Source organism: Coffea eugenioides, chromosome 10, assembly GCF_003713205.1.
Source record: "Coffea eugenioides isolate CCC68of chromosome 10, Ceug_1.0, whole genome shotgun sequence".
Taxonomy (NCBI): Eukaryota; Viridiplantae; Streptophyta; class Magnoliopsida; order Gentianales; family Rubiaceae; genus Coffea; species Coffea eugenioides.
Window position 1 is genome coordinate 34,085,009 of NC_040044.1, and position 140,251 is coordinate 34,225,259.

General features: G+C 36.6%; 5 protein-coding genes across 9 annotated transcripts; 4 read left to right on the plus strand and 1 right to left on the minus strand.

Moving 5' to 3' along the window:
* Window positions 1–58,290: 58,290 nt before the first annotated feature.
* LOC113749681 (sister chromatid cohesion protein PDS5 homolog A) lies at window positions 58,291–78,613 on the plus strand. Its single transcript, XM_027293504.1, has 19 exons — window positions 58,291–58,418; window positions 58,961–59,158; window positions 59,298–59,479; window positions 60,937–61,099; window positions 62,323–62,544; window positions 62,752–62,968; window positions 63,095–63,240; window positions 63,349–63,497; window positions 63,590–63,739; window positions 63,812–63,860; window positions 65,852–66,031; window positions 69,371–69,553; window positions 71,132–71,274; window positions 71,868–71,994; window positions 73,975–74,400; window positions 74,520–74,587; window positions 77,400–77,524; window positions 77,962–78,035; window positions 78,246–78,613. Exons 1-19 carry the CDS (start codon window positions 58,305–58,307, stop codon window positions 78,276–78,278), a joined length of 2,949 nt encoding a protein of 982 aa, XP_027149305.1. The 5' UTR covers window positions 58,291–58,304; the 3' UTR covers window positions 78,279–78,613.
* A 5,500-nt stretch (window positions 78,614–84,113) lies between these two features.
* On the plus strand, window positions 84,114–87,885 carry LOC113748681 (receptor-like protein 7). Its single transcript, XM_027292204.1, has one exon. It carries the CDS (start codon window positions 84,389–84,391, stop codon window positions 87,803–87,805), a length of 3,417 nt encoding a protein of 1,138 aa, XP_027148005.1. The 5' UTR covers window positions 84,114–84,388; the 3' UTR covers window positions 87,806–87,885.
* Window positions 87,886–91,563: 3,678 nt separating this feature from the next.
* On the plus strand, window positions 91,564–94,692 carry LOC113750724. The gene has a single exon (XM_027294670.1). The coding sequence runs from the start codon at window positions 91,564–91,566 to the stop codon at window positions 94,690–94,692; it is 3,129 nt and encodes a 1,042-aa protein (XP_027150471.1).
* A 395-nt stretch (window positions 94,693–95,087) lies between these two features.
* On the minus strand, window positions 95,088–100,326 carry LOC113749801 (protein FAR-RED ELONGATED HYPOCOTYL 1-like). Of its 5 annotated transcripts, none has more exons than XM_027293658.1 (6): window positions 100,080–100,326; window positions 98,116–98,779; window positions 97,555–97,926; window positions 97,190–97,268; window positions 96,408–96,446; window positions 95,088–95,616 (listed from the first exon to the last, which is right to left on the minus strand). In XM_027293658.1, exons 2-3 carry the CDS (start codon window positions 98,738–98,740, stop codon window positions 97,853–97,855), a joined length of 699 nt encoding a protein of 232 aa, XP_027149459.1. In that variant the 5' UTR covers window positions 98,741–98,779; window positions 100,080–100,326; the 3' UTR covers window positions 95,088–95,616; window positions 96,408–96,446; window positions 97,190–97,268; window positions 97,555–97,852. The 5 variants fall into 5 exon arrangements, with proteins under 5 accessions (XP_027149459.1, XP_027149460.1, XP_027149461.1 ...); XM_027293659.1 differs by having other exon boundaries at window positions 95,088–95,494; window positions 95,569–95,616; window positions 97,190–97,926; XM_027293660.1 differs by lacking the exon at window positions 97,190–97,268.
* Window positions 100,327–107,336: 7,010 nt separating this feature from the next.
* LOC113750725 (protein FAR1-RELATED SEQUENCE 5-like) lies at window positions 107,337–110,701 on the plus strand. Its single transcript, XM_027294671.1, has 5 exons — window positions 107,337–109,540; window positions 109,714–109,906; window positions 110,275–110,328; window positions 110,441–110,509; window positions 110,633–110,701. The coding sequence occupies exons 1-5, from the start codon at window positions 107,337–107,339 to the stop codon at window positions 110,699–110,701; spliced, it is 2,589 nt and encodes an 862-aa protein (XP_027150472.1).
* Window positions 110,702–140,251: the final 29,550 nt, after the last annotated feature.

Consider the following 140,251-nt stretch of genomic DNA (forward strand, 5'->3'; position numbering starts at 1 on the left):
GAGAGATGAATATGGGAATGTGATCACGACATTCTACTCCAAACATGTGGGTTAGCCTAATGACACCACTCTAGTAGAGATGGCTTCCATGTCTGATCTCCTCGAACAAGCCCATGACTGTCTGCAGTCCCAAATGGGGTTGAGTGGTATACACCTTATTCTCGAAGGTGACTGTAGAGATGCTATATTAGCATATAAGAATTACAAAAAGCGATTTCAGACTCCTACTACTCCTGACTCTAAATGGAAAGGGAAGGAAAAAAAGTTCGAATAGACTTTAATTGGTTCGAATAGATTTTAATTGGTTTGTTGAACATAATGCTATAAAAAAGTTCAAATAGACTTTAATTGGTTTGTTGAATATGAAAACAAACTAGATAAAAATTTGGATAGTGAAAATTATTATATAGAAATCGGACAGTAGAATTGTACAAAAATCGAACATGTTAACCTTATACAACATAACATGGTTTTGGTATTGGAAAATATTCAAGTGATAAGTTTAAAATTTTTGGAACAAAAAAAGATTATAAGACATGTACCAAATTTTCAATATTAGAAAACTTCTAATATATTTCAACTAATAAATGGTAAATTAAGAACGATTATTGATAAGCTAGTTTAACTAAGGTTTTTTTACTAACCAAGGGAGTTTTTAAAGTAAGAATTTTGCTTAGTTAGATTTTTTTAAAAATTCCACAGATCCTAACAAACAATAAAGTTTCAAGGGATCTCAACGAACCAACAGTGAACAAGTTGCAAATGATTCAACAGATCCCAACGGATAAAATCCACAAAAGTTTCAATAGATGTCAACGAGCTAAAATAACAAACATAGTAATTTTGATTCACCTTGTTCACAAAACCTTTAACGAATTCCAACGGGTCAAATAACTCTTGTTCAAAATTCAACTGAAAAGAATTTTGGCAATCCAATAAAGACAATAACAAAGAAAACAAAATTTAAAAAAAAAAGACACAAAATTTTGCATGATTTGACCGAATTGATCTACATCTATGGATGAAGGGGTAGCATATTTTTTATAACCAAACGAAAGTATAAAAATGAGAGCAATAAATATAGAAAATAATTTCAGTGCCTAAAAGCACCTAAAACTGAAAACACAAATGGTCTAAATAACACAAAATGTTTAATGACCCAAAGCCCCACTAACTACTCTTTTGATTTGATGTATAGACAAAATCTCTCTTAAATTTGGTCATGAACCCCCAAAACTCATTAAATTTGATGTTTTTAACATATTTAAATTTACTTAAATCCACTGTATTTACACCCATGAGTATGAGAGATTTTTTGTGTAAAACTTCTGATGTATGATATAAAAACAATGTCAAAACCAATAACAATGTCAAAATTCTCAATATAAAAAATAATTACTTAAATATGACTTACTCATATGATTTTCTCAACTGTATCCTTAAGATTCAAAATAAGTGCACCATATTGTATGTGGTTAGCGTGAGGAGAGTTCAAAATAGGTTAACAAATTTGGAGGCAAAGCATAAAAACCGCGGCTGCCCCTCTTCAATCTCTTCTACCAGAATACGAGAGTTATATAGAAATTTGGGGTAAAATTTTGCCCAAGAAGTGGGCTTCACAACGCCAACTTTCTTCCTGTTTTGAAATTGGAAGATCCCCTCTGCCGGCTGCTTTCCACAGCCCAAGGACTAGTATTGAGATTTCATCGCCTAGTCAACCCAGCAGCAGCGGTACCAAGCCTAAATATAAAGATACCCATATCCGGCTGCCACTCTGGAATAGAAGCCTCTCTTTTATTGATGAGAGCAAACTATCTAGTAAGGACTATTGGGAGAAACCTCCTAAAGGGTATGGCTGTCAGTTTACCCCATTTTGTTTGTTCGTTTACTTTATTTTGCTGGTTTAGAATAGTTTGATGTTTGTTCGTTTACTTTATTTTATTTTGTTTGTTCAAAAATAGTATGATCTAAGAAGCAAAGTTGTGAAAGGAAATGAAATAGTCGGCATGCAGTAAAAAACTTGACTGCAAAAATTCACACAAAAAAATAAATAAATGTTTCTTATACCTCATTTGAATAAACAGAAGAGTATGATGATTGTTTGTTATCCCTAAAATTTGGGGAAATATATATATCCCAGTATGAGTATGTCCTGGATTCCGAAATTCAATCTTGTCCTGATCCACCCACGGAGAGGGCACTTAATGATCTTCACAAAGATCACAAGGTGCTGAAGCGACTGGACTTTACATAAATGTAGTCACTAGAGCCATTCTAAAAATGGAGAAATTAATTTCAAACCATCTTTTAGAATCAATTTCAGACCATCTGCTAGAAGTTGTAACAATTTAAAACGATCCCACTACATCAGGACCCTCATATATATATGTATACACACACATATCAATATGGAGAATTGTTATGTTCTGTCCAGATTCTTCGTTGGCTTTTTGGTGTATATATATATACACATATACACGCTATTATATATTTGGTGAATTCTTATTCTATCAATTCGTCCAGATTTTTCAAACTGAATACAGGCATATCCTTTAATCCAGCAGGAGACCAAGGTTATGGAGTGGAGGTGCTGAGAGATGAATATGGGAATGTGATCGCGACATTCTACTCCAAACATGTGAGTTAGCCTGATGACACCACTCTAGTAGAGATGGCTACCATGTCTGATCTTCTCGAACAAGCCCATGACTATCTGCAGTCCCAAATGGGGTTGAGTGATATACACCTTATTCTCGAATGTGACTGCAGAGATGCTATATTAGCATATGAGAATTACAAAAAGCAATTTCAGACTCCTACTACTACTGACACAAAAGGGAAATGGAAGGAAAAAAAGTTCGAATAGATTTTAATTGGTTTGTTGAACGAATGCTATATAAAAGTTCGAATAGACTTTAATTGGTTTGTTGAATATGAAAATAAATTAGATTAGAATTTGGATAGTGAAAATTATTATATAGAAATCGGATAGTAGAATTATACAAAAATCGAACATGTTAACCTTATACAACATAACATGGTTTGGTATTCGAAAATGTTCAAGTGATAAGTTAAAAATTTTTGGAACATCCAAAAAAGATTATAAGACATGTACCAAATTTTCACTATTAGAAAACTTCTAAAATATTTCAACTAATAAATGGTAAATTGAGAACGCTTATTGATAAGCTAGTTTAACTAAGGTTTTTTACTACCCAAGGGAGTTTTTAAAGTGAGAATTTTACTTAGTTAGATTTTTTTAAAAATTCCAACAGATCCTAACAAACCATAAAGTTTCAACGGATCTCAATGAACCAACAATGAACAAGATGCAAAAGATTCAACAGATCCCAACGGATTAAAATCCACAAAAGGTTCAATAGATGTCTACGAGCTAAAATAAAAACATAGTAATTTTGATTCACCTTGTTCACAAAACCTTTAACGAATTCCAACGGATCAAATAACTCTTGTTCAAAGTTCAACGGAACTCTAATGGAGAATTTACTTTCTTCTCCATCGCGCTAACTGGAATAGATATTAATAGTTTGTTATCGTCATTGTTGTCGCAGAAACCAGAGCCCTAAACTCTGAAACCAGTTTATTTGGTCTCATCAAAAAAATTGACCTATGGAAATAATAAGAATTTTAGCAATCCAATAAAGACAATAACAAAGAAAATAAAATTTAAAAAAAAGAGGCAAAATTTTGCAAGATATGACCGAATTGATCTACATCCATCGATGAAGGGGTAGCATATTTTTTATAACAAAATGAGAGCATAAAATATTGAAAATAATTTCAGTACCAAAAAGCACCTAAAACTGAAAACACAAAAGGTCTAAATAACACAAAATGTTTAATGACCCAAAGACCCACTAACTACTCTTTTGATTTGATGTATAGACAAAATCTCTCTTAAATTTGGGCATGAACCCCCAAAACTCACTTGATTTGATGTTTTTAACAGATTTAAATTCACTTAAATCCATTGTATTTATGCCCACGAATAGGAAAGATTTTTTTTGTAAAACTTCTAATGTAAGATATAAAGACAATGCCAACACCAATAACAATGTCAAAATTCTCAATATAAGAAATAATTACTTAAGTATGACTTACTCATATGATTTTCTCAACTGTATCCTTAAGATTGAAAATAAGTGTACCATATTGTATGTGGTTAGCGTGAGGAGAGTTCAAAATAGATTAACAAATTTGGAGGCAAAGCATAAAAACCGCGGCTGCTCCTCTTCAATCTCTACTACCAGAATACGAGAGTTACATAGAAATGTAGGATAAAATCTTGCCCAAGAAGGGGGCTTCCCAACGCCAACTTCCTTCCTGTTTTGGAATTGGAACATCCCCTCTGACGGCTGCTTCCACAGTCCAGGGACTAGTATTGGGATTTCATCACCTACTCAACCCAACAGTAGCGGTACCAAGCCTAAACATAAAGATACCCATATCTGGCTGGCACTCTGGATTAGAAGCCTCTCTTTTATTGATAAGAGCAAACTATCTAGTAAGGACTGTTGGGAGAAACCTCCTAAAGGGTATGGCTGTCAGTTTACCCCATTTTGTTTGTTCGGTTGATTTATTTTGCTGGTTTAGAATAGTTTGATGTTTGTTCATTTACTTTATTTTATTTTGTTTGTTCAAAATGGTATGATCTAGGAAGCAAAGTTGTGAAAGGAAATGAAACAGTCAGCATGCAGTAGAAAACTTGACAGCTAAAATTTACACAAAAATAAATAAATAAATGTTTCTTGCACCCCATTTGAGGAAATAGACTTGTATGATGATTGTTTGTTATCCCTGAAATTTGGGAAAAAATATATATCCCAGTATGAGTATGTCCTGGATTCCGGGATTCATTCTTGTCCTGATCCACCCTAGGAGAGGGCACGTAATGATCTTCACAATGATCACAAGGTGCTGAAGCGACTAGACTTAACATAAATGTAGTCACTAGAGCCATTCTAAAAACGGAGAAATTAATTTCAAACCATCTTTTAGAATCAATTTCAAACCATCTGCTAGAAGTTGCAACAATTCAAACGATCCCACTACATCAGGACCCTTATATATATATACATACACAGACATATCTATATGGAGAATTGTAATGTTCTGTCCAGATTCTTTGTTGGCTTTTTGGTGTATATACATATATACATATACACGCTATTATATATTTGGTGAATTCTTATTCTATCCATTCGTCCAGATTTTTCAAACTGAATACAGGCATATCCTTTAATCCAGCAGGAGACCAAGGTTATGGAGTGGAGGTGCTGAGAGATGAATATGAGAATGTGATCACGACATTCTACTCCAAACATGTGGGTTAGCCTAATGACACCACTCTAGTAGAGATGGCTACCATGTCTGATCTCCCCGAACAAGCCCATGACTATCTGCAGTCCCAAATGGGGTTGAGTGGCATACACCTTATTCTCGAAGGTGACTGCAGAGATGTTATATTAGCATATGAGAATTACAAAAAGCGATTTCAGACTCCTACTACTACTGACTCTTAATGGAAAGGGAAGGAAAAAAAGTTCGAATAGACTTTAATTGGTTCGAATAGATTTTAATTGGTTTGTTGAACATAATGCGATAAAAAAGTTCGAATAGACTTTAATTGATTTGTTGAATATGAAAACAAATTATATTAATATTTGGATAGTGAAAATTATTATACAGAAATCGGATAGTAGAATTATACAAAAATTGAATATGTTAACCTTATACAACATAACATGGTTTTGGTATTGGAAAATGTTCAAGTGATAAGTTTAAAATTTTTGGAACAAAAAAAGATTATAAGACATGTACCAAATTTTCAATATTAGAAAACTTCTAATATATTTCAACTAAAAAATGGTAAATTAAGAACGCTTATTGATAAGTTAGTTTAACTAAGGTTTTTACTACCCAAGGGAGTTTTTAAAGTAAGAATTTTACTTAGTTAGATTTTTTTAAAAATTCCACAGATCCTAACAAACAATAAAGTTTCAACGGATCTCAACGAACCAACTATGAACAAGATGCAAATGATTCAACAGATCCCAACGGATTAAAATCCACAAAAGCTTCAATAGATGTCAACGAGCTAAAATAACAAACATAGTAATTTTGATTCACCTTGTTCACAAAACCTTTAATGAATTCCAACGGGTCAAATAACTCTTATTCAAAATTCAACTGAACTCTAATGGAGGATTTTACTTCACTCACCATCGCGCTAACTGGAATAGATATTAATAGTTTGTTATCGTTATCGTTGTCACAGAAACCAGAGCCCTAAACTCTGATACCAGTTTATTTGGTCTCATCCAAAAAGTTGACCAATGGAAATAATAAGAATTTTGGCAATCCAATAAAAACAATAACAAAGAAAATAAAATTTTAAAAAAAAGACACTAAATTTTGCATGATTTGACCGAATTGATCTACATCTATGGATGAAGGGGTAGCATATTTTTTATAACAAAATGAGAGCAATAAATATAGAAAATAATTTCAGTGCCTAAAAGCACCTAAAACTGAAAACACAAATGGTCTAAATAACACAAAATGTTTAATGACCCAAAGGCCCACTAACTACTCTTTTGATTTGATGTATAGACAAAATCTCTCTTAAATTTGGGCATGAACCCCCAAAACTCATTAAATTTGATATTTTTAACATATTTAAATTTACTTAAATCCATTCTATTTATACCCATGAATATGAGAGATTTTTTTTTGTAAAACTTCTGATGTATGATATAAAAACAATGTCAAAACCAATAACAATGTCAAAATTCTCAATATAAAAAATAATTACTTAAATATGACTTACTCATATGATTTTCTCAACTGTATCCTTAAGATTGAAAATAAGTGTACCATATTGTATGTGGTTAGCGTGAGGAGAGTTCAAAATACGTTAACAAATTTGGAGGCAAAGCATAAAAACCGCGGCTGCTCCTCTTCAATCTCTTCTACCAGAATACGAGAGTTATATAGAAATGTGGGGTAAAATTTTGCCCAAGAAGTGGGCTTCCCAACGCCAACTTTCTTCCTGTTTTGGAATTGGAACATCCCCTCTGCCGGTTGCTTTCCACAGCCCAAGGACTAGTATTGGGATTTCATCACCTAGTCAACCCAGCAGCAGCGGTACCAAGCCTAAACATAAAGATACCCATATCCGGCTGCCACTCTGGATTAGAATCCTCTCTTTTATTGATGAGAGCAAGCTATCTAGTAAGGACTATTGGGAGAAACCTCCTAAAGGGTATGGCTGTCAGTTTATCCTATTTTGTTTGTTCGTTTGCTTTATTTTGCTGGTTTAGAATAGTTTGATGTTTGTTCGTTTACTTTATTTTATTTTGTTTGTTCAAAATAGTATGATCTAAGAAGCAAAGTTGTGAAAGGAAATGAAACAGTCAACATGCAATAAAAAACTTTACTGCAAAAATTTACACAAAAAAATAAATAAATGTTTCTTATACCCCATTTGAAGAAACAGACTAGTATGATGATTGTTTGTTATCCCTAAAATTTGGGAAAATATATATATCCCAGTATGAGTATGTCCTGGATTCCGGAATTCATTCTTGTCCTGATCCACCCAATGAGAGGGCACGTAATGATCTTCACAAAGATCACAAGGTGCTGAAGCGACTAGACTTTACATAAATGTAGTCACTAGAGCCATTCTAAAAACGGAGAAATTAATTTCAAACTATCTTTTAGAATCAATTTCAAACCATCTGCTAGAAGTTGTAACAATTCAAACGATCCCACTAGATAAGGACCCTTATATATATGTATATATATACGCACACACATATCTATATGGAGAATTGTTATATTCTGTCCAGATTCTTCGTTGGCTTTTTGGTGTATATATATATGTATATACACGCTATTATATATTTGGTGAATTCTTATTCTATCCCTTCGCCCAGATTTTTCAAACTGAATACAGGCATATCCTTTAATCCAGCAGGAGACCAAGTTTATGGAGTGGAGGTGCTGAGAGATGAATATGGGAATGTGATCACGACATTCTACTCCAAACATGTGGGTTAGCCTGATGACACCACTCTAGTAGAGATGGCTACCATGTCTGATCTTCTCGAACAAGCCCATGACCATTTGCAGTCCCAAATGGGGTTAAGTGATATACGCCTTATTCTCGAAGGTGACTGCAGAGGTGCTATATTAGCATATGAGAACTACAAAAAGTGATTTCTGATTCCTACTACTACTGACACTAAAGGGAAATGAAAGGAAAAAAAGTTCGAATAGACTTTAATTGGTTTGTTGAGTATGAAAACAAATTAGATTAGAATTTGGATAGTGAAAATTATTATATAGAAATCGGATGGTAGATTTATACAAAAATCGAACATGTTAACCTTATACAACATAACATGGTTTGGTATTTGAAAATGTTCAAGTGATAAGTTTAAAATTTTTGGAACATCCAAAAAAGATTATAAAACATGTACCAAATTTTTACTATTAGAAAACTTCTAAAATATTTCAACTAATAAATGGTAAATTAAGAACGCTTACTGATAAACTAGTTTAACTAAGGTTTTTTGCTACACAAGGGAGTTTTTAAAGTAAGAATTTTACTTAGTTAGATTTTTTTAAAAATTCCAACAGATCCTAACAAACGATAAAGTTTCAAAGGATCTCAACGAACCAACAATGAACAAGATGCAAAAGATTCAACAGATCCCAACGGATTAAAATCCACAAAAGGTTCAATAGATGTCAACGAGCTAAAATAACAAATATAGTAATTTTGATTCAACTTGTTCACGAAACCTTTAACGAATTCCAACGGATCAAATAACTCTTGTTCAAAATTCACTTGAACTCTAATGGAGGATTTTACTTCACTCTCCGTCGCGCTAACTGGATTAGATATTAATAGTTTGTTATCGTCATCGTTGTCGCAGAAATCAGAGCCCTAAACTCTGATACTAGTTTATTTGGTCTCATCCAAAAAATTGACCAATGGAAATAATAAGAATTTTGGCAATCCAATAAAGACAATAACAAAGAAAATAAAATTAAAAAAAAAAGACACAAAATTTTGCATGGTTTGATCGAATTGATCTACATCCATGGATGAAGGGATAGCATATTTTTTTATAACAAAACGAGAGTATAAAAAAGAGTGCATAAAATATAGAAAACAATTTCAGTGCCTAAAAGCACCTAAAACTGAAAATACAAAAGGTCTAAATAACAAAAAATATTTAATGACCCAAAGACCCACTAGCTACTCTTTTGATTTGATGTATAGACAAAATCTCTCTTAAATTTGGGCATGAACCCCCAAAACTCATTAAATTTGATGTTGTTAACATATTTAAATTCATTTAAATCCATTGTATTTATACCCACGAATAGGAGAGATTTTTTTTTATAAGACTTCTGATTAAGATATAAAGACAATGCCAACACCAATAACAATGTCAAAATTCTCAATATAATAAATAATTACTTAAATATGACTTACTCATATGATTTTCTCAACCGTATCCTTAAGATTGAAAATAAGTGTACCATATTGTATGTGGTTAGCGTGAGGAGAGTTGAAAATAGATTAACAAATTTGGAGGCAAAGCATAAAAATCGCGGCTACTCCTCTTCAATCTCTTCTACCAGAATACGAGGGTTACATTGAAATGTGGGGTAAAATTTTGCCGAAGAAGGGGGCTTCCCAACGCCAACTTGCTTCCTGTTTTGGAATTGGAACATCCCTTTCGCCGGCTGCTTTCCACAGCCTAGGGACTAGTATTGGGATTTCATCGCCTAGTCAACCCAGCAGCAGCGGTACCAAGCCTAAACATAAAGATACCCATATCTGGCTGCCACTCTGGATTAGAATCCTCTCTTTTATTGATAAGAGCAAACTATCAAGTAAGGACTATTGGGAGAAACCTCCTAAAGGGTATGGCTGTCAGTTTATCCCATTTTGTTTGTTCGTTTGCTTTATTTTGCTGGTTTAGAATAGTTTGATGTTTGTTCGTTTACTTTATTTTATTTTGTTTGTTCAAAGTAGTATGATCTAGGAAGCAAAGTTGTGAAAGGAAATGAAACAGTCAGCATGCAATAAAAAACTTGACAGCAAAAATTTGCACAAAAAAAATAAATAAATGTTTCTTGCACCCCATTTGAGGAAATAGACTAGTATGATAATTGTTTGATATCCCAAAAATTTTGGAAAATATATATATCCCAGTATGAGTATGTCCTAAATTCCGGGATTCATTCTTGTCCTGATCCACCCTAGAAGAGGGCACGTAATGATTTTCACAAAGATCACAAGGTGCTGAAGCGACTAGACTTAACATAAATGTAGTCACTAGAGCCATTCTAAAAACGGAGAAATTAATTTCAAACCATCTTTTAGAATCAATTTCAAACCATCTGCTCGAAGTTGTAACAATTCAAACGATTCCACTACATCAGGACCCTTATATATATATATATATATATATATATATATACATATACACGCTATTATATATTTGTTGAATTTTTATTCTATCCATTCGTCCAGATTTTTCAAACTGAATATAGGCATATCCTTTAATTTAGCAGGAGACCAAGGTTATGGAGTGGAGGTACTGAGAGATGAATATGGGAATGTGATCACGACATTCTACTCCAAACATGTGGGTTAGCCTGATAACACCACTCTAGTAGAGATGGCTACCATGTCTGATCTTCTCGAACAAGCCCTTGACTATCTGCAGTCCCAAATGGGGTTGAGTGATATACATCTTATTCTTGAAGGTGACTGCAGAGATACTGTATTAGCTTATGAGAACTACAAAAGCGATTTCAGACTCCTACTACTACTGACACTAAAGGGAAAAGGAAGGAAAACCCCCCCCCCCAAAAGCCTTTCATAAGTATTACGGGTAATGATGTCAAAAGTCTGCATAAATATTCTGCTTTTGTTACGTAAATATTTAAATGTGGCTTACTTACATCTGATTTTCTCAGGTGTACCCTGAAGATTGAAGGCAAGTGTACCACACGGTATGTGGTTAGAGTAAAGAGAGCTCAAAATAGTTTAGCAGATTTGGAAGTGATGTGACGCCCCACATCTCCCTAAGGCGGACCAAAGGGTATCCGCGGACGCCTGCCCAGCTCTCGCCAGGACTCAAGCAATTCCGTTCAAATTAAAACCGAACTAAACATTTCGAAGAGAGCAACATGAATACAAATAATGCGGAAGCGTTCAAGCTTAACAAGTCACTTAACATGTAACCATTACATCGATAATCATAATACGACTTAAATTCAAAATACACGTCAGGGCCCAAATTTTTTACATTTCAATTCCCAAAAGTTCAACCCAAACCAGGGCCTAGCCAAAATATAGTAGGAACCTTAAACAAAAGTACAACGAAGGGTTTCTCCATACTTCTCCGAGATTCGGTCCTGTTAAGGAAAACAAATCTACAGGGTGAGCAAAACGCTCATGAGGCCAAGAACACACATGCAAGCACATTGCTCAAATAACAATCTCAATTTACAAGTCAAGCAATCATATTTTAGTAATTAACAATTTACTGGAAATATAACCAGAAACAATTCAAGGATACTGGAGCTCTCAGGAGCTATATTCCACTTGTACATTCAATAACCTCCACGAATTGACACTCCGTCAATCGGGTAGGTTTAGTCCGTAGAACTCCACTTAACCTGTTCCCTTTCACCTTACATACCCCTGTATCGGCCCGCCTGTCATTTATTGGTGGCGATACTACTCGAGTATGCCAAGCAAGACCTCTCATTAGGTCAAGCTTATATATCTCATGGCTCGCCAAGGTTCCCGACCAAGCCCATGCCGGCTCGAGTCCAAGGTCGGTCAATGAGATTTGGGCGTCCCCCATGTACACTTTTGTGTCGAGAAGATTCATTCCAACGACGTATGCAGCTAGCATACCAATACATTTCATTCATTCAATGCATTTCAATTATTCATTCAATGTATTTCAATCATTAAAATCTCATTTCTAATGAGAACGAATGTGGTAAAGTACACACTCGACTCCACTTTCAAGATTTCCAATTATCAGTAACAATTAAACATGTATCAAGGTTACATACACCTGACACTCACCAAATTTTAGGTGTGAGTAAGGTCAAGGGAAGTTCAAGCGTCCACCGGGGAATCCTCTTGAAGGTCCTCGTGTGTGCCTGAGCAAATAATAGTGAATTTATCATTCACATCCCAAATATCGAGGAATAATTCGTTCACTAGCATTAATCGAGGGAATTCCGTGAAAATGAACCTCAATTACTCGTAAATCGAGGTTCGAGTGGGGTTTGATAACGTTCAAAAGTATTTAAGTCTTTATCTAGGAAATCGGGGATAAAACGTTTAGATAAAATCAAAAGAATAAAGAGTTCTTGAAAAACTCTTTTTCCTTGAAATTGGAAAATTTCAGTTTTATTATGAATCTTAGAAAAATCGTAACTCACTCGGCACAAGTCGAGAATTAGAAAACTTTATACCGTTGGAAACCTCGTAGAAAGTACTATAAGTTCCTAGAAGACATTTTTCCACGAATCGAAGTGGAAAGTGCTCAAAAATGAGCCTGAAGGTACAGACTTGGTTTTCAAGGCAAAATTAAGTTGGATTTCGGCCAACTTTAAAAATTCGGCACGATTCACACGTTTAAAGTGGGCTCTTGAAAAGTGGGCATTTGAAAAGTGGGCTCTTTGAAACCTTTAACGAATTCCAACTTGTTCACGAAACCTTTAACGAATTCCAACGGATCAAATAACTCTTGTTCAAAATTCACTTGAACTCTAATGGAGGATTTTACTTCACTCTCCATCGTGCTAACTGGAATAGATATTAATAGTTTGTTATCGTCATCGTTGTCGCAGAAACCAGAGCATAAACTCTGATACCAGTTTATTTGGTCTCATCCAAAAAATTGACCAATGGAAATAATAAGAATTTTGACAATCCAATAAAGACAATAACAAAGAAAATAAAATTAAAAAAAAAGACACAAAATTTTGCATGAAATGAACGAATTGATCTACATCCATGAATGAAGGGGTAGCATATTTTTTATAACAAAACGAGAGTATAAAAAGAGAGCATAAAATATAGAAAATAATTTCAATGCCTAAAAGCACATAAAAGTGAAAACACAAAAGGTCTAAATGACAGAAAATGTTTAATGACCCAAAGACCCACTAACTACTCTTTTGATTTGATGTCTAGACAAAATCTCTCTTAAATTTGGGCATGAACCCCACTTAATTTGATATTTTTAACATATTTAAATTCACTTAAATCCATTGTATTTATACCCACGAATAGGAGATATTTCTTTGTAAAACTTCTAATGTAAGATATAAAGACAAAGTCAACACCAATAACAATGTCAAAATTCTCAATATAAAAAATAATTACTCAAATATAACTTACTCATATGATTTTCTCAACCGTATCCTTAAGATTGAAAATAAGTGTACCATATTGTATGTGGTTAGCGTGAGGAGAGTTCAAAATAGGTTGACAAATTTGGAGACATAGCATAGAACTGGCAAGACTGACACACCCATTTTTCTGTCCAAAAACAAATATATGAGACAAACTCAAGTGAGGATGGGGTTATGAAATTAAAAGGAAAAATAAGATTGGAGGTGAGTGTTTTTCTGCTTTATTTCTTGACGTTAATGTTTCTGTTATACTAAAAAGGGATTCATTTTTATGTGGTTTTATCTTACATAATTTTTTGTGCAAGAAAATCTTTTTTTTTTTTAATAGGCTATAAATAGAGTAGGCATGTGATGAGATTAAGTATACCAAATCAAGAGAGTTTTAGTGGACTATTTGAGTTTTTTGGTTATTAAATATTTTTTATTAGTAAAATTTTTTTGGATTCTCTTGTATTTTAGTTTTAAATATTTTGGGGTTACGAACACTTTTCTAAGGTTTTTGTACTCTTTTCTTCATAGTGAAGTTCTACTCTTCCTCTGCCTATAGATGTAGTTCAATTTGATTGAACTACATAAATTCTGTGTTCTTGTTTCATTTATTTTTACTTTGTTATCATCTTTTTCGAATTGTAAAAAACCTTTCTGTTAATTTTCTGAAACCAGACCTAACATTCATCTATGAATATTATGTTCTTTTCGTAATCGTAACAATAGAATGTTTAGAGAAAGTAGTAGAGGCCAGAGGCCACATCGTGGATCAATAGTTCCATATTCTTGTGTTTTGTCATTTGTAAGTTCTCTTCCTATTTAAAATTGTATCGTTATTTATTATAGCATTCTGTGTATATCTGATTTAGTTGTCCCCCAATTGGTAGTCCGTATAAAGCTATCAAACATTTTTATGCTTGTTTATTAGTGTCAATAAACTTTCACTTTTTTCATCTATGTCTAAGTTCTGGTTTAAATGCATTATTTTTTGTCTTCTGATTATAGCATCACCGTATACTACTTTCTTTGGATTGTGTCATCAATGCTTGATTTGGATTACTAAAATAATGACTTATTGATTTTTTTGTTAATTTTTTTACTATTCATGCAGAAATTGCACATCTTCCCATTGCCACCAGGAGGTAAAGTCATTGAATCAATAGTAGAGGCTTCTCTTTCAGCATGCCCTTGGCTATTCATATTAGATCGTTTTAAATAATTTAGTTTTGAAAATAAATTTGTTCAAAGAGAAGAAAACTTATGTTTTGATTCGTAGCGTGTCATGTGATGATGGAATGTTTGGTGTACTACTTAAAGAGCATATGAAATAAACTACAAAAGAATTATCAAAAACCTATTTTAGAACATAGGTATTTATCAATGTTGGGAGAGCCACTCCTGAAAGGTCCAACAATACTTTACTCCAACTTAGTTAGGGTTTAATATAGTCATTGGACACCAGAGAGTTTATACTAAAAAATAAATAAAAGAAAAGACAAACATCATTGAGTAGAAGCAAGATGTCTTTTTGCTAATATCATCCAACACTAGTCCTCTCTATTGCTTTACATGTGTATGTCTTTTGTGTCATGCACACTATTTCTCAGAGATGATATTGCTAGACGAATAGCAATAGGGTCAAAGGTTGTGTTGTGGTGATTTAGGAGCAAAATGGAATTTTCACTGTTGATGAATTTCCATACATTAACTAACACCGAGTCATATTCTAACTCTAGTCTTGTTGTTACAAAACCTAAACTAACATCTCCTTGACTCTTGTCTAATGCCACTCCTCTCTAGTCTTGAGCACCATTCTACTGAAATACCAGACCTATAGTAATGTGAAGTAAATTTTCATGAAGAAGGGGGTTTCCCCCTATCCACTTGCTACTTGTTTTAGAATCGGAACCTCCTCTCCACCACCTATTACTGCTACTACCCAAACCCCAACCGTTGGCATTGGCATTGGAATTCTATTGCCAAACCATCTTAGCAATAGTAGTACTAAACCTAAAGATACTCAGATCTGTCTGTCTTTATGGATCAGAAGTTTCTCCTTTATCGATAAGAGTAACCTTACTACTACGAACTATTGGGAGAAACCTCTAAAAGGATACGTGACATATTTTCGTTGATTTTTTTGCTATGTTAGTTTAATTTATTTTGTTTATTCGCCATTATCATTTCAGATTATTATGATAATAGATGATTTTTCTTTGATGGGCTAAGTAAGTTTTTATACTTTATAAATAGCACCTACTTTATATATAAGAGTTTCAGATTAATATGATGATGAATTTTTTTGGGTTAAGTAGAATTTTTTTACGAGTTTTGTGGTTGTGAGAAATATTAGGGATAACATTGGTTGACAAATTTTAGTGATTGTGATGTTAAAAAAATTGACTTTTGTCTTCTAATTCTAAAAGGACTCTCATAAAAAAAAAGAGAAAAACTTGATATTAGGGATTTAAGTGTCATTTCATTTGCTTTTTAACATATACTCCATCCGTCCCATTGAAAGTGTCGTACTTTTCATTTTTAGATGTCCTAAAATAATTGTCATGTTAGAAAAGTTAAAACACCTTTTAGTCTCTCTTTCCAATGTAGCTATTCTTTCTAATCATATGCATGTTACCATTTTAAATTTGTGGGGGTAAAATTGAAAAAAGAAGCACAAATATCACAATCAAACTACTATTTTTAAAAAATTGGATTCCTCAAACATGACTAAATAAATGGGACAGAGGGAGTATTTATATAGAGTTGGCTATAAATAGAGTAGGCCTATGATGAAATTAAATACACCAAATTGAAAGAGTTTTAGTGGGCTATCTGAGTTTTCGTGTCATTAAATCTTTTTTGTTAGCAAAATTATTTTGGATTCTCTTGTATTTTAGTTTTACATATTTTGGGGTTAGGAACACTTTCTTAAGGTTATTGTATTCTTTTCTTTATAGTGAAGTTCTGCTCACTCGTAGACGTAGATCAATTTGATTGAATCATATAAATTCCTGTGTTCTTATTTCATTTATTTTTACTTTATTATTTATCTCTTTGAAATTGTCAAGAACTTTCTTGTCAACTTCCTAAAACCAGACCTAACATTCATCTCTGAATATTATGTTCTTTTTGTCATCGTAGCTATAGAATGTCTAGAGAAAATAGTAGAGGTTAGATGCCACATTGTGGATCAATAGTTCCGAGTTCCTGTGTTTGGCCATTTGCAAGTTCTCTTCTTGTTTAAAATTCTATCATTCTTTATTATAACATTCTATATGTATATCCGATTTGGTTGTCTCCTAATTGGCAGTCCATACAAAGCTATCAAACCCTTTTATAGTTGTTTATTAATGTCAATAAATTTTCACTTCTTTTCATCTATGTCTAAGTTCTAGCTTAAATGCATTGTTTTTTGTCTTTTGATTATAGCATCACCGTATATTACTTTCCTTGGATTGTGTCATGAATGCTTGATTTGGATTACTAAAATAATGATTTATTGGTTTTTTTGTTAATTTTTTTACTATTTATGTAGAAACTGCACATCTTTCCATTGCCAATAGGAGGTGAAGTAATTTAGTTTTGAAAAATGATTTTGTTCATAGTGAAAAAAACTTATATTTTGGTTAGTAGTGTGTCATGTGATGATGGAATGTTTAGTGTCCTTGTATTAGCTTCTAACCAGTGACATATTAAGCCAAACAATGACTATTTTTATAGTGCAACTGTTATCTTGCTAAAAAGATTTAAGTTCTAAAGACAGAAGATCATTGTTGGAAGCAGTTAGTAGGAATAGGATAGAAATCTTATTAATCGATGTTGATTAGCTATCTAAAGGTAGTTGCTCTCCAACTTCTTTAAACTGAATACTGTTGGATCATATTTCTTTATTCAGCTTGTCCAAAAGAAGTAACACTTTACAAGGATGCATGACATCTCATTAAGTGTAACCCCAATGAAGTCTCTGATATACAAATGTACAAGAACATAACCAATTGGTGGAGATCATTCTAAAGTACAATAAGTAGTTTAAATGGCAGAGAATCTTGGCAACGATGCAAAAAAAAAAATAATGCAAGATCAGGCACAGAATAGCTCATAATTCATCCAAATGTAGCATTTAAGCTGTAATAGAGAGTCCACTGGGACTTATAATTGTAAAAAATTTCCATTGAAACTCAAAATTAAATAGGGAAAACAAGATACTGATGACAATACGTGCAATAACTATAAGCATTTACTGATGGAATTGAAAGTTGAAAAGTTTGTCTTCGAAAAGCATCAGCCTCAATCTCTCTCTTAATTTGCAAGATTATTAAATGTATGCAAACATAAGAACATAAAGAAGGATATTGAATGTCCACAACAGTCTCTATAACTAAAATGATAAAAACGTGAAAAATAGTATGTTCAATCCCTTTAGGAAAAAACATGGTTAAAGTACATCAACTAAAGACAAGATAGAGAAAATTTATATTAATACCTAGTAGGAATTGCCAAACTTAAGGTAGATCTCCTCATGAAAGAACGAAAAACTTGAAAAGAAATTTCACTTTTTTTCAATATAAATAGGGGATCTCGAATTTGAGATCTCTCAATCACATTCACTTCCCCCGTACCATCTAACCTATCTATCCTCCAAGTATTGAAAATGACAAATCCATGCCCAATGCACAACTAACATAGAAAAATTCAAAGTATAGACAAAATGTCATATGAAGGGCATAGATGAAATGTCATACAAAGTCCATTCGAGTTGCGAATTAATGAAACAAGATAAGATGGTCAAGGGAAAATATGTCCAAAAATTAGGAAGAATTTAATGACCAACCTTATGAAAAATTCAAGCACTACACACTAATACCATAATGATAATTAAAAAAAAAAGACAAAGCAACATTAAAGACCAATTTTAATCATGCTAGTGTATGGCTCAAGTGTTGAGTTTATATGCCTTGTCGTTTGAACTTGTAGCAATGAAAAAAATAGATATTCAACCTAAATTGGCATAAGATTTAAAAGTGTCGATCATGTAGAAAAATCCAAAAAAAACTCAATTTTTTTTATTGAATTACTGATTACTAGCTAAAGAATACCCTTAGTCCAATGAATAGTAGAGAGCATGGGCTCTCCATATTTTTTCATTTAGAAGAAAGAAGGGAAATTTGGAAGAATGAGAATAGAATGAGTTGAATTTCATTGGTAGGGTTTAACTTTTGTAAGGTTCAAGTAAACTAAGAGGGAGAGTGAATTAGATTGATAAAAATTAAAGCAAGTAAAGGTCAAATTTTCATCCAATTATTCAATCAAAATAATTTAAATAAACAAGCACCCAAACAAACACAATAACAAAAGATATAAACAAATTAAATCACACAAACAAATAACTAAAAAGAATAATAAGGTACAAGGATTGCAAACCAATCAAATTCCCAATTTTCTTCCAAATTTGGAGTTGAACCCACTAATAGCTTCTTCAATTGTTGATGAAGCTAACCAACTTATACATATGAAGGCTCACTCTTTGTTCACCCTAAAATTCTTTAGTTGAGTCAAAAAGTTTTACAACCCACCTAAATTAACTTTTAATTAGTTACAATTAAAAGCTCACTCAACCAATTAAAAATTACTTACAAGTGAGGGTAACTTTTATAAAGGTTTTACTTCTCTTCTTTGAGAAACCTCATAAACTCAACTTTTTTCACACCTATATAATAATTAAAGTATACTTCTATCCAGATATTTTGTGTAGGCAAAAAGTCCCTCTTCTTCTCATAGTTGGGGATATTTATAGGTGGTGAAAATTTGGCCCAAAAACTACTCCAACAGTCAAAAAACTAACTGTCGAAAAATTAGCCATTGGAACTATTAGACATCCGACAGGAACTCTTTGCGTTCGAACCATGCATCCAACATTCTATCCAAATATTCTACATTCGATAGATGCATTCGAAAAGAGCTCAAATGTTCCAATTTTTGCTCTCAATTTATCGAACAGCCAACAAATGAGATGCATCCGATTCTTGCGTCCGATAGGCATCGATATTTTCTATTTCTTCTTTAACTTTCTTTCGTCCTTATTCTAATAGACTAAGAACCCGTTCTCACACATTTCTCAGATAAAATCATTAGTTCAAATCATCATTTTCAAGCTTTCAATCTTCTTGTTCTTCTGACTCAAAGTGATATTTTGTATCATCTTTTAAACGTTACATGGATCAATTTCTTCTTGGATATCTACACAAGAGAACTCACTTTTGGTACTCATTTATTTTTGAGTACATAGGTTTAGTTGTATCTTTCAATGACCAAATGACTTCATTTCCAAATTCACATTTCTTTTCACTTAACATTCTCTTTTCATATGACCATATAGGCAACAATAATCACATAAAATATGAGTATTTTTCACACGAAATGATCTAATAAAGCATAATTTATCTTTTCTATAGGTAGTAAAATTTTTGTTAACCAAAGTATTTCTAATCTTTTTTTTTCAAAACTCCTTGTTTTTTTAAAAAAACCACTAAGATCATTTTTTTCTCAACAATATTTGTTTTTCTTTAATCTTTTCATAAAATTTTGTTTTCCCATCCAATTTCTTTTTCAAATCACTTTGATTGCAAATAATATCAATTTTAAGATTTTTTAAATCATCATTTTTCTTCTCCAACCTTTTGTTTTCTTGAAAAAGATTTAAACTTTCTTTTAACAAAGTATTGATCTTGATTTTCAAATCCTTATTTTTTACATAAGACTCCTTCAAACTATCATGCAATTTAACCATAAATGCCTCAATATTATCATCATTTTATCATTAGAGAAATAGTTAGCTGATATCTCATCATTTCTAATGGTCATAAATGTCATTTGATTCCTTTTATATTAGTTTTCAACCTCACCATCCGAATTGCAATTATTGTATGTGATTTGGAAGTTGTCAAAGTTTTGTTTTCTTTCTCCTCTAGTTTTGGTGGAATTTGAGAATTAGTTATTATTTGGTCCATCTCTTCTAAATCTTCTCTTATTATTAAAGAGTTTCTTAATGGTTTTGGTCATAAGAGTTGTATCACTTTTATCTTATTATCAAATGAGAGTAAATCCTCTTCTTCTTGAGAAGTCTTAAGTGCAATACCTCTCTTGACTCTACGTTCTTCTTCATCTTGTAATTGAATTTTATCTTCAACTTATAAGAGGTTAGTGAGTTGACAAGAAAATCAATCGACATAGAATTCAAATTTTTTGCTTTCTCTGTGGGCGTAACCTTGGTTTCCCATTTCTTAGACAAAACATTTAAGATTTTTCTATTTTTCTCACCCAAAGAATATTCTTTACCAAACAATTCAAGATCTTTAATAATGCCACTAAGTCTACTCTACATCTTATCAACATTCTTATGAATTTTTATTTTAAAAGATTCATAGTTATCAACAAATAAAGATTTCTTTTGCACTCTAATATCTTGACTATTTTCATGTATTTCACACAATTTATTTCAAATTTTCTTAACCGATTTACAACTTTTAATCCTACAAGATTCATAAGCATCTAAAGCATTATGTAACACATTCATGGATTTAATATTCAAAAAAAGATATTTTTTATTCTTTTCGTCTAATTCTTGCTTAGTTTTTAATCTACTCAAATTTGTTGTAACATCAATTATTATAAGGACCATCGTTAACAATATACCAAAACTCAATGTGAATTGATTGTAAAAAAACTTTAATTCCTTATTTTCAACTATTAAAATGTAAGCCATTAAACATAAGTGGTGTAATAATGGATTGGCCCTCTAAAAATAAAACATTATTGGTTGCCATCTTTAATCCTAAACCGATTGGGATTAATTTCTAAGAAACCACTCGGATACAAATTGTAATGCTCAAACAACCTAAGAGGGAGATGAATTAGATTGACAAAAATTAAAGCAAATGAAGGTCAAATTTTCACCCAGTTATTCAACCAAAATAGTTTAAATAAACAAGCACTCAAACAAATACAATAACAAAAAATATAAGCAAATTAAGACACACGAACAAATAACAAAAAGAAAACAATAAAGTAAAGGGATGCAAATCAATCAAACTCCCAAATTTCTTTCAAATTTGAAGTTGAATTTACTACTACTTTCTTCAATTGTTGGTGAAGTTAACTAGATTGTATAACTAAAGGCTCTCTCTAAAACTCTTTAATTGAGTCAAAAGCTTTTTACAGCTCACCTAAATTAACTCTCAACTGGTTATAATTGAAAATTCACTCAACTAATTAAGAGCTACTTACAAGTGAGGGTCACCTTCACAAAGATTTTACTTCTCCTTTTTGAGAAATCTCACAAACCCAATTTTTTCACACTTATACAATAATCAAAGTATATTTCTACCCAACTATCATTCTTGAAAGCTTGTATTTTGTATAGATAAAACGTCCTTCTTCTTCTCATGTTTAGGAGTGTTTATAGGTGGTGAAATTTTGGTCCTAAAGTCTCTCCAACGGTCAAAAAACTAGTTATTGAAAAATTAGCCGTTAAAGCTATTGGATGTCTTACAAGAACTCTCTACGTCCGAACCATTCGTCAGACACTCGATCGGACGGCCAATCCAAATCTTCTATGTCCAACAGATGCGTGCGAAAGGAGGTCAAAATGTTTCAATCTTTACTCTCAATCTATCGGATGGGTGATAGATGAGATGTGTCCAATCCTTGTGTCTAACAAGCACCGATATCTTCTATTTCTTATTGGCTTTCTTTCTTTCTTATTCTAATGGACTAAGAACTTGTTCTCACACATTTTTCAGATTAAATTATTAGTCTAAATCATCATTTTATTTCATTATCATCAAAACCAAGAATTGATCAACCTAAATCTTCAACTTTTAGGTGATTTGATCTTTAAATTGGGTTACAACTTTTAGGTGATTTGATCTTTAAATTGGGTTATTATTCATCAATTAAAGTAGGTCATAAATTTATTTTTATGTGATTAAATCACACTCTTAAAAATGTGCACTTTATTTAACTAAAATTTTTAAACTTTTAATAAATAAAGTGTGTACCTTGGAGAATACATATAGATACACCTAAATCTGCACATTTGAATTGAAATATGCATACGTCTACTCATTTATGCATGTAAGATGTGCACATAGGAGTGTCAATATGTGTGTTACATCTACATATGCACACTTAAAATAAGACATGGCAATAAATGTCTACTCATTTTTGCACGAATGACATGTACGTGTATATGTGCACTAATGGTAATTTTATAATTTTACTTAAAAAATAATTATTTTGCTATTTATGAACAATAACCATACCCTCAATACCACATTAAGTAAAAGTTAAATTCTCCTTATAAATATCCATTCTTTTCATTCCTTTTTTAAAAATTTTCCAAGAAAGAAGTGAAAATCGGTTGCAAAATGTTTCCAGTACCCTAAAGAACCTAGCAATTACATGAGTTCTCAAATATAAGGGCAGAAAAATTCACATGGGGCCATGAGTCAGCAAAGGCAGTCAATTATAGTCACAAGAGACCTAAGTTATACTGAACCTGTTTGGATTGTGTATTTTTCTTAATGTTTGTCTAAAAGTTTACTGTAGTTTACGAAAGTTATTCTAGAAAAATGTTAGGTTCATTTAGCATCTCTAATTTTTTTTCTTTGTTTTTAATAGATAAATTTTCTTTACAACTTTATCAACAGTAACCTCTAAAAACACTCACAAAATCTTTGAAATACTCTAACATAAATGATAAATTAATAAATACCCACATCATTCTACCATCAGTACCACCTGTGAGAGCCTTAAAAAAAATAAAAAAAAATATATATATATACATATTGCATCTGCATTTTAGACCTTTAATAAATTTTATTATTATTTGTTCTTAAATAAGTATGTAAAAAAAATTTTTATGTTACAAATAATTTAATTGTGCGAAATATTAAATTATTTGATTTTTGCCAAGTTAAATTAATATTTCTTGATGTAGGTTATTTTATTGCGTTAATATTAATTTTTTTTTTAAATCCGATAGCTAATTTTAAGTGTTAATAATGTTAAGTGTCAACGGGAACCTAGAATTAAGACGAAACCGATTTTAGGTCAAAACCCTTTATAATTACACTTAGAACGTTAAAATCTCGATAATTGAATTTCTGCGAGACTAATGTACTAGTAGGCTATCGAATTTCATTTGGGGTAAAATTTTGGAATTAGTTTACGAGTGAGGATTAAGTGGAAGGTCGGACAAGATGTTAAAAGACCAAACTAGTCTTCCTCCATTTCAAATTAACCATGCAGTCATGGAATTTCATTGGGCAAGCTTCAAATTCAAGCACTTCCATCTTTGCCGGTTCCATTCTCCACACCAGCACTCAACCTTCCATACTGTCGGATCATTTTTCCCTACACACACTCCACTACATCAACTCCAATTCACCACAACACTTCCATTTCCTTCTTCTGCCGCGAACCGAGAGTGAAGTGAGAAAGAAAGAGACTTGCTGGTCTTCCTTCATTTCATCCGTGTGCTGGTGAAGAGGACCGAGAGTCAACACTTCCTCCATTCTAGTTGTAAGCTTGAGCAAGGGAGAGAGAGAGTCGGTGAGCTGCATTTCTGTACTGTCCGAGAGAGAGAGAGAGAGGTAGGTTGTGTGAGCTATCTATCATCATCTTCTCCATCACTGCCGAGCTGTCCATTTCCTTCTTCGTCTGCAACCAGTTGTGATCAACTCCAACAACCAACACCACAGCCTGTACTAACCGAGCTCAGACCAGCCATACTCGAGTTCCTTGGCAAGCCGAGAGGAGAGAAAAATTGTAGCTGCTTGTCGCGTGAGTTGAGCTTCAAGTTGAGGTAAATTTTGGACTTAGACCAGTTAATTATAGGTAGATGATGTTGTTTAAGAGCATGCATGTGATGGTTGTTCATTTGGAAGATGAATTAAGACACAGAAAAAATCTGGTTATGAAAGAAGTTGGAATTACCGAGAGATTGAGTTGGGAAATGCAGCTTTAATTTGTTAATTTGAGGTGATCTGAGCCTAGATATGTGTTTAGCTAACTAAAAACTAGATGATTATGCTTTGCATGAGGTTAATCAGCCTTGATTAAGCAAGAAAATCGAAGTGGTACAGAATCTGCTTGCATGCAAGCCAACCGAGAAGACTTGGATGAAATTCTGGTTGGTTGATGACTTTTGATGATGTCTGAACCTGGCTTTGGATTAAAACTGATAGTTAATTAGTTAATTAGTCATGCATGTTGCTGATTGAGCCGTGGATGAAAGGAAAAAAAATCTGAATTTCTAGAGTTGCTTGTGAGTTAAGCTGGCCGTGACTTTCCTTTATGTTTTGGGTTAAATTTCTGGTTGATTTGTTGTAAGGAGTGATTGTTTGATGCCAAGAGCTAATGATTGATGAAGCTCTTGTCCATTTGAGTAATCTTTACAAGAGTTAAATTTTTGGTGGAATTGTTTAAGTGATTTGGCCGAAATGCACTTGGAAAGTCCATGACCTGTGGTTTGGAATTGTTTTGATGTCTTGGACTTCCTTTGTTTAATTTTTTATTAGAATTGAACTTGTTGAGACCTAGGGCTAATGATTGATGAAACCCTAGTGAAATTGATATTTGAATTGTGATTTTGCAATATTGGCAAATTGGAATATAATGTGCAAGTGAATTGAAATCGTGAAGTCCATTTCGGTCCTTTGAACTCAAGTACTCTTAAACCAAGCTTTGTTGAAACATTTTGTCCTAGTATCAACCTATAGAAATTAAGTATAGTACGATAATGTCAAAATTCGAGTGTCGGGACTTTTAAAACCTTGCCCACTAGTTAATTCTTTCCTTTGCTTAAACTAGCCTTATTACTTTTAGAAAATATTTGCACTAACTTCTAAACTCTAGATTTTTCGTAAAATTGTCCCTGGCTAGTTGTTTTAGAGGAAAATTGTCAAAAACACGAGATTTTAGTAATTTTAAATAAAAGTCGTAGAAAACTTGTTCGGCAAGAAACCTTATTTGAAGTAAGTTGGTTCTGGTTTGCACCTCTAGAAAGAAAGTACCTTTAAAGAAACCATACGAAATATTTTATCACTTTTACTAGTTTTAACTCTAAGAGAATTGTTGTTTTATTTTGAGAAGATAAACTAGTTATATACCAGATAATTTTTCATACATAAACCAAGAACTTGTATAGTAAAACTTATAGTTTTAAAACTTGGTCTTTTAGGGTTTAGCGAGGACGTGGACTTCGATTCCCAACTTGACTTTTGAGCTTCACTTTTGGTGAGTGTCCTTGCTTGTTCTATGTTTATCTTGTTAAAGTGCTTTCTTGACTTGTTATGTGATAATCGGATAGTGGTTTTCCTGATCCATCGAAATGGGCAGTGTGTACTTTATCGCACTAGCCCTTTCGAGTGGTGATTTGCTTGAAATGTTTTCTCGAATATTTTGCTCGCTCTAGTTAAGTACTGAGTGGGGGAATGTACCACACCTGAGGGTGGGAGGGCCTCTTATCCTAACTCAAGTACCAAAACCTTGCAACTGTTGACTGGAGTGTGGACTCGTCAACTAAACCACCAGGCAGGGGAATGTACCACACCTTAGGGTGGGAGGGCCTCTTATCCTGACTTGGTAACCACTTGTTGTGACGTCGTTGGGTGAATCCCTCGACTAGGCCATAAAAAGGTATACTCGAGTAATACCAAACTCTCTCGTGAGAAGAATGGGCCCGGTGGGAATAAGTTGGTCGGAGCATGTTAAGGAAAAAAAAAATCTACTAGGACTTTAGATAGTGAGAGTTGACGGAGGGTTAACTGCGGTTAAATTTTGATCAAGTTCGTGGAAAATGGCTCCTGAGAGCCCTGTATCCTACCTTGTGCTGTTATACGCTTTCCTACTTGTTGAATTTTAGTTTGGAGCTATTATTTGCTACTTGTTTTATATGATAGCATGTTTGGGGCACCACTGAGTTTTAGCTCACCCCACGTTACTTGTTTTCCTGAACAGGTTCTGGCATTTGAGAGACCTGAAGTCTGCCTTTACCTTTTATGAATGTTGTTTTGAATCAGACAATGTATCTTTCGTCTTGGGTTGCCACTTGAAGTTGGAAAAGTGCAAACCCTGTGTTGTTATTTGACTTGTATGAATGTATTTGGGTTTATGATTTCATTTTGTGGTTTGTAATGTATAAGTGTAATTATGTTTTAATCTGATTGGAGATGTACGTAAGAGTGGATGTTCAGTTGTCCAATGGTAATGTTATTTCTGAAGTTAATGTGTTCTTAGTGTTTTGGTCGTTTAAGGATTGGCTTGTTCGGGTGAAGAATTTTGTAATGGTTTAAGTTGTACGTCGGAAGGGTTTAGCCAGTTTCCTTGCGTAAGCCCTGGCGAGAGTTAGGCAGGCGACCCACCAACCCTCTGGTTCGCCTTAGGGAGAAGTGGGGTCGTCACAGTTGGTATCAGAACCTAGGTTAGAAAAGTTATTTGAATGATATATTAGATGTGTTAGAAACCCTGAATTTTTTTAGAGTTAAGAAGTGAGATAATTAGACATATCTTGAGTAGTACTTGAGCAAGTTAGCTTTTTAAGCATTAACCTTTGGACTTGGGTTATTTTGCAGGTATGGAAACGGAAACGGACATGCTAATGGTAACGGATTGGCTAATGGACATGTAGAGTCCTCTTAGGTCCATTTCCTATAGGCCACGAGACGGAGGATCTCGTATACGTTATACACCAGCTGATAGGTACCCCCGATGTCAGTGTAGGGTCACATATGCCTACCCTAACGAGTTGGTGCTATCTTTAGACGACGAGCGTCGCCAGCTGAGGGATGCTAATCACACTTTGACCCAGGATGTCGAGGAGTTTAGCATCATGGTTGATACTCAGCTTGACCGCATAGCTGATCTAGAGCAGAGGTTAGCAGCCGAGAGGGTTAGGTCAGAGGCTGTTCGTGAAGAGTTAGAGAGACAGAAGTCTCGGTTGACTCGAGTAGCTGAGGAGGTACGAGATAGGAGTGCTGGTATCATGGCTGATGCCACTATGATGATAGACGAGGTCATGGGTATTATTCAGGATACTGCTCAGGCGGGTGTTGGGGAGGACCCGGAGAAAGATCCGGAGGAGGACCAGGAGGAGGATCCGAAGGAGGACCCTGTGGAGGACGTTGCCCCTGGCAGCCCTGCTGAGGGTTAGACTAGGTTTGATTTGCTTGTAACTAAGTATTCGGGGTTAGATAGGGTGACACTAGTTTAGGTCATAACATTTTGTCTAGCTTGATGGCCTACTTTTGAGGCGCTACATCCCTATTTTTGGTTTAAGGGATTGTTTGTATATATTTGTTAAACTTATGTGCCATACTTTTGGAGAGCACCCTAACTTGCTATTTGTATGAACATCGGTATGTGAATATGTGTTAAGTGTTCTATTTTCCTTTTCCTTAATATTCATGTTGATTTTATTTACAAAAGAAAAAAAGATTAAATTAATTAATTAAAATATCCTCGCTTAATTGCTTAATTTTTTATCAATAGGCATAACTAGATTATGGATCGACAAGTTAGAGGTAGAGAACGTGGGAGATCAACTAGACAACACCCCGAGGTTGGTGGTGATAGGGAACCTGAGGTCAATCAAGACCATGGTCAAGAGGGCGTGACCGGAGACCTAGTGGCCACCGCGATCAATAGAATAACTGATGTCTTAGAGCGCATGACTGAATACCAAGCCCTTGGACTGGTGCATCACCAAGGAGGCCCAATCAATACTGAGGATCGGGCATTAGAGAGATTCTTGAAGTTTGGACCTCCCAAGTTTTATGGAGGACCAGAACCTTAGGTAGCAGAAGGTTGGTGGGAGAGGATCTCTGACATTTTTGCAGCTCTAAATTATGCGGAGAAGAGACAAGTGACTTTCGCAGCATTCCAGTTTGAGGGAGCTGCTCGTTTCTGGTGGAACCTAGTTAGGGTTAATTGGGACAGGAACTATATTCCTAGGACCTGGGCGAACTTCACAAGGGAGTTCAACGCCAAATTTCTTCCTCCTCTCATCCAAGAGAAAAGAGAGGATGACTTCATCAAGTGTAGGCAGGGGGCGGTGAGTGTCGCCGAATATGAGATTCAATTCACGAAATTGTCCCGTTTTGCTCCTGAATTGGTAGCCACGGAGCAAAGGCGTATAAGGAGGTTTGTGCAGGGACTAAACTTGGAGATCCAGAAGGGATTAGCTGCTGTTCGGATAGACACCTTTGCTGATGCAGTAGAGAGAGCTCAAAGGGTTGAAGTTGCCAGAGCTCAAGTAAAATCTTTCCAAGCTAAGAAAAGATTTGCCCCTAACAGCAGTCGGGAGCTGACTTATGCAAATGCTCCACCGGCCAAAATGGGTCGAGGAACGGGTGGAGTAAATAGTCCTGGAGCACCACGAGGCGCTCTAGCGAGAGGAGTTGGGGCAAGAGATGCCGGGGGAAGAGATACCGGAGCTAGAGGAGGACCAAGTGGAAGGGGTCAACCTAGGAACGTCTCGCAAGGAGGTCGTGTGACAACCCCTCAGGTAACTTGTGGGTATTGCAGGAAAGCTGGCCATACCGAGGACGGATGCTGGAGGAAAGAAGGAAAGTGCTTGAGGTGCGGAAGTAGCGAGCACCGGATTGCCGGTTGTCCGAAAACACAAGAAGGTGGTACCCCGAGTGCTAGACAAGCCACTTCTGGAGGAAGTAAGCCGAAGGTTCCTGCCAGGGTGTACGCCATAAACGATCAACCCGTACCTGATTCCTCGAAAGTTGTGGAAGGTACTCTTCCAATCTTTCACCGATCAGCTAGAGTACTAATTGATCCTGGCGCAACTCATTCATTTGTGAATCCAACTTTTATGTCCGGAATTGATGTAAAACCTGTTAGATTACCCTTTGATCTTGAAGTTAGGACACCCATGGGTAATAAAAGCATAATCATTAGCCTGGCTTATAAGAACTGTGAATTCTGGATTGGAGAGCGTAGGATGCTAGTAGATCTAGTCAGTTTGGACATAAAAATTATGATGTTATTATAGGAATGGATTTTCTAACTCATTACCATGCTAAGCTTGATTGTAGAGCAAAAGTGTTAGAATTTTGGATTTCTGGGGAAGCAACCCTGAAATTGGATGTGAAAGGCAGGTTAGCATCGTCTACTATGATTTCGGGGATTCGGGCAAGGAAAATGTTGTATAAAGGAGCGCAAGGTTTCTTAGCCTTCCTGATTAATGCTCCCGGTGATCAAGTAAAATTGGAAAATGTGCCAGTGGTAAGGAAATATCCAGATGTTTTTCCCGAAGAATTAAAAACATTACCTCCAGAGAGAGAAGTGGAGTTCAAGATTGAACTAGTGCCGGGAACGGCTCCGATTACTAAGACTCCGTACGAATGGCTCCTGCAGAGCTAAAAGAATTGAAAATTCAATTACATGATTTATTGGAGAGAGGTTTTGTTAGAGAAAGTGATTCGCCATGGGGAGCACCTGTTCTATTTGTTAAGAAAAAGGATGGAAGTTTAAGGTTATGTATTGATTATCGAGAATTAAATGAAGGTACAATTAAAAATAAATACCCCCTACCACTGATTGACAGCTTATTCGACCAGCTGCAGGGATCGGTAGTTTTCTCCAAGTTGGATTTGAGGCAAGGGTATTATCAGTTGAAAATTAAGAAAGAAGACATATCTAAGACTGCTTTTAATACAAGATATGGACATTTTGAGTTTGCAGTCATGCCATTTGGATTAACCAATGCACCAGCTGCCTTCATGGACTTAATGCAGAGAGTCTTTAAAAAGTACTTGGATCAGTTTGTAGTAGTTTTTATTGATGATATCCTAGTATATTCTAAGACTCGAGAAGAACATGCTAAACACTTGGAGATAGTTCTGCAAATCTTAAGAAAGCATAAATTGTATGCTAAATTTAGTAAGTGCGAGTTTTGGCTGGAAGAAATTTCTTTTCTAGGGTACAAAGTTTCTAAAGATGGAATTGCCGTGGATCCAGCAAAAGTTGAGGCAGTCACAATGTGGAAGCAGCCAGAAACTCCAACAGAGGTTAAAAGTTTCTTGGGTTTAGCAGGTTATTACAGACGGTTCATCAAGGACTTTTCAAAGATTGCTGGACCTATGACAGAGCTGACAAAGAAAAATAATAAGTTCATTTGGACTCCAAAGTGCGAGTCAAGCTTTCAGGAGTTAAAGAAGCGCTTAACATCAGCTCCTGCGTTGGCATTGCCTGACGAAGTAGAAAGTTATGTCGTATACTCTGATGCCTCTAGGGAAGGTCTAGGATGCGTACTAATGCAAAAGGGTAAGGTAGTTGCCTATGCCTCTAGGAAATTGAAGCCTCACGAACAAAATTACCCAACGCATGACCTAGAATTGGCCGCAGTGGTCTTTGCCTTAAAGAAATGGAGACATTACTTGTATGGTGTGACATTTGAAGTTTACATGGACCACAAGAGGCTTAAGTACTTGTTCTCCCAAAAGGAATTGAATTTGAGACAGAGGCGATGGGTGGAATTTTTAGAAGAGTATGATTGTTCAATCAACTACCATCCAGGAAAAGCCAACGTGGTAGCAGACGCTCTAAGTAGAAAGGCCCAAGTAGCGGTGTTAATGGTAAAAGAATGGGACATGTTAGAAGAAATTAGTATTTGGAACTCTCGCTTGGAGAGATTGAAGAATTTATTTGGAAACTTGTCGTTGAAGTCACCATTATTGGAGCGTATTAAGGAGGCACAGAAAACGGACCCTATAATCCAGAAAAATTTGGAGAAAGTGCAAAAAGGAGAAACTCTAGACTTTAAATTAGGGTCTGAAGGAATGTTAAGGTTTCGAGATCGAATTGTGGTTCCAGTTGATGAAAGGTTAAGGAGAGAAATTCTAGAAGAATCACATCGATCGTGGTATACTATACACCCAGGAGTGAACAAAATGTATCACGATGTGAAAGAGTTATACTGGTGGGATGGTTTGAAAAAGGACGTGGCAGAATTTGTACAGAAATGTCTGATATGCCAACAAATAAAAGTTGAACATCAGAAACCCTCTGGTCTATTACAGCCACTAGAAATTCCCGAATGGAAATGGGAACACATAACCATGGATTTTATAACGGGATTGCCTTGAAGTCAAAAAGGATTTGATGCGGTTTGGGTGATAGTTGACAGGCTTACCAAGTCCGCACATTTTCTACCTGTGAGCATGAGCTTTTCTTTGGAGAAACTGGCCAAGTTGTACACAAAAGAGATCATGAGATTGCATGGTATCTCTATAAGTATTGTGTCTGATCGAGATCCAAGGTTTGTTTCACGTTTCTGGCAGAAATTTCAAGATACATTGGGAACCAAGTTAAAATTTAGTACTGCTTATCATCCCCAAACAGACGGGCAGTCAGAAAGGACAATTCAAACTTTGGAGGATATGCTGAGGTCGTGTATATTGGATTTTGGAGGTAAATGGAGCCAGTATATGACCTTAGTGGAATTTGCGTATAATAACAGCTATCACGCCTCGATTCAAATGGCACCTTATGAGGCATTGTATGGGAGAAAGTGCCGATCTCCGATTCATTGGGATGAAGTGGGAGAGAAGAAAATTTTAGATCCAACGGCTATACCTTGGATGGAAGAAGCTCATGAGAAAGTGAAACTAATTAGAGAAAGGCTTCAAACTGCCCAAAGTCGACAAAAGAGCTACGCCGATACAAGGAGAAAAGATTTGGAATTCGAAGTGGAAGACAAAGTTTTCCTAAGAGTTAAACCCTTGAAGGGCGGAGTAGTGTCCAAAAAGGGTAAGAAGCTAAAGTCGAGGTATATTGAACCTTTTGAAATTTTGAAACGAATCAGTAAAGTGGCGTATCAGTTGAGATTGTCTGCAAGCATGGCCAAGATCCACAATGTATTTCATGTTTCTATACTCAAGAAATATCACCTCGACCCAAGCCATGTGTTGCAATTGGAAGAGATTGAGATGGATGAGTCGTTAACTTATGAGGAAGGACCAGTTAAGACTTTGGAAAGAGAAAAGAAAGAATTGAGAAGTAAGAAAATTCCTTTAGTGAAGGTTTTGTGGAGAAATCATGGAATAGAGGAGGCAACTTGGAAACTGGAAGAGGATATGCAGAGAAAATATTCCGAATTGTTTCTTTAGAAGGTGAGAATTTTAAGAATAAAATTTTTTTAAGGGGGGAGGATGTGAGAGCCTTAAAAAAATAATAATAATAATAAATAATATATATATATACATATTGCATCTGCATTTTAGACCTTTAATAAAGTTTATTATTATTTGTTCTTAAATAAGTATGTAAAAATAATTTTTATGTTACAAATAATTTAATTGTGCGAAATATTAAATTATTTGATTTTTACCAAGTTAAATTAATATTTCTTGATGTAGGTTATTTTATTACGTTAATATTAATTTTTTTTGAAATCCGATAGCTAATTTTAAGTGTTAATAATGTTAAGCGTCAACGGAAATCTAGAATTAAGACGAAACCGATTTTAGGTCAAAACCCTTTATAATTACACTTAGGACGTTAAAATCTCGATAATTGAATTTCTGCGAGACTAGTGTACTAGTAGGCTATCGAATTTTATTTGGGATAAAATTTTGGAATTAGTTTACGAGTGAGGATTAAGTGGAAGGTCGGACAAAATGTTAAAAGACCAAATTAATCTTCCTCCATTTCAAATTAACCATGCAGTCATGGAATTTCATTGGGCAAGCTTCAAATTCAAGCACTTCCATCTTTGCCGGTTCCATTCTCCACACTAGCACTCAACCTTCCATACTGTCGGCTCATTTTTCCCTACACACACTCCACTACATCAACTCCAATTCACCACAACACTTCCATTTCCTTCTTCTGCCGCGAACCGAGACTGAAGTGAGAAAGAGAGACTTGCTGGTTTTCCTTCATTTTATCCATGTGCTGGTGAAGAGAACCGAGAGTCAACACTTCCTCCATTCTAGTTGTAAGCTTGAGCAAGGGAGAGAGAGAGTCGGTGAGCTGCATTTCTATACTGTCCGAGAGAGAGAGAGAGAGGTAGGTTGTGTGAGCTATCTGTCATCATCTTCTCCATCACTGTCGAGCTGTCCATTTCCTTCTTCGTCTGCAACCAGTTGTGATTAACTCCAACAACCAACACCACAGCCTGCACTAACCGAGCTCAGACCAGCCATACTCGAGTTCTTTGGCAAGCCGAGAGGAGAGAAAAATTGCAGCTGCTTGTCACGTGAGTTGGGTTAATAAAATTTTATTATAGTTAAATTTTAATAAATAATCAAGTACTAAAATATCAACACATCATCAAGTTATTATTCATTTTAATTTTACAATTGAAACTCATAAAAACAATCAAACAAAAGTTATTTGAATACAATCCAACATAATGAAATAAATACAACTAAAATAGTTAAGTTTTCACTTTTGGTACAAATACAATCACTAATTCATTATTGTGTTTGTGCTTTTTTTTTTGAGAAAAAAGTGTTATTCTAGTAAGTGTAATTAGAAATTTAGTATAAATGTATTAGTAAATTTAGTATAACTAATTAATAAATTCGATTAGTAGACATGTCTAATTATTCGTATAATTGATAATATCAATTATATTACATACACTAATATACATTATATAATACATCTAACTAATAATATCATTATCATAAGTTTATAACTAATTAAATTACATATTATATATAATTATATATATAATTTTTTTTTTGCGGGTGGCGAGGCGGGGGTATACTCCCCCGTCCCCCGCCCCGTTTCTAAATGGGGGGAAAAAATTCTCCCCGCCCCCGCCCCACCCCCTGCCCCAATCCCCGCCCCGAGAGCCCCCCGAGCACCGGCCCCCATTGCCATCCCTACTCAATATCTATTCCTTACTATAAATATGGGGAACTAAAATTATAATATCTATCAAGTTGACCATTAAACTTAAGCACCATAATAAATTGCATAAAGCTGATTTACCCATGAAATTCATTCAATCAATATGTTTTTAGAAATAACACAATTTTTTAAAAAAAATTTTAAAATTGATACAAAATATATTTTACTTGAAAATAAAGAATGACGGGAATAATTATTTCATTGATCCAAAAGAATATATACAACAGGTTTCAGCCTATATTAGGAAACTATACACAATTATATCCTTAATTCTAGGAATAAGATTTTACATCAAATTAGCTCCTCTACAGCTAATACATAGTTATAGTTATATAGAATTTCTCTCCACTAATCTCTCCTAATTTACACGGTTTTATTACTCAATATTCTACTTCCCAAAAATACAGATTTTCCCACACTCCCCCTCAAGCTGGTTTGAAGATATCTTTCATCACCAACTTGCTCACTAACAAATCAAACTGTTTTTTGGGAAGACTCTTGTAAGCAGATCTGCCACTTGGTCTCTAGTTGGCACATAGGATATGCAGACTACACCTCCTTCTATTTTTTCTTTGATGAAGTGCTTATCTACTTCAACATGTTTCGTTCGGTCATGAAGAACTGGATTGTGAGCAATAGAAATAGCCGCTTTATTGTCACAATACAATTTCCTAGGAAGTACTTCTGAAACCTTCAACTCCTGTAATATTCTTCTAATCCATATCACTTCACAAATACCTTGAGCTACAGCTCGGAACTCTGCTTCTGCACTGCTCCTTGCCACAACATTCTACTTCTTACTTCTCCAAGTCACCAAATTACCTCCCACATACGTACAATATCCAGAAGTTGATCTTCTATCTGTTATACATCCAGCCCGATCCGCATCGGTATAGGCTTCAACTTGAAGATGTCCTCGTGCCTTAAAGAAAATACCTTTGCTAGGTGTTCCCTTTAGGTACCTTAAGGTTCTATGAATTGCTTCAAAGTGCTCTGGGCCCGGTGAATGCATGAACTGACTAACAATACTTACTGGAAATGCTATGTCAAGCCGAGTGTGTGATAAATAAATAAGTCTTCAACTAGTCTTTGAAACCTTTCTCTATCTCTTACTTTCTCTGCACTAGCTGGTTGAAGTTTCAAATTTGGCTCCATGGGAGTTTCAGCTGGCCTACATCCCATCATACCAGTCTCTTTGAGCAAATCAAGCACATATTTCTTTTGACTTACAACAATTCCCTCCTTGGATCGTGCAAACTCCATCTTGAGAAAATACTTTAAGTTTCCCAAGTCCTTGATTTCGAATTTCTTGGCCAGAAACTTCTTCAAATTCTCTAATCCTCCACAATCATCCCCTGTTAAAATAATGTCATCGACGTATACAATTAAAATTGCAACTTTACCTTCTTTTGAATGCCTATAGAACAAAGTATGGTCAGCCTGACTTTGTAAGAAACCAAATTTTTTAACAGCTTTGCCGAAGCATTCAAACCAAGCTCTTGGTGATTGTTTAAGTCCATAAAGAGATTTTTCAGTTTGCAAACTTTTCCAACACCATATTTGTCTTCAAAACCTGGAGGAAGACTCATAAACACCTCCTCTTCTAGGTCTCCATTAAGAAAGGCATTTTTCACATCAAGTTGGTACAATGGCCAATTTGCATTAATAGCAAGAGATAAAAGGACCCGAACAGAATTTATCTTGGCAACAGGGGCAAATGTTTCTTGATAATCTATTCCATGGGTTTGTGTAAAACCCTTCGCAACTAATCTGGCCTTGTACCTTTCTACAGTACCATCTGCTTTGCTTTTAACTATAAACACCCATTTGCACCCAACAATCTTTTTCTCTCTAAGCAACTCCACCACATCCCACATATCATTCTTCCTCAATGCTTCCATCTCTTCAAACACTGTAGATTTCCAGTTCTGATCATCCAACGCTTCTTTAATGTTTCTAGGGATCACAAGTTTTGAAATTTCAGTGGTAAAGGCTCTATATTTAGGAGAAAGGTTATCATAGGACACATATTTGGAAATTAGATGTCTAGTACAAGTACGGGTTCCTTTCCTAATGGCGATGGGAAGATCAAGATCAGATTCTTGAGTAGGAAGAATAGGGTTTAAAACTGGGTCAAATTTTGGAACAGCAGAAGAAAAGAAAGGTAAAGTATTACCTGATGTATTTGGACAAACTTCACTCGAGGACTTCTCATGAACAGGAGCTGGACTCATCAATGGACCTTCACCCTTTTTAAAAGTATTTCTCCTAGTGTAGACCACAGGCTCAAGATTGGAACGATTTTTCTCTCATCGTAATATTTCCATATCTGATAAACCAATATCAGTTTCTACACTATCAAATTGAGGGATCTTCGTTTCCTTATCTATTTCAAAAATTATATTTGGTAAAGCTTCAATTTCCCAAAAATTTGATTCACTAGAATTCTTCCCCTGAATCAAAGGTTTGTTAAAGAAAGGAAGACCTCCAAAAAAGTTGCATCCATAGTGACAAAGACTTTTCGTGTGAGAGGATTAAAGAATTTGTACCCTTTTTTATTTGGAGCATAACCAACAAAGACACATTTTTCGGCTCTAGGATCCAACTTGGACCGAGATTTCTTTGGAATATGCACATAAGCAGTGCATCCAAATATTTTTAAAGGCAAATCTGAATTAACTCTTGATTCAGGGAAAATTTTTTTAAAGCACTCTAAAGGAGTACTATATTGTAAGACCTTAGAAGGCATCCTATTAATTAGGTATGATGCTGTTAAAACAGCATCCCCCCAAAAATATTTTGGTAAGTTCATATAAAACATCATAGCACGAACGACTTCCAACAGATGTTTGTTTTTATGCTCGGCAATTCCATTTTGTTCGGGGGTATCAGTGCAAGAAGACAGCTGTAAGATCCCTTTTTCTTCAAAAAATGTTCCAAGGATACTATTATAATACTCTGTTCCATTATCAGACGGCAAAATACTTGCTTTTGTTTGAAATTGATTTTCTATCATGTTATAGAAATTTTGAAAAATGGTTGCTACTTCTGACTTCTTATGCATTAAGTATACCCAACATAGACGAGTATGGTCGTCTATGAACGTTACAAACCACCTTTTTCCCGAAACAGTAGTAACTCTTGAGGGTTCCTAAACATCACTGTGAAACAAATAAAATGGTTTTGATGGTAAATAAGGTCTTGGGACATAAGATTTTCGTTGACTTTTAGCAAGCAAACAACTTTCACATTTTAGTTTCAGGGGGGTCACATTCTTAAAAAGCAAAGGAAACAAATATTTTAGATAAATAAAACTAGGATGGCCTAATCTGTAATGCCAAACCATTATTTGTTCATAAGCAGATACAGAAATATTACTACTAGACTCTTGAGCAATTTGAGCACTAGGTGAATTATCCTCAAGACAGTAAAGGCCATTGATCATTCTAGCCCTACCATTCGTCATCCTCGAATTCTTGTCCTGAAAAACAGAATGAGATTCATTGAAAATAACTAAACAATTAGAATCTTTTGTTAGTTTACTAACTGATAAAAGATTGCAGGCCAATTTTGGAACATGAAGAACAGATTTCAGGTTAATATTTTTTGAGATCTGTATTGAACGTTTTCCAGCAATAGGGGAGAAACCTCCATCTGCAACCTTGATCTTTTTATTTCCAGAACATGGTGTATATGATTGGAAGAGTTTAAATGAATTTGTCATATGGTCTGAGGCTCCAGAATCTATGATCCATGGAGCAAAAAAGGTTGAGGAATTAGACAAAAAAGAATTGAATAGAGCCTTAGATCCAATACCTGTATGAGCCATAGAAGCATTAGGAAAGTCAGATGAGGTAGAACTGGATTTCGAGAGCATAAGAAGATGCTCCATTTGTTCTTTTGTGAAAGGGCCAGCATCAACTTCATTAGCAGTAGGAACTCCTCGTCCAGACTTCTCTCCTCCTTTGTTTTTCCAATTTGGAGGTTTTCCGTGCAGTTTTCAACATGTTTCACGAGTGTGACGAGGCTTATTACAATAGTCACACCAGACCTATGGTTTTTCACTGAATTTTTCTCCTGTTCTACGCTGATAAGTTGATGTTTTAAAGGATAAGGCAACCTCTAATGCCGATCCTTCAACAGCAACTCCAGGACCCTTCTTTCCCAGCATTACATTTCTTCTGCTTTCCTCCCTTCTAACCTCTGAGAATACCTCACCAATTGAAGGAAGAGGCTTTCTCCCAATAATTCTCCCTCTAACTTCATCAAATTCAACGTTTAGCCCTGCCAGAAATTTAAAGATTCGGTTGTCTTCAACAGTTTTCTTCTGATGCTGAAAATCCTCTGTTGATTTCCACTCATAGCTGTTGAAGAGATCCAAATCCTGCCATATTCGCTTAAACGAATTGAAATATTTTATGACAGTGTCTTCCCCTTGACGTAGATCTCCAATTTTGAGAGTCAACTCGAAAATTCGGGACTAATTTCCCAAATCAGAGTACATCTGATTGATATTTTCCCTAACTCTTGTGCCGTTGAATAGCACATGTAGTTAGAATTGATATCTTCCTCCATTGAGTTTACAAACCATGTCATTACCATGGAGTTTTCCGCGTCCCATGTTGCATAAGCAGGATCCGTGCTTATTGGAGCCTTTATTTCACTAGTTAAATATCCCATCTTGACACGACCTCTGATATACATCCGGACAGCTTGTGACCATCGGAGAAAATTATCTCCATTCAGCCGAATGGTAATAATTTGAATTGAGTGAGAATCAACCCCAGTTTTCAAGGATTCGATTCTGTTTTTGGATGAAGAGGCAGTAGTTTGACGATTAATGGTAGAGTCTGATGACGTTTCAGACATGATGAAGGGACAGGGAACAATGTAAAAAAATAAGGAGGAAAAATGAAACAAGGAAAAAATCAGGCAAAGATGCTCTGATACCAACTTGAAAATAAAGAATGAGGAGAATAATTATTTCATTGATCCAAAAGAATATATACAACAGGTTTCAGCCTATATTAGGAAACTATATACAATTATATCCTTAATCCTAGGAATAAGATTTTACACCAAATTAGCTCCTCTACAGCTAATACACAGTTATAGTTATATAGAATTTCTCTCCACTAATCTCTCCTAATTTACACGATTTTATTACTCAATATTCTACTTCCCAAAAATACAGATTTTCCCACAATTTTTTTATACCTACCTCTAAGAATCTAGCTATTTCTATTAGAAATAGTCAATGTTTTTATTCACCATTAGAGCACTTCAACAGTGTCTTTGTTGTCTATTTAAATATTTGAGTAAGTGATTTGGCATATAAAAGAATATGGTGTTCATGAAAGCAATTGATAAAATTTTAACACAACATAAAAAGTATTTGAAGGCATTCAATAATGAAGTTATGATTCATGAAAGTTTTTAATTTAGGGACTCATGACTCTTCTCTAGTGTTTGATTTCATTGGCAATAGTCTTTTCTTTTTCAATTACTTTGAAACAAGTTTTGTGCAGCCCAACCATTAGTTTCTTGTTTCAATGGTAATTTTATAACTGACAAATTTGATTTGAGAAAGAAAATGGTGCCCAACTTAGACTTGAATCAATGGAATAACAATGCCCACAAGAGCATTGTATATTGATCAGTATTAGTATTAGAATTTCAATAGGAGATTACTATATCATATATTGATGATTATTGGTATTAGTGAGTATTAGCATTAGTACTTTATTAAGATATTAGTGAATCCACTTAATCGTACCAATAGTATTAGTATTAGTATCTGATATGACATTAGTCAATAAAAAATAATCTTGACATAATCTTCCTTTGATTAACAACTATATTATATTTTGTTATAGATGAGAGTAATTTAGGAATATCAAAAAAGTAAGAAACACCAAAATGTAAATCGTCCAATACATTTTCATATAGTATAGATATAACATTGGCTTTTGGTTAGAGTTCACTTGCTTTTATTACTGCAACTTTTGTTGTAAAGAAAGGAATGGAGAAGGAAATTTGTTATGCTAGAATATTTTGTTTATCATTTATTCTCATATTCATAAATTTAGTTCAAAATAGACATCAATTTTATTCCTTCACCTCTTCCAAATTCTCAAATACAAGATAAAGAGATGATGTGAGGACTCATATTTTAATTATTGCAAAATATTCTTAAATTGGTCATTTAAAAGTATTTTTGCATGTGAGTTACTCAAGTTTTCCCAAATTGCATGAATTTCTCGAAAATGAGTCTAAACAATTGGTTCTTTAAACAATTATTATTTTAATGACCAAATTGATTCGAGTTGAATTATTTATGGTGCTTTTGATTGTTATATATACTTGAATTATCATATTTTAAAGTTTTAGAGTCGAATAAGTTGAATTTTCAAAGTTCGAGTGAGAATTCCTTAAGTTCGACCCTTGTGCGCCCGCGTGCCGAAATGGCCCCGACAGGCGCATTAATTTGTTCAATTGGAGATTTAAGAATTTGATATTAGACTACTAAGAATGTACTATTAATGCACTAGAGGAATTACCTCGGAGGTTTAGTGCACAAAAGTAGCAAACGAGCGCGAAAAGTGGTCGTGCGAAACCCTATACGGACCTAGCGAGGTTTGACCTTGAAAACTTAGCCTTTAAGCTTCATTTTCTCCCCAAAAACACACTTAAAAAATTGTGAAACAATCTCTCTCCTCTTTCTCTCTCTAAATTCGGCCCTCACCAGAAAAAAATAAAGGAAGAAGAGCTCGCCAATTTTCTGCTCAAACCTTGCACCTAATCCATCAAAGTTCCTCATCAACTTGTGGGTTTTCATCCTAGCTAAGTGGAGGAGCTGATTTTGTGGCTTTGAGGGTGGATTGGGTGGTTGATGGTGGTGAAATTTGGGAAGGAAAATTCTGATTTTGCTAGGTTTCATAGCTCCAAGAGGTAACACACAAAATCCTTGCTTTCTTGGTTCATTTCTAGCTTTGAACCTTGTAGCTTCCTTATTGTTGCTATTAGTTGAATTTGGTTGGTTTCTGTGGGTTTTATGAACTCCCACCATTGTTGTTTGAGGGCTGTTAAGATGGTAATGTGTGTGTGAGTGTGATTTTGATGAGTTGTAATGGTAGAAACTAGAAGAGGAAGAGAAAAGAGGGAAACCGAGAGAAGGGAGGACTGCTGACCGAAATTCTTGACCTTCTTACTCTGTCTTTCTGCCCATATTTTGGTGCCTTTTTTTTTGATCCATTTGAGTGCTGATATGTTTAGCTTTAATTGTACAAAATTTCAGCCAAAAACCCTCTGATTTGGTACACCAAAATTGCACTCAAAGTTTAGTCACAACCCTGGAAAATTTCTGACTTGCTGCCCGACTTTCTTGTTTGCTGCTGCCCTGTAATTTCAAAAATTTTCTGGTGCTAATTGAGCTTCCAAATTGATGAAGAGATGTTTTGCTATGTGTATTGTGGTTTTCTACCAAAAATCAACCCAAATGGTTGGTTAAATTTTGAGTTACAAGTAAAGAAGCAAAACTGGAACAAGCTCCAGAATTTTCTGACCAGCAACATTGGTGTAGCTATAATGTTTGCTCGTTGATCGAAATCAAGTGCTGCTTGTGGCATTTGAAACTAGACTCTTATAGCTTTAAAATGGTACCAAGGTCATTTTCTAGTTCATCCCGAGTGATCCGTGGTGAGTCTTGAAAGTTTGCTGATTGACAGCCACTGTTCACCCGAGGACAGTCCAGAAATTGCAACTTGTTGCTGATTTTTGAACCACTTGTGTTTGGATATTGAAAACGATTTCTTCTGTATAAATGTAGTCTTGTGAATCTAGTTTACAATGCCATCAACCATTCCTGATTTGAGTAAATATAGAGCCAGATATGGCCTTTTTACTAAAGTGTGTCAGAATTGAAATTCTGGAAAACAAAGCTCACAAGTCCTTAAGCTTGTGCGAACTTCAAACTTTTATTTCTGAGCTAGGAACGGTGGAATCGAGTTCCGTTCATTTTTTTGTTGAAAACTGGAATGGAACGCATATCAAATTTCAAAGGCTGGTTTTGATTCTATTATTGGAAAAGTGGGGACTGTTTTGCCCTATCTTCTATGAACAAAAATTTCACTTGAAAAATTGACTTGCTTTTGATTTGACTTTTGGATAACGGTCTTCTACAAAGTTGTTATGCTTCGCATGAAGTTTCTGACGGTATAAAATTTTCTATTTTTGGACTTTCTGAACTTCCGGACCGATTTTTCAAAGTTTCACGCGTAAAAGTGAAATTTTCCGATTTGAACCTACTTGCTCTTTTAAGAGCTTAGGCCACTCTTTTGAGACTCTTGGGATATTCCAAACTTATTTTTATGGTGAAAACATGCTCACTTATAATTTGAAACTTTATGTTGAATGTTGGTTTCGATAAACCGAAACACTTGAAAATTTGGCCTTGAGCATTTTAACTAGAGAAATCCTTGAGGGATTTCACTAAATTTCCTATTTGAAAGTTAGAACTTTAACTTCCATATTTATTATGGAAAAAGTGATTGTTAGGAAACTTTGACTTCGTAAGTTTAGAAAACATGATTTTTCACTTATATTCTAGTACTTGGGCTTTTATTGAAAATTTTCTAGTACGAACACATTTTTCTCCTTTCTCGATTTCCGTGCCAAATTAAGCATTTTACTCTTCTTTTGAAATTGATAGTCCTTGCCACGATTTAACTTGGAAATGGGACTTTTAAACTCCTTTTGGTTATTATTCCAATGACTAAGTGAAAACTTCCTATTTTGATTTGTTTGAGTTTGAGGCTCTTGAGTGTGTGTATCTAAGAGATTTTCTTTTATTCGTCTTGATCGAGCATCTAGGTAATTCGTGATTGTGATTAATCTTAGGTGATCCAGAGGACACCGAAAAATTATTTTAATTTCCTGCTTTTGCTCTTGCTTGCTCCGGATTACGGTGAAGGATTCCAAACTGTTTTGCACAAAATTGCTTCTCGAACTTTTATAACCACTGTTTGTATAATTGCATATATATATATATATATATACGTGATGTGACTTGATAAGTGCTTCTTGTTGGATCCTTAATCCAACATTGGACTTATATGTGAATACTTATGTATTGCAAACTGTCAATTAAGGTTAAACCCAATTAAAGTGATCAAATATAGTTTGGATTTAATGTATATAATAGGATGTGGGCCTTTATTGTGTAGAGACTTAAGGGCTCCTATTTCTATGATGGGCTGAAATAGGGCTCCAAAAGGTAACAAAATGTTACCTATAAATAGGGTTATGGTCCCCAAGTCACAGGTATCGTTTTAGTTGTCGTATTTTCTAATACCACAAAATAACTCTTCCCTGATATCCCATCGTCAGGAAAGATACCAGAGAGAAACTACAGAGAGAAACTAAAGGTTTCTCTCAAAGGATCGGTGAATACCTGTTGACCTGAAAGGCCACCTCAAATCTCTAGGGATTCAAATATCAAGTTTATCAATATGGATTCAGGTACGCTTCCGCTATTTTACAGTTAATGTATTTATTAATAATCGCCATACAAATCTTGGATTTAAAGGTGATAGTTGTCACCAGTGGTTAAATTTAGATAACCACCCTAACAAGTGGTATCAGAGCCCATATGGTTGATTATTAGGAAATAATTTGGATTTAGTAATTTATATGTAAACATATAAATATATATATATTTCTGTCTCATGAATTCGATTTTTGGATATATATATATACATGCACATAGGCCATTAAACAAGAAAATTCTTGGTAATCGAGACTGTTTTGAATTGTGACCATGAATGCATGGATTCGTCGCATGATGAATAAGTCATGATATGGTTTTGTCTTTATGTACAGATTAATTGTTATGATGTTATTCATGCCTGATTCATAGATTTGGTTATATGGAATTTAGTGGGTCCTACCTTAGTCAAGCTTCAGTTGGCCGACTTATTGCCTTCTTATGCTATTATAATGGTCAATTGTTAGCCATATGAATTGAGGTTTCTGTCATTATCGTGCTTACCGGATAGTATAAAGCAAGATAGTCGATGGTTGTGGTTTTGATTCACAGAATTTTGGTCAAATCCTATTCTGGTCATGATTGATTGCTACGGTGTCAGACTATCAATTGCATTGATTCCTTTTTTGCAACGTATTGGTTCAATACATTGATTCAATGTATTGGCTTTTTAAAGAATGCATGTGGGTCCCACCATAGTGCAGCTTTAGTTGTACAATTCATTGTTTCTACTTGCAATATTAGTTGGCCGATTCTCTACTTTTAACATCTGAAGAATTTGGCTTAGCTTAATGAATATTTAGTCACATGTTTCGGTTATCATTTCTATGGCCGTACTTACTATAGCTACGTTGATTCATTGTCTTCGTTTCATAAAATTCAAGTGGGATCCGCATGTTTGGATGATGTAAGCTAATTTGTCTTCTGGCTTCGGGAGGTCTTTCGTCCTTTTCCTTGATTTTAAGAATTAAAATTGACAAGGAATATCTTGAGTTTCAACTTTTGTCCATAGTATTAATTTGGTTAATACTTGAGCTCTTTAACCTGTTTCTTTGTTTATGGATAAATATGTCTATATTTATATTAAGAAAATTAGGGTTTATTTACTTTAAGTGAACCCTAATAAAGTTAAATAGGACATTTAAGCCCTATAAAATCCATATGTATGGCCCATTAAATATGTAGTTTTTATAAAGTACTTATGGATTTCAAGAAAATTTTTGAGCTTGAATGTTAATTTTGGGTCAAATTATGGATATGGACCTTTGGTCCAATAGGTCATGATTTAATTTGATTGATTTGACCATGTTTGACCACGTTTTGACCAAAGTTGACTTTGATCAAAATTTTTATTTAATTTGGATAATTTTAAATTTGAATATTGGTATGATTATATATATTTTGGAATAAACTTATTGAAATAATATGCCACCAAAGTGACATCTATTATGGAAATTAATTTATTTTAAAATATAACTAGTTGGGTACTAGTAATTTTATGAATATTGATCGGCCCAAAGGAAGGTCAATATTTAATGAAGTTACATGTGCACTTGTAATAATAAATACGTGATAATTATTTAGATTTTACATGTGATTTATAAATTGGCCCAAAGAAAAATTTATTTTTGACGTGTTATTATTATCAGTATTTATTACTGCACCAAGATATCACTTAGAAGTTAATATTTTTGTCCAAAGATAAAATATTAATAGAATATCGGTATCTTGAGATGGGACTACCATTATTTGAATTTATTATTGTTTTGATTTATGTGAGCTTGTTTTAATTATATTATGTTTTCTGTTCAGTTGCGAATGATCTTACAAATATTACTTCCAACATCAATAATATTCCTATGCTGAATGGCACAAACTTCAAGTTTTGGAAAGAAAATTTCTTGATAGTACTTGGAGTAATGGATCTCGATCTTGCATTAAGGGATGATTCTCCCCCACCTCTTACAGATCAGAGTACCTCTGATGAAAAGAGAAATAATGAGAGGTGGAAGAGATCAAATCGCTTGTGTCTGATAATCATTAAAAAGGCCGTTCCAGAAGCATTCAGGGGAACAATGTCAGAAACGACTGTAACTGCTAAGGAGTTCCTTCAGGACATTGAAAAAAGGTTTGTCAATAACGAAAAGGCTGAAGTTAGTATGCTCTTGACACGCCTAATTTCAATGAAATATAGTGGTAAAGATAATATCAGAGAGTACATCATGGAGATGTCTCATCTTGTTTCAAAATTAAATGCACTTAAGTCGAAACTCTCTGAAGAGTTACTAGTGCATTTGATTCTAATATCTCTTCCTACACAGTTTAGCCAGTTTAAGGTGAGTTACAACTGTCAAAAGGAGACTTGGTCTCTAAATGAACTCATCTCACACTGTGTAGAGGAAGATGAAAGGTTGAAGCAAGAGCAGACAGAAAGTGCTCATCTGGTGTCAACCACTAATAATAAAAGCAAGGGACTTAAGAGAAAGAAAGAAAAAGGAGCTGCAGATACAGTGTCAGAAAAGAAACAACAAAAGAAGTCAAATGATCAAGGAAAGAATAGTTGTTTCTTCTGTGGAGCTGAAGGGCATCAAAAGAAGCATTGCACCAACTATCACGCTTGGCGTGCTAAGAAATGTATGCTTCTTAATTTGGTTTGTTTTGAGATTAATTTAACTTCGGTACCTAGACACACGTGATGGTTAGATTCTGGTGCAACAACTCACATCAGTGTGTCTATACAGGGTTGCCTGAATTGCCGAAAGCCTAATGATAATAAAAGATATATCTACGTAGGCGATGGCAAAACAGTTCAAGTTGAGGCAATTGGAGTTTTTAAATTATTGTTAAAGACCGGATTTTATTTGGATCTCTATGAAACATTTGTTGTACCGTCTTTTAGAAGAAATTTAATTTCTATTTCTACTTTGGACAAATTTGGTTATTTTTGTTCATTTGAAAATGAAAAATTTGAATTGTTTCATGATTCAAATTTGATTGGTTCTGGTTCTTTAATGCACTACGATAATTTATATTTAATTGACACAATTGCCTCATTTAATGAATCTCTGCATTTGAGTACTAGAGGAGTTAAAAAAAATTAGTCAATGAGAATTCAGCTGCATTATGGCACAAGAAATTAGGACATATCTCCAAACGGAGAATGGAAAGGTTTGTGTCAAATGAAATTTTTGACCCCCTAAATTTTACAGATTTTAATGATTGTATTAACTGTATAAAGGGGAAACAAACCAATAAAAGGAGATTTGAAGCCAATAGGTCCTTAGACGTCTTAGAACTTATACATACAGATATTTGTGGACCATTTCCTACATTTGCGTGGAATGGTCAACAATATTTTATAACGTTCATAGACGATTTTTCAAGATATGGCTACATATATCTCATTTCTGAAAAGTCACAGTCACTGGACGTGTTCAAAAATTTTAAGGTTGAAGTTGAGAATTAACTCAACAAAAGAATCAAAAGCGTCAGATCTGACCGTGGCGGTGAGTACTATAGTAGATATGACGGTTCAGGTGAACAACGTCCAGAACCATTTGCTAAAAACCTAGAGGAATGCGGTATCGTTCCACAGTACACTATGCCGGGTTCACCCACTATGAATGGTGTAGTTGAAAGACGAAATAGAACGCTTAAAAACATGGTAAGGAGTATGATATATCATTCTACCTTACTAGAGTCACTCTGGGGTGAAACACTTAAGACTGTAGCATACATTCTTAATAGAGTTCTAACTAAAGCAACTATCAAAACCCCTTATGAGTTTTGGACAGGAAAAAAAACCAGTTTAAACCATATGCATGTTTGGGGGTGTCCAGTTGAGGCAAGACCTTATAGGCCAAATGAAAAGAAACTGAACTCAAGAACGATTAGTTGTTATTTTAGTGGATACTCTGAAAGATACAGAGGTTACAAGTTTTATGATCTCATAGCCAAATCAATTTTTGAGACAGAAAATGCCCGATTCTTTGAGGATGTCGAATTTGGGGGAGAAAATACAGTAAGGGACATTGTCTTTAAAGGAAAATATATTAATATTTTCACAGGTGTCATTGATCTTGTTTTGGATCCTATTCTTGAACAAGATCATGACATAACAAATCAAGACAATGTAAAAGAACAAACAGTTATAGAAGAGTAAACTCTTCCTCTCCAAGAATCAGTGCCATTAAGAAGATCCACTAGAGAAAGGAGAAGTGCAGTGCCAGATGATTATATTATTTTTCTCCAAGAACATGAGGATGACATTAGATTGATGGAAGATGATCCAATCAACTTCCGTCAAGTCATGGAAAGTTTAAATTCTCAAAAGTGGATCGATGCCATGAATGAGGAAATTAAATCCATGAAGGACAATGATATTTGGGATCTTGTCCCATTGCCAGAATGTGCGAAACCCATTAGTTGTAAATGGATATTTAAAATCAAGAGGGATTCGAAAGGCAATGTGAAAAGATATAAAACTCGTCTTGTCGCTAAGGGATTTACACAAAAAGAAGGTATTGACTATAAAGAAACCTTCTCTCCGGTCTCTCCAAAAGACTCTTTTAGAATTATCATGGCACTAGTGGCACATTTCGATCTTGAGTTACATCAGATGGATGTAAAGATAGCGTTTATTAATGGTAACATTGATGAGACGATTTATATGGTGTAACCAGAAAACTTTGTATCAGGAGATCCAAAGAATATGGTTTACAAATTTAAAAAATTCATCTATGGATTCAAACAAACGTCTCAACAATGGTATTTCAAATTTCATCAAGTGATCATCTCATTTGATTTTGAAATGAATTTAGTAGATGATTGCATATACCATAAGTTCTGTGGGAGCAAGTATATTTTTCTAGTATTGTATGTTGATGACATTTTACTTGCCAGCAACGATATTGATTTATTACATGAAATCAAGAAATTTCTAACTAAGAATTTTGAGATGAAAGATCTTGGTGATGCATCTTTTGTGTTAGGCATACAGACACACCGTGATCGCTCTCGGGGTATTTTAGAACTATCACAAAATGGCTATATCGAAAAGGTCCTTAAAAGATATGACATGCAAAATTGTAAACTAGGTGACACCCCTGTGGCTAAAGGAAACTAATTTAGTCTTGAACAGTGTCCCAAGAATGCTTTTGAGAAAAAAGAGATGCAAAAGATTCCTTATGCATCAGCAGTAGAGAGTCTAATGTATGCTCAAGTATGTACGCGTTCGGATATTGCGTACATTACTGGGATGTTAGGTAGATATTTGAGTAATCTTAGATTAGATCATTGGAAAGCAACCAAACGGGTCTTACGGTATCTACAGAAAACAAAAGACTACATGCTCACGTATCGAAATTCAGATGAATTAGAGATCATTGGATATACTGATTCCGATTATACTGGATGCCAAGATACTATGAAATCAACGTCAGACTATGTGTACTTGTTGGCTGGAGGTGCTATATCTTGGAAGAGTGCTAAACAGTCCCTCATAGCATCTTCCACTATGGCTGCAGAGTTTATAATTTGTTATGAGGCATCCAATCAAGGAATTTTGCTGTAAAATTTTGTCACAAGATTACGTGTAGTGGATAGTATTGAAAGATCACTCAAATTATTTTGTGACAATAAATCAGCAGTCTTATATTCCAATAATAACAGGAGTTCGACGAAATCTAAACATATAGATATCAAGTTCCTGACTGCTAAAGAAAGAGTACAGAGTGGACAGTTATTGATAGAGCATATCGGGACAAACTTCATGGTTGCAGATCCGCTTACTAAGGGATTGCCACCCAAAATGTTTCATGAGCATACTGCTCATATGGGTGTCGTGTTATTAAATAATGTACAATTTTAGTGGAAGTTTGTCATTTTTAACGCTCTTATGATATTTTTCAGTTATTAAGGATTTAAGGATATTTTATGCATAAATAAAGTTTGAATTTATTTACACTCTGACTTTGGTTTGATCTCATGAAAATTTAAGGTGGACTAGTTGGAAATAGGCATGTTTTGATCACATTACATGAAATTTTCATGCTAAACATCCACATCATGATTCATGTCATTCAATTGCATTGATATATGTGACCATTAATGGGTCGAGTTACGAAATTGTAACAAAAGCAGCTTTGATCCTATATTGGTGTAATTGATGGACCGAATTGGTTACAGATACATTGTGATAATGACAGTAAAGTTGAACTCATACGGTTAATTACAAAACATAATTATAAGGTTACACATATAGTCCAAGTGGGGGATTATTGGATCCTTAATCCAACATTGGACTTATATGTGAATAATTATGTATTACAAACTGTCAATTAAGGTTAAACCCAATTAAAGTGATCAATTATAGTTTGAATTTAATGTATCTAATAGGATGTGGGCCTTTAATGTGTAGAAACTTAAGAGCTCCTATTTCTATGATGGGCTGAAATAGGGTTCCAAAAGGTAACAAAATGTTACCTATAAATAGGGTTATGGTCCTTAGGTCACAGGTATCGTTTTAGTTGTCGTATTTCCTAATACCACAAAATAACTCTTCCCTGATATCCCATCGTCAGGAAATATACCAGAGAGAAACTAAAAGCCTCTCTCAAAGGATCGGTGAATACCTGTTGACCTGTTGACCTGGAAGGCCACCCCAAATCTCGAGAGATTCAAGTATCAAGTTTATCAATATGGATTCAGGTACGCTTCCCCTATTTTACAGTTAATGTATTTCTTAATAATCGTCATACAGATCTTGGGTTTAAAGGTGATGGTTTTCACCAGTGGTTAAATTTAGATAACCAACCTAACACTTCTTACATGCCTAAGTGGTCAAATACTTGATGAATCTTGTTCACTTGAATGAAAAATACTTATTCCTAGGCGAGTGTGTACTTTACCGCACTCGACCTAACTGTTGTTGTATCACTTAACTGTTAAATATTTCATTATTTATATGTTATTTGCGTATGCTGTAGGCCATGTGTACTTTATCATATCGGCTGAACAAGGCCTTCCCCCCCTTCGTTATCACCTATTCGAGCCAAAAGCGGACTCGGTCGAATAGGTTGATAACCTTGGGCACTGTATTTTGGTATACTCGAGTATTATCGCTGGAGGGATAAGGTGATGGCCAGTCAACCGAAGGAGTTACCGATGGAAGTTATAAGGACGGGAAGTGGACCGAGTACTGTATCCTTTTGTGTTTGCTTTACTATTAGTACTGTTATTGTTCTCCTAATTGACATTCCTCGAGTAAGACTCCTCATGAGCATTAATCTCTGAGACAAAGCAATCCTTGTAATGTTCTTCTAGTCGGATGAGTCACTATTTGTTTGACTAAAAATTCATGAAAATATATTTATATGGTCATTCATTCCAAATGTACGTTAGTGATTTTAAATGATTTATGAGTTGTACTCATAGTAAAGTTACCAGCAAAAGTACTACTACTACTCGTGATTTCAAAGTAGCAATTACGCACTGGTTTATAAATATTTGATTTTCCCTTTTGAAATCTCATTGAACTTTAGCTCACCCCCAAAAAATTTTAGTTCTATGCAGGGATCGAGAAGGATAGTTACTCAAGCACAAAGATTTGGAGTACCGTGGATTATCCTTTATCTGGGTTGTGACTGATTTTCTTTGTGAAATGTAATGGTTATTTTGAAAGATTTGCGAACTTTATGGTATGATGTACTTGTGGTTAAAGTGAATGTAAATCTCATGATATTTTGGGGATTATACTATTGTAAGAATGATTTGAATTGCAAACATAAGAATTGTACTTAAGTTATTATTATGAAAATTTAGATGAAGTATTGGACTTGTACTTTGGTATGTTGGACTGGTGGATATAATATACTCCGTTTGAACTTTTAAGAACCATCGATTATATTCATGCTTGAGTTTTGTAGTGAGTCTCGGCGAGACTTGAGCAGGCGGTCCGCCGAACCCTTTGGTTCGCCTTAGAAGGAGATGGGGTTGTCACAGATATCCTTGTTTTACTCAAATTTGTTCATCTACAAACTATTCGTTAATAATATTTGTTAGAGATATAAGACTTGTTTATAGCCTTGCGTTGCTATATTTCAATATTGATGAATACCACTTTATAGACTTGCTTATAGACTTCATTTAAATGATGATTGGAAAATATTGGGGCATATATTACTCCCCAATTTCAAATGGGAGGTAGTTCCTTAGCATAGGGAACAAAATACATTCAAAATTTCTTTCAAAATAAATTTCAAATGATATTCTTCCAATTACCTTTTTTTGTGATGAGACCTTTATAATTGATTTATTTTTAGTTGTTGTTGGCACGAGAAGTATAAATAGTGGTTAAAAGCCATTTTTCCTAGTTTTTAATGACTGTTTAATTGTTATGATCTTCATTACCTTACTTGTCCTCCTTCGCACTTCTTTCATACTAAATTGGAAAGGAAGAAACAAAAAAGAAAAATGATACATATGCTCTTAGTGCAATGAGACCATGTCAAGTGTCATCCTTTTGATGCAAAATGCACATAGGTGTATAAAGATGTTTAGGGAATCCCAATAAACCAAATTATAGAATTATAGAATTATTTAACCATTTGTATTAATATATTTGAAGTATATCTAAACGTATTAGTAGGAATATTTTATTGTGATTAGGAACTATTAGCATCCAAAATTAATTGTTAAAAGTGCAAATTGTGGCTGTGTTTTAAAGTATTGAAGTCCAATTTGCTTCTCATAGCTTTTGCATTCATTGTTGAAATTGCTAGATCTAATGGGCTTTCTTTTTTTTTTTTCCTTTTGCGCAGTAATGTAAAATTTATTAATCAGAAAAGAATGATAATATACGGTTGCAGACATGACTTCATTACAAGATATACATTGCTCGGTGGGATCAATTCATGCGCTAAACTAATTAAGAATGAAAAATGTCTAAGTTGAAATTTCAACTCTAGAGCTAACTCTAAGTGATATACACTCAAATGTATCAGATTTGATATTTAACAGTTCAATAATCTAATGGATTCAAACTTTAGATTTCACTTTCAAACTTCAATTTTATCAAATGTACACTTAGTCTCAGCTCGAAGGAGAACACACGAGTCATTCACAGGCATACCCCAACTTCTAATTCAGTTTGCAGTCGTAGCCTTCTTTTGCATAAGAGCCAAAGTAAGTAAGAAGGCATGTCTAGGATTTGCTTTCTTTTGCCATACCATTTTAAACCAATCAACTTTTCCTTGGTCCATACTTAATTGTTTCACTACCGGCTTTAACTGTGCATACTCCAGATTTCTCATCCTCACATTGAATTGTATCACACATCCCAAGATAAGGCAAAAAGTCTAGAGTAGATTATTGTAGCCTAAGTGCTTCTGAATTTAGTCTTCTACCTCTTGTCAACAACCGTTCACTATTCTTAATAACCATACCAACCATAGCATCTCTTGCATTTTGCAGTCAATAATCTACGAGTGAAACTTCTGCAGAAAGGACCAATAGGATGCCAATGATTGTACCAAAATGAAGCTGCTTTCTCATCAGCAATCCTCATTCGTAGCAAGTTCCAGGTCACATCTCTAAGTTGGAGCATTTTCTTCCTGTTCCATGAGCAATTGGTAGGTATTGAGATTTGACCAAAAGCTCCCATCTTTGAGCATCACTATGTGTATCCAGATTATCCATAAGGATTCTTTCCTTGAACATATGTTCTAGATGTGGTTCATGATAAAAGTATGGTTGTATGTGTCAAACTATAATAATCAAAATCCCACCCTCATCTTTAGGAACACGAAGTTCCTTCCACTTAATCTTAGCCATATATTGACTCTTGTTTTCTCCAGACAATAGGAAGGATGTCAAAAACTTCTCAATTCTTCTGCTAATAGATTTGGGTAGATTGAACATGCTACTCCATTAAAGATAAAGCTATTAACTATATATTTGAGCTAAATAGTCTCCCTACATCATTCAAGTGCCTAGATGCCCAAGCTCTAGATTTTAGAATTCATCTTCTCCAAAATAAATATGCAATTAGTGCATGTAATTCGCGTAGAAATATATGCCCCTACTAGGAATACATTGCACTTCTGTAAGTTCAGATTCAACCCCGACAAATTCTCAAACTCATGAAGAGTTTTCTTAACTAGTTGCATAGCTTTCTCTGTAGCACCTAAAACAAATACATCATCAGCAAAAATTAAGTGAAACAGTTTCATCTTTTCACATTTGGGATGGTAATCCAGCCCATGAGCTGCATTGTTCCTTTCCAATAACTAAGAAAAGACCACCAAATTATTAGGAGTAAATAAGGAGATATTGGATCTCCTTTTCTCAACCCTCTTCCACTTTCAAAGTACCCTACTATGACTCTATTGATATTGAGTGAGAAATGTGTTGTAGTGACACACAATTTAGTCCAATCAATAAATCATACCAAAAAAATTCATAAGCCTCATAATAGTGAATAAAAATTTCCAATCAATAGTTTTGTAGGCCTTCATGAGTTGTATCTTGATTGCATACTTGGGTTTACCTCCATCTCTACGGTAGTTATACACTAGCTTTTGCATCAACATGATATTTTTTGAAATCAAGTGTCCTCTGAGAAATACATTCTGGTTTTGACCAATCAAACTAGGTAAGACCCTTTTCAAATGATTGGTGAGGACCTTCGAGGAGATCTTATAGATCACATTGCAACATGCAATGGGTCTATAGTCCTTCATTTAGAAGCTTACTAGGTGTTTGGTAACAAGGTAATAACAGTACTATTTAGCGGTTGATACATGTAACAATTAGCAACATAGAAACCTCATAGCACGACATACCTCTTCGCCTATGAGTGAACAATTCTATATGTAGAACTCTATGGTATAGCCATCTGTCCCTAATGCAGTATCACTTTTCATGCTAAATATGGCTGTTTTAATCTCATTATTTGTCACTTCCCTACTCAGCAATTCTACCTGACCTTTAGTAATATTTTTCTTTATAATTAGCTTCAAATTGTAAATAAGAGCATGCTGACTAGCAAACAACCTTTTGTAAAACTACACATCTTCATATTTCACTTCTTCAAAGTCAACCATGTACAATCTTCAGTTACCAAAGAAAGCAGTCTGCTCTTTGCCTGATGTTTCACTACTTTCTTGTGGAAAAATTCTTTCTTGTCACTATCATTCTTCCACCTCGCCCTCGACTTATCCTTGAAGAACTATTCTTCAGCAATCAAGAAGTCTCCATAGGATAGGAGATACTTCGTTTCAAGATTCTACAAATCACTATTATGAGGTTGTGGTTGCAAGTATGCAACAAGGACTGAGTAGCTACTGAAAGATCCATAGTTTGGTTTACTCTGCCACTTAGATTACTGTAAAACGTCTTGTTAAAAGCTTTAAGATCACCTTTCAATGTTTACACAAAGAGTTCTCATGGGATTATTATTTTCTTGAGTCGCCCATGCACAAGCTAAAATACTCTGAAAGCCTCTGTGCTGCATCCAAAACCCATGAAACTTGAACGGTTTTGAACCATAATCCACTCAATCTGCAAGTTTCACTAGTGATGGACAATGATCAGGATATGATAGTGGAAGAAATTCCTAGTCACATGTATAAAAATGCTAGAACTACTTTCATTCTCCAAAACCCTGTCTAGCTTACTATATTGCATTTCCTCTCCATCATGCTTATTGCGTCATGTAAGAAAATAGCTAGATACAGTTCAGTCTTCTACGTCAATCTCCTCTAGACATATATTTAATTCATCCATGGCACCATAAATCAAATGTCTCATTGCCCAGTTTTTCTAACATTTTCTAATTATATTGAAATCTCCAAGAATTATCCAAGGCATGTCAGCATAATTTGCAGCAGTCTCTCTCAAGTAACTCCATAATTCCCAACATCAACTCTTGGGAGGTAAAGATTCTGCTCCTACTGTTATAAAATGAACAAATGGTGATCAAAACTTACAAAAATGCAAGAAAAAAATAGAATCAATAACAACAAATTTATTGATAACTCAAATTTTCCTAGAAATTTAATTGTTTAGGTCATACTTGGAAATAAAAAAAAAAACCAAAAATTAAAAAATCCTCGGTAAATGGAAAACAATTAGTCTCTACAAAAAAGATGTTTTGTGAAAACTTTGGTAATTGATATTTTGTTACAGCTTGCTTCCTTTATATTCTGGTCCTTCCTTTAGTTCTATACACATTCTACTTGTCTTACATCCGATATTGGCAAGGTTTTTGTTGACGTGTTGTAGTTGTATATAGTTCTTAATTTTTTGTTTTCTTTGAATGGGCTAATTGTAGTTTTACCTTTTATATTTTGAGAGATGAGTGGACTAGTGCTAATTTCCTTCGTAATTGTGCAGTGCTCTTTTGTTCCTTTCTTTTTATTTTTTTTCAAGGCCATTGAACTAGATAGCAATAGTATATACTGACCCCTAGTTGTACAATGGGATTAATCTCAGAAATAAAAAAATTATTATGTATAATTATGAGAACTTAATATAGATTAGTTTTACGAAATGATTAAAATTCTAAAAATACTCCAACAAATAACTACAGTAATAATTTTTTCCTATGCACCATTACAGTAAAATTTATACAAAAAAAACTCCAAACACTTGATACATACGGAGCCGATTCGTCATTCATTGCTGCATTTTTCAAGCATAACATGTACTTCTTGCCTGGCTTCACCTTCAACTTGAATGTATCTGGAAAGCAAACACACTCAAAATGGATTTTAATTTCAAATAAGTCATATGTCTTTAAGAAAGTAAACGGATATGGAAGAAGACAAAATGCAAAAACTTCCTAGTGTAAAGTTGAAAGTATTAGTCGAACATCAAATAGTAAGACTTAAATTGTTCTTTAGACTCGTATGAAATTTTAAATGGTAGTCTTCCTCATTGATTTAGGTATGAGGAAGCTATCAAACTTGATTTGATTTAATTAAGATCTTTATCTTCCACTTTGTTTCAAACTAGTTTTCATTGTGCTTTTAGGGGTAAAATACCAGTACTAAATATAAGGGGTTAGAAATGAAGGATTAATTTTTCAATACACTGACAGTGTATACACTATCATTATTAGATGCACGATAACTAATTTCAAATTTAAATTTTGTATATATGTCATATATTCAACAGCGATACACCTTTAGTATATATATTAGGATTAATCTTTCTAACACTGATAGTGTATCTACCGTCAACATTTGATGAATGACAACTATGCAAATTTTGAATTTAAAATTCAACTTTTATACATGTGCCATAAATCCAATGGTGATAGCATATACACTGTCAGTGTATGTAAAATTTACTCTATGTATTATTACCTCTAGAAATGAGATGAATTTTAGAGTTGGAGTATAACTCAAAAAAAGTTCACTAACATCTGTGACTTTTGCCAAATTTATTTGAAAAACAGCTAACATTTGTGACTTCTCTCATAATAAATGCCAATTGGGCGCCTGTTAACCAAACTATTAATTAAAAACTAATTGCACAACAAATGACTTTTATTCATCCATCAAACACCGATTTTCCTAAGTCCATTAAACCTATGTCAAGCACTAATTTTTCTTTAACTCTGTTGAACCTATTTTGCCCCCCTACGCGCCCTCCCCCCAAAACTAGCATTTTGGGTCTATCCTTGGCTATCTAGTGTTAATCCCCTTGCCATCTCTTGACTCGTGGTTGGCGTGGATAGGGTAGTGAATTAATAGTTATTTCGGAGTAGTTAGTTGAAAGAATAAGCAATTGTATCCCCCTCTCTTTTCCCTTTTCTTAATTAATTTTTTTGGATTTTATTTATTTTTTTATTTTTTTAGAAGAATATATTGTAGCAATATGATGTATGTTTAGTTAAAAAAAAGTGATTAAAAAATGTGTCAAAAATATTCTAAAATTTTTCTACCAAAACTTGCACTCCAAATAGTTTTCTTTTTCCTTAGGAGATGTATGAGAACTACAATTGCTAGAATCTCGACTCAATATTGTGGTATTTCATGAAGTGCTTCATAAATCCCTTTGTCCATGCTTGGCCACAACTCACAAGTCACACTCTGCACTTACTTTTCTTTTCGACAAACCAAATGAGGCCTAGTAGAAATACTAACGTTTTGAGGGGTCAATTGGTTATTTTGTTAATCCACAACTGCCTTTGTCACGTTTTCCCCCATTGCGAAGGCGGGAATTTCTGTCAAATACAGACACTCCCTCTGCCTCTCCTCTCTCAATGCATAAATTTCTAGGGTTTAATAATTCATACTAAGATTAATCTTCGAAGATCAGAAAACTTGGGAACAGAGCAATGGCGGCAGCAGAGTCTGAGGCCGAGGCGCAACAGCTCATTTCCCGACTTGGCAAACAACTCAAAGCTTCCAAAACTTGCCCAAACAAAGACTCCCTTGTCAAATTGCTAAAAGTAATTACCTGTCCTCGAATACTCTTTATTCATTTTTAGCTGTTGGGCAGATTGATTTTATTTTATTTTTTGTGGTATATTTTACATTTTGAAGTTAATTATAGCTTTTACGGTTGTGGGTTTCTCTGGGTTTTGTTGAAATTTTTTTGAGGCGGTTTCATTTGGGTTAACGTTGTTGTGATTTAAGGGGTAATTAGTTGATTGTATTTAATTTTTTTGCTGTATATTTTACATTTCGAAGTCAATTATCGCTTTTACGGTTGTCGGTTTCTCTGGGTTTTGTTGAATTTTTTTTGGGGCGGTTTCATTGGGTGAACTTTATTGTGATTTAAGGGGTAATTAATTGATTTTAGGTTTCTTAGCTTCTATTTGTTTAGGGAATCGTGGGAGAAAGTGAGGGAGATCATGTATAATTCTGGACTCTAGAACACAGCGCTCAACTTAAATTGGTGAAACTCAATGTGCCTAAAACATGCTTAAGCGTATTTACTTGGGGGATGTGGGTTTTGATGTTTACCCTAATCGAATTGAATTCATTGCAGGAAGCTGTTATTGCTTTGGGAAAATTTAAACAGTTGAAATCCCTGAATTCAGTAATACAACCTCTGAGTGATTCTCTTGTTAAGCATGGCCTGCTTCAGCACAGGGATAAAGATATTCGAATTTTGGTGGCGACCTGCTTCTGTGAGATTATCCGGGTCTTGGCTCCAGATCCTGGTTTCAGTGATGATGTTTTCAGGGTAACAGTTACATTCCTGTGATTTGTTTACCATGTTCCCTTCACTTGTCTCCATTTTAATTTGTTAAGATCCCATGTATTTTCTTCCCATTTGATGGGAAATCTTTCATATGTTAATGGGCAACTGATTCTCGTTGCAGGATATATTTAAACTTCTTCAAAGCATATTTGCGGAGACTGGTGATTACCAAAGCCCATATTTTTCAAGAAGGGTGAAACTGCTGGAGACAGTTGCTAAGCTGAACTTTTGTGTGCTAATGCTGGATGTTGGATGCGAGGATTTAATTCTCAAAATGTTCAAAATCTTTTTCAGTGCTGCGAGGTTATATTTTCTTGTTTCATCTGTGTTTGCTCATGCCCTTCTTTTACCTGGAATCAGTGAGAACTATGTTGCTCTGCCTTTTGGGAAGGCTACGCATTTTATGCTTATAATTTTTGTTTAGACTTCAACAGTCAGTCACTAAAGAATTCATGGAGCACAACCAACTATATTGCATTCACAATAACACAAAGGAAAACAAATAAGTCAATAATTTCTACAAAAAATGACTAAAAAAAAAATTTAGGCTTGCAGGACGCTTGCACACAAAGGTTAGAAAATAAGTTTGGTAAGACATGCCAAGATTGGATTGTGCAGGAATCAGAGAAGCCCTTTCACAAATTAGAAAACTGAAACTAACATGAAACAATCAAATAACAAGTTTCAGTACCCTAAACCAAAGTTTTTTTTGCTTTTTTGGGTTCTGCTTTGGGATTTAAGAATTCCTTACTGAAAGAAGAGTAGGGCCATGAGGGTTGGCTGGATAGGATTTCTTAAGGAAAGAATGGCTGGATGGGCTATCTTAAGGAGAGAAAACTCAAATTGGTAGATGAGATTTAAACTTATTGATGGATACAAAGTGTGCGAGGCTCTTAATAAGCTTGGCAGATTGGGGAAAATGTTACAAAACTGCAGACTAAATAAGGTGAGACAGGATTGAGGTAAAGAGGGTTTCAAGTATCTGTGCAGAGTATAGCAAACTTGAAGTATGATTCTTGAAGTTGACTAGGAGACTTCAAAAAGATTGATATCAGCTAGTCTGCATGCGGGAAACGGTTAGAGTAACCGTAATGGTAAAAATTTGAGAAGAGGATACACAGTATGTCATAGGCTATACTGTTTAAATTGGTGGATTGTGCTTGTAATCAGGCGATGAAAAGACTTTTACTGGTGTATGATTGTTTACCTACCAAAAAGCTTCAAGGTGCAGTGGAAAAAATAAGATCTAAAGAGCTTTTCTGTTACTATTCTTTCTTATCCCATTAGTTTTGTGTCCCAATCAAGGGCCCTTTTTTGTGTTAACCAGAAAGAGAAAATCGAAAGTTATGGTGCTGTATTGAACTTGTTGATGCCATAGTTAAGTGCTAGAGATTCTTTATAGCTGAAATTATTTTGGAATGTGCACCATTCAGCAGTCTTGAAAAAGGAAACATGTATCTGCTGTCATGTTTAATATATGCTTGAGATAGAGTTAGTTAAGAGAAGCATATGCTTATGAGTTTACCAAAGTGCCTTCGCGAAAGCTTTGGTACCAGAAACCTATTTTGCAAGCTTTCTTATTGTAAAAATTTCCATTGGAAGAATATAATTCTCCAACCTATTATGACAGTTTATCTTTTGTTATCATCTGATCACAATTTTGAACACTTATGCATAATATAATTATCTTTTTTTTTTTTGTAAAGGCTATATGTAATTATTAAGCTATTCTTTGACAATAGTTCAACTATTCCCTGCAGAGAGCAGCATCCTCAGAGTGTGATTAATGCAATGTCATCTATAATGGCTCGCATTTTGGAAGACAAATTGGAAGAGAAAGATCTTGAGCCACTCATTTTTCAGGAAAAATTTTCTGAGCCACTCTTGGATGTGATTATACAAAATCTTTTGAAAGAATCAAAGGCAAGTGTTAGCTACATGCTTTGCTTGTGTAAAATAGCATGATCAATGTCTTGTTGCAGTTTTGCTTTCTATATTTATGGCAATTGATTATATTTAGCACCTATTTTCAGATGATTTTGTTATTTTGTTAGTTGTAGTTGCATGTGAAAATGGATGAAAAAATAGAGGTTTATACCAACATAATATTGGCAGTTATCATATGCTTAGCATGCTCAAAGACATAATGGATATTCTCTGCTTATCCTTGAAAACTGTTACCTATTCTGCTCATGGTTGTTTTACTTAAGCACGAGAGGACTTAAGATGATCATAGATATTATGAGGTCTGGGCACCTGCTGCAGCATATTGAGAACTTTATGAATTACGAATTGAGTCTAATATCTACTCATGGACGAAAAGAGTAGGTGTATACCTGTATGATACGTGCAAGGTTTTTTATTAAAACATTTTGGGGGGGGGGGGTTCTTGATGGTTAGACTGTTTAATCAGGTATGCTGGAGGTACCTTTTGGGGTTCTTTAGCGGATTATTTCCAAATCTCTGGCATAAAGTTGCTGGATTGTCTCCCTTTTGTACTCTTCTTTTAAGTTGTCTACTTTTATTCTTTTTAAGGATTTTCCTTTCTTAGAGTTTTAAAGTTCAGCATTTTAGCAGTCTTTGAACACTTTTTCCACTCTATCTTTGAGTATCAAATCAGGACCCTTAGTTCGACATCTCTCCTTTGGTCCAGCCAATGATGACCCTTTTGTGGACATATCAATAGTTATTAATTTGTTGAAACAGTTCTTTTTCAGAGCCATCATTAATTATTAATTGATGAAGAGCTGCTTTACCATGATTCTTCCCTTGCTTTGTTGTCATTTGTGATTGAACTTAAAAAATTTTGCTCTTGAAGCATTTGGTGACAAGTATTTAATTGCTAGTTCATTGGCTCATTTGGTGTTTGAATATTAAAGGCTTATTAGTAGATCAGTACTTCAGATACGTGGTTAAAAAGGGATTCCTTGCTTTAGTCTTGTTGCAGTTGCTTTTTAAATCAAACAGATAAATTGTCTGATAGCTTAACTAATTCTCATATTTAGCCGTACAAAAGTTACTCAGAAGGTTATTAGATGGTCTTTATAATAACGAGTCACTGTAGAATTTGTTTATTGCAATATTTCCTGTTTAGTAGTATGGATTAATACCTTTTCTCTTTGGTGATTTATTTATGTCTCTTGCAGGGTGGATCTGGTGGCTTTGCTCGGCTTGCTGTTTCTGTCATTCAGAACTGCAATGAAAAGCTTGAACGCTGTATTTGTACATTTTTAAGATCTTGTATTTTGAACAGAGAAAGTATTGGGAGTGAACTTAAAGAGTGGTACCATGACATTCTCTACGAAATCTTCCGGAGTGCTCCTCAAATGCTTGTTTCTGTAATCCCTAGCTTAAGCCATGAATTACTCGTGAGTCATTTTCCTTTCTGAGTAGCACCTTTCACTATGCAAAGGGGATAGATTTTGTTGGTAACTGGTATCCTACTAGAGATTACTCAGTCATCATATTGTGACTGCATTATCTTTCAGAATCATTTACCAATCTGTATATCATGATAATATTTTTGTCATTCCTCTTGATGCTTTAATTAATCGTTTGTGTAATATGATTTGCAGACAGATCAGGTTGATGTCCGTATAAAAGCTCTTAATTTACTTAGAAAATGTTTTTCTTTGCCTGGCCACAACATTGCTGAGGAGTATCACAACCTTTTCATGGATTTTCTGAATAGATTTACGGATAAGTCTGCTGAAGTAAGGTTATGTGCTCTTTCATGTGGTAAAGCTTTGTACACTAACAATCCATCTGGGACAGGATCATCACAAATTCTCAGTAAGCTTTGAAAATTTGATTGTTCTGCTGCATTTCATGAACATTGTTCTGCTATCTGAGATAATCTTAAGCCTTTTATTTTCTTTTTTTTTAATCTTTTTTTTGTACATTCTTTGAAATGAGCAGCAGAGCTGGAGAGTCGACTCTTAGATTTTGATGATAGAGTTCGAATGCAGGCTGTGAGTATTGTGTGTGATGTAGCAAGATTACAAATAGGCTCTGTTACTAATGAACTAATAAGTCAAGTGGCTGATAGGCTTCGTGATAAGAAGGTTACATCTATTCCCACCTTTGCAGTTTCTGTTTAGGGTGGCGATTCTGATTATCAAAGAAATAAGGAGAAGACAGCTGATGATTTTTTTTTTTGAAAAAAAAAACAGGTATCTGTCAGAAAGAAAGCTTTGCAAAAGTTGCTGGAACTATATCAGGATTATTGTACAAAGTGTGTTGGAGACATCAAGATGCATTTTGAGCAAATACCTTGCAAAATTTTAATGCTTTGTTATGACAAAGACTGCAAGGAGTTCAGGTAAGGTCTATTCCCTCATCAATCTTTGTTAGATAAAAACTCATTGCTGTTTCAATACACATTTTTTTTGACTGAATTTTTTTAACTTTCAGGCCACAAAGCCTGGAGTATGTACTAGCAGAAGATCTATTTCCTGTTTCACTTTCAGTTGAGGGAAGGACAAATCACTGGATTTTTTTGTCCTCTCTTTTTACACCATTGCATGTGAACGCATTGAATGCCATTCTATCTCAGAAAAGAAGGTATTGGTCCCAAGTTGTTGGCTTAACTTAATCAAAAAGTATTTTCTGTATTCATGTCTTTTATGCTTTCAGGTTACGGAATGCACTGCAAGCTTACTTACATCTCCGGGTCCACAAGGAGGTATGATAGAATATTTAACTTTAAGCTAGCTAATTAGCAAGCTGTTAGTTCCTGTGTCGTCCTGCAAAATTCCTTTAGTGGGCCCTCATGACTTGAAGATTGATTACTTTTGAAGCTGTTCTCCTTAATTTTCTTTTCATAGTTATACGTAAGTTTGTGTGGCGATGAGGTTTATTTACTTTGCCTGGATAATTCTTGTTAATTACTTGATGACAAGCTCTGGATAATTGTTATTAGTTACTAGACAACAAGCGATTAGGATTATTTTGCATGTAGAGATGAAGATCTTTCCAGTGAATAAGAGCCTCTTTGAATCTTGAGGTTGTATCTACGAATCTCACTCTACAAGGCCCCCTCCCCTCGTGCAGGGTTCTCCAACAGACACAATTTATGGCACTGATTGCACATGAGAATCTGACACTATAGTCAATGTGATAATGCTTTCAAGACTTTGAGATCTCTTGTGAAATTTGTGAAAACTTATGCCTCGTTTTGGACATGAGTAGTATTGAATGTATAATCCTTCAGTGTCATAGTTTACTCCAGATTCTAGATGGAACTATTGTAATTGTGGATTTAAATACTTCATTCCATGGCATATATTACATCTGTAAATCAGATTGACCAATTTTACAAAAATTATAGATTGCTCAAATTTCCAATGATTTATAATCAGAGTTAAAGTATATAAGCACGTGACAATGTAATAGTAATGTCAAAATAACAATGATTCTAAAAATTTGGAGATTTCAAATGAAGTTTGTATGTAGCTAGTGTTTTTGGATATGAATAATAGTGGATATATAACTCCCCTGTGCCATAGTTCACTCCAGATTCTAGATAGAGGCTACCTAGTTATGAATTTAAGCACTTCAGTCCAGTGTGTTTGTGCACATATAAAGCAGATCTTACAGATTAATATTACATTGCTGAAATTCCCCTGATTATACTCAGAATTAGAAGTTTTCATTGGAAAATGTTTAATGATAATTTCCTTAGACCAGAAATATGCTTCACCATGTTTAGATTGATATATCATGAGTGTATGCCTCTTGAAGGATGCAGTTTCAAATGAATTCACTAGTTTTTATTTGTTTGGATCAATGTTTCCATATGTTAAGTTCATTTTAGTTTAGTGAGTTGGACAATTGGTCATTAATTCAACTACTGAGTGTTGATGTGAGCCTACCAAGTGATGACTTGCTTTGGAGCATACTTATATGAAGCTTAATTTTCTTTAATTCTGCAATTGCAATGTGCTGTGCATGTGATTTTGGTTACAGCTGTTTAAGAAGGATGGCATAGGTATGATTGCAATACTGGACCATGCATTTTGAAGCCAACATTCAGTATTAGCTCTCTAGATGCTGATGCTAACTTTCAGAATATATTAAAATTCTATTTGAGATTGAATTGCTGATGTTTCTCTTAATTGTTGCTGAAATAGTTTCTACTTTCCTAAATTGGAATGTTATCTTTCAAAAAGCATTAGGAATAGTTGATCAGGGTCCATTAGTAATCTTTAAATAGTTTTCAAATCAATACACTAAGTTGTAGTCCCATTGCTCTTCTCCTGTAGCCGTCATGTTCCACACTTGTGTCTTTAGAGAATTTATTCTCCACCTCTTAGTTGGGCTGATTATGAAACAAAATTTGGAAGGTGACAAGAAAAAATTGCGAATAGGTTAACAGTAAAAACGTGCAAAAATCAACATAAGAAGAGGACATTATTAGTTGGTATAACTGGTCTGAGAATGTTTTACTTTCTTAAATTACAATTGGCACACCAGTTCCATTTTCTTAATTTGACTACTGCTAATAGCAGTTAGCACTTTTTTCCTTTTTTTGGCAAAATGGTACTTGTTTTTACTTCTTTTCTCTATGAATCACAAACATGAGAGCACGGGTTTTATTGTTTGCACTATATTTTTCATATATCAACCCAATATATTCATTTTCTAATAGTTGTCTAAAATCTTATGCTTTTACAGGAGATAGGCTCTGACGAAATGGAAAGGAATACCAAAGCTTTATTTAAAAAAATGTCAGCTTTGTTTCCTGATCCTGCAGAAGCAGAAGAGTGCTTTTATAAGCTGAATCAAGTCAATGATAATGATATTTTCAAAATGCTGGCAGACATGATAAACGTTGGAGATGCTCTTTCTACTAGAGTAAGTTTGTCATCCTTGCAATTGGTTTTCTACTTTGCTTCTACTTGACTCTGTTTAATAGAGATCATGTCCACTTATTCATCCATAGAGCATAAAGTCAGTGCTGTTGTGAGAATGGAGTTTTGTTTTTTAATAGGAGCTTTAGTATTCCAGAACTTGCATTGGCTTAAGAATACTCTGCTATTTTATTTTTCATCATTGATTATTTGACCATCTTGTAGAATAATTTTTCCATGATTGCTCCTAAATTTAAATCAGATGTTGTTGCTTTCGGAGTTCTAATTTTGAAATGATATTTTATTGTAATTGATGTTGGAAAATGACTTTAATTTGTGTTTTCGGGAATTGTATGAATGATGCAATAGGGTTAAACCATGATAAATCAGGAGATAAGAAAATAGAATTCATAGCTAATAAAATGGGATGGAAACATTGAAGACAAGTTTATTGCTGTACAGGATATCTTCTATTTCGAGCATAAATTTGATTCTTACAATACAAAGAGATGATAATCTGCTTAACTATTGCTGCTCAACATTTGCCTATCTTCTTAAGCACTAATCTTGAAACGGCTACTGTTAGCTTCTGAACATTTTTAGTCTTCCATATAAAAACTATTACTGGGAGGCAAATGATGAGAGTAGTTAAAATTTTCAACTGGTCCTTATTTTTTCATTTTGTATTAGCTTGTTTTATTTTTTTGACCTCTTTGTTTGTTTTTGTTCACCTTATGTTCTGGAGTCTTTTTTCCTCAACTTGTTCATTGGAGTAGATGTCAGGTATGGTACATAGCAGATCCGGTACAAATACCAACTGAAATGACATTCTCTTGCCATATGTTGGTTTGTTCCAGTGAAATGAATGGTTTCGGCAGAAAATGAGGATGTCTATACAGATTTCAGATGTTGCATGCTTTGTCTTACATTTACATGCTTTTCTTTTCTGTGACCAATCCTCATTTTGTTTTATTCACTGAAATTAAGAGAAGAGGACTTCCCTGTTGATTTATTACCAGACTTTAAAAGGCTTGAGCTATCCAAAATAGAAGCAACATGTTGCAATTAAGGAGCTTTTCAATAAGGTGGCCATTGTTTTGCCTGGACATAGCCTTTAATCTGCATTGCAATCATGAACATGGCTACTAATGTTTGTTGTTCTCAGAGCAGATCACTTATGTCTCTTAGCATTTAGAAACATGAATGTATTATTGAACAGTCTCCTGTAGTTAGTAGAGACAAAACTGCAGTCAAGATTTTTTTGGGGATTTATCAAATAGGGTAAAAGTTTATGGTTTTCTGACTTTGAGATAATTAAAGCATGAAACTTTGAAATACTGCTTATATGCAAGGTCAAAGTCTGCTAGTATGCTGCACCATGATATCCGAGGCTAAGGCCAATCAAGCTGCTGAGGTCTCTTTGGGCTTTGTTGCGAGGTTATGGTAATGCATAATTGTAGCAAGGCCATTACACTTGAATCTGAATGTTTTTCAGTAATGCTCTACAAATTTGTATAAAAAGAAAGAATTAATGTTATATACACTCTTGAGTGTAAAGATTTTTTATGCTAATAGGTATAGGTGTATGATACATTGACAAAAAGTGAATTTAAAATTTGAACAGTAATGATGTAGCGTTCATCTAAACCTGCTTGTGTAAAAAAATCTTTACACTGACAGTGTACAAAAATTAATCCCAAAAAGAAAACAAAGAGAAACAAAAAGGAAGAAAGAGAAAATTGTAGTGGAAAATGTTTTGGTAAAAGAAGCATGCAAAAATAGATTCAAGACTCCTTGAAAATTATTGGCATACTTTAAAGCAATCAAAGTTCCAAAGCAAACAGCAAACAAGAATATCTTATAGTTAGGATGGCATAGACCTGGCAAAACAAACCCAAAGCCAGCAATCTGCTAAACTCAGCTGAGAAATTTGGAAGGTTTTATGGGTTTAGTTTGGCTTTGAGTTTAGTTAGGTTGGGTTGCTTATATTGGTACAGGCAGGGGGATCTGTGGGTTATTGTTACTGTTGTAATTGGAGTGAAAGAAAAAGGAGAACTGGACACTGGGATGGATCTAATTAGTGGGATTCTGCCTGGAAAAAGAATTGGAAGAGCAGGAAGAAGAGGAGAGGTATTCAGAGAGAAAAATACAGCATTCAGGTGGCCTTTTTGGGGCAAGGGGACTGTACTGTTTTGGCATTTAGGAAGCTTTTTTCAGTTATCCAATTGAATCTGATTTTTGAATCTTCAACACCCTTGATTGACGATTTAAGCAAATTGTCAGTCAACTTAGATTCTTCAGTGTTTGCTGCAACTGCAAAATGGGGTGTAAGCAAATAACAGTCAGTAATGTAAGTGGGACTAACTAAAACAAGCACAATTGTCAAGAGGTGCATGTCTCGTATGTTCTTCTTAAGTGGTTAGACTTGTATTCACTAAAATGACACGGCATTTTTCTGTGGCCATAGCAATTTGGTTTGATTTATGCTGTCAGGAAAAGCTCTATTCATTAAGGCTTAGCTGTTTTGGAGGTTAAGAACTTCCTAATTTTATGGATTTATCCCCTGTGCTTCATCATATGCAGGTTTGTTCGTAAGAGATTGAGCTTTAATCCAAAAATTGTATTTTTATGAGGTTGACATGAGCTGTAGAAGGCTAATGGCTAAAATCTTTGATATCTAAGTCAATATATACTTTCCATGATCTAAAATTCTGAGTTTGCTGAGCTATTTGTCTCCGGTGTTGACATGATAAAGCCCTTATGTTATTGCCTTTCCACTCAGTTAGAGATCATCTTCCCTGTATGCTTGCGTTATGAATTTGATATAAATTTGACTCCAGAGATGACTTATTATCTGTTCATTAAGGATTCTGGCTATGGTTGCAATTCTTTTTTGCTTGTTGTCAAGTAGCTCTTGCCTAAGCAACCTTCCAAGATCCACTTACTTTTCCTCTTTGTGCCGAATTTTGACATGCCTTTCAAAATTTAACAGGATTGAATGGTATTACTATTACATTTAACAGTCATGTTTGAGATATCCTTCTATTGGTTTCCATTAAAATAGGGAAGGCGTGTTTACCTTCTAAGAAATTACTCTTGTTTATTCCTGTAAATCAGTAGGTATAAACAAGAACTGAAAAAAGATTGCTACTGCTTGTCGCTTTGTAAGATGTAGCCTAACAGAGATGGATTCTTTGATTTGCCTTTCAATATGGTGTTCTTTTTTTTTTTTTTTTTTAAACCCTCAACTTTCTTTCTGCATGTGCTCTGATTTGATATTATGTATCAAGTTCAGCTTTTTCATCTCTAGTATCGACCTCTTATCTTGTGTTTTTTCTTCCAGGATAACCTTCTGAGGAAGATTGGAGACCAGAGTCCACTTTTTGAATTCTTGAGATTGCTGTCATCCAAGTGCTTGTTAAACATATTTAGTTCTAGGCATGTCAGCTGTATCTTAGACCATCTTACTTTTGATAAGAGCATTCGCAATACAAAATTGGACTATTCTCCTCTGCTGCTTCTTTCAGTAAGTTGGATTGCTCATTATACAACTTAAGTTGATCTCTTTCTTCTTTATGTAGCTACATGGTGCTGCACTTATTGCCTTTTTTTATATCTAAAATTTTTGTGGTGTCTCACTGGACATGAACAAGATGCGGAGGTAAAAGATATTAGGTTTTCATCCTTTCCTTCAATCAATTCTCAATCAAGCGCAAATTTGTGATTCAAGCATAAACGATTAAATTCACAGAGTACCACAATGCCCTTGTCCAAAGAGGGGGAAAAAAGGTTCCAGTCAATTGATAGCCAAAAAGGAAAAAGATTGCAGTAGAATTACATTTAGTGTTGTTAAAGTACCTATATCTGCCTGTGTTACCACATTGCAAACTTTTAATATCTCCTTATGTGAAACTGGTTGCAGAGAACCTGTCTTGATTGGTTGAGTATAAGCATACTTTTGGAAAAAAATGACCAGGACCTTGAAACACTAGTGCATTTGTGAGAAGTAAGTTTGGTGTCTGTTTTAAAGCTTAGTGTTTTGACAATTAAATTCCCCTTTAATTCAGAACTTCATAACGATATGAAAGAATGGAATTCTAGTTTGGAAAATAATGCACCTGACAATCCACGCAATGCAGATATGCCCTACCAACTTGGTGTGTTATACAATGTTTGCAACCTTGTTGCAGTGACAAAGTCTATGTAGTATACTGTATGGGAATTTTTTTTCCCAATATGAATGCAGAAGGTTTGGCTGTAGCTTTATATGCTTCCAGTTAACTAAGAAACCTTCTACTGAGTTTCCACTCATGTAGAATGATAAAGTAGGAAATATTATCCTGTTCCAATTAAACTTTTTTTTTTAATAAAATTGATGGAGTATGGGGCAATGTAGAAGCACAAGCAAGACGCTTGAGTTATTGGAAGTAGTCACTCTAATTCTCATCTAGCAAGAAAAGTTTTTGCCTTTTAAGTGAAGTGACAGGCAGTAGATTATTTCTTAATTTTCCAACAATTGGACTAGTGGATACAGTTTCCAGGGTCTAGAAGAGTTATGATGGTGGCAAATATTTCCTTTACACACTGTTTCAAGATAATTCTCAATAGTTGTTGGAAGTACTCAAGCATAAGGAGTGTATCTGCAATTAAAAAGCCTTGCTATCAAAGAGTTTTTTAATAAGCAGAAATAAGCGTCTGACTTAAATTTATGTGTAATTTTAACCACAATAGCCTCCAGATCAGCTACAAGGGAACAAGGGCTCAGATAAATGGGGAATGGATCTAATTGGTGCAGTTGCATGACAATCTCATAGTTACTGCTGTCTCTCATTGGGTAAAATAGGGGAATCCTGGAACAGCAGTAGCTATATGGGATGCTTTTTTCATACTATCTTTTGCACATAGCCATGCATGCATAAGAAGTAGATGTATAAGCAAAAGATGTAATTTCTATAGATTTGCCACATATATGTATTTTGGTTTATCCTTTGGTTATTAAGGACGGAAAGAAGACCTGTTTTGGTCTGTTCTACTGGACTCATATAATGATATTCCAGCAATATGTCTCATGCACTAAAGTCAAATTTTCGTTTACCTTGTATAGGCTATTATCAGTGCTTTTCCCTCACTTCTTAGAAGTTCTGAAGAGAAGTTCCGGCAATTGTTAGCTGATGAAGATATCCCTTTCAACGAGCAGCTTATTCAGTTTCTAGCAAAAGAAGGATCAAATATTTCTATCAAGCTGAGGTAGGGTTTTCCCGTCTTAATGTCATTGTGGCATTTGGTAAGATGTACACTGCGGTATAATGGGTTTTATAGTTATTATCTTCTGTAGTTTACTTTTCATTTGAACTCAAAAAAATATTTTCCAGGAAGATAGCTTGTTGAGATGCATATTCTAATAAAATTTGTTAAAAAAAAAAACAACGTACTAACTGTTTATTATCGGAGTGCTTCTATTTGTTAAGAGTATTTTTTATTTTTAAACAGGAAGTGTATCCCCATCCAGAATGGACATGTGATTACTGGCAAATTTTCTAATGCAAAATTGTGTGTGTGTGAGAGAGAGAGAGAGAGGGGGAGAGAGAGAGAGAGAGAGGCAGACAGAAACAGAGAGTCTACATGCATGAGTGTGGGTAAGCTATGCTTATTTGAAAAGCAGTCCTGAATTCCAGTTGAGAATTTTTGTTAATTGGCAGAAAGAAGAGGTCCACAAACACAAGGCTTATTACTCTATCTGTCTGTCTATCTTTTGGATGTTTATGTTACTTTAGACTATTAGTTCTGTATTGTCCTTTTTGTTACTATTTTGATTGGTTATATGGAATTTATCCATGTAGTGATTGTTACAATTTTTTGGAGAGGGTGCGCTTGGAAGGGACTCAAGCAGAGGCTAAACTTGCTGTGTCTGCAATTGCAGCTTTAAGTGATTCTTCTGAGGAAGTCATTGTCCCAAATTTGTGTAAGGTATTGTCTATCTCATTTTCTGTATGTTGATGCAGTTTTAAGTCATGTAATCAGCATAGGAACTAAACTAAGGTGAGTGACCTGTTTGGCCTAGAATATTCATTGCATAATAAGATATGTACTTTTGGGGCTTTGTTTCATCAACTAAGCCTAGTTCTCTGCTGTAGTATGATTAGAAGCATGAATTTTGGTAAACATCCAGATCTGATGAAATCTCATGCATTCATGCATTTACTTAATACACGAATGGATGAATTAATGGATAAACTTCATGCACTTGTTTTATCATGCTTTTGCATTTTTTGTCTTTGATGCATAAATTTTCTCTTTATGACATTGTTAAAGTAGGTTTTTTATTTTATTTTTTTCCTTTTTCCTTTTTATGAGGCAATCTGGTTCTTGTATGCCATGAACAGGCATCATATGTCAAACATCATCAAGTTCTGTCGGTTCAAAGTGTTGCAGATAGTATATGCAGTTTATCTTGTTGATGCAGTTGTCCTTGTATTTTATGTTTTATGCAACCAAGTTGTTGACCTACAACATGATTGCAACCTCTTTGTTCTTAAAGAGATGATGCTATACTTGATAGTAGTGTTGAAAGGAAAAAAAAATAATGAAAGTTATGGAGGAATTAACGGGCAGTAAAATGATTTTCAAAATACTAGTATAGTAGATGGGCTTTCTTAATCTACTTCATTTGGCGAGATTATGAGAACTTGTGTTTTTGCTCTCACCTATGGCAGCATCGCGAAAGACAAAACTTTGACCCACTTGGCCATATTAGGTCTGCTATGTATGTGATGATTTTTTAAGTTTTTGTTATGGTAGTGCCTTTCTGGGTCATTCCAGTTGGTATTTGATCAGGCTCCATGTGGTTCTATGATAACATTAACTGGGCCTCTCAGGGCTTCAATAAGGCAAGTTATTATGCGAGTAGGGGTCATTGCATTTCGTATTAAGTTAGCATCTGTGTGGTCTTTGTGGGGATTAGCAAGAACTTTCTGGGTGTCAACAAGGAAAGTTGTTAAGCTAGTGCAGAGGGTTGTCCCCCTTTAGTTTAAGCTCCTGACATGACCATTGTGTTAAAAGAAACAGTGTTTGAACTGTTTTATACACTGTTGAGGAGGGTTAAGGTATGTATTATGAACACTGTCAGATATATATTAAAATAAAAAATGGAACTTTTAGTACTACCTTAAATTTTGAAAATACACCAGTGAACTTTTAAAGTTTGTTGTCATTATACATCGAGATAAACTCAGGAAAATTACAGTTTTGGAGTATTAGAACAAACTTTTAAGTTTATTGTTCTCAACATATATTAAGATAAACTGAGCTGAGAAATCTAAATCTGGCATCTTACTGATTTTTTCATGTGAATGCTTTTTGGAATTTCATGTTAATGGTGGATTAAGGTTTACTAGTGAAGGAGTTTCAGTCAGGCCTTCAGAATATTTAATCTTCTGTTTAGTAATTTTAACTTGACGCACAAACAGAAGTGATCTTAATTTTCAAGAACTTTGGGTTCTTTCAGCTGTGGGCTCCACTGAAACTAGATTCAAACTGATTCAGACCCAGATTACTGGCATGGAACAAAATGAGATACCATTTCTAATTTCTTTCTCCACAGAACTTGTCATTGCACTACTGCAATCTTTTATTCTCTCTCTCTCTCTCTCTCTCTCTCTCCCCCCTATATCTGAAGCATTTTGTGTCTGCCATGTATCCCTATCTGCCTTCCATATTTGGGCCAAATAATCCTTTTGTCTTAATACTGGGCAATAGTGGGACCCAAACCCATGATGCTTGTGCCATATCTGAATCATCAGGGAAATCTTTGGGGCAAGTATTATTGGGAAGTTGACTCGTAATTTTGGAACTCAGACTTCTCAAGTAAATTAATCATGTTCTTCTCATTATTCATCTGCTATTATGCTCACAATAATTATGCATATTTGTCTTGTTCTTATTTGTCAGACTTCTTGTACTATCAAGAAACATAGTGAACAATGTTTAAAGAGTTCTTTGACTAGTGATGCCAACAAATCTGCCAATTCAAACTTGACACTATCTAAGAGTGCTGATGCATCAAGAATTTGGATAGAGGGTTTACAGAAAACTTCGCATCAGGAGGTTCATTCTGGAGGGACTGTTGAAGTGCACAATGAGTCCTCTGTCGATAATCAGCATGAAATACATGCAAGTGTAATATCTGAATCCATCATGAGTAAAGAACGAGTTGGATCTTCTTGTGACTCTGTAGCAACAAAACCCACATTGGGCTTGAAGGAAGACTTTCCAAGCTGTTTACAAGAGAGGGACATGAATATGACATATAACAGCAATACTGATAAAGTTGCCAAATTGTCAACAGCCAACCACAAGAAAGTTAATTTAGCCAAGGTTTGTGTATTATTTAACTCTAAAATGACTAGAAAAAATTTTTTGGGCTAAGTGCCTGGAAAATTATGTTCTGTCTACAATTGTTGATTGTCCTACTGTGATTTGTCGGACTACTATAGGAAAACAAAGACAAGGGTGAAGCATCAGATGTTGAGCACCGACAAATGCGAGCTTCAACTCATTATAGGTGAGAACCGGCAGGTGAAGTTGCTCAGTTGTGAAACACTGTCCTGTCTTTATGTAACAGACTTCTCTTGTTCTTTTACTTCTTAATTAAAACGCAGCTAGTCTGGTGAATTTGATACCACCAAATTTAGTAGGCAATCAGGATGAATTGCCAGTTGCTTGGTTTAATACACAAATCAATTCTAACATCCGTTGATTTAAACCAATTAAACATATGATAGCAATAATAATCTATTCATTGGGACTGAGATCTTAAAACCAAATATCTCCTTTGATTCCAAATTTTAGTTCAAGAGTTTGAATTTAACTATTTTGGTTGACCTAAAATGACTTGTTTGACTGAAGCATTGACTTGTTCAGCATTTGCTGAAAATACAAAATATGCCAAGCACTAAACTCAACAAGACACAAAGGAAACATTGAAGCCTAAATTTAACATTGAACACTAAAAAGAACTATATATGACCTTGGGCCAGGCCAAAGCTTCTTTTGAATAACGTATATTCGGTCTTAGCCTAAAAACTTTAGTAGTGCACTAGAGGACCATTATTGGTCCTGGTTTGGATTTGGATTGGTCCAGTTCCATTGATGTAAAAAACAATATAAATTTAGCGCTAGACCTGTTCATAAGATCCAACCCATATTTGATTAATAGGTTTCACAAGTAGATTGGTTAGATCTGCTTGTTGCCCTGTGACAAGGAGCATACCTGATTATGTATGTGTGTATTAGTTATCTTATGTTTATTACCCCTTAAAAGTATTTATAACTATTAGCCATTGGATTGCACCTCTAGTACTCTCTATCATTTAAATCTGTGAAACTCTACCCCCATTTATGGCATTTTGCAGCTTCTTCACCTATGCACCACATCCCAGTGCAATCTCTCTCTCTCATGTGCAGACAGACATTCAAAAAGGACAATACACGATGTGTGTTTCTGTGTGAGTATATAAAAAATTTGCTTATTCTGGGCTCAAGCCAACTTGATTTAGGTGAGTTGGCCACCAAGTGAAGCATAAGGTGCAGGCCTGGCTGCAGGTCTGGGGTTCAAACCTCTGCGCCCTGCAGGAAAATCCGAAGGATGTACAGTAGTGCACCCTTTTGGTCCAGAGGTGGAAACTGCTCCTTGTAGCCCTCCTTTGCCTAGTTGGGCCCTCCCTTAGATAGGTTAGAGTAGGAGTAGGAGCAGTAGACTTGACGATTGACCAAAAGGAATAAAAAGCTTATTCTGGGCTCATATGTGCATATCTACCGTGGTTCTAGTAGTGCCTCTCTCACAGGAATAGATTCGTAACTTTGGAAATTTTGAACTTTCTTTCCTTATTGACACTTTAACTCAAGCGTGACTTTATGGAAAATCAGTTCTTGGTTTCTTTATGATCAATAATTCAGTATTTCACTTTTATTTTTTTCCTAATTTTGTTATTATTTATTTTCCAGCTTCAGTTTTGGTGTGAATGGTCTGTTTGCAGTGAGATCACTTTCCTTCACTATAATGGTGTAGCAAAAATGTTAAAATAATTAAAGTGGATAATAGCCATAGTGACTCTTGATGAATATTAACTATCAAACTTGAGAATTGAGCCAAGAGTCCGCCTAATGATGGTGCTACATCTAAATATATTGAATCCTTTGAAATGGTTTTGGAGTGAACTATGGATGAATGTGCTCCATCTATCTGTGATTTATGTCACTGAAACTTTGTGTCATTGTGGTACTAGACTTTTCACATTGGTGGTTGGCCAACTTCACTGAACATCTAATACCTCAGTACCATATTTTGGGTATTACATTTCACCCAATGTGGGTCCAGCAAGGCATCTGCATGTTTTAGGACTGTAGGAATATGGACCGGATGATGCACATGTCAATCTATCTGATCTGGATCCTAAAAGATGTCTCGTGGATCGGCCTGCTTATATCTCTATCCGCTTATACGAGCCCTTATTCTGTAAAACTGTAAAGTTAGATCCATTTTCCTTCTGATGGTGAATTAATGAACCAGAAGAATGTTCAATCTACATACCTCCATTGTTTTCCTCATTGGACTTTATTCATAAAGGGTAGCAAAACTCCACAACTTTTTTTTCTCTCTTTTCCTTTTTAAAAGACATGTATTGCTAGGATTATACCTGAGACTGAAGATTAAGACATTCCTTTAATATTGTGGACCCAAGCTTTTTATGCTATTCAGCTGCCTCTGCCCTCAAACCTATTTAGCCTTTCAGGTCATCTTCCTTTTATTTTCAGTTCTTTAATCACGTGTATAGGAATACCTGATTTGCAAAATCTTTACATTGTGGTTATCAATCTGAAATTTCCCTTGTATATGTATATGCTTCCACCTTACTGGAAAGTACCTTTGATATATTTGGCTTTGATTCACAATTGCTTACTAGTATTTTTGGCATTACAACTGTCATGGCTATAGGATGTATAGCTTGAATGGGTCCTATGAGAGATTATGTTTTTCCATATTATCCTTCATGATAGATGGTTGCTTTTACCCATATATTTGTGTTCCACTGTCGAAAATATATTATTTTTAACAAGATTTGACATGGATGATTAAAGTTTCGCGGAATTGCTGTTTTGTTTTTGGTGGCCGTCTAGTCTAAGGCTTCTTTAAATAAAGGCGTAAGGAGAAGGTTCTCCAGAAGTAGAGCGAGAGAAAATCAATATGATATTTGCGTTGGTTTTTCCAACGAAACCTTACACTTTTTTCTTTCTCATTCGTAACTCTGGCTTTTATCCATCATCTTTAAAGTAGTCTGACATTTTTTTGGCTCTCTTCTTTTGGCATGGTCGAGATGGAATGATGGGGAGAACTCTTCTGTCCACAGCAAAAGGGAAACCTCTGGTGCATGTGACTCTGATTGCGAAGGAAACTCACTCAAGAAGACAAAATTTTTTGCTGAAGAGATTCCTCTGCCTGGTAATCTCTAGATATGTCTTAATTAAAATCACAATAATTCAATTTATCTTGAAAATTTATATAACATGAAAGCATCTTGTATAAAATTCAACACCTGTATCTCTTTTTTGTCAAGCCAATAACTTAACTGTTGTTGGCTCTGTTGGCCATTATTTTGTGGTGCACCTCTACTGCTGCACTGCCTTCTGAACATTACTTATGTTTTAGTGTGCTTTAATACTATTTTCTTCTCTGTGATATATATCGGTCAATGTTCTTGGTCAACGCATGATACTTTGTGGAGCTACAGTTTCCATTAGAGAGCAGCTAACAGGTTCTATTAAAAACTAAACATTACAGGGGAAGTTACGTTAAGGATTTTGAATAACTTTTGAAGGGTGCACATAACATATTATGTTGGTGATATGGATATGTAGTGTGACATCTCTGACTTCTAGCTGCAGAGAATACTAAGAAGATACGAAGATCAAAAGTTGCGGCATCTAAAGCCATCAATGTGAACAAGGACATGGTAAGGTTCTTCTGGCGTTTTTCTGTTTGTGCTTGATATGCTTCTAATATCCACAAGCTTCTTAAGATAAAGTTTTATTCCCATAAGTTAGCAATTTCTAATGACCACAGCTTCCATCTAAATAAACAATCTATATTGTTCGTCTTTGCGCAACAAACAACTAATCTCTACATCATATTTTGTGATGACTCTTGTGTTGTATCATTTCAGATTGCACGGAGGACTCGAAGACAGAAAGTTTAACTTGGTTAACTGTTCTATTAACGTTCTTGTCAGTAAATTGTTTGTCTCTATGCCATATGACATGTTTTAGTGAATTCATACTTTCACTATTAGTGCATATGTGCGACTTTTTCATCTTGTTTATGGAGCTCTGTCACAAATATAGTATCCCTAGGTTGGGATGCTCCTTTGTTATGTATTTCGTGTACAGATGATGCAGATTGTTGGAATTACTGTTGGATTTTAGATTGACGCCCAGTCTGAGGACTGAAAAGTTTTTAGCTGATTGAACAATTAACATTCCTTGTAATTGTTCAGTTAAAATTTTGTTTATCAAGTCCGGCCTTGGAACTCTACTTTGAGGTTAAATGATATGTGTACCCTCTGATTCTTTTCAATTTCATGAGGGGTATCTCTTCTTTTTGGTTTATGGAATGGAAAAGACTAAGCGGTAAGTGAAAAGCGGGCTGGCTAAGATTAAGATTATGTAGGAATATAGAGTAAATATCCATTTCTAATGGTGTTAACACAAGGGGGGAAAAAGGCTTCGCATTATTGGGGTATTTTCTAAAAATTTTAAAAATCTCCCATCACCACCCCCTTCTTCCTCTCTCCTACTTCCTCTTCCTCCCTCTTCCTTCCCTCCCATTTCCCCTACTTGCAAAACCCTCCACCTCCCTTCCAGAAGCCAGTCACAATCAGAGCTTCTCATTGTGGGATGGGGAGGGTTTTTGGGGAAAGGGGAGGGGAGGAAGAGGGAGGAGGAGAAAGGAAAAAGGTATTTTTTAGTATTATTGAAGCCGATACGGTAAACATCAAACTGTCCGAGACCGGTATTGTTGTTATAACCACCCCAAGCCAGACCACCAATGTGCTTCTAAAAACCAAGCCAGCCTCTCCAACTGCCACCTTCATCATGGCTGCCGCCTGCCACAGCCTACTTTACAGGGCTAGGTACCTTTGACAATTCTACTATTGCCAGGATCCCTGAATGCCAAAACCATGCTTCCCACGCAAACAAAACGGTCATAAACCCAACCCTGCCTGCAGTGATTGGCACTGGCTTTCTTGCAAACTTCACCAGGAAATTCCGTAGCTTAGTCACAGCTGAATTTCCAGCAAACGTTCCACAGACCATGCAAAAGCGGTTTTTCTTCACCATAGGACTTGGATCGAGTCCTTGCCCTGCTAACAAAACTCGCCAATGATCAAATGGCACAAAATTTGCAGCTTCGGTTAACAATATTTCTTCCGCTCTCCCATCAACAGCTCTTCTGCAATCCTACTTCTTTGGGAAATCAGGTAAATCAAATGGTGTTTTCACCACTGATTTCCCAACCCCAACCCACAAATCCATTCAACTAAACTGGAGCACCGCCGAATAAAACACCAGTTAGCAATGCAACCCGGACTGTCGGGTTACAATTTAGTACGTGTCGCAGTAGTGTTGCAAGACACTAGCATTCTGGGGGCAGAGAGCCATCCTTTTCACCTGCATGGTTTCAACTTCTTCATCGCTGGGGAGGGTTTTGGAAACTATGATCCAAACAATGACCCTTCCAAATTCAGACTAGTGGATCCAGCGGAAAGGAATACAGTGGGGGTTCCATCAGGTGGCTGGAATGCCATTCGCTTCTTTACAGACAATCCAGGTACCTAGCAAGAAAAACAAGATGCACCTCTTACCAGAAAGAAATATATTCAACTTTAGACCAGATCAATGGATTTTCAAGTACTGAAAAAAACACATTGATATGTGGTCATACTGCTGTTTCTCTGTTGAGCTAACATACTTGTACTGATTGTTTACCATGACAAACAGGAGTATGGTTTATGCACTGCCACTTTGATGTGCACAAGAGTTGGGGTTTGCGAATGGCATCATGGATTTGTACCTGCTGTTAATTAATTTAAGTTTCTGAAACAAGTATTGCTGAAGCCTTAAACATGTCTCTTATCAACTATACAGGGTGGACTGGGAACATCTCTATGTCATCTCATCTCTTCATCTCTAGGTCCTATTTCATTGGAGATGAACTATCTTCTCATGCAAAAAACAAAATTTGAAACTCTTATTAGTATTGCAGTTGAAGCTGTTCCAGAAATTCGAACATTTTCTCACTCTGGTTTACGGAGTTTTGCATTAGAGTGACAATACTAACACTGATTAAATACTCTTGTCTCTGCAGGAAGAGAATTGCAAGGAAAAAAGTATTGAAATACTATTATCTGCTCAAAGAACATCAACAACGTTTATTAGCATAGGGACCCGTGAAAAATAAAGCATACAATTCAGCCAGAGAACAACTAGGACTCTATAGGAGGGTCCCCGTGCATATGAAATTTTAGTCTTGCCCAATTATTGTCCTCTAATGATAAATTTTCTATGAAAAAATACATTATTGCAATTGTAAAAGATTTCAAACTATAAAAAGTTGCATTTACAATTTGTGACACTAGAAACTTTGACCTTTGTTCATAGTCAAGGAATTCAGAATAAATAGGTGAAGTAATAAAATCAGTCTTGCAGAATCTTGTTATAACATGAATATGAACTTCCTTGGTTTCGATGAATACATATTTTAACTCGACCAAAAGCAAAAACTTTCTTCTCCTAAAGAAAATTTTACACCGCTAACCCTTCCTAGTCATATATTACAGCAGTAATTGTGTTATAGGATGATGTCCCCGAATAGGTAGATGATTACTTTTTCAATTCATGGAAACGGGAAAAAATAAATTGTCATCATCACTAACAAGGAGGATAAAGCAATACAAATAAAATAAATTTGGATGGCAATTTCAATAGTGGAGAAATATTTAGAATTTTTTTTTTAATTTTCCCGCCCCTCCCACAACTTTCCCAGCACTAATTGTCAGGCACAGAATTTGAACTCTAAATCTGAAAAAGACTATAGAATCCTCTTCAGGCCATCATAGTAGTTGAATTGTTGAGAACTTAACAAGTGGTATAAAAGTTATTCATTTTGATTTTTTTTTTTTTTGGGGTGTTCTAAGGGGAGGGACTATTTGATAGGAAAAGAGGGGGAGTAATTTGCGCCAGAAGCATCACTTTCAATTATACTTTCAAGCCTCATCTAATCTAACTCATAGCCAGCTGAGGAGGACCGCTTGACTCTTTAGTCAGAATGGTGGTGCTACATACTATCTTTTTTTTTTTTTTGGGTGCAGGTACGACCTCGTCTATTCTTGTATTTAAAAAAAATATTGCTGATACAACCTTGTCATTATAGTAAAAATACCACACAAACTAGAACTAATTCAAAGTACTAGTTGAAACATTTGTCAGTTGTGTCCAGTTTGGGGCCACTTTTAATTAAGGTGGTAGATATAAGAATCATCATATTTGTAACTCTCACCTACACAATGATTACTAGTTTAGTAATTACTAATACTTCTTATGCTTGAAAGACAAATCAAACTAATTGATATTTGAGTCGAGTTCAGTTCGATATGAGTTCAACCAAACTTGAATAGTAATTTATATTTGATAAATGGTCAAGTTTTGTTCGAGTTTGGTTCGTTTAGTATACTAAATGAAATGTATATGTAAAAATATTCAAGTTACTCGAGTTTGACTTGAATTTGTTTTGACATAAGCTCGTTAAAACTTAGTTCGAAAAGCTAACAAGTCAAGTTTTAATAAATTTCAAAAGTTGTCAAACTAATTAAACAAGTTTGAAAACTAGAATGTTTGGTTTATTTAAACTCATTTACATCCTTATCGCTACTAATAGTTTTATTAGGCCACGGTGACCCACATCACGTCTAATGACTGTTTGTTTCATTGTTGAGAGAACTATTTCTGCCATTTTGATTTGAAAAATGTTAATTAACCATCACTGAGAGGAGTTCATTAGTGTTCATGAATTATGTGAAGAAGATTGCGATCGACTAAAACGTCATGCATGCTAATGGATCTCTCACTCTCCCCTCCCTAATAACCCCAAATTTCTGAGCATACAGAACGGCACTTACTATAAACTTTTTACCATACTGGATCAAATTTTCCTATTCCATTTATAGGCAGTTTTCATAGAACTTTTAAGCAATTAATATTACCATTTTGTATAGGAGTAGTTGGCCATCAAGAGAGTTTTGAGGCTCTATTTGGGTGTAGATCAAGGGATCAAATCCCTCCTGCATTCTTAAAAATTCAGAATTTTCTTAAAAAATTTTGCCAGCAAGGCGTAGGCACCCGTCTAGACTAATGGTGGTTTGGTTCCCTCCGAATTCCCCATTGACTTGTTTAAGTCGCTCCCTCCCCCTAGTATAAAGTAGAAGTAGGTGTGGAATAGAATTTATCGTGTACAAAAAAAAAATGTTACCATTTTGTTCTTTATCATTTATCTTTAACAGTATAAACATTTACTGAAGCAGAAAGGAGGAACTTGTAATTTCATTCTAACTGTGACTCTGGTATACGTCAAACTTGTGCTGTTCTTGCCTGGAGAGACAAAAAACCGATGCCATTTTATTTAGCTTTCGAATTTGGAAAAGGATTTTGATTATTGTGTCAAGTGAAACCACATGATTTGGGATTTTCTAGTCGATGAGCAGTGAAAAGTGCAAACCCTTGGCCTTGGTATTAATGTGTTATAGGTCCTTTTTGGTTAAGGCTTTCGGATTGGAGGTAAGAGCAATTAATAGTTCAAGGAATTAATGTTGAAAATGAAAATTGTTGACAAATTAAAAGCTTATAAGATTTAGAATCTCCTCTTGAATTTTTTTTTTAAAAAAAAGAACTTAAGTTAACTTTTTTTTTCACTTTTTTTATAAACTCTCCTAACATCCTCCCCATCTCAATTGCTAGGATTTGAACCCTGAATCGAGTAGTGGGAATTTGACTCCTAGATTTAAGTCAACTTCTTGTGTACATAGAAAAATAAAATAGAACTTTTTGAATTAGTCTATTTCATGTTGATTTACTTATATGACTTTTAATATGTGTACAAGTAATTATCAATAATGTGCACTAATATGTTGGGTTTACGATCTAAGTTTTGATAGTCTTTTGGTATTAAAAGCTATTTCAGCCTTTCAATCCGATTTTAATTTGAGTATCTACTGAAGTAAATTCCCAAAAAAGGGGATATTTTAAAATCATTTCCCAAAAGTCGGTGTTTTTTAAACTTCTTTTCAAAGGGTGAATGAGTTATTTTCTCAAAAGTTACATAGGATGCGTTTTTTTTTTATTTGTCTGCGCATTTTTTTTTTCTTAAAAAATGCATTCACTCAGTGCGTTGTTTAAAAGACGCATTCAGAATTCTCACTATTTGGAAACTTCTTTTGAAAATTACCACCATTTGAGAATTACTCCTATCGACTAACTACAAATGGCTTTGGTATTACCAAACGAAAAAAATGTCTTTAGCATCGTCACTGGACAGACATTCAGACAAGTCGAAGCAGGAGGAGTTGGGTAGCGGTCGATGATCTGCCGCTGCGTAACGGACAATTCAACGCAGAGGAGCCAACCCCACATATAAAATTCTACCATTACTTGCCTCAATAATAAATTCAGTTAAATTGAAAGTCGTTGTTTAGGTGGTCTTACATATTGGAGTTAGCTCCAAAGTCATCAAACAAAATAGAAAGGAGGCCCACCCTTTTTTTGTTTTTTTTACCCGACATGAAACGCGTGGAACGACCTTAATATGTGTAAATTCATAGACTCGTTAATATCAATTGGTTCAATTGTTAAGAACGGATCATTTATTTGATAGAAGATTGACGTGAAATTAAACTGATGAGTGACTTATAAAATTTTTTATAAATAATTATATTTTAAACTGTGGTGATAGAAATCGAATCTATCATAAAAAGTGTCCTAGACTTAGAATCAAAACAAAACAGGCATCCCACAGTTTACTTTGACGACTCTCTCACGGAAGAAACCCAACAGTTAATCCTCGGTTACTAACTTCTTATGAATCACTTGTCTCCACTTTCTTTTTCCCTTTCCTACCACTCAGCCGCAGTCCAGCCAAACCAAGAAAAAATGCAGTTTCTGGTATGGAACCAGGAGGCTGATATGTCAGGTTGATGGGTTATAATCTCTTTCCCTGTCCCCTTCTCAAGCTTATGGGTTTCTCAAACAACTGCATCCAATGAGGATTCATCTCTTTCCTTGGCTTTTCTTCACAGCCTTACTCCAAATTTTATCAGTCAGACATGTTATCTTGGCCTCTGGTCAATGTCTTGAAGATCAGAGGTCCCTGTTGTTGGAATTCAAGAACAGCCCCACGTTCAACTCCACAAGTTCAACCAAACTGGTGCGCTGGAACAACAGCAACGACTGCTGCCTTTGGGATGGGGTAGGTTGTGATAGCTTGGGCCATGTGATCAGGCTGGAGCTTGAGAACCAAACAATTTCTGGTCAACTAGAGAGTTGGAGTAGTCTGTTCAATCTTCAGTATCTTGAGAGATTGAATTTGGCTGTCAACAGGTTCAGCTCTGCTATTCCCACTGGATTATCTAAACTTACAAAACTGACGTACCTGAACTTGTCTGATGCTGGTTTTGTTGGGCAAATTCCGGGGGATTTGGCTAGTATGAGCACGTTGGTTACTCTTGATCTCTCAACCCGTTTTCCTGGATTTCAGCCACTGGAAATGGAGAATCCTAATCTACAAAAGCTTATTCAGAACCTCACGGAGCTCCAAGAACTTTACCTGGATGGTGTCAAAATTTCAGCTCAGGGGGGTGAGTGGGGCAATGCTTTATCATCTTTACTAAATTTAAGAGAAATCAGCTTGTCCAACTGTCATCTTTCTGGTCCTATCAGCTCATCCCTTTCAGAGCTCCATTCACTCTCAGTCATCAACCTTAACGACAACAACCTCTCCACTGCAGTTCCAGAATTCTTTGCAAATTTCGCAAATTTGACATCACTGAGTCTCAGCTCTTGTAATCTACTGGGAGAATTTCCTGAGAAGATACTCCAGTTGCCAATGTTGCAGAATATAGATTTGTCAAACAATAACTTCATTAGAGGCACTTTGCCACCATTTCCCGAGAATGGATCTTTCAAGACAATAGCCATTAGTTATACAAATTTTTTGGGTTCATTGCCAGATTCCATTGGTTTCCTTGGAGCTTTGTCAAGGATAGATCTGTCACATTGCAATTTCACGGGACCTATTCCATCAACAATGGCAAATCTCACAGGACTGGTTTATGTGGATTTCTCAGTCAACAAGTTCAACGGTTCAATCCCGTCATTTGGGATGTCTAAGAACCTCATTTACCTGGACCTCTCTCATAATAATCTAACAGGCAACATTCCTTCCACTCGCTTTGAAGGCTTTGTACATCTTTCCTCGATTAACTTGGGATGTAATTCCTTAAGGGGAAAAATTCCACTATCTCTGTTTGCTCTTCCATCCTTGCAGAAACTCCAACTTCCCAATAATAGTTTCATAGGTCAAGTGGATGAATTTCCCAATGCATCTGCCTCTTTCTTAGATACACTTGATTTGAGTTGCAACCAACTCAATGGTTCAATTCCAAGGTCGATTTTTGAACTGAAAAGGCTCAATGTACTCTCACTTTCTTCCAACAGCTTTAGTGGCAGTCTGCAACTTCAAATCATAAACGGGCTCCAAAACCTCACAAGACTTGAGCTTTCTTACAACAAGTTATCAATTGATGCAAGCAGCGGCACTTCAACCACATCTGCCTTCCCTCAGCTTAGTGTATTGAAACTAGCTTCTTGCAAGTTGCAAAAGTTTCCAGAGCTAAGAAACCAGTCCAACATGATCCATCTAGACCTTTCAGACAACCAAATTGCTGGAGAAATACCTAGATGGATATGGGAAGTTGGTGACGGAACTCTTCAATATCTGAACCTTTCCTGCAATCGCCTAGTGGATCTCCCCATGAATGCCACTATGTGCAATCTGTCTGTGCTCGACTTACATTCTAACCAACTTCAAGGTGAGTTTCCAAAACCACCAAAAACAGCTATATATGTGGACTACTCAAGCAATAAGTTCAGGAATTCCATCCCACAAGATATTGGGAACTCTCTTCCTTTTGCTGTTTTCTTTTCTGTTTCAAATAATAGCCTTTCCGGAGTTATCCCTCAATCCATATGCCATGCAAGTTACCTCCAAGTTCTTGATTTGTCTAACAATGCTTTCAGAGGCAGCATACCAGACTGTCTGTTCTACAACATGGAGAATCTCTGGGTTCTGCATCTAGGGAGAAACAACCTCGGTGGCACCATTCCAGATAAATTTCCAATTAGTTGTGTCCTCAAAAGTTTAGACCTTAGTAAAAATCGTCTAACAAGACGGATTCCAAGATCCCTGGTCAACTGTACATCGTTGGAAGTTCTCAATATTGGCGGCAATGAAGTTGAAGATACTTTCCCCTGCATGTTAAAGAACTTATCTAGTTTGCGGGTACTAGTTCTGCGATCCAACAGGTTCTACGGATACCTTAGCTGTTCACTGGCCAATGACAGCTGGCAAAACCTTCAAATCATTGACATAGCTTTCAACAACTTCACTGGTGCTCTGTCCCCAAAATGCTTCTCTAATTGGAAAGGAATGATTAGCCATGGAGAAAATGGGCAATCAGATCAAGACCATCTGCATTTTCCTGTCTTGAGTCTTAGTAACCTATACTATCAGGATACTTTGATGGTAACATCCAAAGGGCTCGAGCTGGAGTTCGTGAAAATTCTAAAGGTCTTCACATCCATTGATTTCTCGAGGAATAGTTTTGAAGGAAGCATCCCAGAAACAATAGGAGAACTCAATGCACTTTATCTTCTCAACTTATCGCATAATGCTCTCACTGGTACAATCCCAAAATCAATTGGGAACTTGACACAGCTTGAATCACTAGACCTCTCAAAGAACCGGCTAAGTGGAATGATACCACCACAGCTTGCAAATTTGACATTCCTGTCATTCTTGAACCTATCCATTAATCAACTCCTTGGAAGTATCCCCCGGGGCAACCAGCTTGAAACGTTTACAGAAACTTCTTATGAGGGAAACAAAGGGCTGTGCGGCGCCCCTTTGAACATCAGCTGCAAAGGCAACAACGATGATGCTCAGGTGCCTTCCTCAGTAGATGCAAATTCAGTGGCCGAGACCGGAGTTGATTGGCAGTTCATATTCACCGGTCTGGGGTTTGGGGTAGGAGCAGCAGTTATCGTTGCAACCCTATTTGTCTGCAAGGAAGGGAGGGACTGGTCCAATAAGCATTTAGAAAGAATTGTGCTGCTGATTTTTCCAGGATACAGGTTCTCTTACACCAGGTATGATCAAGGAATGGTTGAGGCAGTGGAGAATTCGGAGGACGAGTTCCTGGACGACACAGAAGATTCTGAATTCGAGGTAGAACACGAGGCGTTTGGACGCAAGTATTGTGTATTCTGCAGCAAACTTGACGTTCACAGAACAAGAGCTGTGCACAATCCAAAATGCACCTGTCATACTTCAGCGCCTGTATATTTTACTTCTCCAACATCTTCTTCCTCTTTGTTAATTCTGTATCATCAACATTTTTGACATTTTTATTCTCTTTTCAATGTTATTGTACATAAGCCACAGAAAATTAAAAAATTCTGAACACTAATTAAATCCGGCAATTTGTCGTGCACTACTTTGTCTTTGTGTGTGTGTGTGCGTGTGTGTTTTTTTTTGAGTAATTTTGTCAAACATTTTGGACTCATCGATATGTTTCTTCTCGTCATCGTGCTCAGAAAAGTAGGAAACGTCAAGTAGTAATACTTCTAATTCAACATTTTTTATTATTCCAAGAAAACGTGAATTTTTTTTATGTCAATCGTCAACTCTTACGTTACTTTTACTCGGTGGCCAGTTCACCTAAAGCGAGTTAATTTTTTCATTTCACACTCAAACTTCAAAAACTAGGCATTTGCATACGTTCGACACAAGTAAAAAGAACCAAAAAAGAGTAGGGAAAAGTAGGAGAGGCCAATGAAGACCTTAATGCCACTTTCTAAAAACAATAGGAGTATTATTGCTCCCTCCGTTGAGACTTGACCCTATTGATCGACTGGTCTAAGAAAACAAGTCAAATAATATTGCAGAGTACAAATTAATTTATTGGTTAAACAAAAGTTTGGAATCAGATATTGCATTTAGCAACTTATTGACAAGAGTTGCTGGTGCTAAATTTTGTGTTTGAAATCACTCGAGCATGTAAAATAAACTCACCCTAAATTTTGTTTTTGAAATCACTCGAGCATAGTTATATTCTCGTAATTCTTCAATTATTTCAAGGGTAGTGTTCAGTGGTGGAGCCAGGACCCTAAATTAGAGGGTGCAATGTGGAACTATCACGTTTGATGGATATATCTGTTACACATATCATTGAATCTAATTTTGTGACTTTAATTTAGCAATAAGATCATTCCACTTATTTGAGTTAGGAATATAAAAAAAATTTAGAAAAAAATTTTAAAAAAGTATTTATTATTTGTCTTAAACACACATTTTCCAACATTTTTTTCATCTCATTTATTTCACAAAAAAACATTGCTATAGAAAAGAAAAATTTTCAAATTACTTTCAATCCAAATGGATCAATCATTATATAATTTGAAGTAGATCCAAGAGTCTAACAAAAGATAATCATTATGATATCTTAATAGTTATGGAGGCAAGGCAACAATAAAAGATAAATGCACAAAATTTAGGGAAGAGCAAATATAATGTAATTTAAAAACTTCTCAAATTTTCAAAAACTATTTTATGATTTTACCAAAGCTGTGGGGGGCACAGTTGCCAACATCAACCAATGTTTAAAAACCAACCTGGACCAGTCGATTGACGATTCAGACAGGTTGAACTGTCGATCCGCTTACTTTCCGGTTTAGATTAGTTTCAAAAACTAGTTAGTATCATTATACTTTAAACCAGTTGAATTGCCTATTTCAACCACTAAACCGTTGAACCAGAACGATTTTGTGAGAATCGCTCAATTTAATATCCAACCTTAATTAAACTAACAATTTTAAATTTGGTCAACTATTCTCATTAATGACATTCCAAATTTAATTTTTTACCAATTATCCATTCATAATTATCTCCAATTAATTAGACAATAATAATTATTGTTTTATTCTACTCATTAATCACATATTAACTCTTATTTAATATTTATAACATATAATTAACTATATTAGTTTTGTTTCAAATCGTGAATGCATTTCATTTATTTGTTAATGCCTTTTAAGTCCTTTAATTTTTATTATATAAACTAGTACCCATATAATTTAGGAAACTTAAAAACATTTGAAATAATAAACGTTTAACTAATACAAGCTATTTTTGAGTCTAAAACAAATAATACTACTTAGAAGAATAGAATGAGAATTGAAGTGATTATATTTAACAATATGACTTAAGTTTCTACAAATATTTGTTTGTTTTTTAGATTTTAACATTTATTAATAATATTTATGACATCATGAGTTAATAATGGCCAACTCAACCGTTGAACTGACTCTTGACCCATTTATTTTTCTGGGTCAATCGTTCTAAGTTTCAAAACCTTGCCATCAACAATACGTAGCTCCGCCACTGGACTAGTCTTATTGTCAAAGCACATTATATAGTGCTAGAGTGTCTTTGCTCACTAAGACCAAAAAAAAAAAAAAAAAAAAAACCTCCGAGCATGTGGAATGTGTAAATTTGATGAAGCGACGGATATCAGAAAAGGGATTGGTGCGTGTAATTACAATTGACACATATATAACGCTCTTACTGATAGTTACCGTAAGAAGGAAATGTTTGATGCTGCCTTTGACTTGTTGGAATGATGGCATAAAAATTGTAGCCTAATCCCGCTATATACAATGAACCGGTTTCTCAGGCCTGAAGGATGCACAACTTAATGGCATCACTTGATTTTTTTTTTTTTTTGGTTGCCTGCCACGGTATCCAGGGCTTTGCCCTGACTAATCCGTTGGTCGACCCGGGTCGCACACCTGGCTGTGGTGGGTGAGTCTCCCAACAAGGATAGCTGCATACGCCAGGTTTCGAACCCGAGACCTGCTTAAGCGGAACCAAACTGCTTACCATTTGGCCCAACCCCAGTTGGTATGGCATCACTTGATAACATGCTTGAATGAAAGTTGTCTCTAACTTTCATGGGAATTGATAGTGCTTTTTGGTTGCTTAGGTTGATGATTTGCTAACATATTTTGCCCCTCACCTTCCTCATATTCAAGAAAAATGCTGCAGGGCCGATATAACTGCCATTATAATCTAATTAATTTTGTTCCATTTTGCTGATACACTATCAGGTAATCAGCTCTATTTGACCAAATGCTGAACTACATAAATTAATGATTTGAGGGTGGAACATGTTCATACGTTAGTGGCAAAATTTCCTTGCCTTCCCGGTAAGGGTCATTCTCAATAAATGTGACATGTCTCATTCTCAATAAATGTGATATGTGACGGGACTTGTAAAGTATCAACGTTAACTAAATTCCACAAATTTTTTGAAATTGCTAGGTTTAAAAAGAATAAATCTAATATACACTATCATGGTTGAATGAATGATATATAAGCAAAATTTGAATTTAATAGCATATACACTGTCACCGTTAAACACATGACACATGTGTTTAAATTCAAATTTTACATATGTCATTTATCCACCCGTGATAGTGTATACGCTATTAAATTCAAAATTCAAATTTTACACATGTGTCATGTGTCTAATGGTGATAGTGTATACAAGATTAATCCTTAAAAGTATTCAAACATCCTAAAAAAATAGAGAACATTGTAAGCAAAGACTCCCAAAAAAGGTACTAAAGCGCATTCAACTTCACTAACCTTCTTCCATTTTTACACCCTCAGCCTTATGAAACTACCATACAACCAAAATCATCACTTTATACAATCAATTTACACGGGTTTTACAGTAGGACCAGAGGCATAGAGAAACTCAGCAGAACAAAGCATCAAGTTGGATTACGTTGCAGTGTTAAGCTCAACCTAACAGCACTGCCAACAACTACCCAAAGAACTAAAAGTTCATAAAAGACGCACGATACAAAATGTCAGCAATATTTGAGATTTTGGGGGTGAGTTCTTTAATGTGAAAACTCAGAGACACAAAAGCCACTGTTACAGATAAAAGCCAGTCAAACAATAGGCATTGATAAAGAGAGAAATGGAGTAGCTGCAAGAAAGGGAACTCGTTTGAAAAGATTAAATGGTGCAAGAAACAGATTGAAGACATTAAGGCATCGACATCCGATGATAAAAGACAGCAAGTACAGGAAATGAAAAAACAGCTAAAAGTGGCTTATAATGAGGAAGAAGCTTTTTGGAACCAGAAATCTAGAATAAGCTGGTTGAAGGAAGGGGATAAAAATACTCAGTTTTTCCATGCAACTGTGAAGGGGAGAAGGAAAAGGAATAGATTGCACAAGTTAAGAAAGGCGTGTGGTGATTGGACAGCAAATGAGGATGAGCTGGGTAGAGAAGTTGCTAACTACTATGGTGAATTGTTTAAGTCCACGGCAGCTGGGGAGCTTGATGAGATCTTAGAAGGGATTCCTATCACTATAACTGAACAAATGAACAAGGAACTGACTAAAAAAGTGGATGAAAATGAGATAAAGAATGCATTCTTCTCTATGGATCCTAATAAGGCTCCTGGTAGTGATGGCATGTCCCCCCTCTTTTTCCAAAAATTCTGGAGTCTTATCAAAGAGGATCTAGTAAATGCAATCCAAGGTTTCTTCCATAATGGTGTCATTCTTAAGGCCATAAACCATACTGTTATCTCTCTGATTCCAAAAGTTGAATGCCCCACAGAGATTAACCAGTATAGGCCTATTAGTCTTTGCCAAGTGGTCTACAAAGCTCTAGCAAAAATCCTTGTTAACAGACTCAAGCCTTATCTCAGTAGATGCATTAGTAAAAGTCAGTCTGCATTTGTACCAGGTAGGCAAATTTTAGACAATGTCATTCTGTCCCATGAATTGATGCATTTTCTCAAAAATAAAAGGCATGGTAGAATGGGATATATGGCTGTGAAACTAGATATGTCTAAGGCCTATGACAGGGTAGAATGGAGATTTTTGAAGGCAATAATGGTGAAAATGGGGTTCTGCTCTACTTGGATAAATTGGATCATATCATGTATCAGCTCAGTTACCTATTCCTTCAACATTAATGGAGAACACAAGGAGCTTATTACACCTTCAAGAGGTATCAGGCAAGGAGATCCTCTATCTCCTTACTTGTTTTTGTTATGCTCAGAAGGACTATCAAGCTTACTACAGAAAGCAAAGTTGGGGAAGGAGTTAACAGGAGTTAAAATCAGCAGGGGGGCGCCAGTCATCACTCATCTTTTCTTTGCTGATGACTCCTTGGTGTTCTGCAAAGCTAGCAAACAAGAAGCTGAGAAACTGATCATGATACTTAAAGATTATGAAGAGGCAACTGGACAGCTTATTAACTTGGAAAAGTCATCAGTGTTTTTTAGTAAAAATACAATGCCAGCTGTGAGGGATGAGGTCTGTCAGGCGTTGGGGTCAATTAAACAGGTAGAGCAAGGCAAATACCTTGGACTGCCCATGATTATTACAAAATCAAAGAGCCAGGTTTTTGGATTCATAAGGAACTCTATAGATAAGAAACTGCAAGGATGGAAAAACAAGCTTCTGAGCCAGGCAGGGAAAGAGATTATGCTCAAAGCTGTGGCAATGGCCATGCCTACCTACACAATGTCCTGTTTCAGACTAAATTCAAAGCTGTGCAGAGAAATAAGCTCGAAAATGGCAGACTATTGGTGGGGTGATACTGATGGTAAGAAAAAGCTTCACTGGATAAGCTGGAAGAAGATGACAGAGAAAAAAAGCAAGGGAGGGATGGGGTTCAAAGATCTGCAGCTGTTTAACAAAGCTCTTCTGGCTAAACAAGTTTGGAAGCTGATCACGCAACCAAATTTGTTAGTTAGTAAAGTGTTAAAAGGAAAGTACTATCCCAAGCAATCTATTTTCAAATGCAAAGTGCCTCAGAATGCATCTTGGATCTGGCAGAGCTTAGCAGATATCAGAAAGGATATGCAAGCAGGAATTAGGAGGAAAATTGGCAACGGGAAAGGAACCAGAATTTGGTGGGACAACTGGATTCCAGATAGACCTGAAGGAAGACCAACATCAGTTCAACCACAGGGGTGCCAACTGGAGTATGTCTCTGAACTGATCAGGAATAACAGATGGAATAGAGTGCTGGTATTTAAAATTTTCAATCCACAAGATGCTGAGAGAATACTAAGCATACCAATAAGTATGACTGGAATAGAGGACAGCTATTGGTGGAAGCATTCTCAAAATGGCCAGTACTCGGTTCAATCTGGATATAAGACTTGGATGAAGGAAGTAGAAGTAGAGAGATCAAGAATGCGGGAAGGAGCTGGAACAAGCTATGTAGGAACCAATCCTAGGATTTGGAATACGTTGTGGCAGCAGAATGTAAGTCAGAAAATGAAAGTTTTTGTTTGGAAATGCCTGCACAATGGTATCCCAGTCAGAGAGACAATCTATACTAGAACAAGGCAAGGAAATCCCATATGTACAGGATGTGGGGAAAAGGAAGAAACCACTGAACACATGTTGCTCCAATGTAACAAGGTTATGGTAATCTGGAAATTGGCACCAGTACAATGGGATGGAATAGCACATCTATCAGGCTGTTTCACCAAATGGTGGATAGCAATCCAGGAAGCTCAAGACAGCAGAGGTGTTGAGGACCAAGTCAATCTCACCATAAACATACTCTGGCAGATATGGAAAGCTAGGAACGACAGAGAGTTTAACCATAAGGAAAAGGAGCCTTCCAAGGTAATTGAGAAGGCGATGAAGGAATGGATAGAATTTGAGGAAGCTAACAAAGGAAAGGATTCAAGGAAGAGCACTCAAGAAACAGAGCTACAGCAATGGAATGACCAAGATCAAAATGAGAGCCATGCTGGATTGATATTAAAGATCCACACCAGTCCGGACAAAAGGCAAGCAGCAGTAGGGATCGGAATATCAGCAACAGACAACATGGGAAGATTGCAAGCATTTTGGGCACTAAGAGAATGGTCATCAGGTGATACCTTACAAGACCAAACTGTTGCAGTTAGGCTAGCTCTACTGAAAGCTGGAAGTCAAGGCTGGAGGAGCATCAGAATGGAACTGGACAACCGCAAGCTGGTAGATGCCATAAAGGGAGCAAGGTTCAACAACCAGCAGATGGCTACATTAATTGAGGACATTAGATCAATCTGTACTTTGTTTCATCAGTGCTCCATATCTTTTGCCAACTCTAGGAAATTAGAATGTATTAAGCTAAGCATTTATGCTCTAAACATCTGGATAGATGAAGAATGGGTGAATCCCAATCTTAGATGCTAGGCATCATTGATCTTGTGGGACAGCTTGTCCGTTTGATTGGACCTTTGTCCAAATACTGTAAAGTTTATGGATATTTATATAAAGCTAACGTTTCGACAAAAAAAAAAAAAAGATAAAGAGAGAAACTAGAAGAACGCAAATAGTAAGCAAGTGCAAAGTGAAAGTCAATCAAATATACTCATCTTAAAAATTGGTCTTCAATTTTGTTTTAGGAGTTGCTCCTATTTAATATTCACAGGAATTACATGGATATTTGAGTTTTTGCAACTACTTGTTTAATCAAACTTTTGACATCTATTCCACACCCATACGTGTGACTATTGAAAATCCTTGTTATGAAACACAAAACTTAGGGAAGGCAAAAAATAAAGATGTTCCTATGATTTACTCTCCAATTTTTCTTTTTTTTTTAAATCCCAAAATTGGTCCAACATTGGTGGTCATAAAGTTTTCCTAATCTCAACATTACCAAGAACACCAGGCTTCAAAGCAGATTCATCAAGTTCACTATTCCCTGATTTTCATAGTCAACATTAGTTTGTTAATCAACATCAAGTTTGTTAATCAACATTACTTTACACAGAACACGTGGTTTGAAATTTAACTACTAAAACTATTAACAACCAAGTCTTTAAGCCCAACATTGAATAAGTTATGCACGTAGCATGCTTAGCAAAGCAAACATGACATTCCAGGCTTTAATCAAACAATATCGATCCAAATCTACAAAAAGAAAAAGGCCCCAAGATGGAATTTCACTCACTTGAGCTATAAAAAGTTGTCCAGAAAGTGTAATAGCTGTCTGCAAAAAGACAAAAAATGATGAAGTCATTACCAACTAACTAAAACAGTTACAGCCAACCCACAGCCTCTTACTTTGAATTTCCAATCATTCACACTTGGTATCAATCCCTATCTCTCAACCTGTAGCAAACATACGAAACTTATTAGAGAATAAAAGAAAGTTTTATCAAGAGAAAAATGTATACATAGAATAAGAATGGAGAAGCCAGTGATTTTCAGAGAGAAAGAAAGAAATATAAAGACAGAAGGGAATTTTGAGACAGAAGCTTCGAGTAGGAGGGGGCTGAGCTATGGAAAATTTTTTGGATGGGAATTGATCAGTCTTCTCAGAATTGAGCCCTACCCTGCTGTTGCAGATAAAGGAATTTGAGGGAAGACCTCTGGTTTTGCAACTCCCAGAATTTTACCCACCAGCAAAGAGGGGAAATTTGTTTTTGCACAGAAAGGGGGAGAAATTTTTTTTTTTTTTTTTTTTTTGACGGAAAGGATTGGGAAGAGATGGCTCTGAGGTCTTTCTGTCAATTTTTGTAAGGAACACTCTGACATGAGATATTCCAGCAACACCTCTCCCCATTCATCAGATTTGGCATCAACCAATCTAACAATTTACCATTCATCCAGTATCTTGCTCAAAATAATTATTTACTTTTTAACCACGAAGACGCACACATAAAAAAGCCTTGTTCCATTTTTTCCACTTGACCAGATGTTCAAAAAAAATTGAAGCACAAGACAAAAGAGACAAAAGAAAGAAACTTTTGAGGGCTAGGAAACAGAGATTACACAAACAAACATGAAAAATGCTTTATTTCTCTATTTCTTAAAACCCCAAGGAACCATACGGAATGTCCTTTGTGAGGAGTTCAACAAACATTTGCACAGAAGAAAAGAGATGAATTAAAAAGAAAAACCTGCCATTAGTTTCTGTTCATTCTTCTTCTATCACATAGCTGCCATTTAAACAAGAAGCGAGTTTTAGAATACCAAAAAAGAGGACAAAGACCTAAAAGGAAACTGTAAAATAAATAAAATTAAAAAAAAACTACTAAAAAATAATCACTTAGTCAGTAAAATACTGTCAAAACCTCCATTAAAATCACAATCACTTCCACTCAATTTTCATCATCTTCTTCCACCTAAAAAATGAAAACCAAAAAAAAAAAAGCCATCTCTCCAAGTCCAAATTAATCTAACAAAAAAATATCCTTAAAAGAGAAAGAAAAAAGAAGCATTACTAGTTTTCTAGTACTCAGGAACGAGTATATCAAAGTGAAAAAAATAAACCAAAGTTTTCTTGCTAATCTGGGAGTATAATAGAGAAAAAATCTAAGAGCATAACATACAAAGGACACAAGAAAGGGGAGAAAGTGATTTGTTGCTTTTAGCCAAGGAAAGATCAGCAAAAAAATGGCAGAGAAATAGAAGGAATTATTAACCATGATTACTTGAGGGAGGAGAGAGGGAAGAGGGAGATGAAGAAGAAGGGAAGAAAACAAAGAAGGGGAGAACCACCCATTCCACCTCACAATTCCCCAATCAGCTCAGGCCACATAGGTGGACAACCAACATAAGGTGGCCTGGGGGTGGGGTGGTCTTCACTCTCATACTATATTGGATAATATGTGTGATTGGCTTATCATGACAAAGGATGTAAACAAACAAACAAACAAAAAACAGAAGGTATAGGAAGTACCTGGTTCAGAAGAATATTCAGTCTCTGAGAAAGCTAAATTCATAGTTGGAAAAAAAAACACAATGTTTTTAAGCAATATCTGCAATTCACAGCCAATGCACCAGTAAGTAACTAAAAACTTGCAATTGAATCAAAAGTTGTCGACCCCAATTTTGTCTCATCTGCATTAGTTTCAATTCAACTAGAAAAAAGGCCATATGGATCTGAGAAAATCAATAAAGCATCAAATGAAGCACCACAACATAAACAATCAAGTACAAGACTGGTTCAAAGAGCATGATGAATGACAAGAATTTGAAATTTATTCACAAGATTTAAGGAGAACAGAGAAACAAAAAGAAAAAAGCCCAAAATGTTAAGCATACCCAAAAGCCCAGCAGTCAGGAAACTTTTCTGAAGACTTGGAGTGGCGTATCTTAGCTGAAAGCCTGAAAACTTTGTATGACAAGATTTTCATTTCTTGCCTTATGTTGGCATAACAAAACTACAAATACACGAAATAAAGGTTAACATGATCAATCAATCTAAGAAAAAGCTGAAATGACAAAAAAATTGACAAAAGAAAGGATTAAAATGAGAAGCTTCATTCGTCTAGTTAGTAAATGCATACAACATCAATTATTAAATAATGTACATAAAATGCTCGTGTTCAAAAGAACTGGGTCACAGCATAAGCATGGAAAAGTACTGCTCGAACTCTTTATCAATGGTTAACTTCTTGGTGCTTTGCTGAGTATCTGCATTCAGATAATGCAAAAAATTTCACATTAAGTGCATGTTCTGGAATAAGGAAATGATTTAGGCAGAAAGGAATGAATTAAGACAGTGAAGAACTTCAAGTTACATGATAAAAAAAAACCTTGCATTCAAATAATGTTGACAAAACAGAACATGAGAAGAACGGTCTTTCAGCTTAACATGGTTACCTTGGTTGAGAGTCCATCTTCCAGAAGAAAGAACATAATTATTGGGATTCACCCCATTAGAATAAAGCATTTCTTCAAGTTCCTTGTCTGTGTATTCTTCAAAGCCAGCTCTGCATTCTGGACAACTGCAATCGCCATGACTTCCAAATTCCAGGAGGTGCTCCTCATAATTCAGGGATGACTTCAGGCCGATATCATGATGGGGAAAATCATGCTTGTTGCCAATAGATGGTGATTCCAGAATATGGGAACTTGATTCCGTTATGAAACTGCTCTCAGAAGAATTTAAGGCATGCTTGGAACAATCGCCTCCCCAGTCAACAGAAGAATTGACAGGCATGTCAGATGAATATTCTTTGAAATATCCATGACCAGCTCCTACTTCAGCTTCGCTAGACACAGAAATGCTCGAGTCAGCATCAGCAGAAACACTGTTGCTATCTTTGGCAGACTCTTGTTCTGACTCCTCAGCTGTTGATATTCCACTTAACTCCCCTTTATCTATTACATCTGACTCAGCATTAGCGGGAAAAATATACTCTAGAGCAAAGCCTTGACTTGGCCATTTAAGCTTTGGTGGAGGCGTGCCTAATTCTTCTGCTTGCAATTTCCGTTTCCTATCCATGAAAGAATGCTGGTTTGAGACACCTCCTCAATCAGAGCACTGGGAGAAAGAAAATTGTGAGGAAAGCTGGATATAGAAGCTTGTAACAAGGGAGAACTTATATGGAGTCAATCTCTTCCCATTTAGATTCTGTAATGCTATTTGGTCAGTACATGCGAGCATGAGAAGATCAGAGTTTGGTCAGCACATGCAAGCATGAGAAGAGAAAAGCAATGTGATTTGAACAGCTCTGTTATCAAATTGTAGCTAGGTGAACTAGAATGATCAAGGAAGATCAAAATTCAAGAGTAACATCACAAGCATGGCAAGTCTACTTTACAGTAACACAGCATTAGTTTGAATTATATGCTTGAGAACTAAGATAAATAGAGCATTGCAATGATAGCACCTCCTAGAGACCTAAATGAACTAGCTATACCACCTTTAAAGATGGGGGGAAGAAAAGCAAAAAAGAGGTTACCCCCACGCATTATCAAAATACAGACCTCAAGACCACTCAAATATGTAAGGCCACCCGTCAATGCTACATAACAATCTTAAGCAACCACTCTGTGATTGAACCTTCTTCATCTGCTTGATTTACATATTAAAAAAAATTGTTGGTTTTCAAGGAACAGCACGAATTAAAATGATTGCACAAGCCATTTTAAGGTCTAGTATATTGGTCCCTTCTTCCACTCAAGATTATCCAGCTAAATTCTAAAATTTACCAGTCAATGCCTAATGCAAATTCAAATCCAACATTGTCCATTATTCTTCTTGACGAATCTAGAAAATTTTCAACCCATTTCCATTTAAGATAATGCAACAAGACGAGTAAAATTCTGATTTTATCATTAAACAAGTGCGGAAACTTAGTAAATATATTATAAAGGGAAACAAATTCGTTTTCGACAAACAATAAACTTCCCCAACTATTGAGGCAAGACTCAAAATCTCATGCCAGAGACGAGGAGGTTGCGGCCATGTTCAAAGCACAATGTTGAGGTGAATGAGCAATTTCAATAGGAAAGCTGATACCGAAAATGCCACTGATACGAAACACACAATGAATGCACAAGGACTATGCAGATATCCTCGGTAAGACGCACGGTTCAAAGACTCAGCTGAGTCATCACGGAACTTCTGCTTCAGCTCCGCGACCGTCCCCCATTTCCCGGGGACGGTAGACCCGGTGCAAACTCGTTTAGACTCGGAAGATTCGGCCTGAGTCAAGTCCGGGACTCAAAAGAGCTGCCGAGTCTACCGAGTCAACCAGTAATATCCATGAACGGAGGTTTTCACCATGATTTTCAGAGACTTTTAGTGTATAAACAAGTAATTAGATAAACAAAGTTACCGTTCCAACTTATGGGAAATTGCACAGTTAGGCAGAAATAACAAATCAATCTTTAACTCAAAATTCTCTCTTTGAAGGCTCTTCGCTAAACAGAAAATAGGTGGCAGAGATTCAAGAGAAGGAAAAGGAAGAATAAAAAGGCGAAGAAGACGAGGAGGCTTTCATATCATATGCACCGGTGGTGGTGGTGAAATTTGGAGAGGAGAGGAGAGCGAGGAAAGAAGAATGAAAGGCAGACTCGCGAGGGAGCAGATGGCTATGGTGGGGGGACACTCCAGGTTGGAAGGGATAATTTCAGAAACCTCCACAATAGGGTAATTTTGCCTATGTTGTCCCTAAACTTTTTCGCTGAAACCGATTTAGTCCTTTATTGTTTTTTTTCACCAATTTAGTCCTCAATCAAAAATTTTTTTTTTTTAATGTTCCAATGCTGGGCTCACACGACGGCACTATCAGATTTTGCCTGTCAGTGATACCAAGGAAAGTAGTGATGCTGTTGAGTCGAGTCAAGCTCGAGTATGGTAGGTCGAAGGTTATAAGTACTGCTCGATCTCAAGCTCGAGATCGAACAAACCTCAAACTTCAGACTCGAGTTCGACTCGAAATAGTTAAAAACAATTCGAGCTCGAACTCATATAAGATTCGAGTTTGAGAACTCGAACTGAACTCGTAAAATGAGCTCGAAAACCTTTGTTTTCTAGACCAGAATTCAGCAAAAATTGAGTGCAAAAAACTGTGCTTTCCTTCAATAAAATAGCAATTCATATTAAAACATGCATTTTGCTTCATTTCAACGCAAATGTCAACCATGTGATTTAAGCACTCTAAAATCAACAGTATCAAACTAGTTAATATGACAGTTTCTCAATAGCCAAAATAACCATGTAAGCAAAAGACCATCAAAACTTTACCATCAAATCAACAGCAATAGAAGAAGTTGAATTTATTTTATATTCATACCTTTTCACCCTTGACAGCTTCCCAGGAGCCCAAGCTAAGGTGATGCTGAAAACTTCCAACTTCAAGGGAGACAGATGGGGTAAGTGGGTAATGAGCCAGCAACGGTCTTTGAAATTTACCCTTCACCAGATTCGCTACTAAGCTACGAGCCGGCGATGGTCTTTGCCAGTGAAATTTTGCACCGAATCTACAACAAGCCAACGAGGAGGAGACGTGACTTGGGAGTTGAAAAGAGGAAGAAAGGCTCGAAAGGAACTGGCTGATTCATAATAGGTATGGTGGAAAACCTCTATCAGCTAAAGTGGACTTGGCCCACTTGGGATTCCTTTTGATTACGTAAATTAGGATGTCCTAGCACCCAAAAGAAGAATGCAACTTGTGGACCATTCTTTTTAATTTAATTATCCCGGTTCATTGCACCAGACAAAAATTTATTACCTAAATTGAGAGGCACCCCTCAGAATTATGAGCCAGTGCCTGTGGGGAGGTCTCTCTCTACTAAAAGAACTTAAGAACTTTTCCTTTTTAATGTTTTCAAACTAAGTTCTCTAAAAACAAGAAATAAGAATTATGATTTATAAAATTCCTACTTTGTCCACACAAATAAATAAAAGTGGTAGAATGGTTCATTGTAAATTTCATAAGTTGTTTATCTATATTAGTAATTTTATATATAATTTTTTTTATTTTTTATGCAATACTCGATAGAGCTCGTCGAGCTCTCGCGTATCAAATGTCTAAGATGCAGCTTGACTCGCTAGCTCTAACGAGCAGCTCGAGCTCAAGATCGAGCTCGATCAAGCAATCTCGAGCTCGAGCTTCTGACCGAGTAGTTCATAAGTTCAAGTCGAGCTACTCGGTTCAGCTCCACCCTTAGAAAGGGGTATATAGGAAGCTCACATTTGGTTCTCTAATTTTAGAGATTAGAATGAATCTCCTGACACTTGTCTCTCAAAATCTCATAAATTGCGAAAGGCTACTGCTAGGGTTTAGAACTGGCGACTGGGTTTGATTAAATAAGAGATAAAATTTGATGATCATAGGTAGATCTCTGAGGATGGAGGAAGCAGGAGGTGACAAGAATGGCAAAGAGCAAATGAACGTAGCAACGATGTGGTTTAAGCTTTCATTAGACCCTATTTAGTTGAAAGGGTTAATTACATCTATCTCCTTGAGGTTTGGCCAAACTACAAATTACTCCTCATGATTTGAACAAATAACAAAATGAACATTAAACTCATAATTCTATAACAAACACCCCCTTCCCATCAGTTAGCAGACGTTTGAGTGCTCATTTTGATTATCCCAGCAAAACATATTAAGTGAATGGGATACCTTTATGGTGGGAACCTGCCTATGGTAGGAATGATGGCAGGGAGCGACACGTGTTGGGGGCAAAACGGTCCAAACGGAGACGTTAAAGTGATGGTGAGCGCGTGGAGAGGAAATGAAGCAGACAGCGTGCGGAATGAAGCAAACAAAGCACACAGAGTTCCGTACTATCGTCCTGGGTTGGGACAGGATGTCTTATTGCAGGTTAGAAGGAGAGGCATTTATTGTATTTGCAAATGTACCCATTACCGCAGCAAAAATGCTGCAAATGCCTTGGACAAAAAACGTGCGTAAAGAAGGTTCAGAAATTTGAAGAAAGAAAGAATGATTAGCGCACAGCAGTTATGAAAAAAAACTTATGCGAAGCAGTTTTTTTTTGTTATTTGAAATAACAGAAAAGTGTTGTATTGATGATTAAAATTGAGTACGTTACTTAGTGTGGAGTTTTAATATACTTGGATAAATACTCGATCGTATGTGAATAAATTAGTTTTTTTACACAAAAAATTGATGCATATATAAATTTTTTGTGTAAAAGTTTGATAGGAAAGTAACCGAAGAATTTTGTCCGCGCCGCAAAAAAAATAGACAAGTAAAAAAACTTGGTCTGAAAGGGAAAGATACAGGTTAATAGCATTATTGTTTAAAGTTCTGAACAAAGAGATATATTTATGCTGGTTAAATGGCGGTAGTTTGACATTTAGTAAAGGAAAATCATAGAAAGCAGTCCATTTACAGAAAAAAGGTGTCGGTAATAAAAATACCAGCTCTCAACGGCTTTGTTATCAGACCTCCAAAGAATTAGCAAAGTCCCAATAGTTGAGATACTAATTGTTTGCAATTTATGCGGAATTAAATTGTTTGTAGCAATGTAAACATATTAATGAAAATTAGTGATTGGAAAGCACTTAAGTCAAAAGGATTTGTGTAAAAGGGAAAGGAAATGCCGAAATGTACAGGGCTTGTATTTCACGATCGAAGGAGTAGAGTGCTGTTTTTGAAAAGTACCCAGAAAAGTATGTAAGCCAAGCGGAACCGAATGTTTGTTAATTAAAATACCAAACCTTTGATTGTGTTTGAAATGTTATCTATTGGCATGGTAAAGTACCAAGTTTGCATGAAACACCTCATCTCTAAATACCAAGTCTGTGAATGTGTTTCAACTGTTATTTCATTGATATCGTAAAGTATCATTTTGTCATCAAATTTCATCTCTTTAAAACCCATTATTCCGAATACAAGTTCTTTAACCCGATTAAATTTTAATGTACTTGTTTTGGAATACAACCCCACCTCTTTATGGCTTTATCTATTACAACAACATACTATCCATTTTCCCACAAACAAATTTATTAATTGGATAAAATAGAAATAAAACCGTTTTCCAATAATACACGGGGTATTTCAAAGAAATACCCATTTATTGGAAAATGGGTATACTTTTATTTTATGTCATCAATAAATTTGTTTATGGAAAAAATGGGTGTTAAGGTGCTGGTATTTCGTGGGATAACGATGGTTTAGCATATCAATGGATATCAGTTAAAACACATTCACATATTGGGTATTTTAAATAATCAAAATTGGTTCCATTTTAATTACATATTTTTTACGGTGTTTTTCACAAACATCACTGCAGTATTTTGAACGTCAAATACAGGTACATTACATATCTGATATTCTTTCCCCTAACACACCAATCAAATTGACTTTTGTGCTTTGTCTTACAAAATGGGTTTTTTTTATTTCATCCATGAAATAACTTTTTTTATGTAAAAAAAAAGTACTCTGTTCTTGTAATACATAAAAGCCATAAAAAGCTGCTGTTTTATGGGAAAATGGGTACTCTGTTTTTGTAATACATAAAAGCCATAAAGAGCTGGTGTTTTATTGGATGACGGATTCTTTTATTCCGATACATTATTTTGTTTGTGGCAAAAGAGCTGTTCAACAACTGCTATTTCACCAAAAATATTATTTTACGAAACCATTGGATAACAGTTCAAATACTTTCCCAAATTTGGTATTTTAAATAATGAATACTGTGATTTGAAATACCAAGTCTGTGAATGTGTTTCAACTGTTATTCATTGATATCGTAAAGTATCATTTTGTCATCAAATTTCATCTCTTTAAAACCCATTATTCCGAACACAATGTCCGTGTCACAAACATACCATATTGTTTTTGGGATTAAAATATAATAAATCTATTTTGTCGTAAAACACTAGCTTTTTATGGCTTATCCAGCATTATAAGAATAGAGTAGCCTTTTAATTTTTTTTGCATAACACTATTTATTTATCGGATAAAAAAAAATTTAACACCGGTGTTCAGTCGAACACTAGCTTTTTACGACTTTGCTGCATTAGAAGAACAGAGAACCCCGTTCTCCATTTGAAACTGTATGTGGCGGAGAAAGTAAAATAAACCGATTTCGAATTAAACAGTAACTGTTTATAGCTTATAAGAACTGAGTACCCGTTGTAGGGGTGGAAAATTTTGTTCACGGGAACAAAATTTTAATCAGGTTTGCAATAAAACACCCTGTATTTACGCCATTCGTGCAATAAATTTTTTGAATTGTAGTAAGTATATTTAAATTTCTAAATTTGAATTATGTATTTTAATATGTATATTTGAATTATATTTTAAAATATTTCAATTTGTACATTCCAATGATGTATTTGAATAGGTATATTTCAATTATGTATATTATATATATTATATCAATGTGAATCTATTAGTTCAATTATGTATAATATTATATATATTCTATGAATTGAAATAAATAATATATATTTATATAAATACATTTATTTATATATAAATTAATAAATATATTTACTAAATTTTGTTTCATAATATATATTAATATGTATATTATGCATAAATTAAATTCAATATTAATGTGTATTATATATTTTATACATTTGTAATATTATATATTTATACATACAGATTACAAATTTTTTAATTTATTTGTAGTATATTTGTATATATTTATAATATATTTGCATAAATATTACATAATATAATATATAATATATTACACATTTATATAAATGTACATTTATACATAATATATAAATATTTATTTATATTTATAATAGACATTTATATTATGTATAATATCTAATATAATACATTTATACATTTACATTAATATACAAAATATTAATTTTACCTTTATACATAATATTAATGCATGTATACATTTATATTAATTATATTTGTACATTTGTACATAATATTAATATATATTTCAAATATATTAATTTATACATTTTTATAATATTGATTTACAATTTATATGTTTTTAATGTATTTACACTTATACATGTAAATGTACATTTATATTACGTATTATATACATTTATACTTTTATATTATTATACATAATATTAATTATACATTTGTACATAATATTAACAGGTATATACATTTATACTAATTATACAGATACATTGCTACATAATATTAATATATATATTAATTTATACATTTATACTAATATACACTTATAATACGTATGGAAAACAAAATCATATACAGCGGAAATATGTATGCAAAAAAGAATCATGTGAAACAAAATGTCGTTCCAGGTTCATATAATAGACAAACGCCATAAACAGCTGCGACTTTATAATATGTATGCAGAACAAGCCTAAATATACAGTTATTATACATTTAAATTTGTATGCAAAACAAAATGATGAAATATGTATACAGCGGAAAAAAGATAATTTGAATAACTTTTTGTCTGCGCATAGGGCATGCCAATTTTTACATTTACTGAATAACAAGTAGTGAAGAACGGTGAGGCGGGAAAAAGAAGGGCCGAAACTGATTTGGGAAAGTAAACCCTAAATAAAGGTAATGGATTGTCGGGACTGTTGCTTTTTTTAATTTCCGTGTAGCCCCAAAACAGGACTGAAGCGGGCAAAAATGTGTACATAGATTCACCGGCTTTTGTTGTGAATGTCCGACATAGTCAGCGGAGGTACAGCGACGGTGGCTATTTCATGAACATCAATTGTCTTGTACAAGACTGCGAGTAAGGTGCGTTGGTTGTTTTCCGTATATTCCGGAGATTTGCGTTGTAATTCATGAATACCTGCAAAGGGGAACCCAAACGGCTGTGCAGATAAGGAGGTGCGGTATTGCAAGTGTGTGTTATTGTCCCTCGCGGCGCCACTTCCCGTGGATGGAAGGCAGCAGTGCCGAGTATCAAACGACGACGCATGTTTGTATGTGTTTGTGTTTATGTTCCGTTTCCGTTTAGGTTGGACTGAAATATTGTGCCATATTGCATCATGAAATTGCAAGAACAAGGCTGTAGCGATTAAGCTGTATGTTGTGTAACCCACAGTGATTGTCTCAGGGGAAATCTTTAGCCCAGTTTCAGTGGATTGTCATGTAGTCATTTTTGCCTGCAAGAACATACTGTACATCAGACAATTGTTCGTGACCTATGATGCCATTCATTGATTAGCTTCATCCCTTATTTTAGGTTTTTGAGGTGATCTGCTGTCATTCACTCCCACGGTACAATGTCGTCTTCGTCGCGGGTTGTTTGGAGGTAAGGTAGCAGTGCACAGTGTCAATTAAGCAAGCGTAAGCGTAAGTTTTTATTTTGTCATCATGCAGATGGAAGACCGAGAGCGTAAGTGTGAACCAGTGTTTTCTGTAACCTACATTGATTGTGAGAGGGGGAATTGTTTGGGGGTTTTTTGGGGGATTATCATGTCATAACATTTTGAAGTCAACAACATTGTGTCCATCAGATAATGTTCGTAACCTATGAAGGCACTGAATGATTACCTGTATTGCTTATTACAGGTTCGTAAACTCATTTTCGGTCTTCCATTGGTGGTGTTGAATTGCAAAGTTTGTTGGAGACAGTTTTGAACGCAACAAAGTTGAATAAGCCCGCATAGCAGAATTAGCAATAAAAGTGGTAACATGAAGCAAACGGGATTGCGAATGCGAATGGTGGAAGGGCATCCATGGAGCACACGGGATGTTGCTGCGAGTGCCGAAGGTGAAGAAAGTGGCAACAGATTAAAAATTGTCCATTCAACAACCAACTGCAGAACAGAACGGATTTTAGGGGACGGTGCTATAGGGGACATTGTTGGTGAAGACGGGCCAAATGTAAACGCTGCATTCCACTGTATTGATGATATAGATGTAGGTAGCATGGAGTTTGACAGCATTGAAGAGGCAGAAGCATTGTATATGATGTATGCAAGAGCAACCGGTTTTGGGGTACGAAAAGGGTGCAAGAGAAAAGATAAGAAAGGCATTGTCCGAGTGAGGTCATGGCTTTGCAATAAGGAAGGCGAAAGACATGAAAAGCACCTGAACAGAGGCGATCGAATAAGGGAACCGAAGGCAGTAACAAGAGTGAAGTGTGAAGCACATTTGAAGGTTCGATTACACGAGTCGAAAGAAAAGTACGTTGTTGCAGAATTTGTTAGTGGACATTGCCATCGTTTGTGCAGTCCTGAAAGTGTTAGTTTCATGAGGTCGCATAGAAAGGTTGGGAAGTCGGACCTGCAACAGGCAGTACTTATGCAACAAGCAGGAATAAGAACAAGTCACATTATGAGACTACTAGCTGTACAGGCTGGCGAATACCGCAACCTGGGTTTCCATGAAACAGATATGTACAATGCGCTGAATCGGCAGAGGCAGGTAGCAGTTGGTGATGGGGACAGCGATTCGGCACTTGCATTCTTGTTAGGCAAGCAACGAGGTGATCCGAATTTATTTTTCAAATATTCTGTAGATGGCCATGGCCGACTGAATCGCTTGCTTTGGGCTGATTCCGTGTGTAGAGACGACTATAGATGCTTTGGGGATGTGCTAGTGTTCGACAGCACGTATAATACAAACCAGTACAGATTTCCATTGGTTGTGTTGTGTGGGGTTAACAATCACTACTCGACATGTATCTTTGCGTGTGCTTTTATCGTTCGCGAAGGAGATGAGGGATATGATTGGGTTATAAGTACTTTCTTAGAAGCAATGAATGGGAGGAAACCGATAGCAGTGGTGACTGATGGGGACAAGTCCATGCGAAAGTGCATTAAAAAATTGATGCCCACAGCTAAGCACAGACTTTGCAGCTTCCATTTGGAAATGAATGCTGCTACAAATGTAAGGGACAAAGAGTTCTTGCAGGCATTCAAGACCTGCATGTTTATGAATTCTACAATTCCCAATTTTGAAACGAGGTGGGCAGGGGTTGTCAGACGTTTTCGGCTTGAAAATAACGAATGGGTTAAGAAGATGTACCGCAAGAGGGAGCTCTGGGCTATGGCTTTCCTGAGAGGCAACTTTTTCGGAGGAGTGCGGAGTACCCAAAGGTGCGAGAAAATGCATCAGGTCTTAAAATTACATCTGACCCCCAAGTTGAAGTTTTTTGAGTGCCTTCAAACATATGACTTGGCGGTGGGCCGCTTGCGACATGAAGAGAGGCGTCAACGGGCTGTGACAGAGCACACTACCCTTCTCGGTGCGACACAGCTGCAGGCGCTGGAAAAACATGCTGCTGAAGTGTTTACTAGGTCCACTTTCGTTGTGGTACGGGAGGAAATGAAGAAGCAGGGGCTATTTTGTAGGATGAATGGCACGGATGATGGAATAAATGCTGTGCACTTCATGAAGCATCCGTACAATTACTCCTACTACACTGTGGTGTATAACAGGTCCACGCGACATATGAAGTGCTCGTGCCTGAAAATGGAAACACACGGCCTGCCTTGTTGTCACATGTTTCGTGCAATGCTATTTGAGGAACTGAAAAAGATCCCTCCAAACTGCATCATGAAGAGGTGGACTCGACAGGCAAAGGAATGCGTAATAAGTGAGGAGGGGCCTGAAACAAGCAGCTCACACCTCACAGAGATGTCCAGATACTCTACGCTGCTTTCGGCGGCAAATGATGTATGTAGGAATGCGTGCAAGACGTCGGATCGATTCAGAAATGCATTGGAACTGTTCCAGAATGAGTCAGTTGGAACTGAGCAGGTGCAAGGCAAGAGGCAAAGAGGGCAGGGCTGTGGAGCTGTGCAACTGACCAAACAAACAGGGGGTCAAAGGGATTGGGTTAAGGACCCAGAATTCATTGAATCACGAGTCCTGTGTCGAGGGAAACCGAGGTAGGCAACAATATGTATGGCGTCTGACAGGAACATCCCATGTACAATGCACTTTGCCACACAATGCAACTCTGTATTGATAAATAGGCTTACCTAACTTACCTGACTTGCTATGGAACACAAAGATTGACTGTGCGGTTTAGTTGAATTTTTTTGTTTTGTTACCAATGCAGGGGAAGAGGAAGTGTGCCAAACGCGTCATCAAAGCGCAGAGCCACAGACGCTGATGATCATCATGGAAATTGTAGTTGCACTGCTGATGCACAACAACGCAACACGGGGACGACACCCGCTGGCCGAATCGGTGTTGAGTTATCAATTGAAATGGAGCAGCAGCGACCAAGGGACCCTGTTCTACGGATTCAGGTTGGAATGGATTTTATGTGCAACATATGCACAACTGTGTCTACACATCCCTGGCTACCTTTGCTGCTAAGTTGTGCGTTGAATTAATTTCATGTTCATGCCATTCTAAGTAATGCGTACATCTTGTGGTCCAATGGTCACATAGTGCATAAGCTGTTGCCATATTTTACGACCGAAGTAATATGCTGAAATCAACATAATATCAGTAAAATTAGTGTCACGCATAATTTGTTTAGTTCAGTGACACGAAGTGATAGGGGTAAGGTGTTTGAAGGACAACGCATTGTTGCCATTAACTGTCAGCCTGAAACCCTGTGTGGCTGTATGCGAGTGCGTGTGGTAATATGTGATGTGTAACTTGGTTGCAGGACATGGATGAGGGAGGACCAGATGGCGTACGGCAAGGGAAGTCATTGGAATCGGTAATTATTGTAGTTGTATGCAATGACGTGTTACATTAGTGCATACTGAGTCCTTCGTCTTGCATGTGAAGCCTTTTGTAAACTGAGCACCGTATTGGTTGAAAAATATTAGGGTCTACCGGGCAGTGTGGATGGGTTTTTGGGATACATCCTGCATTCATCACGGACTTCGTCGTATCAGGTATTCGTCCACATTACAAAATTTTGTTTGTATTTGTTGGCCAAGCAGGGGACTGATGTGCGAGCAATGTCTTAATGACTTCGCTGGGGGGTATTTTATTTATGTTGTGTCCTTGTTGGCCAGGTTGATGAACCACGAAATGTACCCGCTGATGGCCTTGTACCGGCATCAACCGACATTGCTGATTGGTGAAGCATGTTGTTTGCCTATCACTGCATTGGCAGTTGCTTGTGTATTTCAACGTGCACCGTAAAGTAGTTGGTCCCGGTGGACAACTGTAGCTCGTTTGATGTCCACTAACGTGCGCACCTAAATGTAGTTGTGAACCTAGTCTCTGGGTCCGGTGATCTGTAAAGTTCAAAGTTCAATAGTATGCATGTTATTTTTTTGCAATTGCTTTGGGATTTTAAGTGGTCTGTATTTGGCCTTCAGCAATGTAATGTGTGAGGGGAGAAACGTTTGGGTTTCATATTTACGTGGGACCTAAACATTTTGCAGCTCCTCTTGTTGACAACTCAGTCACTATGCATCCGGCATCTGCATTGACACCGCCATTGCTTGCATATAAGCGGAGCAAAGCAGGTACAGGTTCGTTTGTAGGGCGGCTGATTTGTTTTGTTGAAGTGAAAAACAAGATTTATGATTTTCGAGGGAGGGGCGGTGAAACCGCATCCTCAACTGTCAACTGCAGGGGGGTAAACATAGCCACGGCTAAACACGGTTGCATTCAAAATTTTGCCTGCACTTCTTCCCAAGCTCCCAACAAGTATGAACAATACTTTCAACGAGGTGTCCACATACGGACTCAGTCACTATGGCATTGGGTTTAATGTGCTTGTATGCATGCGAAGATATTTCATGGCAGCACTAAACAACTGTGTGACTTCATATTTAAAATTACGCAGAGTTCACAAATACAGCAGTCCTGCTGATGAAACGCAGCTTACAAAACGACGACTATAACCGTAAAAAGTGGAACTTGACCTCAAAAAAGTTCCGAGGCATTTTTAGCTTTGTTTGAGTGTCTTCAGGAATGGAATCTTCGCAAAGCAGGCGTAAAGGTCCGAATAAAATAACCGTGCTTGGTAAATTTGCAGACGTTTGACGAAGTAAACGTTCTATCGTTGCGGATGTCTGTGTGCTGGCATTAGACAACCCAAGTTCGCAGCGTTTGGGAAAAACTGTGATCTCCTATTGTAGTAAAACGCAAAAACACCAATACACACCACACTGACCACGAAGAAGCACAAGTTGTAACACCGTATTTTGCAGCAGAGGAACTGCTGCTGTTGTTTGCATTCTTGCGCAATCATTCGCAAAGCTTCATTGTCCCTTTCCAGTTCCGCCACCCTACGCGTCAAACACTGATTGGAGTTCATGGCATGGACGTTCGTCGCCTGCAGAGCCGAACGCGCTTCCTTCAGTGTACATATCTTCTCAGCTGCTAGCGTCGCCAGTGCTCTTCCCCTGTTGCAGCAGCTATCAACTTCGAGCCACCTGAAAAAAGAGCATCTGTGTGGCTGAGTTTGGAGGGGGTTTGTGGCCCCTCCAATATAAATGGAGGGGCAGATGAGGATGTTATAAACTGTATGTTACAACAGCGAACAAACCGGGTAATTGCTGCATGCTGCAAACCGACGCCCTGGGTTGCCTCGCGTGAAAGAAGTTTGTATATTGGCAACCAATCCGCAGCGACAGAGCAGCTCCGAGGTCGCGGTGCTGTCTTCACTTCGACCTGCAAATGTCGTCATGTCAAATGTAGCTGTGGTTGACAATGAAGGTTGCGGAGCACGGCAATTGGTAATTCCGTTGTACAGCTGCGGAGATGTTGGGCAAAGGTAAGCGTTGCGCTATGATGTTAACCAATCACAGAACGGGAGGATGATTACATCAGGTAGAGCGGAACGAAGGACACGAATGAAGAGGGACACAGATAGAGAGGCAAAGAGACAAGGGACGCGGCTGCGGCAGTGTCGGTGTATGGTGCCGACGGTGTGGTTCACACAGACAAGAGGAACTGCAGAAGGAGATGGAGAACAGAGGACACGTAGGAAGGAAGAAATAAAAGACAGAAAGAAATCAGCGACAGAGAGATGAGGAGGCGGGAGCTGGTGCGACAGAAAACGAAGGGGACGATGTGGATGGGGACAGTGCAGACGAATGAAATCGAAGCAAGGGGGGTATAAGAAGAGAGGGAGAGACACAGACAGAGAAGGACAGGCGGTGGCGGTCGCGGTGTGTGGCCAATGCGGTGCTTCTTGGACGGGGAAAAAATTGGGGGTGAAAACAAGCAACAGAAAGACGAAGATGATCGGGAGAGAGAGAGAGAGAGACAGAGACAGAGAGATGCAGACGGATAGTGCTATACAGAATTGGGGTGGGAGTGGAAGTGGGTGTGGGTGAAGGACAAGGACACAGAGAGAGCGCAAGAGATACAGGGAGAGAGAGAGAGAATTGGGGTGGGAGTGGAAGTGGCTGTGGGTGAAGGGGGGTGGCAGAGTGGCAGTGGGCGGTGGTGGACGTAGAAATTGACTCTATACAAAAGAATAAAGAATTAATAACTTTTGAGTTATTTAAAAAGGGATAATTTGACAAACCTCCCCTGAAGGTTCTAACAGTTGCAGTGACAGCAGTATAGAATTTAATTCCGTCAATTTTCAAATTTGGTAACCATTTGAACCGGTGATATTTGAAAAGCAACGGAGGTAGGTGAAATTTGTAAAACCTGGACTGGTCTCAGTGCAATTGTCAGAAACTTCAGGGTAGGTTTCTGACCATTATCCCTAAAATATTACAACCATGATACAGATGATATTTATATTCCATGAATACAATCTTCCTCCCTATATTAGTACAGCATTGCTCGTTCATAAAAAGTTTGATATGATTATGGGTATTTTATTCGGGATCATTTCGTTTATGGTAAACAATTATATTTAACATAATATAATTGAAAAGGCGTTACACAAATTCTGTTACGATACCAAAACTGCCATGTTTGTATGAAATATAAAAGAAGTATTTCAAAGTAAAAGAACAAAATTTTGCATAACATACCAGCAATTTACGAGTTTCTTGCATTATATGAATAAAGTACTAGCTATGTTTCATTATTTCAGTTTCAATTATTTAATTTATATGGAATACATAAATGCTTACCAAACCAATTAAAAAAGTGTTCCACTAACATTATTATCAATGCTATTGTACTACGTTTTGTATGTAACATAAAGTTAAAAAGTAAAAAAAAAAAATGTGTTGGGGACTTTTTAGCAAGTCTTTATGGGTTTGTTGTACTATAACAATAAAATAGTAGCTATTTATAGCCATTATACTTTGAATCATATAATTATGTTAAATACATAAATGTTTGTAACTAAAATTTGAAAAATGATGCGATAATATTTTTGGTACACGAAAAGTTGTAGGTTTTGTGTTTTGCACAAATTTAATACGTAAAAGTTTGGAAAAATTAATTGGACTTAACATATAAGTTGTTCTTGCGTTTCCTGTATTACACGAACAAAGTAATAGCTATTTACGAGGCAAACAAAATATCCCGTAGTTATTACCAACTTATGGGGAGGTTTGTAAAAAAATCCCTTAAAAAATTGTAATGGTTTTTCTTTAAATGTATGGCACCACGGCTTTTTTGGCATAAATTATAATGAACCAAGTTGACCAATAAAGTGCCAGGTGTTGATGCGTCTCCCACATTAAAAGAACAAAGTACCCAATGGTGGCAAAACATAAATTCATTCATTGTAAATTTTACAATCAATTAATCCCGTTCACCCAAAAAAGGACGGGCTCTTTACGCCTTTCCTCCACTACAGCAACACACAGGCCATTGTGCTTTGCGGCCGAAAATTAGTTTATAGCATAAACTTATCCTACACCCGTTTTGGATTACGGCACGGGCTGTCTTTGCATTTCCTCCACTGTAAGAACGAATGTGTACCCATTTTTTCTTTCCGGGCCTTACGAAATGGGTCACCACTAATATTTTTGTACGTCAAGCCCAATTTTCTTTGTACGACGACGTACGAAGAAAAAGTGTAACCATTTTCCTTTGTGCCCGAAAATTCATGTTGTGGGATAAATTTAATTTCCCACCGTTAGCCAATAAAGGATCAGCTCTTTACGTGTTCCGTGTATTACAACAACACTGCATAATTTCCGGAGAGCAAAACTAAATTTTGGCCTACTCTTCAATTTCTGCCGGTGTGCCATAAAACACCAGCTCTTTATGGCTTTCCTCCATTACAAGAATAGATTAACAATTTTGCGTCGAATAAACACGAATTTGTAGCGGGCATTTAAATTGAGCCCGGCCTGCAATACAATACCAAATTAGTCTGCGTGGCGTCCTTTATAACTAGGGGTGTGCATTCGGTGCAAATTCGGTAATTCGGTGCACTGAATTCTGTGAATTCGGTTATTCTACCTATAAAATTTTAAACCGCTTTCAATTCCGAATTGGCCATAACCGACTTCATTCCGCAACCGATTTGAAATTCGAGAACGGTAATGAATTCTGTTAAACCGAATTCATCTATTTTAAAAAAACATAAAAATACCCTGTTATCAGCTTAAGTTTGCAACGCTGCTTCGGTACAACTTACAGGCTATGAGGCTAATTGCAAACTAATCCTAATTGCAAACTTCCAGTTGTTTTCTCACTTTTCAATTTTCAGCAGCTGAAGATGAAATCCGACTTTTCCCAAATGAAGTGATTTTGTAATTTTTAATTTACAAATTGGGGCTCCTAAATTATAATACATTCCTGATGCTACATTAATGATTTAAAAATTATTACTGATTCGATCCCCAAATTTATTCATAATTGAACACATTACTTATGTTCAAATCATTTTGTGGTTTAATTGGCATTTATTTGATCACTTATACCTAAAATCCTTCGTATATGATTTAAGAAACACATAAAAAGTTATTAATTTAAACTAATTTAGTTAGTAGTTACAATGAATTTATAATGTACAATGATTAATAATAAGTAATATTAGTTACAAACTTACAAATTACAATGAATCAATGATTAGTGATAAGTTATATTAGTTACAAATTTATAATTTATTTCAAATCAAAATAAAACTTATTTACTTGATTTGCAACTCACATGTATTTACTGACACTGCTTAGTTATTTTGTCTACACTTAAAGCCTTAAAATTAGTAAATACATAATATGAACTTTTAACTTATTTGATCACTTATACCTACAATCCTTAGTCTATGATTTAAGGAACACATAAAAAGTGATTAATTTAAACTACAATAAACCTTAGACTGTACAATGGTTAGTAATAATTTATGAATTTATAATTTACAATGATTAATAATAAGTAATATTAGTTACAAACTTAAAAATTACAATGATTAGTGATAAGTTATGTTAGTTACAAACTTATAATTTATTTCAAATCAAAATTAAACTTATTTATTTACATACGCTATTGTGAAAGTCAATGCACTAATACATTGATTTGCAATTCATATACATTCACTTACACTGCTTAGTTGTCTTAGCTATACTTAAAGCCTTAAGATTACTGAATATGTAATGTAAATTTAGAGTACACTAATACTTGCAAGTTATAGATTACGCATTCAAACATTCAATAATTCAAACGTGAATGATGTATCAAATTACCAATATCTAAATTCTAATTACTAATTATGTTTATTGTTTAATATTTAGTATTATACATATATGTATTAATTATTATCTAATTATAGTCATGTTACTCATGTGTAAAATAATAAGTATTATAGTTATCTTATATTGTAAAGTATTATTATGCATTATTGTAGTCATATAACAATTAATAAATACTAAAATAATATAAATATATTGTACATTACTATATATTATTAGTATTATAAGTACATGATATGATGATAATACCATATACTAATTATTATTACTAACATTTACCTATATAATATAATCATTTATTTGTAGTATATACTAATAGTAAATAGCATTTATGTATATATTATATAATTGTATATACCAATTTGGTAATTCGAATGCGGTAATGCGGTACCCGATTTCAATTACCGAATTTGAATACGAAATCGGTTATTACCTAATTCATAATCTCATTACCTATTTCATACCATATTAGAATTCGGTGATTTTGTTACGTACCGAATTTGTACAACATTACCAAATACCCGATTTCAAATTACCGAATTGAATTTGAAATCGGTGAGCAAATTCGGTAAGAACCCAATTTGCTCACCCCTATTTATAACTACACAATACGCAGGGGCACATGAATAAGGAGTTTATGGCGGGAGCGAGAGAATTTGAACCATTATCCGTGTACGTGGGAACATGAAAAGCTAGCTGTGTATGCCTATCTTGCATTAATTGAACACACTGGCCACTACCCCCAGGCCCCAAGTGCTTAACTTGTATGGCCAATGAGCGCAACAGTTTTTGCAATACAAGGTGTGCTCTTTAAGGGTGCGCAAAGTAGAAAATAGAAACGTCAAAGGCTTGAGCCTTGAAGAAGTTTCTCCTGTGAAAGCTTGAAGAAACTTTCTCGTGTGAAGACCTTCCCCCGCCGGCTAAGGATTGTACATTTGTACCATTGCATTTTGCATGGTCTAGCCATCTAGGTAATTTTTCTTTTAGCATTTGCTGAACCTGTCTCTTTTTTTTTTTCAGGAAGTAAAGGGGTTGTTTCATAAAATTGTATCATCAGAGCAGGTTAATACCATTTCAGACTATTGTTGTTTAAATTGCAATGCCAGATAAACTAACACTGATCATCAATACCATTTCAGACTATTGTAGCTATTACCGAATTGAATTTGTTAGTTTGACATTGCATTTATTTAGTGAAATGTGGGTGTAAAAACCCCGCCCGGTAGTTGTTTGATGAATTGCTCGAGAGCGACTTATATTATTTTTCGTACTTGTAGCATTGAGTTTTATTGGGCAAATAACTTGTCGCAATAAAATTTAGTTTTCTGCTTGTCATTTTACTGATTTTATTTTGTCATTGCTTTATTTATCATGGATTTCTAGACATTCGTACTTCAGTTGTTAGCTCTATATGATGACAATTGCAATACGCGAAGGTTATGAAACATTATGAATGTTGCAGTGTCCAGGCAATTCACAGGTTCATTCGCATCCGAAGCTGACGTTTGCGCTATTATGGACAGCTGTTTCAATCTTCCTGTGTCTCCAGGCATGCCGGTTGAGGTAGAAGCACTGGCCTCGGAATGTATTGATATTACCGAATATCTGCGTTCCCAGAATTTGATTAATTTGCTGTCCGTTAAAGATAAGTGTTACGATGGGTTGGTTCGAGAATTCTACGCGAATTCTCGTGCAAATAAGGACAAGTCAGTAGTGCGATCTGTCGTTAGGAATATGCATGTTGAGGTGTCTACCGAGGTTCTATTTGCAGAGTTTGGTCTGGTTGACACTGGTTATAGTGTCGATTACAAACTGATTAGTGCCAAGAATATGGATAAACTTGCTGTGCCCGGGTATGATGAGACAGAGTTTGTACGACAAGTTGTGCAACATGATGACAGCATTAGGCGGCCAATGGGGAAAAAACCAAAGTTTTATGCGCCTGACATGAAGGTTCTGCCAAGGCTGTTGCATCTTATAATGTGCCATAACATTGTTCCCAAAGGTGGCAGTATTAGTTCGGTCAGTCCACTAGAAACAATGCTGTTGTGGCACTTGTTGAACAAAAAACCACTGAACATTGGCAAACTGATGATTGCCACAATCTTCAACAAACTTAGGAAGATTAGGAGCAGGGACAATAAAAAAACCCATCTCCCATTCGGTATCTTTCTCACCAGCATATTCAGGCGCTTTAACGTTCCCATTTATGCTGACCACATCGACAAAGGCTTTCACAGTCACAACATTGGAGTTTCATACTTAAAGAAAATGGCAGTGAAGTCTCAAAGCCAGGGTTGGATGTGGAAGAAGTTTAAACCTGCAGATGCAGTGGTCGGAGACACTGTGGAGCAGGATAAGCTAACTGAAGCAGCCAAGCAATTGGTTGACATGGGGGAGCGTGTTGCGGTGGATAAGCCGCCGTTTTTGGGACAAACCGACGACGTTGAAGATGTTGTTATTGTTTCGCAACAAACCAGAGCTGGAGCAACTGTATGTTAATGTAAACTCTGATTTCATGTTGTTGTACATTTCTGCCAACTAGCCTAACTGCGTAACCTCACTTTTGTTTTGGTAGCTACAACATAAGGTGAAAGAAATATTTGAAAAGGTTGGTGCCGTGCATGTGCAACGGAGCAGCTTCGACACATTGCCATTTCTACATGATGTAAGAGGTTTTTGCTACGTGTTTCGTAACCATTTGTTTTCTGTATGTATACTGACATCCACAAACTCGGCAGTGGCATCCAGAAGAATGTGGTGTACTTGACGCAGACTTGAAGGCAGCTGTTGCCTTCCATCATACTCATATCAGTCCCACAATGTACGGCTAAGTGTAGTACATTACATCAGTTCAGGTATGGCACGTCCATCGTATTCTTATGATGTTTAACTTCACTGTCCGCAGCATTGTGAGTGCACTGGATAAGCAACAGCTATTTGGTATTAAAAAGGAGGAATTGCAGGAAGTGCTGCATGAGGAGCATTGTCTGAATGACAAAGTAAAGTTTTTGGGACTTTGGGGAATGTAATAGGTCCTTCCCTGTTTCGTGTTTTGCCGTTTTCATTCTAACTGTGCGTTTCTTCCTTTGTTTGAAGGTTGTGACACAGTACCTGCATTTACTCCAGCGACAGTACCAGCAATTTTGTTTCTTCAATCCTTTGTTTTGGGTACGTTGTAATACCCCTGTTTTTAAACTTCCCTTAAATGTTGTTTGCAAAATTTATATGTAACTCTTCCCTCTGCTGCTCTTCATTGCAGGTGAGATGCGTGTTAGATTATCCACGCATTTCTGCCACAACCAAAAAGCTCTTCGTTGATGAAACCAATGTCCAAAGTATGAAAAATCCTGAAAAGGTATACTCCAGTTTTTCATTGTCATTACTTTCTCCCAGTAAGCAATGAGGGGTCACGGTATTAGCTGCACAGCTGATCGGCCTAATATTGGTACAAATTTAACAAATTTGACGCTGTTGACTGTGGTTTCCGTGCAGATATTTCTCCCCATCATTTATTCGCAACATTGGTTTGTCATGATTGCACATGTCAGCGAAAAACAAGTGTACATTGTTGATTCTGCGCACAACCTGAACACATTCTACCAGGGTTTGATACAGTCAGTGGTGCGTTGCGTGCAAACTTCTTGCTCTTCATAATAACAAACAACATCACATTTACAATGCCAGTGTTTTGTTTGTTTGGCAGGAATGGATTCTGGGCCAATTTTTTAAGGATGGACCCTGGACATTTCACGTTGTACAGCACAGAATTAAACAGAAGGATGCTGCAAGTTGTGGCGTTTTCACTTTGAAGTTCATTCAATGTTGGGCAATGTCCTGTCGCCCGAAACCTGTAAGTGCATGGATGCATGATTTCTATCTACCAGACTAACTGTCTTGCATCTAAATACGGACATCTGTATGTACAGCTTGACGTTGTGATTGCTAGAAATTTTATTGCCTGGGAGATCGCATTGGGGAAACTGGCAAACCCCATCAATTACGCTGCGTTTCTCGAACAAAATAAACAGCCGACGCAGTTGCATGGCAGTGCAGATTTGTAGGAAGGTCGTGCCAAACATGATGAGCAGGTGGAGGCAGGACAAGGTACCGTACATATCCTAGTATTGTAATGTAGCGGTGAATGCTAACGCTGTACGTCATTTAAAGTTCTTGCTCCAAACGACGTTAGTGGTAGCCAAACTGGTTCTTTAAAGCCGTTTGAAAAACCAAAAAAAAAACCCCACGTCTTCCCCATATTTGCCTGTTCCAACACCTCTGTGGCTGACAAAGCACAGCGGGAACTGCTTTTGTAGTCTTGTATACCAACACAGTGCAATGGCAGCGGGTTGGCAAATTGTTGGTGTCCCCAGTCCAATCCTTTTTCCCTTAAAATCTGAAGATTTTGTTGCTTCCTTGCACATCTGTGGGACACATTAGATTGGACAGGGAAATACATCCAAGACATGTAATTGTTTTGTGCCAATTTTTTTTGCAACGGAAACTACAGGACCGTGTTCAAGCATAGCTCAAGGTCCTTCTACTAAGGGTTCGAAGAAGAAGCTTCTTATTCTGGATTTGAATGGAGTTGTTATTGGCAATGCATTAGGTAGGAGGACCAGAAATCGGGATTTCAACTTCAGACCCCATTGCTGTGCTTTCTTGCAATTCTGTTTCTCCTATTTTGATGTGACAGTTTGGTCATCCAAACAAAGGTATACGACAGTGTATATTGTACATGAATTGCTCAACTCTGTACGGGTTGTGTGTTTCCGATAACTGCTATGTTCTGAATGTCGTTTTTTTTGCAGGCATAATATTGAACCAGTGTTGGAAACTTTATCAACACTGTTGAAGGAAAATATTAAAGATAAACTGGTTTTTGTGTGGGTGAGACTTCTTTAGTGTTATATACGATTTGCGTAGTGAATCGAGCAGCCGCAATTGTGGTAATGTGCAATTGGGACGCTTTTGTATTTTGCAGGATCAGTCCCGTTGCATTGTGGCAGAAACCAGACTTAAGCAAAATGCGGAGAAAAAGGTCATGTTCAAGGAACTGAAAAGTGTTTGGGCAGATTATAGGTCATACAACAGCTCTAACACAATATTAGTTGACGATTCTCCGTACAAATCATTCATCAATTCTGTAAGCATACCATGTAAAACTTGCTTTTGGCACTATAATGCTTCTATTCCAGTTCAGATGAAGGTGTAACGTTCTTTCACTCATCATTTATGTAGCCTTACAATGCAATCTTCCCCAGCAGTTACACATCACCCAATGCGGCAGAAAATTATCTAGGTCAGCTGGATTTTCGTGTTAATAATGTGTACGGTTACACTTAGAGCAAATTGTTCAGGGTTCCTGAAAGCTTGTGTTTTGCAGATCCAGAAAGAGGCTTTGTAGAGTACCTGAAGAAATTGGCCGCTGCACAGAATGTACAACAATTCATCAAAGACAACGCTTTTGGCCAGTCACCCATAGCTGAAGGCAGCGCCGATTGCAAGTTTTACACTGAAGTTGTTTACAAGCTTGGCTTGGAAAAGCCAAGCTTGGACCAATTGAAACGAAAGCGGGAACCCCCAAAGCGATATACTCCAGAGGTAGGCATGGGGTACATGTTCTCAACATGTTTTGCAGAGCAGGAGTGTACTGTGTATATTTCTTAATTGCATGTCTGTTGCGCACAGACCTAACCCACAAGGAAAATGTGAATGCATGACAAAGAACATGATGAGGACCTATCATGAACAGGATGCTTGAGCAAGCGTGTGTTCAAAGAAGACAAGGTGTGTATGCAAAGATGACATAAGCAACACTGCTGCCTCCCAGCCGGACGGTTCGAGCAGGTACTCATGTTTTGATTTTCGCTCATATTTTATTCCCTTAGGTCTGCCTTGTTTAAAAACTTCCGTGGGCTGAGCGTCTTTATGCATGGTATTCAAATGGTCACGCTCAATATGATTTACGGATGGGAGTTTAGGAATGCACATGCAAAATAAAGTTGTGGATGAGAGCATAAGACATTATGGAATGTCGTTCGTACACCGCAACTTAGTCGTCGTCCATGTAATTACCTGTTTGTGGTTGTTGAGACAAGAAACTCCCAACGCAGGGGAAGAGGAATGTTTTACGCCTAAGAGGATTTTGTACTGTTGTTTCAAGAGTCTGTCGTATTGAACCCAGCATTTCTTCTAATGTTGTGCCTCTTCAGTGTCTTGACACATATGTTGAAACATTATGAATTGTCCGCTTTGTCCCTGTAGGATTGTGCCTGTTAATGCTTGTGTATGTGGGCCGAAGCTGTTTTTTTCCACCCTTATAAGTTCAAATGTTGTCAGCTTTGCTGCGGTGCTTATTGTCGTATTGTTTGATAGCTTCTTTTCGTCTCTAAGTCAATCGTTAATGCCAGTGAATCCATCTTCCCAACTCCAGCATCGTCCAGACAGATGCAATACTTACAATGTACATCCTTTTGGTGAAAGGGAAGCCTGTACGATGGCTATTGCTTTTGCAAATGCACTGCGTAAACATGTCGTTGGCAGGGGGGAATTGGGTGGTGGCAGACGCAGCCAAGCTGTTGCTGTCGGACACGGGAATGTGGGTCGTGCTGACATCGTTGCACAACCTGCAGTACAAAACAGACACCGGTTGATGGATTTGTGCAAGAGAATTTGGCAGATGTTATCGCCAGGATCCATGCAGGTGCCTCACATACGGCTCCTGCAGCAAATGGTTTTACTTTGCAGGGTTCGGTTGCTTGTATCTGCTAGTGGTAGGTTGTTTGTGGTTCTGACTTTAGGCTCAACGGTTGTCTTACTAGATCAAAGCATTGTGTATTATTACTGACATAAAGCAACTGGAATGTCAAAGCAAGCTGTAATTTGGGTTCGGAAAACACTTGATTAAAGAAGTAAAGCCCAAATGTGTGTGTTTGGCTACAAAGGACCAGCACATTCACATGTTTCTTAGCAGTGCAACAGAAGTGTCCCCATTTTATTGTTTGTAAAGTAAGTGTGGTATTGCACTAAATTTTCACAACAATTGCTGCTGTTTATGGATTTGCAACAGAAGTGTCCCCATTTTATTGTTTGTAAAGTAAGTGTGGTATTGCACTAAATTTTCACAACAATTGCTGCTGTTTATGGATTTCGTCGATCACAACAAATGCGTCAAATTGTTTTTGGGTTCAGCTTTGTGGGGAAAAAAGCTGTCTTTTCCAACAAAGCACCACCAAATAAATGGCTTTCCCCAGTTACAACAGCAGTGTGACGATGTTGGTATAACAAAAATAGTTGTTAGTTTTTCGCCTGCACAAACCTATTTTGGAATTACATTATAAGAACTCGGTGTTTTCCAACACAGCGGTCATCATTGTATGTATGCCTTACCCCCAATTACCTCAGAGCTGTACCCTTTTTTTTGGAAGACATCAACAAAATATTTCCGCCTACATTAATGTTTACCGTTTTCCCCCAAAAACCACCAGCTTTTTATGGCTTTCCTGCATTTGTGAAAGTTACAAAATGGCTTTCCTCCATTTTATGGCTTTGCAAAAACCCCAAAAACCCTGAATTAAAAACGTTAATGGGAAAATAAGTAATGTCTTCAGATAAGGGAGAAAAGGCATAAATAGCTGGTGTTCTAAAGAAGTTCGGAAATATTTTTTTTTCCAGTCATTTAAAAACTGTATGGGAATGTGCCAACTCCGTTGTTGTAATGGCGGTAAGCCATAAACAGCTGGTCTTTTACTGGAAAAAAAGACTTTTGTGAAAGTCCCAACCACATGGTTTACGAAATTATCCGAAAAACAATTTAGCTTTATCCCTCTGTTTTATAACAATTGGAATTATAACGGGTAAAGTACTTAAATAACTACGTTTTTCGGGAAAACGGTTTTTCAGTTGTTGTAATGGAGAAAAGGCATAAAAAACTGCTGTTTTATTGGCAAATATGACTGTTCCGAAAGTCACCGAGAATCGGTTTATGCAATGATCCCAAACACAATTTGGCTTTATGCCTTTGTTTATACCAATAGTTATATCACGGGTAAATGGCTTAAATTAAAAACGTTTTTGGGAAAACGGCAACTATGTTGTTGAAATGGAGGCAAAACCATAATTAGCTGCTGTTTTATGCGAAAATATGAGTTTTGCGGAAGTGATCGCGATTTGGTTTATGAAATTTTCCGAAAAACAAATTGGCTTTATCCCTTTGTTTTATAACAATTGTTGTATGACGGGTAAATGCATATTCATTACAAATCGTAATGGGAAAACGCCAACTCTGATCTTGTCATGGACGAAACCCATAAATAGCTGGTGTTTGAAGGGAAAATATGACCTTTGTAACAGTCACCGCGATTTGGTTAATGAAAAACTCCAACAAATAACTTCTTGTTATCCCTTTGTTTCACTGATGTGGTTATATGACGGGTACATCTGAAATTTAATTTAATTTTATTCCGAAACTTTTTATATAACCAACCATCAGCAACTGCAATGGCGTCATTTCGGAGGTGTGAACCAAGCTAGCTTTTGGAATGAAATGTTTGATTCGAAAACCAGAGTGTGTGATTCCATTTCGAATTCCGTTTACAAACAATGAAACTATGACCCCGTAAATAATATTTTGTATCAACAAACATGTATCACTATTCGAGTTACGGATAGTACGAATTGCATTACCTACGTTAACATACATTACACAGGTAAGTGTAAGTAATAAGAATATTAAAAATGCTGTGTATGTGGGTAAATTTGATATTGCAGTGCAATGTTATTATACAAAAGTTATAAAACAAATGGATAAAAAAAAAATAGTGTAGTTGTACAATGAAAGGGCGCGACTAGTGTAGCGAACCGTTTGACCAAACGGTTCGTGACAGTAGTCAATGGCTATACAAACCGAGGCGACGCAGTTGTTGAGGAGTCAGGGAGCCAAATCGCATACTATTCAATGCGCATGCAATACGACGGCAGGCAGTAATTGAGCAGTGAGGGAGGCGAATCGCAACCAACCCTTAAGTGTCTGCGTCACCTTCATCGGATAGTTTTTCGCCTCCGAAAGTCACGCTACTGCATCTGCAAATCGTTTGCCGATCGCCACCGGGTACCCGCTCATCCTCCTAAGTTATTCATTTGTAGCATGGTTTGCTTGTTTGTCGACGTTTTACATATAACTCGTCTTCACAACTGTGGCCTGTTTGCCTATCGCTCAATGGGTTCGTTTCTTTAATATTTGCCCATGGCACACTTACATGCATGTGTTGTTCGAAAGGGTTTCAGATGAATGGTTTACCATTTACGTTTTGTATTTGGTGTTGACCACAAATCACCATTTTCGCATTCGCGCAGGTTCAGTTTCCTCCGACGACTGGGTACCCACAACTGCGGTGCAACAGTGTGTACGGTGGGGGAAAAACAATACGGTTTTTGTCAAAATTTGCCCTGCAGTTCAACTATTGCAGTTGTGCTTTCCCCACTCCCCCGCATCATGCAATGCGTTTGACTGTTATATTTTTTCTGTCTTCATTTTGGTTAACTTATCCTCAAAAAAGACAAACATAACTGTTTCATATGGTATTCCAAAGTATTGAGGTTCTTCCGGTTTGGAAACCATTGTACTAAATTGTGAAGGCTAGAAAAAGAGTACGACGCTGTATAACTTGCACAATATTTCCTAGGTTTACGTCATGCAAGCCAAGAAACTAGCCTGGTATACACATGCATGCGCAAATTTTGATATTACACCTCACCGGTCATCATTTGGTTTGATAGGAAAGCAGCGGGTGGTAAGTGTTCGCATTATCTCTTGACATTCCGGGGATTGTCTGCAGGCAGCAAAGGGGGGCAACCACATATGGCCAACGCCCTAAATTTGCAGAGGACAACCTCCTTCTCCTCCCTTCCCAGAGAGCTGGTATCGGAGGTTCTTGCACGCGTCACAGCTTCTTCATCAACTGATCTTTTCCGGGCAAAGCTATGGTACATTCAGCTATTCATCATACAAAGTTGCGGCATTTAGTAATTTGTACATGTCATTCTGTTTTGCGTTTGTTGTTTCCTGATTTTTATCTTTTAGTTGCAAGAGGTTTGCGGATGTTGCGGAAGACAACCCTGTTTACCAACGTGTGTCGCTCGCAAAGTTTGACATCGTTCCATGGCGTCAAAATCCAAAAGTTTCAATGTTCGTGAAGAAGTGTAGACGATGCAAAAATCCTGAAGCATTGTTTCGAAAAGGGGTGGTAAGCATCTGGTTTCCTGCACATTTTGAACGCCCTGCTTTTTCTATTGACGCTACGAATGAACAATTTAGTGTGGGACTTTAGAATTGGAGGTCACCATTAGGACAACTTCTGTGTGTTTGCAGCGTAATAACTAGAAACAAAATAGTTGGTTGAGTGATTGTCAGCAGAGAAATGAAATAGTGTATGCAAACACCCTGAAGGCGGAAACGGAGGCGACGCTGTACATTCGGTAAATTGGGTTATTGAATTCGGTAAATTCAGTTATTAGACTTATATAAATTTAAATGCATTTCAAAATCCAATTGGAGATATCCGAAATCATTGAATTCTTAATTTGAATTCGAAAATGATTATGTATTGGGGTTAACCGAATTCATTTAATTTCAAAAAATTGATGAATCCTTAAATTGCAGTTTCCAGCGTAATTAAAATAATAAGTAGTATAGTTATACTGAATATAGTTATGTATTATACCTATAATTATTAATTATTCAGTATTTGTACTCATGTGTTTTATAATATGTATTATAAAATGTTATGTATTTTTATAAATTGGTCTATTATTATACTCATGTAACAATTAACAAATATGAAAATAATATATTGTACATTATTATATATTATTATTATCATAAGTACATCATAATACCCATATACTAACTATTATTAATACCATTTATGTATATAATATAAGAATATATTAGTAATATATAGTAATAGTAAACCAATTGTTTTAAAACGAGTTTGTGATCGGTTATTAACAAATTCTTAATTTCATTACATATTTCATACCATATAAAAATTCGCTAAATGCGGTAAATACCGTTTTGGTACGAAATGACCACGTAAACGTTCTAAATTACCAAATTTACAATTTTTGCTGGTTTGAATTCGGTATGAACCGAATTTTGGTCACCCGTAAACGTCGTACCGAAGGAAAATACAAACAACCAACCGTGCACGAACACGACCACTGCCCTTTTGTTGGTAAAAACCCTTAGTCGTATGCCATAATTGGTAACTGTGGAAATTCAGGTTCGGTTGTGCTGAACAGTTTTGTTAACCTTATGTGCTGTATATTGTTCCCCATGCAGTTATTAATTGTCATTGTGTGCTACATATTTTAATCAGTTTGACGTAACAGTGTACTTTCAACCTTTAACTCCGTAGGTTAATTATTTTAGAGGTAAGAATGTGGAATCAGCATTGCAACACGTCGAAGAAGCTGCAAAAGCAGGCCATGACGAAGCTGCCTATGCGTTGGCAGTTATTTTCGTCTTTGGTGGGGAGGAATTAAAGCGGAAGGGTATGGCTATGCTTAGCGGCATGAAGAAATCAGCAGCTCAGACACGGAGAGTTAAGGAATGGCGCGACAATTTGCGAAGGATTCTGAAGATGATTTGGGTTCAAAATTCTTTGGTTCTAGGCAAAAGGCCCATTTGTTGTGGCAGCCAACATAAGAGGAAAAGAGGATGGGGTCCGGATGAACTTGACGCAGTGGAGAGTACATGTGAAGGCTGCGCTTGCGATGAAGAAATTGGACCAATTTGTGATGCCTTACCTCAAATTGCTGTGTAAGTGTGAATGTGTAGACATGCAATGTAGACACATTTTTTTAGCGAACAACATTTTAGTATCTTTGCAATAATTAATTAACCGTTTCGTTTTAGTGTTCGTATATAAATGCCGACAATGTAATTAGGTACTTTAGCCCGTATGTAACGTGTTGGAATATAAATGCTGACTTATGGGTAAACGACGAGCTTTTCATTGCCTTCGCCCATCATAACCTTTTGTGCCTCTGAACCTTGTACACTTTCGTCTAAAATATCTCCATTTCTTCGTCAACGATTTTCTTGGAAATGTTTTGCATGTTTTGCTAAAGCTTTTAAACTTCTTCAATCTTCTGAATCCTTTCTTTCTTCTGGATGGAGTACAAGCATGACATTTACCTTTCATTATGAATTCTGGCTTTTTGCAAGCTTGGTCTAGACAAACATCTCCTTTACATATTTTCGAATAACCTTTCGTTTATGACAAAGGTCATCAAGACATAGGAATACTGCTTGTTTGATTTTACGTATAGTGACACTGAATACTCATCCATATTTATTATGGATATACATTTGTGCACCATCTGCAAGTGGCTTTGCAAGAGACCCTTCTGCGTAAATGCAAATTTACTTTTGCGATTTACAAATAATTTAGCCGTCGTTCATTTATAGGTCAAAAGTTGTGTATGGTTCGGCTCCATTACAGCCACATACCTCCCTATGTGGCTGCGAAACACATGTATTGATCGGATAAAATGAAAATAAAGCCGGTGGCCATAAAAAGCCAGCTATTTATGCCTTTTGTCCATTAAGCTGACACAGTACATTTGCGTCGAATGTAAAGCTAATTAGCGGATGAATTGTAGTTGAATCCGTTGCTGAATAAAGGAGCCGCAGGTTAGGGCTTGTCATTATACAGTCACGAGTAGCCGATTGTGCCTTAAATAATCATTTTATTCATCGGATAACATAAAAATTAACCCGTTATGAACAAAATAACCCCTCTTTTCAGAGCTTTCGTCCGTCACAACAACATACGACCATGTAAAGTTGAATATTAATTTGTGGAATGTAAAACTTATTGTGGTAAACGGGTTTTGCAATAAAAATGAACGACGTGTGTGGGTGTGCTACGTCATCACAACAGTGTACCCTATGTTCGGTACCGAAGTAAGTCAATTAGCGTACAAAAATTGGAACTAAAAATTAAACTTGTTGTTTTCCACAAATTGAGAACGAAAGGGTGGCCATTTTTGAGCGGTTCACATATTCGCATATGGGACAAAACGACGTTCGAAAAAAAAGGGAGTTTTACGCATAAATCACTAGCTCTATACATCCTTCATCCTGCACAATAGGTTTCAGGGTCCGTTGTTTTGAAAAAAACAACAGAGCGGTGGAAGCAGAAACAAAAATCGGTGTTTTCCAATAAAGCACCGGCAAATTTATAGCTTTGTTTCCACTGCCAAAAAATTGTGCAGATTTTTTTGACAAATGCATATTCACTTCTCCCAAAAAATGTATCTGCAAAAATTCTTTTGTCCAATAAAACACCAGCTGCTTATGACTAGCCTGCATCATAAGAAACCGGCGAACTGAATATCGAGGCCACAAAGCACCATAATTTTTTTGAAAATCGGGCAAAGCACCATTTTTGGTTCGACAGAAAAATTGAAGCAGCACCGCATTTAAGGCATTCCCTTACAAATTTACAAGTGTTTTTCATATTGACTGGCCATTACAACTAAACACTGCCAATTACCAGCTTTGCTGCACGAACTCCACCATTTACCATGACATACCTTACCTGGTCTTTATGCCACTCATGCTTGCATTTCACAAACCACCCGCTCCTTAGAGGTGATTTACTTGTGCATATTTAGCTGCCGCTACCTGTATAAACCACCCACTTACCTTTCATGAATATCGGATACGCACGACTAACAGTTCAAAAAAAGTCACACATAAGAAGAAATACAATGACGCATAAGGTGACATTTACATAGTAATGCAATTCCAATTAAAAATATAGAAATGTTTTGCCAACATTATAATCACCAATACTACGGCGAACACATTGGTGGGAACCTGCCGCTTAAGGTCAGGCATTTGCGCTGAAACCAGACGCAGAACTACCAGTTTTACACATTGCCTCCAAATACATTGACCACACACTGCCTGTAAGATATAACAACCACAAAATTACTAGACCCCCTACATACATTCCCAGGTAAACCAAAATGCGGCCATTCATATTGGTGGCTCGGAAAGTGCAACGCGAAGAACATGATCGAACCCCGGGACGCCGCGCAGCACCACCTCCCTCATTGCTGCGTTGCATTCTGACAGAAACATGTTGACGGCTATCTTGAACCGCTCCTGGCTGGACATCAACTGCGTTGACAACTGTGAGAACCCGTAAAACCCTAATTATTATCCTAGGGTTTATTTTCCCCTTAATTGCATGTTTTCTGCATTTTCTGGCTTGGAAATATTTTCTTAGTGGATTTTATGAGCAATTATAGTTTTTAGATGATTTTTTCTAGCATTGGTGAATGTTTAGAAAATTAAGAATCTATATTGGACGTGGGACCCACTAGTGCGAAAAGTTCGGAAAAATTCGGTCAATAAGGTTAAGTTTCGGATACTGTGAAAAATTTATCGGGTGTTAAGAGATAAGTAGTGTGTGTGAAGTGATTGATGTGAGAGAGAAAAGAATGATAAGAATGCATTTAATAGAGTGCCACATGTCATCTTCTTATTGGATACCTTTTAAGAATTACTATTCACAATTTTGACTTTTTTGACCAAAGGTTAAATATCCAAAAATTGCACAAAATTCACCATTTTTCTCTCCTTGTTGGCCGGCCACCTTGAGCAAGAAAGGAAGGAGATTTCTTCAATTTTCAAGCTTCTACTTGGTGCAAATCAACCAAAAACATTTGCTTCCATCCATTTCACTCCATAAAATTCTTCCTTCTAGAGCTAGTAAGTTGTTTGGTGAACTTTGTTTGAAGGATTAAGGTGCCCAACATCTTCTTCTCTCTTGGTTCTTGGTAAGTGAAGCTTGAAACACCCTACTACACCTAATGATGCTTATGTTGTGCTTATTAGTGATAAGGGTGCTAAAATTTCTGGTTTTTATCTTGGTTTGAATTGATTTGGTGAAGTTTTTCATTTTATGATGATTTTTCTGGTTTAATTGGATTATGATGGTGTGGTTGGTTGTGATGATTGGCAATGGACTATAATGGCTCTAGTGGATGTGAAATGTGGATAAATGCAACCAATTTTGGATTTGGTGTGAAAATTGAAAAGCTAGGGTTCTTAAAATCCCAATTCTGTCCGATTTTAGATCACTGGGTTAGAGGTCGAATTAGACTTTGCTCAAAACATGAAAGTTGTAGGTATTGATGTGTTTGAGGTGCCTGTAAAATTTCAGGGTATTTGGATGAATGTAGAATGAGTTATGACGAAATTACTGTAGCTATTCTGCTTTGGACAGAATGCGAAAACTGCGATAGTAATTGGCTATTTTTACTGGAATTGGTTTGGATTTTGGAGTTGGTGTCTTCTGATGAAATGTAGCTGGATGACTTAGCTAACTTATGCCTTGGAATTTCGGCATTTGGACTTGTATGGACTGAGATATACTGATTACAGTTTTCTGTGTTTTACAAACCTGTTTTGGTAATTCTGGTATAGTATTTGGCATTTTCGACCTAGTTAAGCTAGGAACTGGATTGAGTGACCTTCTACATTGTTGTAGCCCTGTTTTATAGCTTCGAAACGGTGGGTCTTACACACCCATCCGATAACCGTAGAGAATTTTACACCATTACCGCATAATAAGGGCAAAACAGTTTTCTATTTGGGGCCAAGACTAAGGCCATTTTCTAATTTCTGGTTTGCTATTATGCACATTTATGCATATGAAACCCTATTGGGGTTGTGTTTAGCATTGCTATATGACTCGTTATCGAGTCTCATTGCATTTGTTGCGTGATTCTAGGGCGTGACGATAGCTCACGACGTCTTGGTGACCACGGTGTATGAAACACCACTTTCTCACTTGGTGAGTATATCACTCACTAAATTGTTACTATGTGGCTTTGTTAAATGTTATGTGATGCCTTGATGGCTTACTTGGATATTGAAATTGATTAAGGTGAGGGTGTACTTGACCGCCCTCACCTCTTTTGATATTGTCACTGATTGGTTACCGTTTTATTGCATTACTGAACTTGATATATTGGTTGGTGAATTCCATTTCATGGAAACTGAATTGGTGTCGTTTGGACGATGTCCAACGGCCTTACTGTATTACTGAGCTCAACCTCGTTTGGTAGTCAATTGGATCGAGCCGGCGAGGGCTTGGTCGTGAAGATTGAATTGCCACGGGGACTGTACTGGGGAACCTTGTGGTAATGAGACCCTTGGTTCCGGTAAACTCGAGTATTACCAAAAACTACTGAAATGAAGTGCGGGCCCGGTTGGGGTATGTTAGGTGGAAGGATTGGAAGTAAAGGGTGGTCTACGGTTTGGTACTTTTAACATTGACGGAGAGTCAATGAGGTTGGATCAAGATTGCAAGCGTGGAAATGGGCTCTTGAGAGCCGACCGTATCCTTTTACCGTTTTACTTCATTGCTTATTTGTGCACTTTAAATGAAAGTTCATTCTTATATGACTTTGATTGCTTATTGGGTGGTATACCACTGGGCTTTAGCTCATTCCGTGTTATTTGTTTTCCTTACAGGGTGATAATTACTTTTGAGAATGGATTGGATAGTCAATTGCCGAATTGAGCATGTAAATGTCTTTTGTATTGCTCTTGAAGTGAAACCCTAATGTATAACGGGTTCATTTCCTTTTGATAGGCAAATCGAATGTGTACTTCCTTAGTGAATGTTTTTGGCTTGCCGTTGTGGCTTGAAATGGCTAATGTTATGTTGTATATGTTTTTCGATGCTTGGTTGGGTTTCGGACGGGTCGGTTGCTATTCATGGCCGACTCTGGAGTTCGTTTCTTTTATTTTGGGATATTTTGCCCTTTTGCCTTGTTGCGCGCGTTACAAGTTTCAAAACGTGATAGATCGCTTTATACTGCACCGTTAGTCCTGGCGAGAGCTGGGCAGGCAGTCCGCTAACCTCTTTGGTTCGCCTTAGGGGAAGGTGGGGCTGTCACAGGTGGTATCAGAGCCTAGGTTTGAATTAGCCTGGGTGTTATAGGAATGCTTGATCTGAGGGTTTATTGTTTATGGTCTTTAAGCTTATTGATTCTTATTTATTTACACTTTTGGTGTAGGATGGACAGTTCCAGTGGACCTAGTGATGGCCCTGCGGCCAAGCGACCCCGTGTAGCGCTCCCGATGATTAAGTACCAGATCCGGCCAAAGGGGGCCGTTATTCGTTGGAGCCCGTCTAACCGTCTCCGGCGGTGCGCGTGTAAAGAAAAGTATGCTTACCCGAATGCCCTCGTTTTGGCTGTTGTGAAGGAAAGAAAGGAGCTGGCAAAAGCTAATGCCAAGCTTGAGGTTGACGTGAATCAGTTAAAGGCGGCCAACGAGGGGCAAGCTAAAAGGATAGAGGAGCTGAAGTACGATGTACTAGAGGCGGAGGATAGAGTCGATGACCTCTGTGCCCAGCTGAGGGAGGCGCGTGAGCGCGAGTCTAAGAGGGCTCGGAAGGTGAGGAATCGAGCCGCTGCAATCCTAAACCTCTGTGCCGAGGTGGTGGAAGGAGTGAGCGATAAGGACTCCTGTGCGGGGTCTGAGGCTAGGGATGGATCCACTCCGTCTAGTGGGTCTCATAGCTCATCTTCGGGCTAGGTTATGACTCCTAGAGTTGTTATAGATAGTTTTGGTCTGGTGTATAGGGCGGATAGGGATAGAGCCTTAGCTAACCGTTTTGGATGTAGAGTTAGCTACGTGTAAATTTCTTTTGATAGGCCTATCCTCAGGTGGATCTTTTGTGTACGTACGTGCCTTGGCCGTACTTGACTGACTGCTTGTATATATATGTTTGGCTTGTATATATGTGTGTTTGTGCTCATGCTTGCGACGTATAAATATGTGATATGTGAAAGTTTATGTGATACTTACCTGCTTTATTACTGCTTTGGCTTAGTACTTTTGCCTAGACCGAGTGAACTTATGGAAGGAACACGAAGTGGTCGGGGACGCGGGCGCGGTAGGCAACCCACACCGGTTAGGGAAACGGGGGAAGCTTCTACTGGACCAAATCCTGAACCCCAAATAGACCCTAATGTGCAAATCGCTGCTGCTATGCAGCAAATGACCAACCTACTCGCACAAGTAGTGCAACAACAGGGCCAGAACCCAAACCCTAACCCTGGGAACCCTGGTAACCACGTTGAGAGCGAAGATAGAGCACTGGAACGTTTCCAAAAGTTTTCCCCGCCAAAGTTTATTGGGGGACCCGACCCTGACGTCGCCGAGAAGTGGCTTGAGAAAATGGTTGATATATTCGCGGCCCTACACTACCCAGAGGAACGACAGGTGACATTTGCCGTGTTTCAACTCGAGGGAGCTGCCCGTTCCTGGTGGAACGTAATTAGGCAGAAATGGGAGCGGGAACAGACACCGAGAACTTGGGTGAACTTCATTCGAGAATTTAATGCTAAGTTTTTCCCTCCTCTAGTCCAGGAGAGGAAGGAGGACGAGTTTATCCGGCTCCGGCAAGGGGCTCAGACTGTGGCGGAGTACGAGAGCCAGTTTACCCGCCTGTCCAAATTCGCGCCTGAACTAATCATGACCGAGCAACGACGGGTGAGGCGCTTTATTCAGGGCTTGAACGTTGAGATCCAGAAAGACCTCGCGGCGGCTCAAATCACTACTTTTAGCGAGGCAATGGAAAAAGCCCAACGAGTGGAAAGTGCACGGTTACAGGTCCGAAACTTCCAGGCCAAGAAGCGTGGCTTTCCTGGGAGTACTTCTGGACAGGGTGAGAAGAGCACTCCCTCCAAATTTTGACGGGGCATGGGTGGTGGTCGACAGTCCGGATCAGGCAGAGGGACTCCGTTCAGGGGTGGTCAAGCTGGGCGAGGACCGAGGGGAAATGTTCAGAGTGGCTCGGCTTCTGCACCTCGCGGTCCCTGTGGGCACTGTGGGAAGACAAACCACACCGAGGATAATTGCTGGAGGAAACTGGGGAAATGCCTGCGGTGTGGAAGTGCGGACCATCAGCTGGCTACATGTCCGGTCCTGAAACAAGACGGAAAGGGGAGCCAACTACCGTCGAGGACCAATACTGGATTGGCCAAGGGAGACGGAGCCAAACCAAAAGTTCCGGCTAGGGTATATTCCTTAGAGCCCCACCAGATCCCAGAGTCTTCCGAGGTGGTGGAAGGTACGATCCCTATTTTCCACCGCTTTGCCAAAGTTTTAATTGATCCTGGTGCCACTCATTCGTTTGTTAACCCTGATTTCATGTGTGGCATCGATATAAAACCTGCTAGCTTACCATATGACTTAGAGGTTAGTACACCTACGGGGAATCAACGTTTGGTGACTAGTATGGTTTATAGGGATTGTGATGTATGGGTTGGTGAAAGGAGATTTCTAGGAGACCTGATTAGCTTGTCCATTAAGGGGTACGACGTGATTTTGGGTATGGACTGGTTAGCCAAATATAACGCCCAACTGGACTGTAAAACGAAAATAGTTGAATTTCGCATTCCTGGCGAGGCAACCTTAAGGTTAGATATAAGGGGTAGGTTAGCCTCATCTGCTCTCATTTCGGGCATTCGAGCTAGGAAACTGATAAGTAAAGGGGCGCAAGGATTTTTGGCCTTCTTAATTAACCCCCCTACGGATAAGTTAAAAGTAGAAGACGTGGCCATAGTGAGGGAATTTCCGGATGTATTTCCTGATGAATTAGTGGCCTTACCTCCGGAAAGGGAGATAGAATTCCGAATAGATCTTTTACCTGGAACCGCACCTATCTCCAAAACCCCTTACCGAATGGCGCCTGCAGAACTTAAAGAGCTTAAGTTGCAATTACAAGATCTTTTGGAGCGGGGATTCATCCACGAGAGTGAGTCTCCTTGGGGAGCTCCGGTCCTATTTGTGAAGAAAAAGGACGGAACGTTGAGGATGTGTATTGATTATAGGGGATTGAACAACGTTACGATCAAGAACAAGTATCCACTGCCCCACATCGACGAGTTGTTTGACCAGCTGCAAGGAGCAGTGGTCTTCTCGAAGTTGGACCTCCGACAGGGATACTATCAGTTGTTGATAAGGAAGGAGGACATTCCGAAAACTGCTTTCAACTCGAGATACGGGCATTACGAGTTCGCCGTTATGCCCTTTGGACTGACTAATGCTCCCGCCGCCTTCATGGACTTAATGCATAGGGTTTTTAAACCCTACCTGGACCGATTTGTCGTGGTGTTCATTGACGACATTTTGGTCTACTCTAAGTCACGCGAGGAGCATGAGGAGCATTTGAGAGTGGTGTTGCAGACATTGAAGGAACATCAACTGTACGCCAAGTTTAGTAAATGCGAGTTCTGGTTGGAGAGAGTAGCGTTTCTAGGGCACGTGATCTCCCACGAAGGTATTTCGGTGGATCCAGCGAAGGTTGAGGCCGTGACAAATTGGAAAAGGCCAGAAACTCCCACGGAGATTCGCAGCTTTCTAGGGCTAGCTGGGTACTACCGACGGTTTATTAAAGATTTTTCCAAACTGGCAGGACCTTTAACTGACTTGACAAAAAAGCATGGGCAGTTTATCTGGAACGGCCGATGCGAAACAAGTTTTCAGGATTAAGAAAAGAACTGACCATGGTCCAGTGCTGGTGCTTGCCTAAATGGAGTGGAATGGGTTGTAGTATATGCGGATGCGTCGGAGAAGGACTGGGTTTTTGCGGGGGGGGGGCGTTTTTTTTTTTTTTTTTTGAAAAAAAATGCAGAACGAATGTGGATTGCTTTTCGCCTCTAGAAAATTGAAGCTTCCGAGCGAACTACCCGACTGCATGATCTAGAATTAGCCGTCAGTGGTGTTTTGGCTGCTGAAAAAGTGGAGGCATTACTATAGGGGTTGACTTCGAAGTGTTTTCGGATCACAAGTCATTCGATATTTTTTCTCGGCCAGAAGGAATTACCATGAGGCAAACGAAGGTGATTGGAGTTCCTGAAGATTATGACTGTTTATCATTACATCGGAAAGGCAAAATGTGGTAGCAGATGCTTGAGTTGCGTAAGGTGCGTAAGCAGGGCTAATGATTAAGGAGTGGGGTTTTGCTAGAATCCGTGTGCGGTGGAAACCCTGTCTAGGGAAGCCATAAGGTGATATTCTGGCAATGTTAGGGTTAGCTACACTCTACTGGAACTATAAAAGAGCTGCGCAAGGCGAGGATTTGATGGTAAGGAAATGGAAAGAGAAAGTAAGATAAGGGAGAACTTAGGTTTCAATTTTGAGTCCTGAGGGTATTTTTAAAGTACGAACGATGTGGTACCAAAGATGAGGCAAATTGAAAGAGAAATTTCTGGAGGAAGTCATAGATCTTAGTAAGCAATCCATCGGGTAGAGCAAGATGTATGCAAGACCTGAAAGGAATATGGTGGGACAATATGAAGAGGAAATCGGAAACTATGTACAAAAATGTCTATTTGCAGCAAGTGATAGGCGCAGAGCAATCAAAACATCGGGTCTGTTTACAACTTTGGAGAATACCCGAGTGGAAGTGGGAACCATTAATGGACTCTCGTTCCTGGGTTTACCGAGGAAGAAAGAGGCCAAGATGGCGTTTGGTGATCGTTGGATGCGATTAAGCAAGTCGCCAATTTCTTGCGGTGACTGAAGTATTCAATGGACAGTTGACTCGACTGTACAGGATGAAGTAGTCAAATTACGGTGTTTCCTGTGAGTATTGGTTTCCGATCGGATCACGATTTGTATCGGTTTTTGGCAGAACATTTAAGAAACTGGGGACGAAACTCATTGAGCAGAGATATCATCTCAGACGGATGGCCAGTCAGAACGGTACGATTAGATCTCGAGACATGCTAGCAGAGTGCAATTCTGGACTTTGGAGGCAATTGGGGTCAGCACATGACCTTAGTCGAATTTGCATATAACAATAGCTTCCATTCGTCAATTCAAATGGCTCCGTATGAAGCTCTCTACGGACGCAAATGCCGCTCACCAATTTACTGGGACGAAGTTGGCGAAAAGAAAGCACTGGACCCGACAACTATTCCGTGGATGGAAGAGGCTCACGAGAAGGTTAAGTTGATACGGCAACGAATCCAAACTGCCCAAAGTCGCCAAAAGAGCTACGCGGATAACCGAAGAAAAGATTTGGAATTTGAAGTTGGAGACCATGTATTTCTCAAAATCACACCTTTACGAAGTCTTACAACGGGGAAAGGAAAGAAGCTTCAACCACGGTACGTCGGACCCTATAAGATCCTTCAGAGGGTTGGAGCGGTCGCGTATCGACTGGAACTGCCATCCAGTCTATCTCGAATCCACGACGTATTTCACGTCGCAATGCTAAAGAAGTACCATCCTGATCCATCCCATGTATTGCAACCGGAGGATATCGAAGTAGATGAATCACTGGCCTATGAAGAGAAACCGGTTCAAGTACTCGATCGAAAAGTCAAAGAGCTCCGAAACAAACGGATTGCACTAGTGAAGGTGCTATGGAGAAACCACGGAGTTGAGGAAGCCACCTGGGAGATGGAAGAGGAAATGCGAAAGAAATACCCAAACCTTTTCGGGAATTAAGGTGAGAAATTTCGAGGACGAAATTCTTTTAAGGGGGGGAGAGTGTGAGAACCCGTAAAACCCTAATATTTTCCTAGGGTTTATTTCCCCTTAATTGCATGTTTTCTGTATTTTCTGGCTTAGAAATATTTTCCTAGTGGATTTTATGAGCAATTATAGTTTTAAGATGATTTTTCTAGCATTGGTGACTTTTTAGAAAATTATGAGTAAATAGTGGACGTGGGACCCACTAGTGCGAAAAGTTCGGAAAAATTCGGCCAATAAGGTTAAGTTTCGGATACTGTGAAAATTTTATCGGGTGTTAAGTGATAAGTAGAATGTGTGAAGTGATTGATGTGAGAGAGGAAAGAAAGATAGGAATGCATTTAATAAGGTGACAAGTGTCACCTTCTCATTTGATGCCTTTTAAGACTTACTATTCCATTTCTTGACTTGTTGTGACCAAAGGAATAAATATCAAAAAAATGCACAAAAATCACCATTTTTCTTCTCTTGTTGGCCGGCCACTTTGAGCAAAGAAGAAAGGAAATTCTTCAACTTCCAAGCTTCCATAAGCTTCAATCTTCCATCACCAAAGGCTTAGACTAGATGCTAATCCATAAAAACTTTGCTTCTAGTGATAGTAAGTGTGTTGGTGAACTTTGTTTGAAGAGCAAAGGTGACCACAATCTCTCTTTCCCTTGTTTCTTGGTAAGTGAAGCTTGAACACCCTCTTATACCTTATGAAGCTTAAATTATGCTTATTAGTGAGTGAAGTGCTGAAATTTCTGGTTTTATCTTGGTTTGAAGTGATTTGGTGAAGTTTTCTATTTTCTTGGGAATTTTTCTGGTTTCATATGAAATTAATGTTGTGGCCATCTTTGATGATTGGCAATGGACTATAATGGCTCTAGTGGATGTGAAATGTGGATAAATGCAACTAATTTTGGATTTGGATGGAAAATTGGAAAGTTAGGGTTTGAAAATCCCCAATTCTGTCCGGTTTTAGATCACTAGGTTAGAGGCCGAATTAGACTTTCCTCAAAACATGAAAGTTGTAGGTATTGATGTGATGAAGATGCCTGTAAAATTTCAGGTCATTTGGATCAATGTAGAATGAGTTATGACGATATTACTGTAGCTGTTCTGCTTTTGACAGAATGCGAAAACTGCGATAGTGATTGGCCATTTTGACTGGTTTTGGTTTGGATTTTGAAGTTGATGTCTTCTGATGAAATGTAGCTGAATGTCTTAGCTAACGTATGCCTTTGGAATTTCGGCATTTGGACTTGTATGGACTGAGATATACCGATTACAGTTTTCTGCGTTTTGCGAACCTGTTTTAGGAATTCTGGGTTAGTATTTGGCATTTTCTACCTAGTTAAGCTAGGAACTGGATTGAGTGGTCTTCTACATTATTGTAGCCCTGTTCCATAGCTTCGAAACGGTGGGTCTTACACCCCCAACCGATAACCGTAGTGAAATTGACGCCATTACCGCATTATACGCTCAAACACGGTTTT

Bases quoted from the DNA above. Each gene is read 5' to 3' on its own strand.
- LOC113749681 (XM_027293504.1), top strand. From the start codon at position 58,305: ATGGCGGCAGCAGAGTCTGAGGCCGAGGCGCAACAGCTCATTTCCCGA. The intron at 63,241-63,348 runs GTTACATCTATT...AAAAAAAAACAG, and splicing joins ATAGGCTTCGTGATAAGAAG to GTATCTGTCAGAAAGAAAGC. The intron at 78,036-78,245 runs GTAAGGTTCTTC...GTATCATTTCAG, and splicing joins TCAATGTGAACAAGGACATG to ATTGCACGGAGGACTCGAAG.
- LOC113748681 (XM_027292204.1), top strand. From the start codon at position 84,389: ATGAGGATTCATCTCTTTCCTTGGCTTTTCTTCACAGCCTTACTCCAA.
- LOC113750724 (XM_027294670.1), top strand. From the start codon at position 91,564: ATGAAAAAACAGCTAAAAGTGGCTTATAATGAGGAAGAAGCTTTTTGG.
- LOC113749801 (XM_027293660.1), bottom strand. From the start codon at position 98,740: ATGGATAGGAAACGGAAATTGCAAGCAGAAGAATTAGGCACGCCTCCA. The intron at 97,927-98,115 runs GTAACCATGTTA...ATCTGAATGCAG, and splicing joins AAGATGGACTCTCAACCAAG to ATACTCAGCAAAGCACCAAG.
- LOC113750725 (XM_027294671.1), top strand. From the start codon at position 107,337: ATGAAGCAAACGGGATTGCGAATGCGAATGGTGGAAGGGCATCCATGG. The intron at 110,329-110,440 runs GTAATTATTGTA...GAAAAATATTAG, and splicing joins AAGGGAAGTCATTGGAATCG to GGTCTACCGGGCAGTGTGGA. The intron at 110,510-110,632 runs GTATTCGTCCAC...CTTGTTGGCCAG, and splicing joins CACGGACTTCGTCGTATCAG to GTTGATGAACCACGAAATGT.